Here is a 144,179-nt window from a genome sequence, read left to right as displayed (position 1 = left end):
TCCTTTTTCTCCGAACGATGAACTTTGGATTATTTTTATCATACTCCATTTCGGGCCCGAAACCATCCACAAAGGTTTGTGGGGACCATGAATATTTTAGGGGGGACCAAGTCATTAAAAATTATTTTACAAATATCTAAATTGTGTTTTTTGTATTAATAATAGCATTTTGTATTGAAGTCTGGAGGGGCCACGAAAAGCTTGGGGTGTAGGCTTCCTAGCCCCCTCCGGTTGCGGGCCTGGTAAATTTACTCATTATATTAATACAATAACACAATTATATTTACTGTGTTCACGTTCACACAACTCCGTTTAACTACTGGTCCTAGGAGTTAATTGAGACAACAGCGCAAACTGCAACTGTCAGCGATACTGCAACAGCGCAAACTGCAACTGTCAGCGATACTGCAACAGCGCAAACTGCAACTGTCAGCGATACTGCAACAGCGCAAACTGCAACTGTCAGCGATACTGCAACAGCGCAAACTGCAACTGTCAGCGATACTGCAACAGCGCAAACTGCAACTGTCAGCGATACTGCAACAGCGCAAACTCAACAAAAGTCTAGTATTGCGAAATTTGAAGATTAAAAGGTATTAAAACAGATTAAACTAGTATAGAAGATGTTAATAAAACTATTGTTCACTGCGAATAGAATATTTAACAAGCAAAAATTTTATTGTATTATATCAAATTACTATCTTATTGTGAATTCATGTGTAAAAATAAAAAAGACCGTATTCTTAAACGAGTTAGAGCCCGCAGATAATTAAAAGTAGCCCAAAGAGCAGTGGCGGATCAACTCGGGGCTGGGAGCCTAGGCCCCCAGTTTTTTCAGTAACAAAAAAAAATGAAGCTAACTCATGTTATATCTATGATGGTCCAGGTTCTGGCTGCCCTCCGCCCCAGTCTTAAACTTCTAGATCCTCCGCTGCCAAAAAGTAGCGTGTCGCTCAATGTGATATTTTAGTAGCGTGGAGACTTTAAAAAGCCGTACAATCCGCTACTTATAGCCCAATCTGGCAACACTGTACTGGCATAATAATAAATTCTAGCATATTTTTGCTTTCATTATATTTTCTTTCTGGGTTAACGTACCACTGTTATACAGCAAGATGATGAAAACATGGATAATGGTTAATACGGGACATCTCCGAGAAAATACCACCACAACCGCTTGGCAGGAGCTGGCTTCCAACCCACGAGTCCCAGGGCGCCCATCAGGGAGGGACAAGGTGGGGCGCTTGGCCCCTAGAGGAAATTGTACTTCCGAATATCGAAAACCCAATAGAATTTTTAGAATAGTTACATCAAAATTTGAAACTATATTTGAAATGTCGCTTATACTTGCCCCCCCTTGGAAACCACAACATGGGCGCCCTTGCACTAGCCAGATGTGAGCTTTCCTTGTATTGAACCAAGATAGTTGAACGTCTCAATGAGAATTAGTCTCAATGCTTCTAAGAAGAACATTCAGAAATTAATTTCAATGAAGATTTACATCGGTGGATAAGATAAAATCCGTAATTTCCCCAGTGTTTCCCCCTGAGGAGACTGTTAATACAGAGGTTGAAAGTAAAAACCTAAATTACACTAGATTCCGGAGTAACAGGCCTAATGTGGCGGAAGGGCGGGCCGGATAGGCCAAAGATCTACAAACTCGTTTCTTTATGAACATTAAGTATACCCCAAGAACAATTTAATAATACAGTACTGTACGTACTGCACAGTTATAATCAGGAACAGCGGAAAGCATACTGTGTTGAGGTCCGTTACCAAGGATCTTAAAAAATAGAGGATCTGCCCTTACAACAAAATCTTGAAGCCATACGTCACAGTTTCGCCGCCCCTACTCTGCCCAATCCGCCCAATAGGATCGCAATGTTTTGAGCCAACAATCATGGCGGAAACGAAAGTAGCCAATCAGACGATGGCAGAAAGGAGAGTAGCCAATCAGATGTGCCGATGCTCGGTTGGTTTTTGGCTTCATCGATTTAATAGGATGAAGATACATATGGGCAGATCCTCTATTTACAACATCCTTGTCCGTTACACACTAACGAAACAATGAACAGTGTTGCCAATAAACTGTGAAGAAAATAGGCTAGATGGCCTTCAGAAATAAGCTTTTTTATGCAGAAAATTGCTAGATTTTGAACTGCTAACCTATAACCAACATTGTAAATTTTAAACCTTTTTGAGTGTGTATGATTATAAGTGAGTTATAGTAAAATTTAAAACGTTGAATTTTATTCGTTGAAGATTAACAAGCAACATAGATGACTAAATCACAACAAAATCCATCAACAACTCATCTGATTTGTGAAAGCCAATAGCCATAAGTCATCATCGATGACGTCACAGCTAGCTGAGACGCTGGAATTGGATACATCATTGTTGGATTGTGGATTGATTTTGTTTGTATAGACTGCCATTGTCCCAATTTTCAGTAGTACTTCTTTCGGCAGATCAAGCGTTTGTTGCGTACTAAAACACCCTCTGTCTACAGAAATCAATTGAAGGGGTAATTTGGATAAGGGCGTATCGACCTAATTCCGGTAAAATGATATATACGTATTTTTTTTGCAAGTATGAGCATGTCCGCATGTGTCTAGGTGCTGTTAAGGTAATATCTCTGCTCCGTAGCGAACGTCTGTCTCCAAAAATGGTGTGTGAATACGTTGGTTAATTGGATAAAGGCGTTTGTTTTTCTGCTCTCTTGAAAAACTGAAGAATTGCTATTTACGCCCTTATCCAAACTTACCCCTCAATTAATACTACAATAAATAATATAATACGACAATATATAAATAGGATAAATTTAAAAAATTACACTTTATTTTCAATGAAAAAGCATTTTTAGAATTAATTTAACGGGTAATAAACAAAGCTAAAATGGCAAAAGAGTTTCATAAAATAAGCTATATTTAAGGCGATAAGCATTTCGTAGATTTGTATGGCTAAATGCCTCTCCAAATAGACTAGATTTAACCAAAAACAGGCTAAATTAGCATCACTTATTTCTGGCGACGGGAGAGTGAAAGATTGAGGATGACATGACCTCTTTCGGCATATTTTCGAATTACATGAAAACTTACATGTTTGATATTGGAACATTTTTGTTTGTGGACGAAATGGGAGAGGATAAAGGCTGTAACGACACCCTTGGAAAATAATGGAACCATGTCATTGATTGGCACTTTTAAGAATTTATGAATTTTGTAAGAAAAAATTGAGTTTGGGTGGATGAAGCTTGTACACGTGTGCGGAAATAGGGGGAATCATAAGAGAGTTTCATGTGGAGCAGTGTTGTTAGAAGAAGTTAAATGATGAGTTTAAAAGTATGTATCAGCTGAGGGGAGGGGATATTTTATACTTTCAAGATTATTTTTTTTATTGTTTTTGACAGACATTATACTTTTTTGTCCATGACAGAGAGAGAATATGCAGTTAAAATGCCCAGTATTGGAACATCTGTGACATACACCTAGTGAAGAATATATTGTTGTTGTTTCTTTGATTTGGAAGCGAGAAAATTTCGGACATTGTTACAGTTTGACAAGGAGGTGTGATATATGTTTAGGAACAGACTTACATTTTCTTTGAGATTGCCTGGAGTTTGACGAGAACTACGAGAGAATGGAAATCAACAGTATTGTTTGAAAAACATTCGGAATTTCTAAGAATTTATTGTTTCGTATATCAGTTGTTCCTTTAGCGAGTCGTTTGAGAAATAATTGAGAGTGTCGTTACGCGTCATTTTTTAATTTGAATGGGTATATGTGAAATTACACAGGAAGTTGCAGAGTATTGTATTGATTTCTTGGAAGTTTATGTTATTTTGCTCACCTGAAGAAAAATCCTAGTTATTATAGGTAGGCCTAATTTATGTGATTGTAAAGAAAAGAGCAGTTGGATTTGAAAAGACATGGAGATACAGTTTTCTGTGTATCTTTGTTCTTATGGAGCGTATATAGAATGACATGGGTTTGTAACACCTGCACCTGAGTTGCTTGAAATAGATCACTTTGAGAGAATGGATCATCTTGTGAGATGAAAGAAATTCGAGTTTGAATAGAAGAAACTATTCCCATTGTAACTTTTAGTTTCTTAAGAACTCAATATAGTAAAGAAAAATATATACAGTAGAGCGTCGATTATCCGAAGTAATTGGGGGACATGGGTGTTCGGAAAACTGGTTTGTTCGGATAATCGAACTGTACATGTTTATTTGCCATGCGCGGAGCGGCACGCCTCAACTCTAAGCTGGCGCAGCTTTTGCTGTGAACAGCTTTGATACTGCCGCTACTTCTACAGCCAGTGCCAAACCGACAGAAGTGTGCTGATTGTTGAAACACAGCAACTGGCGGCTTGGCTGGTCAGCAGCGCCTTATGAAGGCCCCATTAGAAGCAATGTTCCGCCAGCGGTGGCTCAGTGCGGCGACTACTGTGGGAAACTTGGTTTAGGAGTGAGGGGGATGATGGACGGTAGGGTGGGAGAGTAACAGGTGCGAGTGAGTACACAGTTCGGTTAAGCGGTCGTTCGGTTGACCGACGTTCGGATAATCGACGCTCTACTGTATTATATTTGTGTCCTTTTTTCGACTTAAAGTATACTACCTTTATTTGTACTGTTTTTACTGGGCAATAGGAGAGATTTTTGTGAAAAAACGGGAAGCGACATAATATATTGTGAAAGTTAAATAGTACAAATATAGTACAAATATCCTTCGTGGTTCACTCACGTAACTTTTAGTATTTGGAAAGAAGCAAGAAGCTACAAGAGCATGAATCTCCTTGTCATTCCTCATATCTGTACATGTCCCTTTACAGATACAAGTAAAGAACGTCTTCATAAAAATCGGCAAGGGGTATCATAAAGGGGATATTTTTTTTTTCAATATCTCGCACCGTTTGCAAGATTTGAGCTGACTTGCGGTTGGAATTTCTAATTCATATATGACCAGTGTTTTCTTTCATTTTGCACGCATTATGTAATAAGTAAATAAATTACACACACAATTAATTATGTTAGTTATATACGGAGGTCATTAAAAAAAACTCTCCAAAGAATGAAGATTCATCTTAGACTGGAGAAATGGTTACAACTAAGTGATGTTAGAATATATAACTCGTAGGGTATGAAGCTTTACTTTTAAAAAATTTCAGTACTTCCAGTGTACCCCTAAAATTTTAATAAAGAACTTATGGCCATGTTTGTTAAATATTCATTAGAACTGGACAATTTACACAAAATTTGGAATCGACCAATGAAAACGGCACGTTTCTAGCACTTACGGGTTCAATATCTCATTGTCGAAAGGACTGGAGACAAACGTATAAACTTTTCTGTGGGGACAAACATATACGCGTAAATCTAGTATTTTAATACAGATAATAATTAGAATAGTTTTATTTTTGAGTGCTATATTTTAATATTCGCAATATTGAAATTTTTGAACTTATATTTTTCACGCGTTTGAAGAGAAAAGGACATCATTACTAGTAAAATTAACCCAATACAAACATTTTTTTATTTTTTTAATGTTTCCAATTTTTCCGGAAAGAAATTTAAAAAAAACGTTTTTCTACCAACAGGTTCAAAATTTCAAGAAATTTTACAACACTAGTTCAGACACAATTGTATTTGGCCCAGCATTAAACTCTGATGTTAGTTCCGACTCAGTTCGCTACCTGTCCTGTTTTATTAGTCTGCTCAACCTACAACGTCCGAGATATGTAATGAGGTGGGGGGGCGTCCAACACCTCGACGTTTGGACGTCGTTTCCCCTCGGTTTCGCCACTTGTTGAAGACAATCACTTCAGCACTCCTCGAACACCTGACAAGTCCTGAAGTTTCCGAAATTCTCGTGCCGAGTGTTTCTGAATGAGTACTTTCTTCAAAATAATATTAAAAATTATAGAAAGATTTTCGAGATATTCGAGTCGAGAAATACGTTTGTCTCGACTCGTCTCGAATTTTACAAAGTGTGTCTCAACTCGAATCTCGACTCAAATTCGAGTCGAGTCGAGTCGAGATTCGAGACATGACTCGTGCGTATCCCTAATTTTGATGTTCTTAACAGTATGTATCGAAATTAAAATATGCTTATCAGAACGAAATTCAAAATAATATTTAAAAATATTTTCCGAAATTAGATTCTAATTATATTTCTCTCTTGAGCTTATCTTCGCGACCCCCAGGTTGAGAAACTGCTCTAAAACAGTGACAGAAGATCTGTACAATACTTTTTTTCTTTTCTTTTAAATCTATTACAATAGTAAACTTGTAAAAAAATATTGTACAGGTCTTCTGTAATTGGAGAATATATTCTCTGTTGAAGACAATAAATAAATAAATAAATAAATAAATAAATAAATGATACAAGCTATATGTTTAATTTATGTAATTACAGACATTTCTGTGAAAATTATGTGGAATATATAATTTTTCGAAGTGTTTCAATTCCCCATTAAAGTTGTAAGACTATTTGGTGATAGAAAGAGCTATTTTTGAGAAATGTTAACATTTGTATAATATTGTAAACCAAACGTGACTGGCAAGTTTCTGTTAGCAAGTAGATTTCGATAACGTTATCAGAAATGGAAAGAAGTAACACAACTGGTTTTTAATTTTCTACCACCAGGAAGCTTTATTTATCATGATTCTACTATTATATGAAAGTACAAGATAAGAAATTACTTCAAAAAGAAAACATGCAATTTGCGGTGAATCACTTGTAATTAGCCGCCATTTAAAATTATATTCACTTGAATTTAACTCACAAAAGACGTAAGAACGAACCCATGTTACACTCCGGACGTAAGGTGGAGTACTGTTATATTAATTATTAATATTAGTTATATTAATAACTTTTTGTGTTATCACTTAGATAATATAAAAATTTCACAGAAGTACTGCTACAAAATTAATTCAAGGGTGCTAAATGAAAAGAATTTAAAATGTATACGAGGAGTGGCGTATTTACGATTTTGTTTCGGGGGGCTTTGCCTGAAAATGTGAAAATTCTGCAAGATATTTCATATACTTTACTATAGTAAGATTTCGAGGGGGCTTAAGCCCGGAATCCCCCCTAAATACGCCACTGTATACGAGGCATGTCCAGAAATAAACGAACCGAACTTAAAAAAAAAAAAAATATCGTCAACGAAACTGTTTTTGATTTTGTGCTTGCCAGCGCCGTGTAAAGAAAGACAATTTCTCGAAGCATTTTAACGGTAATTGTATCATCCTGCCTTGTGTTATTGTGAGATTACCAGCGTTGGAGTGAAGTTGCGTTCCGTGCTTGTAGTGTTACGGAAATGAAAAGTCTGAAGAAACAGCGTGTGTGCATCAAAATTTGTTTCAAATCGGGTAATACATTTCTAAAAACTTTGAAACTGATGCAATAAATGTACAGAGCAGAATGTGGGCCAAATGCAATGTTAGGAGTGGTTTCAAAGCAGGAAGAATCTCCATCGAAAACGAGGTACAACGTAGATGGCCATCAACATCATGTGATGACTAGAGACAGGATGTTTAGGCATTAAAAATCTGGAAAATAGGCAAGCAAATAGACACTTAAAATTTAAAAGATAGACACTAAAATGTAACTCGTAATAAAGAAGGTAAATACTCAATACAACAAAAAAATAAATTCAAGCCATAGATAATGTTCAAAAATACAAAAACATACCCGTTTGTTATATATATATATATATATATATATATATATATATATATATATATATTAGGGATGGCCAAAATTTTCCGGAATCCGGATTCCGGAAATTTTGTTTTCCGGAATCGGAAAATTTACTTTCCGGAATTCGGAAAAATTCCGGAATTCAGAAAAATTCCGGAATTCGGAAAAATTCCGGAATTCGGAAAAATTCCGGAATTCGGAAAAATTCCGGATTTCGGAAAAATTCCGGAATTCGGAAAAATTCCGGATTTCGGAAAAATTCCGACATTCGGAAAAAATCCGGAATTTAGAAAAATTCCGGAATTCGGAAAAATTCCGGAATTCAGAAAAATTCCGGATTTCGGAAAAATTCCGGAATTCGGAAAAATTCCGGATTTCGGAAAAATTCCGACATTCGGAAAAAATCCGGAATTTAGAAAAATTCCGGAATTCGGAAAAATTCCGGATTTCGGAAAAATTCCGGAATTCAGAAAAAATCCGGAATTTTTCCGAGATCCGGAATTTTTCCGATTTTACTTTCCGGATTCCGGAAAGTAAAAATTCTGGAATTGGCCATCCTTAGCTAGTAGTTGTTAAAAGAGAAACACAATAATGAATAGGCTATATATACTGTATTAATTTCTTGTAGTTGGATATGTCTTTATCATTTACGTAGACAATTGCTACTGCAGTTATTTACTACTTTATGAGAAAGATCTTATTTTCACACACAAAAAAGTCGCCGGTATGTCTCAAACATTATCGCGTTCCCACCTGCAGCTGCTCCAAAGCACTGCAAACTACTTTTTAATCAGGCGAAAGGCAGTGAAGGAAAATAAATCTCAACAAATATTCTAATAACATTCGCTTATTGTCAACATACCTACAGTGAGCGCAGAAAGTGTTCGTACACCGTGCATAGTTTATATTGAAAACAGCTAGCATGAGAACGGGAAGTGGAAAAATATATATATAACCAGAATTAAGACTACACATTCATACATTTTATTTCTATATACAAGAGAAAGGCCAAACAAACACAATCACTGTTTTGTTCAGAAGAAAAGAGAGAATTCCTTTTTTGTAAACGCAAAAAGTCACCGTACACTTATGCTTGAATTAATGCTTATAAAGTATATTACGTTATTTAATATTTTGTGGGATTACCCTGTGCGTTAATGATTGTCTGTAATCTTCGTGGCATTGATTTCACCTGTAGTAGTTCGTAGTTCTGTAGCTTCGGGACTGATTATGTCCCATTCTTCTTGAATAGCTTTTCTTAGGCCTTCTTTAGTAGACAAGCTGTGCCTTCTGATTCTTGTCTTCAGAACAGATCATAGATGTTCTATGGGGTTCATGTCTGGGGATTGGGGAGGTGTGCGAAGCTGTTTCAAGGTATTATAGAGTCAGGGGCGGGTCCAGAGGGGGCAATCGCCCCCCCCCACAAGAGGAAACTCTTATTTTATACATAAATAAACCCATCCATAACAAGTTTGGAGCTCTTAAAAGTAGCAGTATTACCGCCGACCGCCCCCCCCCAGAAGTTCGTCCTGGATCCGCCCCTGGCAAACCTTGCAGACAGGCCTTGTTCAACAGTACAAACAATAATTGCGATGTATAATGTTTCTATCACTGTGCGAAACCATAAAAAAAAATAATAAAAAAAGAACTCGAAGACCAAGAGTGTTGAGTGAACAAGTTAAACGTTACATTATTAGGGAAAGAAAAAAGGTTCCGAAAAGTAGTGCTGTGCAATTGGCAACGGATCTGGAAACACGCGGTGTTAAAGTATCAGCCAGTACAGTGCGGAATATTTGCAGGGTATCATGGTCGGATAGCCAGGAAAATGTTCTGGGTGAACAAGACAAATCGTATAAAGAGACTAAAGTTTGAAAAAGAGTATAAAGATAAGGGATCAGGCTTCTTTCTGGAATAGGGTCATATTTTCGGACGAAAATAAATTTAATTTTATCGAGTCCAATGGGAGGCGTATGGTATGGCGCAAGGTGAATACAGAGATGAATCCTCAAAATCTCGTCTCTAAAGTAAGACACGGAGGAGGGTCCGTGCTCGTCTGGGGTTGTATGAGTGCCTCAGGAGTGGGTCGTCTCCACCTTATCGATGGAGTGATGATCTACAAAGTGTATATTAACATATTAAAGGAATATCTCCATACTAGTGGGCAGAAGATGGTTCTTGAAAACAATTTATTGTTCAGCAAGACAACGACTCCAAACATACAGCGGAAAATACTCGATTGTGGCTACTCTATACAGGGGCGGATCCAGGACGGACTTCTGGGGAAGGGGCGGTCGGCAGTAATACTGCTACTTTTAAGGGTTCCAAACTTGTTATGGATGGGTTTATTTATATATAAAATAAGAAAGTTTCCTCATGTGGGGGGGGGGGGGGCAATGGCCCCGATCGCCCCCCTCTGGATCTGCCCCTGAGGTTTGCTATCTTTCTCAAAGACTTACCCTTCTTATGCACTTTAATAATTACTTTTCTTGTCTCCTCATTTGTTTCTGTTCGGTTGCTTCCCATTTCGACAGCCCACCGTGCAGTTTTTTCACTCCTATTCACAACTAAACTCATTCTGTTACTCGTCATGCTATACAGAGGTGTATACTCAGGTGAATACTAGTGAACCCCAGTTGTGGTATCTTTGTTTCGTATTCGTACGTCAGGTGTACGATCACTTTTTGCGTCTACTCTATATATTTTCTACGGAATTTATTTACTTTCTGACCATTAAACTTGTCTTTGTGGTTCTTTATTGATATATTCATAAAGCTTAGTTTTCATTATTCATATTGTGTGTGTTATTACACTTCTTAAATTTTCTGTTTCTTTTTCGCAGGCATTCTCGTTTCAATAGCATAGGTGTACGAACACTTTCTGCGCTCACTGTATGTACAGTAAATACAAATTGACTTTACGAAGTATACAATGTAATTGTTCAATAATTAACATAAGCAGGCATTCATTAATTTATATTAATATAATAGTTAACAAAACTAATAAGCGGGTGATTGATGACTCAGTGGTAGAGTTTTCATCTATGGTATTCTAACCCAGGACATGTGGGTTTTCGATGGCTAATTTTGTGTTCGAAAATTTTCCCGGTGGTACTCTTGGTTCCCTTTCTTATATTTGTTCCATCATCACTCATTAACGAATTTAGTTTATCAAAACTCTATAGCCATATATTCATTCTGTCCGTCAGTGAAACAAACAGTCTCAAGAACTATCTGATGGATTACCAATCAATTTTGGCCATGATGTACAGAGTCAATAGTTAAGAATCGAGTTCCCTGATGAATGTAATATTCAAACCGGAAGCGGTACAAATCAACCATTTCCGGTTTTAACGTTAATCATTATATAGTAAATATGGTAATAGATAGCGAGAAGCGGTTTCCAGTAATCGACATATATAACATTCATGTAGATAGCATGTTACCCAGTTTGTGCATCTGCTGAAAATAATGAGCTTAGGTATTTAGAGAGCATTTTCCGCTTTAGAAAATGTGTGCTTGGTAAAGAATGTAGAGATTTAGCTGAGTCAGGCACGTAGCTAGAATATGGTAATAGGAAGGGGGGGGGGGGGTCTGTCACGAAATACTATGGTTATTTACCAGGGGCTCAATCATTCTAAACTATTTTATTGGCAACATATATTGATTCGTTTAGCCAAGATTTCTAATGGGGGCATGATACTGTGGTTACACACCAGAGGCTCGATCAATCTAAATATTTTACTGACACCATACCCATATTGATTGGTTAGGACAATAAAATGAGGATATATTAGTAAGTATTTTAATAAGAAGCTATGAAGAAATCTCGAGTAAAAAATTATAAAAAAGTATTGAAAAAGATATAGTCTTCCGAGGTCATTCGAACGGTGTCGAGAATTTTGCGTCTGGGAAATTTGCGCCCTACCTCAAGAACAGGGAAAATTGCGCCTGCGATGTACCTCCACCGGGAAGTTTGAGACCTGCGAAATAAAAGAACCTATTGGAGCTTACGCATTTCCTCGGAGGGGCTGACATTACAGCATAAACAATCCTCCCCCCACAACCATGCCATTTGTGATTTATTTTCATTGTGGCTATATAAGGGGAGAATAAACTTCAATATAAGCCAAAAGAACACAACGGATCAACGCAATCACTGCTTCTTCCAGAGATGATTTTGGGGGAACACTGGCCTCCCCAGAGCTCTCAGAGTGCCCCCTCGGAGGAGACCAAAATAATACGTCTATAATATAATAATAAATAGAATAGTACCAGCAGTGACCCCCCTCCGGAATACTAAATGTGTCCCCCGGAACATTTTTCCTGAAAGAACGACTGAACGCAATTGTGTGTTTGAAGTGTAATTCCAGCAAGTAAACACACTGTACATAGTTTTCTTGATAATATTACTGAACTGATTTTACATTCACTTTACATTTTCTTTTCTATATTTTGTGTCCTGAAAAGCCAAACAACTCTCAAGGATTGTGAACAGAGATATCTGGGTAGAGCCAAACAGCCTTTTGTAGATTAAATTATACTCTTTGATTATATTAATAAATAATTATATATCAGTCATTTATACGTTTATTGTAAATTTTGTAGTATAATGAAAAATTGTATTTGTATGGATTGCCCTTTAGTGAACTAAAATTGTATTTTTTTTTTCATTTGTTCGGAATATTATAACGGATGGAGTAACTCACTGAGACGATGAGAGGCAAGCCTAGTTCAAGTGCGAGTGGAAGTTACTTTACACAATACAATAATAAGTTGAATTGTAGGGCGCTAACATCCCAGTGCAAATATATAGCCGGCGCATTTTCCCCTCTTTTTGGGGTAGGGCGCAAACATTCCAGTGCAAATATATTGCGAGTGCATTTTTTCCTATTTTTGTGGTAGGGCGCAAAATTCTCGCATTCAAGGAAAATATAATGTCCGTGAAGTTGACAAGCCACTTATGTCAGACTCCAATTTCGACTTTAAACGTCGCTAGTGCTAAGTTAGTGTTCGATAGTGACGCAAATCGTTAGTACTCCAACTGCATGCCAACACGCCCACTTCTAAGAATCATCTCAAAAGTGAGGTTAACCATTAGAGCAAGTAAGTGCTCATTGGTGCCATTAACATTAACGTTAAAGCCTCCATCGTACGGCCCTTTGAGTAATAATAACACCACGTTTTTTGCTAGTCTCAATGCGTCCCTATATTCTCGCGAATATTCTGACGTGCCCAAGTTAGTTACTTTTTTTTTGGGACTATTGTTTATGTTATTGTTTATTGTTTATTGCTAGTCTGCAGAGTAGTCCTTACATTAATATGCCATTGTCCTTGATAATCATTGCGTATTTACAAGCAATTTGTTATTACTGTTAGAAGATATCAAAAAACAAGATAAAATATACTACTTAACGGTTCATATTTTTCTTTTACAGTACATAAACGATTAATAATAATAATAATAATAATAATAATAATAATAATAATAATAATAATAATAATAATAATAATAATAATAATAATAATAATAATAATAATAATAATAATAATAATAATAATAATAATAATAATAAGACTATTCCAGCATAAAAGTTATCAATTGCATTACACTGGCAACAAGCGACGCATATTTTAACTTCATAAAAAATCGTTTCTCACGATTTTCTGGAAAACTACGTATGATAACATCTTCATTATGTCAAGTTGTTTATCAGTGTAATATATGTCTTACCTCTGGACAATATCACAGTAAAACAAAAATTAAATATTAGGAGTACATTGTACTTTTGGACTACATCTCATTAACCATGGGAAGATTGAGTAGTGTATACTTTAAGATATAAGTTTCAGCTTAACTTGCATCATACATTCTTAGGATTACAAAAAGGAAATTTGTTCGTTTGCATTTGAACAAAATTCTTAGGATTACAAAAAGAAAAAATAATTTTTCCGAATTCCGGAATTTTTCCGAAATCCGGATTTTTTCCGAAATCCGGAATTTTTCCGAATTCCGGATTTTTTCCGAAATCCGGAATTTTTCCGAATTCCGGAATTTTTCCGAAATACGGATTTTTTCCGAATTCCGGAATTTTTCCGAAATCCGGATTTTTTCCGAATTCCGGAATTTTTCCGAAATACGGATTTTTTCCGAATTCCGGAATTTTTCCGAAATCCGGATTTTTTCCGAAATCCGGAATTTTTCCGAATTCCGGAATTTTTCCGAAATCCGGAATTTTCCGATTTTACTTTCCGGATTCCGGAAAGTAAAAATTCCGGAATTGGCCATCCCTAATATATATATATATATATATATATATATATATATATATATATATATATATCTTCTTTTATATATATATAAACGATGCTTGACATGTATTCCATGTATATTTGGTAAATACATTCTCCACAGAACTTTATCACTACACATAACAGACAAAATTTTATACACTTATCAGTACATACATTAGTCCAAAGTTCTACAGCACTTTATCAGTACACATAGCAGCCCAAACTTTTATGATATATTATCACTACAAACAACACTTATATTTCTCGGAAGAAGGAGAATTCCTTCTTGAAATACTAAATTATATATTTTCACCCAATAAAGTCTTATTTTGAAGAAAATGCATAGAATAGGCAACGTTAGGCACTAAAGTAATTACTTAGGCAGGAATGAGTGAAATAGGCAAAATAAAATTGGCTTGAATTGAAACTATAACTCCCCATATAAACTGTAAAACGTTATTTTTTATCATATCTTTATTAAAGAATAGGCATTTTGCCTAACATCCAGTCTTTAGTGATGACGTTCAGAAAATGTGCGGTATTGTATGGAAAAATCGTTGTTTGATAGACCACGAAATAGCGGAGGAAATGGAAATCAGTAAATCGTTTTGTTATGGAACCTTAGTTGAGAAGCTAACCATGCATCGTGTTGCTAAAAAAAAAAAAAAAAAAAAAAAAAAAAAAAAAAAAAAAAAAAAAAACTCGTTTCACAGTTGCTAATAGATGGACAAAAAGAAGCATTCTTGAAAATCTGTGAAGATCTTTGGAAAGCGATAGTTTCTTCCAAAAACATGCTAATAGGGGACACTGGGGAGAACTACTAAGAAAAAAAGTCGTGACCAATCAAAGCTTGGAGTGATACTCACAATCAGAAAGAAAGTATTGTATTCACGCGCGTGTTCAGGAGAGTTTTCTACAGCTGACAGCCAGTGTGTGAAGCGATGAGTAGGAATCGATACAGAGCTACGAGAATCAGTTAACAAACAGAAGAACAAACAGCAGAACGAAACAACAGCAAACAGAAGGGAAAATATTTTAGAATACAAACACACACCTACTTTAAAATGTAAATTGATCTTACCTCGAAGCTCAATACCGATCCTTTCTTGTCTTTACGGGTGTTGATACTTCCTCTTCTTCCAAGAGTCCCTTCAACGAAAATCACACTCACTGACACCTATCATATCAGCAGTAAGACTAACAACATCACTGACACGCTTACAGGGGCCGGTACGTCGTAAATATGAATACACGTTTAAAATAATTTCCCTTGCTTGGTTATTTAATGGATTGTCACCTCTATGTAATCGAAAATAACACGCAGGTGAACATACACTTTGAATTTCCCTCGCTCAAGGCGCCATATTGCATATCTACAGCAGCAATCAACTCTCGCTCTGATGTGAGTTTTTCTACATTGTATGCTCGTTGACGACAAAACAAGCTATTTTGTATTCATATATAAATTATTGTACTTCACAGATATATTGTAGGTCTTTTATCAAATCATAACTGCACAATTTGTACTACATAAAGGGTAATCTTCTTTAAAATGTGGGATTATTTATTTGCGCGTCTTGACAAACCGCATTGCTTGTTACAGAAAATATTGCAGCCCCATGTTCGTTAATATAACTTAAAATCATTGCGTATTTGCGAACATTCATTATCTACATAGTATGAAGTATTTGTTGCTTCAGAGAACTAATAATGTGAGGGGAAACTGTCCTAAAAGCCGGATGAACCACTAGATGGTCAACGGCATGAAGATGTGGAAAGGAAATGGGAATACTACCACATTATCTCTTTCCCAGAAGGGACAAAGCAGGAGAATAAATAAATATGATGGTTCTTCATGAGGTAAAAAAATCCGGAGGTAAGATAGTCCCCCGTTCGGATCTCCGGGTGGGGACTACTCCGGGAGTAATCATCAGAGGAGAAAATAATAACTTTCATTTCAGCATGGGAACCTGGAACGTACAAACTCAACGACGTGAGGGAAAACTTGAAAATTTAAAAGTGGAAATGAACAAATGTAAAGAGGACATAGTGGGCTTGAGTGAAGTGAGATGGCCAGGGAAAGATTAGATAGTATCGGGAAATTACAGAATATACTATTCGGGTGGCGATAAGGGCGAGAATGCTGTCGCGATAGCAATGAAGAATGAAGTAGAAGTGTAACCAAAGTGGAATACTGCAGTGACCGCTTGATGTTTGTAAAACTAAATGCAAAACCAGTGGATATTGTGATAATACAAGTGTATATGCCAACAACCGGCCATGATGATAATGAAGTAGAAGTAATGTATGGTCAGATTAGTGACATTGCATCAGGAAGGAAGAGGTAAGGTCAACGCCGTAGTAATGGGAGACTTCAACAGCGTAGTAGAAAAAGCTGAGAATAAGGTAGTGGGACCGTTTGGACTAGGTAGAAGAAACGAACGAGGGCAAATGCTTATCGATTTCTGTACGCAACATGATCTGGTGGTGATGAACACGTGGTTTAAGAAAAGAAAAACGAAGCTGTACACGTGGAAGAGTCCAGGAGATAAGAAACGCTACCAAATCGATTACATTCTTGTGAAGCAACGTTTCAGGAATAGTGTACGCGACGTGAAGACACTCCCAGGAGCGGACATTGATTCGGATCACAATCTCCTGGTGGCGGAAGTGCAAACCTGGTTAAAGTCGATCAAGAAAAATGGGAGGAGAAATCAAAAATGGAACTGAGAACGACTAAGAAATATCGACGATGATGTGAGAGAAGAGATTGAAGAAAAATTCTGTGCAATGGGAGATATGGTTGACAATATAGAGAATAGTTAGGGAAAAGTTAAACAGATTCTACTTGACACACTCAACAATAACATTGGTAGGATGGAAAGAGGACCGAGAAAACCATGGATACCTGAAGCGATGCTTAAGAAGATTGAGGAATGCAGAAGGGCAAAAAACACGGACATCAATGAATACAGGAGGCTCCATAATGAATTGAGAAGAGAAACGGACAAAGCCAAAGAAAAGTACATGGAGCAAATATGTGAAGAAATAATGGAACTTCAACGGTGCGGCAGATATGATCTGATGTACCAGAAAGCACAAGAATTAGGAGGGAAAGCTAACAAAAGTATACGAACGTTCGGCATCGAAGATCAAGAAGGTAATGTAACCACTGACGATCAAAAAATCCTTAGAATTTGGTAGGAATACATAAAAGATCTGTATGATCAGAAGAACCGCCCCAAAGATATTGAGATCGAAGCAGAGGAAGAGGTGGATGATGATGAAAAAGGACCCAGTATATTGGAAAGTGAAGTAGTACAAACAATCAAAGGCATGCGAAGGAGAAAGGCCACTGGAGCCGACGACAACCAGTAGATTTGCTCGAGGGATTAATAGACAATGCAACGAAAATACTTACTTCATTTATTAACAAGATCTACCTGAGCGGAGAATGACCAAAGGATTTCCTTGATGTTACAATGATTGCATTGCCCAAGAGAAAGCAAGCAAAGAAGTGCAGCGATCACAGAACCATTAGCCTGATTTCCCATACTGGAAAGATCATTGTACGCATACTGAATAGGCGGCTGGAAAGTAAGATAGATGAGAGGTTAGAAGAAGATCAATTTGGATTCCGGAAAGGAAAAGGCACAAGAGGTGCTATTGGATTGATGAGAATTATATCGGAAAGAATTCTTGATGTAAAGGTAGAATTGTGTTTGTGCTTCATCGACTGGCGAAAAGGTTTCGACCAAGTCAATTGGACAAAACTTCTGAAAATATTTAAAGAAATCGAAGTCAACTGGAGAGATTGACAACTCATTCAAAACCTGTACATAGGATGACGAGTGAAGTTGCGCTTGAATGAAGGAGAAACCAATAGTGTAGAGATTGGAAGAGAAGTCAGACAAAGATGTAGTTTGTCGCTCCAATTATTCAATATTTACAGTGAATGTTTAATGAAGGAAACATTAATGGGAAGTGGAGATTTGAAGGTTGGAGGGCAGATCATTAACAAGATCAGGTATGCAGATCATACGTTTATAATAGCTAAAACCGAAGGAGGAGTACAGTACAGGAGATGATTGACAGAATAGTTGACACTGGAAAACTGTATGGAATGGAAATTAACATCGAAAAGTTGAAAGTCATGAGAATATTACATGGAAATACGCCCTTACGGATCAGAGTATAACAAGAAGAACTTGAAGAGGTCGATAATTTCAAGTATCTCATAAGTATTTTGACGAGGGATGCTTACTGCACCAAAGAGATCAGGTCAAGAATTGCCATAGCTAAAGAAGCATTCAACAAGAAACGATCACTCTGAACTAGCAGGCTCAATATTGGACTTAAAAAGAAGTTGGTTAAGTGCTATATATGAAGTATTGGACTGTATGGTTCAAAGACTTGGACATTACGGAAGTTAGAGAAGAAATTTTTAGAGAGCTTCGAAATGTGGTGTTGGAGGAAGATGGAGAAGATAATGTGGTGTTGGAGGAAGATGGACAGAGAGAGCAACAAACGAAGATGTTTTAAAATGGATAGGAGAGAAGAGGACACTTCCAGCCACCATCCTTCGTAGAAAGGCCAATTGGATTGGCCATATCTTGCAAAGAAATTGTCTTCTTCACACCGCCATAGAAAGAAAGATGGAAGGGAAGCGAGGAATGAACAAGAAGAACAGAGGTGATCGATAATTTGAAAGATAGGCGAAAATATTGGGAGTTAAAAGAGGAAGCTGAAGATCGAGAAAAGTGGAAGAAACATTTCCATGTCCAAATCTAAAATTGAAAAAAAAAAATCCTCATTAGTGCCAGGACCTGCCGAAAGGCAGAATACTTAACAATAATAATAAGTAGGAAACTCTTTCATAATGGTGCAGTTCCAACATTACTTGGAATTACTTACGATTAGTGATTTGGAGCTAATGAAATTACGTCAATAAAAGCTAAGGTTATCCAAGACATTAGGAGATTCTCGCCGCACATGAATAAGAGCGGGCAACTTTACATGGATCGTCGTGCAAGGAAGATTTAGGGTTACTATGAGGTGCAAAAGGAAAATGTTTTAGTGTTCTTTTAAATTACATTAGCAGTAAAGTTTTACCTTTCCGCCCCTCCTTCTTTCTAGAATCTCTCAAAAAGCCGTCTTACTTTACAAACCAAGAAGAATGTTTCTATTAAATTTTAAGTTCTTTAAATTTTAAGTTCTTAGGCCAAACGGTGTTTTGTGTTCTTCTTAAGAGTTAGAATTTTGTATTTATTCACCTTTACCGTCTTAGAAGTTGGGTTTTCTAAATTCAATATAAGGTTTAAACACAACATTCTTAGTTTAACGTCTCACGTTTGTGCTCCAAGGCTAAGGGAGACGGTGATGACAATAATGAACGTAATGGCGGAATAAAGAAAGTGGAAGGGGCATGGTGGTCATGGTACAGCGTTCACCTCTGATGCCTGGGGTCCCTGGTTTGATCCCAGCTCGCGCGAAGTGGGCTTTGTGCTCGACAAACACCATGTTCGCGGGTGTTCTCGGGGTTATCCTGTTTCTTCCCACTTTATTCATTCCACCATTTCATTCATTTCCCATCATCACCGTCTCCTTTAGTCTGGTCGGTATAACGTGGGACATAAAACTTAAAGATTTCATTTTTGAAGAAAGTGGGAGGAAACGGGAGAACGCCGACAAAACCAACACAGACGGTGCTTGTCTGTCACAAAACCTACTTGGTGTGAGCTCGAATCTAACCATGGACTTCATGCACTAACGTTGAGGAGCCTGTACCACTGAGTCATCCTGCCCTAACATTTTTGCTGAGTTACACGTTTCCTTTTCGATCGGTTTTCTGGTAAGTGAGCGAATGAATGAATCAGTGAATTTAGTCTTTTACACTTGCAATAGTTGAAAGAAAATCGGACATTTAAGGCCAAACCTTAACAATATAGCCATATTAGAACAATCTTATAAGATAGTCTCTAATACAGTTATGGCGAAAGTACTGATAATTTTTAATTTAGCCTTGTATTTCTGTTTATATGTTATGTAGGAAACAAATAGGTTTAAAATTAAATACAAAAAAGTGTGTTTAACATAAGAAAAATTTACTTTGTCCCGACCACATTTACAGAGACAAAAATTTGAGCATATTAATTTCACTTTATTTAGGGAGGAGCAGGGGTAAAAGTGGACCTCAAAAGGTAGCTGTCAAGCTCTCCCCCGTGCCTATCTTTGCCCATTGTTTTTTTTTTATTTAGAAAACGGAGGGACGCCACATATTTTTCTGGAAGTAGGGAGACGGTGTCCCCTCGCTTTCCCCCTCACTTTTACCAATGGGAGGAGGGAATATCTAACAGGTGTAATACTAAATTTGCTTTTTCATAAAGTTTTAAGAAAGGTATTTAATATGTCATACACCACACCATATCCATGGGACATACTTTGTGCGTCTCACAGGCAGTCACGACGCTAAATGAGGTAATATAGGTGCGGGCGTTCCCCGGTGGCATAGTCTGCCCTCCTAATATGTTGCATCATAAGGACGGTTAGGTCAACTACTGTAATATAGAACTATTATTTTGTATATACAAATAAGTTGCCCGCCTAATACTTATCTTCCCCTCCACTTGCTTCCTTCAAGAAATTAAGTCTGGTATCGTCACGCATATTGTTTTCACGTGCTAGTCTAGCCAATAGTTTTTAACTTGGTCACAAAGAAGCAGGTGAGGTTAGATTTACGTCGAAGTTGCACCATCCGAGGGTATGACGTATTATCATGGGGGTCAAGGTGGAACAAAATGAGCCCTCTGGGGCTTCTGACCCCCTTCGCTCGCTCAGCTATGTTTCGTAACATAAGTAAAATACTTTTTTTTAATCAATAAAGTTGTGTGCAAAGTTTTTCACCCTCCTGGCTTCCCCGCACTATCTCCCAACCATCCCCTACATTCTCTCGCTTCTAGAGGGCCCCAGTTCTTATTCTCCTGTTGGTTTATAACGTTATTGTTTAAAAGGGCTATCAGAAATCTCCAGGTAAATGGTGGAAAAAGCTAAATTTATGCATTATATGTTACCTACAAGGGAAAATTATTATTATTTTCATCTCATTTTAATAAAAAAAGTGTTATGAAATATTTTTTTTAAAAAATTTTCCTATAGCTGGGTTTGAACCCACGCCAAAAACTATTTTCATTATTACCTCACTAGCTAGTATGCTCCGCAATGAGGGCTGACAACAGCTGACATTTGCTTCGTGCTATATGTGTGCTACGTGGCAAGAAACGTATAACTTCAACCAATCAGAACCATGTATTTAGTTTCTATGGCTACGGTCCAGCGTGATTTAAAAATATGCCATCGGCATTGCTCTCAGATTCCATACTTATCCCGAAATATTTAGTTTGCAGCAGAAATTTTAAGGATGGTGGAAATATCCGCGGATTTCTCTTGGATGTCAGTGGGATGTGCCAGGCACCGAACAATAATTTGTATGTTTAAAACTTATCTTTTGATTATTCCTCAAAGAACCCAGGAACAGGAACGTACTCAGGAAGTGGGTCCTGGAGATCCGAACCCTCCGAAATTCCAACTTTTCTGTAAATTTAGCCTAATTTAGATTATTTTTTTAAATAATATAATTTATCCTCATATTGAATTTGGAGAGCCCGAAATAAATTACTGCGTACGTCCCTGCTCAGAAATATACCACAGTAATTAATATTTTCAGAATATCCTGATATCCAGGTATTTATGTTCATTGTACGACCAAGAACCACCCTCTGTGTTCTGTGGGATTGCAGCACCTTCTGTTAAAAGTACAGTAGATCACGTCTAATCCGTCACCTTTGAGACTGGGTGTATGGTCGGAACACAAAAAGTTCGGATTATCAGAAAAAACAGCAGTTCAAGTTCAGGCTTTTTCAATGTTTTGCGATTCTTAAGAGCGTTTTCACCATCTATCGTTAGTCTTCCCGATTTCTTCTCCAACATTTTATTGTCGTAACGCCTAGTTCCTTGGCAATTTCTTTTAGAGTGATTCCGCTTTGTCCAGTCTTTGTAGCACTTCTAATTTTTCATTTAATGAAAGAGTAACATGTTTACGTTTCACTCCTGACATGTTGAGAAAATACTGTACTGTACTCTAGCGAACACAGAAGAACACTGTCGTAAAACCAACGAACAGTAAGCCTAAGTACTGCACAGTACAGTACAGAAAACACTCACAGTAAAAAAAGGATATAATAGATGACGGAGCACTAAAGGGGTCAGCGGTTTAACAGCAACTAAACAACAATTCTGCGACGGCAGTAAACAACAGTGAACCTTGTGAGTCAACGACGAATTCGGCTCGAGCACGGTCGGATCAACCGGAGTGCGCGGACCAGCCGAAGGCGGACAAGAGAGGTTCTACTGTAATGTAATCTTTCATGTTTATTTGAATAATTATTACTTGTAAAGAAAGCAGTTTTCTGATAATACGTAAATTATCTGTATGTTTACTTATTTTCCTAAAGAAACCAATAAACATTTTAAAGTAAGACTTTTACATTTATACTCATTTCTGATAAAAAAGAAATTAAGATAGTTGTTACTTACAAGGTTCATCAATCCAGGAAACCAATTTGCAGGAAGTGTCACCAATAATTGTTCATGTTTACAAAGTGGCAACTCGTTAGATACCAAGACTGTTTGAATGAAGGAAATTTATCTGTTATAAGTGGCTGTTGTTTTAAACATCTGGTTATTTAACGGATTTATCTTCATTCTTCTCCTCTTTTCTAACATATCATTAATAATTTATTCTCTTTCTTGGCTGGACTACAACGATGAGTTTATCAAGTTAATGACCATGTTTACCTGACAGTCTCTTGTTCTCACTTTCAAGTGTTATCATACTTTCTGCTTAAAGACATTTACAATAACTTGCAAGTTCGTACCAGGTGGCTTTAGCGGAAACTAACTTTCTTACATTCCTCCAGTATGTGGTGTAAATTCATGAAACATGAGTTGTAACTGTTCAGTTCCAGAGACAGTTCGTTCGACCCAATCTCCAACCCTCGCAGAAACATGTGGGGGAGGATCGTACACAATGTTTATGACTTTTGTGGAACTTATGATCATGTCACAGTGCGATATAACAGATTACTGCAGGCGCCCACCCGAAACTCAACAGATCCTCAAAGAATATGACTTCATTGTGATCGGAGCTGGTACTGCGGGCAGTGTGGTGGCAAGTCGTTTAAGTGAAGTTTGTGAGTGGTCAGTGTTACTTGTGGAAGCTGGAGGATATGAACCGGTGGGTACTCAAGTGCCATCTATGTATTGGAATTACCACGGAAGTGATATCGATTGGAAATATAAGACGGAACCTCAGGAAACAGCGTGTCTTGGATTTCCAAACAGACAATGCAAATGGCCCCGAGGGAAGGTGATGGGTGGGACCAGCACCATTAATGGCATGATTTATATGAGAGGCAACAGAAAGGACTACGATAACTGGGCATCATTAGGCAACACTGGATGGAGCTTTAGTGAAGTGCTACCATATTTTCTTAAATCTGAAGACAATCGGGAATTTGCATCTGTAGACCAAGAATTCCATTCTACTGGAGGATATCTTCCAGTTCAGAAATTTCCACACCATCCACAACTTTCGGAAGCAATATTAGAAGGTGGAAAGGAAATGGGTTATGAGGTAAGAGACTTAAACGGGAACATTCAAACAGGTTTTGCTATTTCTCAAGTGAATGTTGATAACGGAACTCGAGTGAGTTTAGCTAAAGCATTTCTCAGACCCGCGCATGATAGACCGAACCTACACGTTCTCCACGAGACGCTTGCAAGTAAAATACTCATAGATGGTACAAAGAGAGCGTACGGGATCGAATATATCAGGAGTGGTGTTATGAACAAAGTGTTGGCTAAAAAGGAGGTTATAGTGTGTGGAGGGACGGTTAATTCACCTCAATTATTATTGCTTTCAGGTATAGGACCACGGGAAGACTTAGAAAACCTGAATATCCCCGTGGTTCAAGATTTGAAAGTGGGCTATAATCTTCGTAATCACGTTTCATACGCTGTAGGGTTTTTCTTGAACGAATCTTCCACAGACACATTAACGTCTGAAGCTGTGGAAGAATACATAGCTAAACGAACAGGTCCGATGTCCAGCACTGGTTTGGCTCAAACTACTGCCTTCATTCATTCTAAATTTTCAAACCCCAAAGATGACTTTCCGGATCTTCAATTGTTGTTTGATGGAATTATAGCCAATTGTTCCGAAGATGGTGTGAATAAGAACTTAATTTCAGGATCGAAGTGTCAGAGGGTGGTTATGATCCCTGTCGTAATTCGAACCAAAAGTGTGGGGCACCTTAAATTAAAGACAACCAACCCTGAAGACAGCCCTTTAATATTCGCAAATGACTTGACTGAAATTGAAGATGTCAACCTGCTCGTGGAAGGAATAAAATTTGTTATTGAGCTATCCAAAACGAGAGCACTTCAAGCGTTTGGAATGACATTGGACACAACACCTGTGAAACAATGTCAAAACATAGAATTCGGTTCTTATGACTACTGGGAGTGTGCAATTCGATACGAAACGTCAGCAGAAAACCATCAAGTTGGAACAGTAAAAATGGGACCATCTTCAGATCCAGATGCGGTAGTGAATCATCAGCTTAAAGTGTACGGTGTGGAAGGACTGAGAGTGATTGACGCTTCTATAATGCCGGATATAGTTTCGGGTAACGTGAACGCTCCTACGGTAATGATTGGGGAAAAGGGGGCTGATATGGTTAAGGCAGACTGGAGATAGGACTTACTAAATAAACAAGTTTACTCTTCATGTTAGTGGCTTCCTTGTCTACAAGAAGCAAAACAATCGTTATTATTCCCAAATACAATCGAACATAGGTTAGTTATACTTTGTTTTTCAAGAGTCGTGTTGTTTGTGATACAAATTTGAGACTTCTGTTTCCACACGGCAGATGCAATTGGATACATTGCTAGTATAATAAACTTTACAAACAGTTATTGAAAGTTTGGAATAACAACGAAGAATGTATTGGCAGAGTAGAACCAAGTTAAAACGTTATACGAAAACGGAGCAATAATGCGATAATGACATCACTCACAGTACGCTGAAGAGAGGTACAAATCTGATTCACATTCTAACTAACTAAATCTACGGCCCATGAAATCCGGGGGTTTAATGCCGCTTTCATAAAAGCTCTCCATTCATTTCTGTCTTAGCCAACTGGATCTAGTTTTTACTTTGTATTCTTATTTCTGGATTGTCCTCCCATCTGCACCTAGGTCTTCCTAATGGTCGTCTTCCGGTTGGTCTTCCAGTTAACACTTTGAAAGCGTTCCTACTTTCTTTTATCCTAGCTACATGACCTTCCCACCTGAACCTTCTCGACTTGATTACCGTAACAATGTTTAGTAAACAGTATAAATTATGCAGATTTAAAATATCCTAATCCATTGGTGCATTGATTGAGATGATAGGCGCGCCCATGATGACTTTAAATGGAGTTTGACTCCTTGTACTTAAAAAAGCCACTAATCCTCTTAGCTCTACGTTTCCACAGGTGCTGCTCTGACGTAGGATTCTATCTTGGTAATAGACCTTTCTCGTGTCTTTTCAATGTTCCTCAATAGGGTTCATGAGGACTCAAGCTCACTATCCTCAATAAGGCTCGAACTCACTAATTTCAATGCAGCTCAACGGTAACTCAGACTCGGGCTTTCTATTCTCATTGAATCTTGCATTGTGTCGCTCTCCCGCTCATTAACTTCATTCTGTTCTGGTTTCTTCAATGAGGTTCGCCCTGACTGAGGATCGGTCTCAGGTTCACAAGTTACTTACAGGACTCATGCTCACAGGAGCTTCCTCTCATTATTGAACTCGAGGTCGATTAAGCCCGACAGCACAGTCTACAACTTCGAACATTTCTGCTTGTGGCTATATTGCAACTCGGGTTAATCCTCCGTCAGATAGAAAGTCATTTATCACACGTCGGATGCAATGTGGCTGTCAGGCATATGTCACAAATATTATTGTAAAATTGTAATATAAAGAAAATGATTAGTCCCAGATATTGCATCGTCTTCATCTATTTCTCATCACCCTTGCCTTTCGTTCTTCCACTGTTTTCTGAGTCAGTATATTCCCCTTCCTGAAACTTGCCATCAATATCATCAGAATATTCAAATACAGCGGTGCCGGCTACAGAGTTCTACAATAGGGAATCGCAACAAAGAGGGTGGCGAAAGAGAATCCCATTCCCGGTTTTGGCGTCTCCAGTATTTATCACATTGAAGACATTCTAAGTTCTGTTGTGAGGCATAAATATTACAGGCAAAATCACAACGAAATTGCTATTGAACAATTATATTCAGTATGTCTTACAAGGAGAAAGCAGACTTTGGTAAATGAACTTCGGGGACATCTTTCTCGAGGTGGTAGTGCACATTTAAAGTATGAATATTACAAAATGAGAGAGGGCAATAGCCAAAAATAGAGGAGAAAAAGCGTCTTAAGATTTCCGACTTGCAGCATATATGATACGACGCGTAAAGTTGTGTATTACCAAAGGGGATTTCTCACCATCCTCCCTGTCACTCATACTGTCCACAGATATAGACACGAAGCGTCAAGAATATTTTTTAAGCAATGACTATAGTAACCATAATATAACTCATGATATCAATATATTTACGCAATGTGTTACATTTTGTTGCTAGTTAACAGGGGACATTGGAAGGTTTTACAACAGAGTTGGCGTGGGTCAATGAAAACTTGACCCACGACCCACCACCCACCGTGACCCATTCTGACCCTCGACCCACCATGACCCACCACCCACCGTGACCCACTCTGACCCAGGACCCACCATGACCCACTGTGACCCACAATGACCCACCACCCACGGTGACCCACCATGACCCACCACCCACCGTGACCCACCACCCGCCATGAACCACTCTCATCCACTGTGACCTATTCTGGCTAACCAAAATTCATCGTCATCAACTTTGAACATGATCCACGGCTTCTTCTGTACTGACTAAAGAGTTTACACTTGTAATAAAACAAGACTATGAAATTGTCACTAATCGGAGTTTGAATTTCTAGTCAATCGCTCTAGCACCACTCTGTTAGAATAACGGTGGATCTGACCTTTATGATATAAAATGGTAAAGTGTTTGTCAAATTAGTGTGTGCCTAAAATATACTTGTACTAAGACAGTATTCTTGCAAGTGTTAATTTCTGAACGCATTCAAAAAGAAACTTCTATTCGAAGGAAAATATCGCTGTACAATATGGAAAAGGTTATGGTTTCTCAGTTTACAGTATTTTTCTCACAAAAAACTTGAAAAATCAGTTTTTCATAGTTTATAAAAGTGCTCGGGTACCCTATGTGAGAGCATCTCCATAAAGTATGCTCATAATTGTAATTTGTGTAATCACTAAAACACCACGTTCAATTTAAGTTACAAATATGTATAATTGCAATTATTATGAATATTTATTCAAAGTAGTTTACCTAAAACATAGAAGAGACTTACTAAAAAATAGGTACAAAGTTCAATAACACAAATAAGCCATTACTAATACAAGTATACATTTTCTATAACTCCTAATTTTCCACCTTAAAACAAACCTGAAATCGGGTTTATTTCCTGTTGGTAACTTTTTCGTGGTAAATCATCCGCAGCGGAATGATGTCCATCCTTCAGCCAAGAAATAACTAGCTCGTCTACTTTGAGCTTGTCTAGCGGTGGCCATTAACATTGATGAACAACAAGTTAGACAATGTTTGAGCACTTAGTCTATTTCTAATATCAGTCATCTGTAAATTCATAAGGGGAAATCCCCGTTCACACTCTGTCGTGGAAATTGATAATACTTCTACCCGACTTCTGCAACTCCTCATCGGCAATCTGCTTGTTAGACTTAAGTCTGATAACGATTTTTCTTAGTCAGTTTTGAAATACTCAGCAAGAAGTATAATCTCTCTATCACCATACAACATATTTCCCATATCGACCATGTCAGTTGGCAATGTCGACTCATGGAGAACGGAAACTTCATCTATTACGCCTTCGATAGGAAATCTTGTGAATAAATTATCAATTAAAGCCTGATAAACTGATGATTTCTTATTTGTTTATAAATTTAATTTTTGCAATTACACATGAAGGTTTGATGCCATTACCAAGTTCCCTCCCCCGTCTAGAAAGCGAAAGGGAACGAGGTTCCTGCAGTGTTCAGAGATGAATGAGAATTTCCCTCCTTCTTCCCCTTCGATTACCACACTGCTGTTTGCCATGTGCCAAATTACGATGAATTTAAATTAAATTATCATAGTATAATTATTTCCTTGTTGAATTATCAATACTTTTCAGTGGAAAAAAGGATGAAATTTCAAAGTTCCTAATCAAGGTAAGTAGACCAACGTAAAGGGAAAAAAGTGTAAATTTTCGATATAATTATGCGTACAATCCAAACTTAAAATTTCCGTGTAATTAAGCTTACAGTACAAATTTTATGCCTATTTTAGTCACAAGTTTTTGGGTTGATTGCCCTGTGCTGTAAGCGCTCCATATAATAAACATAAACTTTACCAATTATTATAGTACAAAGCAATGGATATATGAAGCCAGGCACTGTATTTTTTTTATTTTTTTCTTAAATAACATCGATCGTTTTCGATCATTTTTACAAACCAACTCACTACCAATTTTCCATATATAGAAAGTGCCCCCTCCCCCATAAAGGAGAATTTAAAAAAATGCTAGGACACATTCTGTTTATTTTCAATAAAGAGTTAATACACTGAATTTCAGTTCCGTAAGTTTAACGGCTTGCGAGATACTCTTTTTTTTTCGCAAAAATTCGGATCCTCTCTATCTCCTTAGGATATTATGCATTATAATAAAAGCAATATAACATCCCAGTTTGGATTAAGGCCTAACTATATACCAAAAGTAATTTCATTTCACTTTGCAATTTGACCGTGATGATCAGGCACACATAGTTACATTCAATTTTTTATATAATAATTTATATATTACAGTGATTCAAAAATTTATTTTTTCCAGTAGTTAGCTCCTCTAAAAACTCACAGATCTCGAAAGCCAAGTAGTAGTAGAAGTCCTATTGCTATTATTACTATTAAAAATATCAATATCCAAAAGTCCTGAAGTTCTTTTTTCACTTGGTTAGATATACTCACCTCAGGTAAGTAGACAGAAACAAGTGGAAAAGGAAGGGAAATGAAGGTCTTGAAAGTAAAACGAAGACAAATTTATCAGTCTTCAGAAGATACTGTCTACAATGCAGTGAGCAGAGAGGGTCGGTAGATCAGACTGAGTCGGTGGGTCGCAGTGGGTCATGGTGGATGGTGGGTCGCAGTGGGTCACGGTGGGTGGTAGGTTACAGTGGGTCATGGTGGGTGGTGGGTCGCAGTGGGTCACGGTGGGTGGTGGGTCACAGTGGGTCACATGCTGTTGACCCACGACCCACTGACCCACGCAGAAAACTTGACCCACTGACCCACCGACCCACTGACCCACTCCATCTCTGTTTTACAAATGATTTGAACATTTTTATTGTTTTATGCATTATAAACATATGGTAAATTAAAATCTTACTTGTAGTTACAAATGGCTACTTCATCGCTTAAAGCAAAAAGCAAAAAAAGTTGACTCGTGCAGGTAACGAACCCTCGACCCTTTGCACGGGAGTCGTAGATTATCCTCACTCTGCCATCCGTCACTTGATAACATCATGCGTCATATCATATATGCGCCGAGTCGGAAACTTTAAGACGCTTTTACTTCGCTATTTTTGGCTATTACGCTCTCCCAGTTTGTAATATTAACTCTTTAAATATACACTATTACCTCGCGAAAGATGGTCCCGAGGTTCATTTACCAAAGTCTGATTTCTTCTTGTTAGTACAAACGAAATTACATAAGTTTATTTTAAATAGGGTACTCAGGAAAAAGAGTTTCAAAAGTGAAGACAATGGATGTTACCAACACTGCTCAATTTTAATTCCCAAGAGATTCTTTAACAAATATTCGGTTTCGTATTTATTAATATATAGTAATTAACGCTGAGGTTTAAAGTGGATACAAAATACTAACTAATGGTGACAATCGGATTAGTTTCATTTTTACTATATTTACAATATCTAGTAACTACGAAAATAAGGACATGATAACATTTTCATGATGTACTGAACTTTAAGTATACATTCGAACTCGATCGTTTCTAAATTAATTGAATCCTTCATTCGAGCATTGATTTTCAGCGCCAAAATGTTGACTTACTGTTTAATGTATAATCTGAATCACACATGCACTATTGTGAATTGAACATTGGTATTCCATGCCAAAGACGTAATTCCCAACCATATATCGACGTTGAAACACTAAAATATGCACAAGTCCCGCAAGACTATCGGGATCCGAATTTTTTAGCCTCTGTGAATGTTTCCCGCCTTAAACCTATCTTTCGTGAGTTGACAATTGACTATTCTTTGCTCATTGATATTTTATAATTACTCTATATATTTGAATTACACACTTACATATTTATCTGTTGCTTACCATGCCTTCCATAATCCATGCTTTAATAGTAACATTTGAAAGATAAGTAAGCTTAATCTTAGAACGTACAACGTCCTTCCTAAAAGTCCTACCATGTTTATCTATAAATTAGAGTACTTCGTATATGTTCAGCAGGACAGAATGTTCTCCTGGTGGGAAGAGCATGAACTCTAGTTTTAGCGCAAAAAGGAATCATGTTGGTACGATTGTTAGTTCACTAATAGCGGGATGTTTTCTAAAGGTGATCGTGTGTACGTTTACACTCCTTTTTTGATCCACCAATCATGTATGGAGTAGAGTGAATTTCGGTGATAACTGGACACTAAACCTACTCTTATATTGTTTATTGTATATTTTAAAATGCGTAATGCTGGAAGGTTTCCGTTTTTTTTTTTTTTTTTCGGAAGGACAAACTCAGATTCTTTCCATTTAGGAGATGCGTCCTACCGGCAGGACGGTGGCTTGTGTACAGAAGTCCTTCCGGAAGAGCCTTCCGGCAGGACAGAGGCTTGTACGTTCTACCATTAAGAATATTCTTTAGTTACTTAAATAAAAAAAAAGCTAAACATATATTAGGGTATATAAAATTATAAAATTGTAAAGTACATTGGAAAATAACTTTATTTCTTCCTTGACAATTATTTGTATACTATGAGCATCGCAAACCAAACAATGTTTTGGCAATCAACTGCGGAGTCCTTCTTGACCTTGAAGGAATGTCTTTGTCTTTTCTCGATAAAAAGCAGAGCAAATCCCGTCAACAGTATGACAGCACAGAGTTTAAACCTATTTCCCTCTCTTCCTCCTGCCGCAAGAAAGTAGAAGAAATGAAAGGGACGTTAAAAATGTGAGTACATTTTATGAAGTGCAGGCGTTTAAAGAGCTGTTCTATGAGGCAAGGGAATGCTAGAACAAGCCAAGTCGGAACATGTGAATACAGGGTAACATCAAGCATTGTGATTTACGCTATGTTGTCAAATCTGTCATGGACATCAAACAGGGTTGCTGATTTCACACTAAAACAATTAAAATTTTTGTTTGGTTGTTCCTCTTTCGTATACAGGAAGAAATGTCCATAATTATTTTTAAAAATATTTTTGTTCTCATTAATCGGGAAGGCACATGACTTTGTGACTACATTATAGAGGCCTCCTGTTCAAACAAATATGCTACTTAATCAGATTGAAAAACAACCTTTTACTTGTCGTTTTCATTCACAAGGCTGTATGTATAAAAAAATAAATGAATTTATATTTAAAACAATTGACTTTCTTACTAATAATTATTTTGGCGTATTGTGCCAGCGAGATCTCAGGTACATTCTCTGACTTCCATGATGTCGAATATGCTAAACACGTTGTTTACAGGCATATGATTAAAAGTTCGTTCAGCGGCGAGCTCAATTCTGAATCAAAAGATGATAGTCCGAAATTGGATCATTTGTTTGCCTGTGAGATCAGTTACTCCTTACAAAGAGTTAAATTTCCATTAGAGCTCATGTAGTCTGGATCCCATCTTAAGCTCTAATTCACGTTTTATGTATTCATAGTGCTGGTATCTCCAGACAGTAATACTTGTTGGAGTCCACCTTATCGATTGCTTCCTATGTGAAATGTCCCAACTTGAATTCGTAAAGAAAAATTACTTGCTGTTGTGTGTTGTTTATGTTGCAACTTCATACGACTCTGTTCAACAGCTCACTGCCTCCTGACTATCTGGGAACTCTAGCCTAACTTTGTAACGTGTACTGAGTTTGTGACAGTAGACAGTGACCTTACTGTATCCCTTACTGAAATGAGTTTCCCTCCTGATGTCAAAGTGGACATTTCATTCCGACCAAGATAATAATTCGATATCTTTGTATTTTAAAGGCATAAATACTTTAGTTTATGATTTTTAAATACTACAATGAGACTATTATAATCTGTATTGTATGGCCAAAAAAAAAAAAAAAACTATGTAAACACTTGGCTGAAATTAAATTAATTTGATACAAAAAATTAAATAATCTTTTGCCCATTGTAATGATTTTTTTCTTTTTTAAGCTCGGGTAACTTACCGCTCTTAAAGTATTTATATTTACTCAGATGTCAAATAAGATTTGCAAGAAAAGTCAAAAACATTGAAAATAAGCCTTTAAGCCGTACAAATATTAATACATTTACAATTCTTTTTTCAAAGTTCTGTGGTTGATCAGCTTTTTCATTTTCTTTTTTTTTTAAAAAAAGTAACACGGTTAACGCTTGTACTAAAGTTCCTTCGTTTTCCATTAAACAGTTTTTTAGTGTAAATTTCGGAAGGTAACTCTAATTAAAATATAAATTTCGTTTTTATAGATTTTGACACTATTTGCTTGTGGAATGTTGACGATGTTCTACGATTTGATCAGGCCGAGATTGAATTTTTTAAAAAGATATAAAAACAGTGCTCTCTCAATGAATATGCCATAGTTATTTCAGTCATTGGATAATTATTTGGACTGTTTAAAAGTACGCCGCATGAACGAGAACAATTACTATTCTATAACCCTTTCAGAGCTTTGCCAAATATCCATAAGTCATTAAACCTCTTCATTACCTTTGTCTATGTAAACATGTGTTCAGTACTTGCGGAAACTTTTCTATGCATTTAAAAACTAAGAAATAAGATGCTTTAACTCAAGATAACAAAAGTGAATCACGTTGGTAATATTATAATTTTGCTTCGATCAGGCAACACTGCTAAGGTGTAAATTTAGAAGAGAATTTTGTACATATTGTTCGAGAAACATCTGAAAACGGATCTAAAAAATTTAAACAAATAGTAATGAAGTTTCCATACGCTAATTACAAGTGTCAATGGTATGAGAATTAAATTAAACTAAAGGCACAACCGCAGATGTAATGCAGGACTTTAACTTTGGAGTGGGCTAGCTTTACGATCTTCTACTCGACTTGTTCTAGCAGTATTCAGATGGGATTCATTTTTATTAATTCGTTCATTTCTCAGGAACGGTAAAAAGGGGTGTGTTTTTGATTTTATAATAGGATAAAATAGGAACTTCGTTCATTTTTAAAGGAACGCGGCCGATAACTTTTGCGTTACATTTGTTACTGTCAAGCGATAACTGTATTTTCATATTTAAAATTATTCTTAGCGTGTTTTTCTAATTTCCTTGATTAGGAGTAATGAAATTCTCAGAAACAGTTCACCTGTACCAAGAAGAGCTTTGATTCTTTACCTTTGTCTATGTAAACATGTGTTCAGTACTTGCGGAAACATTTTAATCTCAAAGCAGAAGTAGGAGGAAATGTTCAGCTGCAGAAAATCTTTAAAAAAGGAAACAAAGATATTTGAGTCTAAGTGAGATTATTTGTAAAGTTGTAAAATTGTATAAACTCTGATGAAAACTTAGCAGATAAAGGTGTAAGAGGAATCAAACCCAAAATCTCCTCGCTAATAACTATATTTCTGTCTCTTAGTTACGGTAGAACTATTTCAAAGGGGTGAAGACATGCTGAAGAAGATACAGATTTATCCGCTAACTTGCTCTGTCATGGATTATTATTATTCATATGATTGAGATACTTTGATGATATTCAAAGATTTAAAAAAAAAAAAAAAAAAAGATAAATAAACTTTGCACTTCTAAATGGTACAAACAGAGTGAAAGAGTATTGGCAGTGGGTAAGAAGGTGAATAAAAAAAAAAGGCCCACATCTGACACATTTCATATTCTTATATCTTCTGCATCTTCGTCTTCTGATACTGACTTCGAATACTGAGGTTACCAGGTTGAGAGTACTAGTCTGCCCTTGGTTTGGATCTCCAACTGGTTCACTTGGAACTGCATTTGTCCTGTCTTCTGGACCTGTTGCCTCGCTAAAACGGCAAGAAGTTAGGGAGGAGTTTCTACGGCTAAGTCAGTGGTTCAAGCCTCTTCTGCATGGAACTGATCATGGGTACAAAGGTTCTTCTCCTTGTATTGTATGAATTGTTTCGGCGAGGACTGAAGCTTAATGAAAGAATCTGCGTTAGCTGATACCAAACGAACAGAATCTCTTGACCTTGTGACATTAGTTTTAAGATGGAAATTTAGGTGGTACGTCGTTTACCTCTTCCTGGATAATTGTTTATCAGGTTCAGGTGCAAAGGAATGGGGAAATAAAAACGACCACAGAAATATTGAGAGTAGCAGAAAAAAGTTAAGCAATCCAGAAACTGCAAAGTTCATTCTTCTCAGATCTACAACCTTGGAATTGGTTTGACGTTCCTGTCCTTTCTTCAATATCGTAAGGCGAATGTTTTATTTCCGTGTACCTTTTTCTTACCACGTTTGAGAGTAGTAGGAAGAAAAATACTAGAAAGATGCAAAAATAGAAGAGTTGAAAGTAGTAGAGGAGATCGTGTCTCGAGATTTTACATTGGAGGGCTTTGTCTCCTAATTACATTCGATCAAGTCAAGCAGATTCCTACCCTGGATCAGTGGCGGATCTAGAAAGTAAAAACTGGGGAGCAGCAGGAACCCAGACTATGATAGATATATCATGAGTTTACTATAAACTTTTTAAAAATATGTAAGTAATAGCTTAAATTATTTTTGTCACTCAAAAACTGGGGGACTAGGCCCCCCGGCCCTGGGCTACATCCGCCACTGCACTGGATGATGATTAAACATGGAAACCCTGCTGCTTCTTTCTTGTAATACTGGATAGTCTTTGACTTATCTCTAAGGCAATATCTAGTACCATTATAATATAAGGAGTTACTCTCGAAAATTCCTAGTTAAATGTTGGAATAAGTGTGTTAAGGTAGAGATGTATTATACTCAGAAAAAAAAAAAGCCTTCTCGATACGTTTACATGCCTTGTGTGAAACATCAGGCTCTGGCTTGAATTGAAATTCATCTTCTTCATACTTAATTAAACGTTATATATATAAACCTTTGCCTCCATATGTTTTATTTACAAAACTTTATACAAAATTGTAATTTAAACAAACTTTCTTCGAAAGTCTACGTTGAATGGGAACGGTTGCGTTGGATATCCCGTGACACCAAGGCCTGTAACTCGGAAAACTGATCCGGCCAACGGTTGCTTAGCAATTTCTGAATCCGACATCCTAATGCGTGCAGTGGAGACATATAATTCGTCCAAATTTTGACCTCCAAACATTACAGATGTCACTTCTGAGGCAGGAAGATCGAGGTCATAGAGCAGTTCTCCTGTAGTTGGATTCACTTTCAGTACCTAAAATAAATAAAATATTCTATTTGTAATAGTTGAGAAAGAACTTTACACAGACAAGAATACATACAGATAAGTAACTTCCTATATGTACTATGAAAATTCGTTTTGGCCGTCTGCTCGACAAAAGAACCAATCAATGTTTGATTGAGTCACACCAAGTTAGCGCTGCTGTTGGTTGTATCACATGACGTCATGGATAGTCGTAGCAATCAACATGCATTTATCTACTTCATTTGTTTCTGGGAATCAGTGACGGATCCAGCCCAGGCCGTAAGCCTACGTTCCCCCTTCCCCCCGAGTTTTTTGAACGACAAAAATAATTTAATCTATTACGTATATACTTATATTTTTTGAAAGTTTATAGTAAACTTACGATATATTTATTATAGTCTGGATTCGGGCTCTTCCTTTCCTCCCCCCCCCCCCCGTTTTTACCTTCTCGATCCGCCACTGCTGAACACTAGGTGCTGTTCAGAAATATCAGATAGAGACGAAACTTCTTCGTTAATGCAATATGTGCAAAACGTTAAAAAAAAAAAAAAAATGAGTATATGTTTCAGGAAACCTCAAACTTTTCGTTTCAGAGCCAGAAATCACGTTTATATTATCGCGAATTTTTGCGAAATTCGGCGTTACTTGCGATAAATGCGAATAAAAACGAAAAAGTGGAATTCTTGTTAATTATTGCTAATATTAAGTAAAAAGCGCATCTCCTATATTATTTAAGTTAGAAAACGTTGCATTTACGAAAAAGCTCTGTGAGTTATTTGATCCAGAAACTGTTTCACTTCATAAAAATGTAGACATCAACAAAACTGATTTGTTGTTTAAATCCTTGACTGTGTTTTGTGTTGAAAATGTTCATGCTCTGTTGGTTGCTTACTGTGAATTTTAAAGTAAGGCTATTGAAGTTCTCAACAGTCAGGATAAGGAAGTTGACATTGTATCATTGTTAAACAGTTGAAAAGTTATTTGCTGTTATTTGCTGTCAGCTCATTACGTTCAGTATGGTTGCAGTCTCGAGTGTTGATGCCGAGAGATTCTTTTCCAAGTATAATATGATTGTTACTGACAGGAGAACAAACTTAAAAGAAGAATTTGTAATATCTGCTAAATGTTATGCTTTAACTAAGGATGAGGTTAGAGGAAGTGTTTAAAATTTTTGCATTAATTTCTATACTTAGTGAATATATTAGCTAGAATGTGCACGTAATCAAGATATATCCTCATTTTTGTATTAGATATACAAGTTACTACCAAAAATATACTGTTTACAAGTTCCATATTTTTAAAAAAATGTGCTACATTAAAAAAAATAAATGCGACAAAATGCGAAAATTGTGATAATTAATGCTACAAAATACCAAAATTCAGGAGTTTGATGCAATAAGGTCGTAAGTCTGAAACATGCAGTTGGAGAAAAACAATGTTGAAAATTTAAGTAGTGTTTTTTTTTTTTTTTTTTTTTTTTTTTTTACATAAAACAATGTAATATGCAGCATCTTATTTCGATATTGAATTGAAATGTTACCAAGAGGCTAAACAAGCATGGCAAAAGCCACAAATGCGTTTGATGCAAGAAGGGCATAAACTCGCTTACGCCCTTATTACATCAAACTCCTCAATTGCTGCGAAAAAGTTTTGCCCCTAGAGATAGACAACCTTAACCCTCTTGGATATTTGTCACCTACTCAATTGTTTGCGCTTTTCTAGCCGTTATTCCCTTAAATAGAAATATTTATTTTATTTCAATTTCTTTAATACTATATCTAGGTTTGGATATTCATCTTTCTGTTTATTTTCTTCTCTGTGCACAACAAGATTCTTTAATCACATGTCAGTCAACGGTTAAATTCGAAATTTCTATCGAGCTGACGTCATATCGGAACGTAGTTCCTTTCTTAAGGAGCAAGAAGAGCTACTGTATCTATCATGCGACTGCGCATGTGAATTCCAAGTTTTTTGAGTTTAATGTCTGAACGTTTCTCCCATGGAGTTCTGGCATTTGAAAAATAGTGGTTGAACATGTAAATATACAAGAAAAGTATTAGAAGAACCAGTAATGTTTATATGATTCAGGCAATTGAGTATTCAAAGGTAAATTGTGGCGAAGGAATGTACGTATAAGGATTATTCAATGGAGAGATGGCCACCATAGCAGCATGTACCAAATTTCACAAAATTAAATCCCCACGTTAAGCGGGTTTGCATATCCAGGCTCCTAACTATGAAAACATTTACGCTCACTCCAACCTCAATCATTTCACGAATTCAACCTGTTTTACGTATGTTATTAGGACATAATATCGATAGTGATTTCTTCTAAAAACACTTTTATACATTGCAAGAGCTGTAACGTCCAAATATTTACTGAAAACTCATAATCGTATCGGAATAAACAAAAGCGAGTATGGAACAGTAAACTGCTTTCACAAAAGGCAAAAGAACATGTGCAAAGGCATACAAAACGGTCGAGTGGTTTGGGTCGATACACCATCAATCACATGTTTGTGTGTTCAAACCCGGTAGCAAGTTGTTTCTTTTTTAAGTGTCTTCCTATTTTCATCCGGAGGCTGAAAATATTTCTTTGAGCAACTCATTGAAAACTTCTTTTGTTTCAAATTCGATTAGAACGGCACATTATATGAATTGCGAATCATAAATCCATAGCTAAAAAAAAAAAAAAAATGAAGTATACTCACTACTCCATTAACCTCTGATTTGTAACAAAAAACTATTTATAAACAGTGGTGACTTCAGAAAATTATCCTCGGGGGGAATTTCAATATGCGGGTGGGGGGCAAACATTGGTAGTCCACATTGAGCACGATCGAATATATGGTCCTGAAGGCGGAAATTTCTTAGCTCGAAAGGGGTCTCAAATTCTCCGTCAAATCACGTCCTGAAAGTATCATTGCTTAAAAGCTTTTCGTAGCAAATATAATATTACACTTGTTTCTCGTTCTACATTTAGAATTGGTAAAATCATAACTTACAGAGGATTATAATAAAAGCATAAAAATTACAATACCAATCATGTATAAATTATCCTGTAAGTTACCAACTTTGGGTCAGATTAAAACTCAAATATTTGTTTTCGGATTGCACTTAGAAGTAAGTCCTCTCTATATAATCCTGATTGGAAAACCATGTATAACTCTAATTAATTAATCAATATTTATACAAATATTTTTTTTATTTTACTATTTTTACTATTCAATATTATATACACAATCAAAATCTCGAAAATGTATATTGTACGAGTGCAGATTCGGAAATAAATGATTATTTATCATATATATTGGTCTCTATTCGAAATTCTATTTAATCGAATCCGACAAGAACACATACAGATCATTGAGAACGGGTGAGAAAAAGGTGCTGTATCCGGCGGAGACTCGAACTTAGTTCGAATGGTGCTTTATAAGCCGAACGCCTTAGACCACTCAGCTATGGTAACAACTAGTAATTGTGGCAAAGGCTTCGAGTAGTAGTACTTATTACAGAATAACGTTTTCTATTGCCTAAAATTTAAACCTAATTTGCTTTGATATAATATATCTATTAATTTGTTGCATGAACACGTTTTCGTTACTTTGATGAATGATGTATGTTGTAGATATAGATTCTATTACACGTTTTTTCGTAAATATTATAGAAAGTATCAGTGTTATTTATGATCTTTCATGGAAATTGACTGGCACATGCGCAGTACACAGACAGTTCAATTGGAAGACGAGGAAGGAAGCGCTAACACACTGTTAGAATGTTTCCCTCACAAGCAGTAGTTCCCAACCAAGGGACGACGGGACGCACTTCATCCTTCTGGGGTGGCGTGAAGGGTTTACGAAGTTCCTTCGTTGTGTTATATTTCTTGAATGATTATGCACAATATACAGTCACATCTTCTACACATTTGGAATTAATAAATCGTAGTATAAATAAATCGTCCTCCACACACAGTGATTGTTGCTTTTCCAAGATTATAAACTGGAACACTTTTATTTCAATAGAATATAAAAGTTTCAATGGGAGGGGTTACAACCCCCCGGGGTCTTTGATATGTCACCGCCTAAACTGTAACTTTCAAGTTAGAATAGAAAAATGGAGACATGTGACCTACTAAATATATTTTTAGTTCATTATACATTTTCATAAATAAAATATCCACAATTACAATGACAGTAAATGCTATGTAATTATTGTAAATATTTGTACTTTCATTTTCCCTCTTTCTTCTCAACTGAGCTTGAAAAATGTAAAAATGGGAGGTTAAGAATTTCAAATATTACGTATATTTTAGCGTATTACGAAATTATAATTAATAGAATCCGGCAGGATCACAAACAGAAACGTCAAGAAGAGGTAAAACCAAATTGTACTGTGGTGGGATTCGAACTACTCTTGAACGGTGCCTCAGAATCTCTAGCCGAATGCCTTAGTCCACTCGGCTAATGTCACAGGTTGAAAGTATAGTAAGCGTGTTTCGTGTTGACAGTATGAAATTTATTTTGTGTTCTCTGAAGTTTAAGCCTATTTTGGCCTGATGTAATAGTCTGTTGAAATTGTTTTATGTTTGCGGTATTCTTTACTTTGACGAGTGATGTTGTTAATATAGGTTCTATTACGTATTCGTTCATAAATATTACAACAATTGTCAGGATTATTTATGATCTTTCATGAAAACTGACTGGTGCATGCGCAGTAGAAACAGAAAGATGCACTTTACCATTTGTCATACACGCCAGAACGCAAATTTCTAACAGGTTCTGAAAATGCCTCGCTCTAAAGGTTGTGGAGAACTGTCTGTTGCTCTGAGAGGAGAAATCATAGGCCGAGCAAAAATGGGACAAACTGTGCCTCAGATTGCTGGAGATCTGGTATGTGACAAGAAAACGGTCAAGAAATGGGTTCAGCGACATGAAGAAGGTGGTGAATGGTTCAGATCTCGGTCAAGAAGTGGAAGGCCAAAAGTGACAACTGCAGCTCAAGATCAAGCTTTAGTTACAGAAGTAATCAACAGACCTCTACGCCACACATCAATCCTCTTGGACAAAGCCAGATAATATAATTGTTCTCACGAAACAATAAGAAGAAGATTATTGGGGGCTGGTCTACACTGTTCAAGACCCGCTAGAAAGACTCTCCTGACTGAAACTCACAAGGCCAGACGAATGGAATGGGCACAGAATAACATAACCCAACCTCAGTCATATTGGGACTTAGTCATCTGGACCGACGAGAAGGTTTTCAAGTCTAACCAACAAGGCAGAGTTATATTGTATAGACCGCGCGGAACCAGGTATGCTGAACAAAATATTATCAGAACTTCTTGTTCAGGACAAATATCAGCACACTTTTGGGGATACATGACGGCTGCTGGTCCTGGAGGTTTGGTTGCGGTGCCTGAGAGAATGAACAGCAGTGTTTACATTATTATCCTCGAAAATACGTTGTTACCGTCCTTAGAAATAAACTTCCCCGAACAGGAAGAATATATATTTATGCATGATAACAGTGCTGTTCACACTTCCCGGCAAACACGGAAGTGGCTAAGTGAACATCCAGAGTTAATTTGTATTGAGTGGCCCCCTCTATCCCCAGATTTGAACCCAATTGAACATCTCTGGGCCTACATGGTGTAAGAATGGGAAGAGAGACGTGAAGACAGAGACCAAACGTTTCTTCAAAATCATGTTATGGAACTGTGGCAACATTTTCGTGACACACCGTCTTGCTCGAGACTTGTATCTAGTATCCCCTCCAGACTTCAAGAAGTTACTGACTCTGGAGGTGACTACACGAAGTTACTGACTCTGGAGGTGACTACACGAAGTACTAGTGTGTTATTTTTTGTGTAAACATTTATTTAAGTTTCATTTATTTATTATATTTTTTCAAGAGCAATACTTTCGTTTTTCATTCTTTTCCTTTGCTTGTTCACTTAGTTCGTTAAAACGTAAAGGAAGAGTAGTATATCTTCAAAAAGTATTTGTGAATTTACTTTGAACGTTTTTAAAAATACATTTACTTTTTTTTTCTTACTCTATATCATGCCCAATATTACTTTCATTTCAGTTAATTAATAACTTTATTTCACACCTCGGATAAAAGTATTATTGTCTTTTTAACGATGTTTTTCCTTTTGATTGTGTAATTTCTAGTTTCATTGAATTATCTCAATTCGAATTAATAAATCACATTTTGTTTATTGTCCCCTCCTTAGCTAGGTTCGAATTCGAGAACAATGTGGTGTAATTTATGTTCTTTATTCTTCATATTGTGCAGTAATGACAATATTAATTATTTTTCATGAGTCCAGTTGATCAGTGAGAACCTGGACAAACATTAACCTGGTGATTCTTTACGCAATGACAAGCGCAAAATTCATTTTAGCTGTTCTTTATACTTCACAGCGATGAAACATTCTAACACTGTGTTAGCGTTTCCTTCCTCGCCTTCCAATTGAACTGTCTGTGTACTGCGCATGCGCCAGTCAATTTCCATGAAAGATCATAAATAACACTGATACTTTCTATAATATTTACGAAAAAACGTGTAATAGAATCTATATCTACAACATACATCATTCATCAAAGTAACGAAAACGTGTTCATGAAACAAATTAAAAGATATATTATATCAAAGTAAATTAGGTTTAAATTTTAGGCAGTAGAAAACGTTATTCTGTAATAGGAACTACTACTCGAAGCCTTTGCTACAATTACTAGTTGTTACCATAGCCGAGTGGTCTAAGGCGTTCGGCTTATAAAGCACCATTCGAGCTAAGTTCGAGTCTCCGCCGGGTACAGCACATTTTTCTCTCTTTTTCTCACCTGTTCTCAATGTTTCTGTATGTGTTATTGTCGGATTCGATTAAATAGAATTTCGAATAGAGACCAATATATATGATAAATAATCATTTATTTCCGAATCTGCACTCGTACAATATACATTTTCGAGATTTTGATTGTGTATATAATATTGAATAGTAAAAATAGTAAAATAAAAAAAAATATTTGTATAAATATTGATTAATTAATTAGAGTTATACATGGTTTCCCAATCAGGATTATATAGAGAGGACTTACTTCTAAGTGCAATCCGAAAACAAATATTTGAGTTTTAATCTGACCCAAAGTTGGTAACTTACAGGATAATTTATACATGATTGGTATTGTAATTTTTATGCTTTTATTATAATCCTCTGTAAGTTATGATTTTACCAATTCTAAATGTAGAACGAGAAACAAGTGTAATATTATATTTGCTACGAAAAGCTTTTAAGCAATGATACTTTCAGGACGTGATTTGACGGAGAATTTGAGACCCCTTTCGAGCTAAGAAATTTCCGCCTTCAGGACCATATATTCGATCGTGCTCAATGTGGACTACCAATGTTTGCCTCCCACCCGCATATTGAAATTCCCCCCGAGGATAATTTTCTGAAGTCACCACTGTTTATAAATAGTTTTTTGTTACAAATCAGAGGTTAATGGAGTAGTGAGTATACTTCATTTTTTTTTTTTTTAGCTATGGATTTATGATTCGCAATTCATATAATGTGCCGTTCTAATCGAATTTGAAACAAAAGAAGTTTTCAATGAGTTGCTCAAAGAAATATTTTCAGCCTCCGGATGAAAATAGGAAGACACTTAAAAAAGAAACAACTTGCTACCGGGTTTGAACACACAAACATGTGATTGATGGTGTATCGACCCAAACCACTCGACCGTTTTGTATGCCTTTGCACACCTCCTTTTGCCTTTTGTGAAAGCAGTTTACTGTTCCATACTCGCTTTTGTTTATTCCGATACGATTATGAGTTTTCAGTAAATATTTGGACGTTACAGCTCTTGCAATGTATAAAAGTGTTTTTAGAAGAAATCACTATCGATATTATGTCCTAATAACATACGTAAAACAGGTTGAATTCGTGAAATGATTGAGGTTGGAGTGAGCGTAAATGTTTTCATAGTTAGGAGCCTGGATATGCAAACCCGCTTAACGTGGGGATTTAATTTTGTGAAATTTGGTACAATAGGTCCAACAGGGAAAAGTGATCAGCTAGCCAACTGCCAAGTTTACCGCTTAGTCAATCATTTAACAACCAATCCAACTGCCAGCGTAGCCCCTACGAAAGAAATAAAATTAGTATTACGACTGTGACGCCGAAACCGTTCGATAAATGTCGGTAAATTGTTGCTTTGGCCACCATAAAATTTAAACTACATTGGGCCAACATATTACTATTTCTAATTGCCAACCATGGCAACTACTGCCCGACGTAAAGCCAACGAAGTTATGTATACTGTTGGGACACGAAGTGGCACACAACTTGTGCACATTCTCTTACTCTCATTGATTGCATGAATTCATCTGTGCAAACAGAAAGAATCTTAGTTTCGCAACAAATAAATATCTTACTCTGTAGATATGACGATACTCTGAAGGGAGATAAACATTCAGATTTATTGAATTGTAGAATTCGAAATGTGATGTTGGAGAAAGATGGAGAAAATAAAATGGACAGAGAGAGTAATAAACGAAGATGTTTTGAAAGGAATAGGAGAGAAAAAGACGTTTGTAGTCACCATCCTTCCTAGGAAGTCCAATTGGATTGGACACATTTTGCGAAGAAATTGTCTTCTTCATATCGTTATAGAAGGAAAGATGGAAGGAAAGCGAGGAATAGGAAGAAGAAGAACACAAGTGATCGATGATTGGAAGAATAGAAGAAAATATTGGGAGTTAAAAGAGGAAGATCGAGAAATGTAGAAGAAGCATTTCCAGGCCCACTTTAAATAAATAAATAAATAAATAAGTTCCAGGACCTCGAAAGGCACAATACTTAATAATAATAATAGAATTACTCAGTGAATTAAGTAACTCTGTGTTAGGGCTATATATACAGTATGTATTCTCTTTCAAGTAAAGAATCTATGGTATTTAACATATGGTGGTTGTGTGTACAATTGAGTGTGACTTCTATACATTATTTCAAGATTAGAATTACCATTAAATAGTCCATAGAAATACAAGATAAAATATAGACCTACTATAATCTATTTTCCAAAGTATTTGAATATTTAATTCCAAATCAAAAACAAATTCATTGTGCCTAAACCACACGCATAAATAGAGGAATCATTTACTTTTTCTTCGAGGGATAGAGTTTTAAGCCCTAATAGATTTATTTCTCAATTTACAAGAGCAAATTCACACAACCAGCAGCAGTAACTGAGCAAGTTTTTCATGCGCCACCAATAGTTTGATTGTTATGCTAATTTCAGGTCAGTTTTAAAGAAGGCGTTTTAGCAAGATAAGTTTCTATGTGTTCTGTTTTGGGCTATCCAGGACTGTGATTACAATATGGCATCGGTTTTGTGCGCGGTTTAGAAAACACGTCACACACAAAAGTAACATAACCAAGTGGTACCGACAGTCTCTGCAAACAGGATGCTCGTGTAAAGTCTAACTGGTACACTTCATTTGCCTTATAACAACACTTAAAGTATGCGGATCATGTTTCAACAAAATCTTCCGAAATTAGAGGCTAGATAAATCTGACAATTGGACATGGCGAAAATTAAAGTGTTAAAAATGTTACGTAAGCGGTTGTGATTTAACCCGTACAAGGTGTGACTGGTGTAGATCATTACACCAGTAGACAAAACAAAAAGACGCGATTGTCTCGAAGGGAAGAAAAATGGTTTTGCAAGAAGACTCATCAACTTCGAGAAAACGACAGTCATCATCAATGGCAAGTTGTGTCCTGTTCCTGTTTGGAGAAAAAGTAATTATATTCACAAGGTACCATTGTGAACTTCCAAAAATAAACGATCCTCAACACGTTTTGTGGGTAAGTGGATGATCCATTTTCCTTCACTGAAGCGAGTGTGACAGACATATTGAAAAATTGTCTTTGACATATTTTGACATGTTGAAAAACTGTTTGCTACCCGACTGTTAAATTATCATTATCTCATTCTGCAGCTGAGAATGTATTGCTCTCCATTTTCATAAGAATGTACTACAAGAGCTCAATTGTGTTCTTCCATAGTGCTCAAAATGGTAACAGCAACTTTCTTGCTTGTACACCCCATTCGCCGTATCTTGGACTAAGCGATTTTCTTTCTATGCATGTTATGTATGTATGACCAAATGTTTGATATCGAATCTTTACATTCTACTTTAAATACAGCATGTAGCTTACTTTTCCACCATTAAAACAAGCAATCCATAAATTTCCATCCGTATCGATTGTCATGCCATCTGGAACTCCAGTTATGTTGTTTGCTTCATAGTCGAAAACAGTTCGTCGATTACCTGCAAAGAGAAATTGAATTTAAACATTCAGTAAGGACGAAGGATTCGAATATTTGTAAATTCTACCGTATGTACCAGGGGCAATACCCTGACACGTTATACTATCCGACCAGGAAGTGGTCGATGCATTCAAGGCCTCCCATTAATAATTACACACAGAAAAATGCGAACCCATGACTTCTTACGGCGAACCCATGACCCCAAAGTTATCGCCACATTCGGTAGTTCCTATAGTAACTACATATATTCATATTCATATTCATATTCATATTCATATTTATTTGCCTGTTCATAGCTTACAAATGAGGACAATCCTCAATTAAGCATTACAGTTGTCAGATATGATTTACATTTTCTATATATTATCAGTAAGATAAGTTTCCACAGAGTAATAGCTTTTTCCTAACAATAATTCTAACAGAGTATTTCTGAATATCCGTTTTTCGTTAATGTCCTTATACTTTGTTGGTAATCTTATATATAAAAGAGAACGTACAAAATCCTTTGTTCCCTCATCACGCTAATACGGCTGAACCAATTTCTTTTATTTTTGGGGGGTTATTAGGATTTGGACCCTAGATGGTTTTTATCATATCACTTTAATTTTTAATTACCAGTGTCTTGAGATAATTGACCATTCAAGTGTCCATAACGTACAAATCCTTTGTTAGTTATTCATCATAGGTAAAAATAAACGTATTTATATGCAACCCGCATGACCGTGTCACTCGGCGGGTTAACATAAATGACAGGCGCTATAATGTTAACATTTACTGCAATCACTTGAAAGCGAAAAAGTAAAAATTATCTAAGTAACAAAGTTTATTGCGTTCCGGGGTGACCGCAGCGAAGCGGGGCGGGTTAACATAAATGACAGGCGATATAATGTTAACATTTAATGCAATCTTCTATGGTTTTTATCATATCACTTGAAAGCGAAAAAGTAAAAATTATCTAAGTAACAACGTTTATTGCGTTCCGGGGTGACCGCAGCGAAGCGGGGTGAACGCTGCTAGTTTGTTATATAATTTTATACAATTCATATAGCTACACAGTTTTGCTAAAATTTGCATAATTCTGTTGGATAATATACATATTACAATTCTGCCTAGTATTGTATGAATGAATCGTATTAGCTAAAGTAAATAAATCCTTGTGCTCGATTACATACATAATTGTGCGATATATATATATATATATATATATATATATATATATATATATATATATATATATATATATATATATATATATATATATATATATATATATATAACTAGGTAATGTCAATAATTTATATTTTTTAAAAATATTTTTACATGAGGATCGTTCAGGCATACTAAACATTATTCTAATAATTTTTTTTCTGTATTCGGAATGTACTAGCAATTATTCTCGAATTACCCCAAAATATAACACCATAGTTTATTATTGAAAAAACTTTGCTATAGTATAAGGACATGATAGCTTCCTTGCACAAACTATCTTGCAACCTACGGAATGCAAAGCAGAGTGAACTGAGTTTAGTATTAATGTATTCAACATGAGTATTCCATGTTAAATCTTCATTAACATATACTCCTAGAAATTTAATAGATGGTGTTTGACATAATTCTACAGTGTCTACAGTTATTGGTACAAGTTCATTTCTTTGGCCCGGGAATCGAAATTTGACAATGTTAGGTTTAAGGGGCGAACCTCTGATATCTTATGAGGACCGATGACCAGATTAACGCCACATTTGCGGCTCCCATATACGAAGGAGCGAACTCCTGCAGGACTTACAGCGTCCGACTAGGAAATTATCGCTGCATTGGACTGCTCTCAGTAATTACATAGACAAAAAAGGCCAAGTCCCTGGTGCCTAATGGCTCTTTTACGCTGGCTTCAACGGTTCCCATCAGTAATTGCCGATTTTCTAAAAATTTCAATCGTTCAACATTTATAACCAATATATCAAGCAATTCAAGTACTCTGTTCTAATTTAATTGTAATATAAAACTTCCAAATAAAGAATTCAAAACTTATTTAATTGTTTTAGTCTTTTCCTTCGCCTCTCTTAGTTATTGGCCGCCATGTGCATAATTCTGATGCACAAATAGTGGGCTACAAAATACCCCCGAAATATGGCTTGGCGGCTAACGTGTTAAATATGAGTACAAAACTCAATAATAGTAAAAATCACACAATTTGATAAATATTTCGCTTATCAGCCGTCGATAGCGACACTATGCAGCTCAATTCTGTTCGAAACGATCTTGCTGCTGGCTCGCAAGTAATTAATAGGGGCGTACGTAACCTGCAGATGGCGGAAATGTGCTTATCAGTTGTGCGTCATTCGGCAAAGATAAGAACTACTGATAGTGCTCAGTCAACGTGAACGTTAGGTAGTATAATAAATAACATTGGCGAGGTAAGATCCCTGTCGAACTTCCCTTCCAATTGCACTGGCCTTTGTCATTTCCTTCCTATCCCTATTCTAAGACTTACTTGATGGTTCATAAGTTATATACGAATAAGTTTCCCTTTATGAGTCCTTATTCCTTCCATTTCAATCCAACATTTTTTAGAACTTACATCAAGAATTCCCAGGTCAACCAGTCGAGAGCCTTTACTGATTTATAAATACAACTTTCTCTCTTCTTCTTCTTCATCTTCTTTTTTTTTTAAATATACATTTCATCGATTACTCTTAATAATCTAGTTGCATCTCTTTTGCCTTTACCTTTAAGAAAACTGAACTGTTCCTCGTCAAACTTTGTCTGTTACTCCATACAACCTCCTTTTCAGTAATCGAAGCATATTTTTTTCTGTTTTTCTAATCCTTACATCTCTCTGGGTTTGATAAACTTCGAAAATGCAATAGCCATTTATGTCTCATAATGTATAACTGTGCCTGGAGTGTACCGTGAATGGTCTTTTCCTTCCTTATGGTGATTGGAACGAAGCGATCGCTATCAAATACAGAAGTAGGAAGGGAGCCAATGGAACAGATGACTAGTTTTCGATATCTGGGTAGTATTATTAGTGATGATATGAATGGGAACATGAAATACAAGCAAGGATAGGAATGACCAAAAAAAAAAAAAAAAAAAAAAAAAAAAGCCTTTAGGAGGAAGAAAATACGGTGGCAGAACCAATCTTACATTTTATTTTCAAGTTAAATCTGATTCTGATTTTTAGTTCATGAAATAAGAAAATACGAAAATAAGTTCATTTGTAAGAATTAGATCACGATGTAACTGTTATGTAATCATGTCTGTGAATTTGCCTTATGCGCTTATGACAGCATTACTTACATAATTGAACTCATTTCGAAAAGCTAGCACAGACATACTTCTATCTACCTAAATTCCGAAATTTGTTCTGGAACTTCCGGAACCCGGACTCAGAATACTTTATTACTGCACGTGGCTTCACGTCACATCCACGAGCTATTAGATTATCAACCTCAGCAAAGATCCTGATATAAAAGATTAGGTAATTTCAAGAAAAGGGGAGTTCCGACAGATCCGGGAGTTGATGCAGTTCATGGAGTACCGTTTAGGTAGTTCATGGAGTTGGATCAGTATCTCTATCGTCATCATGAACATAACGACTCCTATCAAGTTTAACACCGCCGAAACAATGGGTGTTCGGCATGACCAGTATATGACTAGTAAAGAACTACTAGTCATCAGTACTCTGTCTCCGAGGTAATAAATCGCCAGCAACTAGAACCACATCAGGGTCGGAGCTGAACAGCAATCAATAGCATGGAAATGGAAGCTTAATCCTTATTAGAACATGATCAGGTATGTGTCAGAGAAATCTGTTTGTGCTAGGCTTACCAAGTTCATAAGATAATTCATTCACAGACACATAAATTCACATTAAAAATTACGGTAACTCTATTAAAGCTCTTTTTAAGTTTGATATATGAGATTTAATTATTGTACCTCTCGCTATACACCCCCTCCCCAAATTAGAACCTAGAATTATAACAATCTCATATAACAACAATACTATTTTGTGGAACCTTGAACAGAGTTGAGAAAAATACTTACAAAATGCTTCGTGTGGAGTATTGTACTGTATGGGTCAGAAACATGGACATAACGCAAGATTGATGAAAAATGACAAAGTTTCGAAATGTGGGTGTGGAGAATGGAAAAATTAGCTGGGTAGAGTGGAAAACGAATAAGAGTGTGTTAGAAATGGTGGGGAGAAAAGAACTATTTTAGATATTATTAAGAAGAGCAAGAGAAACTGGTTGGACATTGACTAAGAAGGAACTGTACCAGTATCATGAGGGATGTGCTAGAGGGTATGGTGGCAGGAAAGGGACGGAGGGAGCGAAGGAGATTACAATTAATGGACCATACCAAAACAGAGAAATCGTACGTGAAGACTTAAAGTTTCTCAGTTGCAGCAAATGACATGCCAATAATAGCGAATACCTATGATGATGATGATGATGGAACATAAACTTACTCATATAAACATAACAATACGTACTTAGAATTTAGAGTTTGAAAAGAAGTATGTGCTTACTTATATTTCCACTTGTAATATCGAAATCGAAAACATCGACTTTTCTGGAGGGGCTATCAATGTAATACATGAGTTTATTATCATCGCTCCAGATGAGACCGTTCGAGATATCGACGTTGGTGACCCGTTTGGTGATAGTCAGGGTGTTACCCTGCTGGTCAATGCTGTAGAGGGAGCCCTGTTTTGGATCCACATTGCCGTTTTCATCCTCATAGCCCATTGTTCCTGGAGAGGAAACAAAACACAATATTAGGTTTAACGTAGAACATTATATGAAGTTATTTCTACTCTATAGTGTACTTGCAATTATGTATTATGTACGAGGAATGATCAATAAGCTTTTGCCCTCGCATAGAGAGAGTGAAGCTAACTTACATGTTCGAAACTAACACTTGTTATTTGTTATTTTCTACATAGTCTTCCTTCAAAGGAGCATATTTCTCCAAATGTTGTTTCAGCTTTCACCGACATTCTATGCAGATAGTGTCATTTTAGCAAGAAAACCAGTGCTTGACAGACAAACTGGTCTCAACACGCGAAGAAAACGCATTCGTTTCAGCGACTACTTCATTTTTGGAAGCAAGACGATGTTTGAGGGTACAAAGTCAGGGAAATATGTTGGATGGGGAAGTAACTGGTATCAAGGCTTTGTACAACATTCAATGTTTCCTAGGGATGCGCACGAGACAAGATTTGAGGCTGTCTCGTCTCGAAAATGTGCTGTAAAAGTGATGTCTTGACTCGAAAAACGTATATTTTTCTATTGGAAGAACTGTGTCTCGACTCGAATTTTCTCAGGAAAATTCTGTCTCGACTCGACTCGTGCGCATCCCTAATGTTTCCTCGAAATTATGAGTGGAAGCATTGTCGACTAATAGGCAGACACCTTTGTTGAATACGTAACAGTGTTTTGCCTTCAGAGCAAAACGAAGATTTTGTAGTAATCTGTAACGACCTTTGTAATAATTCCCAGCCGCACTATGACAGTGGGTTAGGTAATCAGTCAGTATTACGTCCTTGAAATTTCAGAAAACTACAAACATAATTTTCTTGGCACGGGTAAAGGAAGTGGGAATGGTTTCACTGTTTATTAATAACTTTAGTGCCTGGGTAATGCTGATATACATAACATTCTCTATGGTTACATGACGATCGTAAAAATTGTCCTCATTGGATACACACAGTGTCAACACTTCGGACGAACAATTAACTCGTTGCTTTTTTTTTTTTTTTTAAGGTGAGTACGTTCCGTTTCAGTAGTGAGGTTATATAAGACGTAGACCTATAGCTTAACGTGGGATCCAAATCTACCGGGAATCGAGCCAGGGTATCCCAAGCCAAAGGTGCATACGCTAACCATGTAGTTACGAGGGAGCACATGTCGAATCCCAATTCGACACACACTCATTCCAGACATTAGACTTTCAAACCTATTTATTTTATCTAGAAATAAAAATTACACGTTAGTATCTTATCACATGGACACAAGCACAACACTGCGTACGAGGTCAAAAGCTGATCGATCTCTTTACGTGGGTAAGGAAAATAATAATTTCAGTGAGAACTTAAATAAATTTTACCTTTAGTTATTCGATTATAGTTTCAAATGTATATTATATTTACTTCTGTATTTAATACATTATAATTATAGAAAAATAAAATATATGAAAAACGATTTTGTATTATTAAATTGAGTCAGTCAGATTTGTTCTTTTAACTGACAATGATAGTGAGTCACATAATTAACACTAACTTGAATTTAGTCTCTATATAACAGCATTACCAGTATCCGATGCCAAATGTATAGACTACCTCACAAAATAACGAGAACAAATGTAATATTTGTATGGCCAATTTACATAATACAAGGTGAGGACAAAAAAACAATCCCTGATTTGGAAAGGGCACAAGTTTAATATCGACCACACTACTCTACTCAAACTTTCGCAGTGGTTACATAAACTGAAAACGTTTTTGGTGGTGCTCATTGAAATTACAAACAATTGATATGCGCGCCATCTATTACGTGAGAACCATCGAGACGATATTCCAGCTCCAGCCAAATCTTATGAAGCGTAACAGATGTAATGGGGTTTATAGCTGCACTAATGCCTTCCTGAACATGTGGTAAACCTAGTCCATGTATCATACCTACAGTACTCAGAACTAACAGACTGGCTATTTGAGAAAGCGTTTTTGGTGCGTTATACCCTGTAGCGAACGCGGCCAAGGTGGCTATTCAGTAATTTTACTTTTGCCAGAGTTGTAAATCATACTGTGAGCCAGTGAGGGTTTCCGGGTCTTTTTGCCAAGTCCAGGTCTATACTAGCAGAGTCCGAATACTCTGCACAAACCATCTTCCAAGCAGCTGTTTCTTGCTACAATCCCCTTGCCTGGCAACACGTCTTTCCTTTGTGTCCTTCCTTTTGAAATATTTTAAAAGCAGGCGGTCTATTGTTCCGAAACGCACCAAATACGCTGGAGCTGACGTTTTCTCCGCGTTTTTATTGCTTTCACTTTTGAGATTAGCCACCTACATTTAAATACATGGTCAGCGTATTCCAAGTGTAGGCATGAGCAACAAATACGCTTTGCGATCGCCTTAAGTAGCCGGGTACTAAGTGATCGTCAGGAACGCATTACTGCAGCTATAAAAACTAAAATACATCAGTGACGCTTGACAAGATTTGGCTGGAGCTGTATTATCATCTGGATACTTCCCGCGTAACAGATGGCGCACACTTCAATTGTTTGTAATTTTAATGAACACTACCAAAAACATTTTTGCGAAAGTTTGAACAGGATAATGGTTTTGATATTAAAATTATATTCTTTTAAATTAGAAACTGTTTTTGTTCTCACCTTGTGCAAGAATGGAGTTACGCTTGCTTCTCTCTAGTTCTTTTGTTTATTGGCTTCCAATAATTATAGTGTTTTTTTTTTTTTTTTTTTACTTCTATTTAAATACGTGGTTTACACTTTTCCCTACTTTCCACTAATAAGCTCTATAGTCCCTTTACCTGTTCGAAAGACAATGCGAATTTTGACCTATTGTATATAAACCAAAAATACAATTGAAGATTATTACGTATTACCTGCCCAAAGACGTCCGCTGTCATCCACTTTGGCGTCGTTGAATCTGTTTCGAGTCTTTCCTTGGTCTACCATCAGAACATCCTCTGTGACAGGGACGCTGTCATTTCTCCCGTCCCACGTAAGAATGGACAGTGTACGACCAATGCTTATCACAAATTGGTCAGTTGCTCCAGCCAGAGGAATCACGAACGTTACAGGTCCTCCTTCTGGAAAGAGAAAATGAGCAATCGCTTTGTTTAGAGTGAATAGTAGGTATGAGGTTGATACAGATGATATGACCAGACCCACAGTTCAGCAGAAGGAGGTCATGAAATGAGAAACTAGAAACGCTCTGAGGTTGATGAGTCAGCATGTTTTTGAATTGATGTGGAGCCTGTTTGAAGGGGTTCCAAATACCGCTTAAAGGGACCCATTACACACAGACACATGCATGAAGAAACCGTCCAACTTGCACGAAAAATGATAAAACCACAGGCAAGTTGATCGTGTAATATGGCCTTGTTCATGTATGTTGAAAGTTTTCAAAATCTTCTGTAAACGTGCATGATAGTTTTGCCGTTCTTCATGCATGTTTATCGTGTATGTGCTCGTTCATGCAAGTTGGTTCTTTTATATTTAGGTTCGCCAATCACGACACCAGAAGGAATGACGTGACTTTCCTTTGATTCATTCTTCTAGTAAGTAGAACAGCAAGTTGGTACGTGTGTGGGCAAAAAGATTCTTCCAACATGTATGATGAAACAAATCTTTTATGCATGTTGGTCATGAAAGTGTGTGCGTCTATAGCGCGCCATAGACGCACGCACTTGCATTACCAACATGTATGAAAGGTTTCTTTCATCATGCATCTTGAAAGAATTTTTTGCCCACACACGTACCAACGTCCTGTCCAACATACTGAAAGTAGTTTGAGAAATGTGGAGGACGAGGAAACGCGTGCTTTTTCTTTCTGCAACTGCACGACCTTGGCATGCGACGGAGGAGAGACTCACGTGATTTCTTCCGCTGTCGTCATTGGCAGACCTAAATATAAAACAGCCACCTTGCATGAACGAGCCCATACACGGTAAACATGCATGCAGAACGGCAAAAACATCAAACATGTTTTCAGAAGATTTTGAAAACTTTCAACATGAATGAACGAGGCCATACACGATCAACTTGCCTGTGGTTTTATCATTTTTCATACAAGTCAGGCTGTTTCTTCAGGCATGTGTTTACGTGTATGGGCCTCTTATGGCTCCCTTGATGCTCAGAACCTACAACCTGCAAAACTTAAAAGTGGTACGAGGTTCAGATTGAATGAAATTCAGCGAAAAACTCTTATCTCGGCGGGAGACTTAGAAACAACGCCGTAAATACAAGTTTGCTTTGTCTCATTTTTCATTTTTGAGAGCATTGTGTTGTTGGTTCTTTCTCTACTTTCTGGTATCACACAACCAGCGAACGAGTGCGGGCGGCCGGTTTTGGAACTAAAATGCAAGCAGCAGTGTTTCTAACCGGACTACTTGTAATCAATCTATCACAATTCTTTCTGTCTTGTTCGTAATAAATCACTTCACGCATACGCTCAAGTCAGAGGCGTAGCGATTGGGGTTCTTGAGTAAGAAAAAAATTCTTTTGCATTAACATCATATTCGGATGTACTTCGAAAGTTTGGTGAGAGAGAGAACTGATAATCTTTCACCGCCCCACTCCTAACCGTCTCCCCAGGGGTCCTGGGTCCACCCCCTGATTGAGATGGTACATAATTTTGTCTAATCTCTGTCATTATTTAGCATGGTTTAGTAATTTAAAAAAATATATATTTCTGCCACATTTTGAAAATTTTCAAATAAAGTTTTCTAAATGTGGCAGAAATATCGTTTTTTTTTTTAAAAAAAAAAAATACTAAACCATGCTAAATAATGACAGAGATTAGACAAAGTTATTTTTATGTGCCATCTCAATCAGGGGTGGACTCAGGACTCCTGGGGAGACGGTTAGACGTGTTGCATTGACGGCGGAGGGGGAGCGATTAAAATGGGGTGCCTGATAATTGAAGGTTCCTTATAACTCCAGTAAAATTCAGACAAAATCTCTGAATTATGTAAAAAAAAAAAAATTTCAGGGTAACTCTTACAGCCATTCACGTTATTCTAAGATTAATGTTACTTCTGAAATTGATTAGAGCGAATATGTATTTGAATAACAAAACCACTTTCATAAGTTTTTCAAAGTATCAAGTTTGAAAAGAACGAAGTTTGTCTTCCATTGTTATCTCATTGTTCAAAGATACCAGTGATAAAGTAATTGGCTGGAAATCAATCGGCTGTTTCTTACATCAATTTATAAAGAAGATGAGTGCCAATGTTAGATATGTCAGTTCAGTATTTTTTTTAAAAAGCCACCCAACCTCTTGCAACCATGCGTAGCGCATTTTAATACTTACACTTGAAATAAAAATACAACTGAATAACGACGATTGACTTTGCCTTTGAATTTCATATGTGAATAACAATATAGGGCTTTTCAGATAGAGGACAGGGAGGAGCAGGTTTATTAAACAAGACCGTACATCTGATATGTTTGAACTATAGGCAACTTGTGCTTACGAGCTAAACTTAGTCCTTTGAAGCCAATCGACAAATACCTTTAAGATGTTCAACAGAATAACGTATTAGCATTATTATATACTACAGACACAAATATAACACTAGGCTCCCAAGTTTCAAAATTTTATTGTGTGTGAAAACAGTTAGTAGATTTAATTCTTTGTCACATGATAGCTAAAACCTGAGAGAAATTCAGAGTTAGTCCAGAGGTAATTTCTTTGCTCATAAATAAAATTTATTGTGTGCTGAAGCAATGATACTTACTCTTACACTACACATACGCTGATTTTTTATCAATATTTATATTCGAACTCTACCAAAGGGCTGGTTTTCTATAATGATCCTAAAAGAAGGGTGCACTGAACCAAATTGTACAAATCAATACCTAAAGGCAAGCTATCCAATCCCATAAATCTTTGAAAAATGAAGGAAAAATTTCTTTACCTCCTTTTCCCGCAAAGGGTTCAGATTTCTCGAACAAAAAAATGAAATTTCTTTATTTTAACGTCCCATGATTATGTTGTTTATGCTAGAGGAGACAGATGATTAATGAAAGTGAAGAATTGTAAAATTAAATTTTGTTCTCTCAATGGGAATCAAACCCAGAACCACATACAGTAAAAGCACATGCGCTGGCCAATAGACCAGCGAAAAGGACTTTCATAGTTCTCGAGAGGAAACGTTTCGAGATTCCTCCCTGGCTAAAACTCGAAAAAATAATTTATTTGTCAATCGATAAACATACACTTAAACAGCAGCATCATGAGCCTTAACCTTAACTTGATTTAAACTTACAGTTACAAGATATTGCGCAAAACTCTAAGCTATCAACCCAAAATTAACCTTTTAGTCACTGACATTCATTCCTGCGTTTTACAGGCTGCTACTGTTTTATAATGAAATCGAATAAAACGTAATCAATTTTTATACAATCTGCTTAATATACGGTAGAAGCTCACTGAATTGTCAACTGTGCTATGTTGTTCTTAAATTGGTAATTTCCATTCATAAATCACTATTCACAATACATCTGCATTACTGCAGCAATGGTTCACTACAATACATACATAAGTTACGGCGTTTTTTATTAAGCGTAAACAGATTAGACTATGGATAACATCTAAACAGCAACTTTAAAAAACCGTTGGATACACTGCAAAGTGAAACTCTCCGCTCCCCTGTCCCACCGCGCTTGCCAAGAAACTGATGTAAACACAACAGCAGCGCCATCCTTCCAAAACCGCACAGCTATCCTGGTCAGGTTATACCTTTTATAAAATATGGAATTTGTCAGACAATAGTAAACACGCAATGAACTATAACAAACTTTATATATATATATATATATATATATATATATATATATATATATATATATATATATATATATACAGTGGCGTATTTAGGGGGATGGCTTCAGGGCTTAAGCCCCCCCCGAAATCTTACTTAGTATAGTAAAGTAAATGAAATATCTTGCAGAATTTTCACATTTCCAGGCAAAGCCCCCCCCGAAAGTTAGCAAAGCCCCTCCCGAAACAAAATCGTAAATACGCCACTGCATATATATATATATATATATATATATATATATATATATATATATATATATATATAGATGTTTTTAGGCCCGAACTTCACGCCATACGCCCTTTCTACTAAGCATTATAATAGAGGTCTTAAGCCCGACCAGGCTCGCGGTTCGGACTTGGGCCTACAAAGCATATATCACTTCGGGTCCGGATCGGGCTTGGGCTGTAAATTTTTAAAAATACAGCCATATTTCTCAGTCCTTTTCGGTCCTAACTTTGTAAATATGCTCTACAACAATATATATTGCACCGTTGTTTCTGGAGAACTTTTGCAGCACAACTGCAAAATTAACCCTCTAGTTGCTGTAAAAAAAGATACAATTTTGCGTTAATTATTAATTTTCTGTAATTCGGGCTTATTTCGGGCTCATTTTATTATCACACGAGCTCGGAGCGGGCTTGGGCCTAAATGTTAAAATATATTTCGGACTCGGGTCCGGCCTCTCATTATAAATTCATAAGCCGGGCCGGGCCCGGGCTAAAAATTGCGGACCATGCAGACCTCTACATTATAAAGTGTCACAGGTGGCTGCAGCGGAAAATTTTGGACGGAAAGGTGCAGTTTTCTTATTGTTATTTTCTTTGAGATAGAAGATTGTTACAAAAAGAAGAAATCATTGATCAATCTTTATCAGTAGAGATTATTATTATTATTATTATTATTATTATTATTATTATTATTATTATTATTATTATTATTATTAAACATAACACGCACAAAATAAGAGGGAATATGTTTCAAATGGAAATTACGTACAGATTGCTTAAAGATACAAAATGATCAGAAGTTTATAGGAAACAGATCCTTGCGTATTCAAGAAGACGTAAGGAGGTTAATAAAATCCAGGATCTTCCGGAAATGAATAATGATAATACCAACATGATTCTTGACAGATTAAGATATAATGCGAAGGTCCTGTTTCTCCACGGACAAAGTTTGAGGGTTAAATCATAGATTATTATTATTATTATTATCATCGCAATGACGATTAAGATTTTGTTTTACTTTAGATTTCTTTAAACATACTAAATTATTGTGAAAACAATTACTCTACTTTGTTAAAACTTGTATTATATTTTGCAGCACCTCCACTTCGGTACACTTGAACACACTTATTGTAGAAACATAAATTCACAAGAGACCTGATTAGACAGAAATGCAACTACACTTTAATATAAATAATTGCCATTTAATTTTTCATCTTCAAGCACCAAACAGAATGGTACAAGACAAATCATTCAGGGATATTGCCTACATCTTAAATCCGCTCCTGTTCAATTGCCCTTTGTCTGCAAATATGACAAATATAACAAACACATGAATACGTTATCACAGATTAAAAGACGTAAGAATAATACATGAAATAATGCAAAGAATAGAATTTATATAAAATAAGTAACTGATAAAAATGTTTATTACCTATATAAACCTGTGTCAGTTCGTCACTTGACGGATCATATCGGTTCACAAGTTGCTGAGAGATATCGACAAAATAGAGGACGTTCTCCACTGGGTCCCATGATGGCCCCTCACAGTGAACTACTGGGTGAGTCACCTGTTCCACAACTACTTCAGAGGTAGCAAACAACCTGTCAAATAAAAATATTTAAATTAATTATGGCATCAATGGCGAAGATATTTCTTCATTGGATGTAAATAGAAGGTAGAGTGTTAGGGGAGAAAATGTTTTGATTGTAATTCATTGGGGTAAAACTTTTCACTCACATAAAGGTCAATACGCACTTGAGCCTTCATCGGGGTTTCGTTGATTTGAGAAACCCGAGTTTAGCATAAATGATTTATCGGTTTACATAACACTGGTTTTAGGAGTATAAGGCTTAACAAAGATGGATGATATATGAAAAGATATGTACACTCACAAGGCATTACCTGGTACGCGTTAATACGCTAAATGACAGGCCTGTGACACGTTTATATGATGGCGGCAATGTATCGCTGGATTGGGCGTAAATAGTCTGCGTGATGTTCGTTTGTTAACATGGCCCCCAGACCTGAAGATCTCACGCCATATGATTTTCTCCTGTAGAAATACGTGGAAGAACACATTTTATTTACCTCTCTCCAATGACAGCAAGAATTGAACGAGCGCATTACTATTGAACTGACGAACATTGACGGAAAGATTTTATTGAATGTATGGAGTGAACTGAATTACTATTTGAACGTGTGATCAAATGAGCAAACATTCAACATCCGTTGTATATACAATATGTACCTGAAACTAAGTAAGTATTTATGTATATTATCATATATTTTCCCTCTTTGGAAAAGAGAGGTCGCCCGTCGTATACTATCAGCATCTGCTCAGTTTACTGCACACTGCCGATCTATTGTTCCTCACGTAATATGAGTTTGCCCTAACATACCACCATCAACCACTTCGGTCGCCGCCTGATCTTTGTCAACCTAGACATTCAGATGTTTTCTTTAAATTGATACGTATTTATATATTCTACATCATGGATTCCCATTTTATCTTCTTCAAACACGTTAAAGAATGCTTTTAAAAAATGGATTTATTAGTTGTACGTGTTAATAGTGAAATGGTTTGGAATGAGTGGAAGGCAAGTGCGGATAATATTAACACTCATTCGTAAGCCCAAGTGTGAGATGTTCTAGAGGGTTTGGTAGAGGGAAAACGCATTGCTGCCGGACAAGACGTCGTATACTACTTGGTTTTGGAGTTTCACCCCCGTTTTTGTTAATCGTAGTACATGATTCAGAACGAGTATCATGCCAAATTAGACTCAATACGTTCAGAATTAGTTTTTAAAGTGCCACTTTTTAATTCCCAATTCGATTTCTCTTTACGAATGGATTCGAAACACCTTCTTTGAATGACCACAGGATCAAGTGGTAAACAGTGGCGGATCTATCCCGGGGCCGCAGGGCCTATCCTAACAGCACAAGATGTGCTAGGCATGTGCCATTTAGGTGTCACAGCTACTTTTTAGGTACCCGACACTTGCCACATATGATATTCATGTGCTAAGTATGTACTACCATGAGCAAAATAAATGACGCGTCTCTTTATTTTGAAGTTTTTTGAAAATATCTCCGTTTTCTTTATATGTTCGAAATTTCGGAAGGTTTCCCCAGCAGGACAGGTTAATAACAAACCTGTTTTTAATATTTGTGTTAGATATTAGCTTAAAATAAAGAAATTAGAAGCAAAAAACATTAAATCCACAGAAATCTCGAGAATTACCAACTCTGCTAAAGTGGGAAATTTTCAAGAACACGAGGGAATTCTGCAGTTCAACACGAAGCAGCGACATCTATGTCATTGAGAGAAATGTGGATTAAATCTACAAACTAAACTTTTAACGAATATTTCTAGTATGTCTTATTATATGCATTATATGCAAACTCCAAATATATGAATATATGCTAAGTATTAACATAAAGATAGAGCAAATAGTGGAAATTATCTATGGAAAAGGACGAATTGGTAGGACGATCGTAATGAAATATCGTCTTTACCGGAACAGGCTCAGTTCACGTAAAAAGCAAATAGTTAAAGCAACGAGTCTGTATGCTGAAGGTAGCGGGTGCGATCCCCTGGAAATGCCGTTGTCATTTTTTATCACTACACTACGGTTATTTTATTTATTTTTTTATGTGGGAAAGAATCAAATTGTAACGTATGTGTAAAACTCATGACGATACCAAAAAAAGAAAAAATGCCGTTGTCGCACTTGCACTAGCGTCCCTAATTTTGTTTGCAAACAGTTTCGTAATTATTTCCCCTGTGCTCACTGCTCACCATATGCTCACTGGCGCATAACGAATGTTTCCCAGTAAATGTTAATTCTAATTTGGAGAATTTTATAAAGTTTCACAATATTTCTCACTAGATAGTCTTCTATCTACGTGTTTGGATATTTTGATAACAGATGTCCCTATTAAATGTTTAATTTTCCCTAGATGTTTAATTACGGAAAAGTTTTACAATGTATTTGTATTGAATTGAAATTGTTTTGAATTTACTACATAAGGTAAGTAGACCCAAGGAGGAGAACTCAAGTAATTGATATTCTACGTAAAAGCAACCTATTGTAGAATGATGATGCTTCTTACCTTCAGCACATAATCTTTACGTTAGAGAGTCAGACAGAGAAAAATCCTGTTTTTCCTCCTCTATGACCACCCATCTTAAGCCTCTACATATCGTTGTTCGTCTCACAAAATTTCGGTGCTCCAAAAACATTCAAATAATAATAATAATAATAATAATAATAATAATAATAATAATAATCCTGAATATGCCATCCTTACATAATGTAAGGATATTTTAGTTTCCTAGTTTAAATCTTAAATATCTTAGTTTAAAATGCTTTCTTTAGTACTTATTTGAGCAACCATGTAGGAGGGGGTACGACTTTTTATTTTGCCCCTCTCATTTCAGTACCCTTCCAACAGAAAGTAATTTTTGATAAGCAGGACAGACAAAATGAATAAGAAATATATTTACAGCATCCTCTCCCCTTTCATGATTGGAATATCACGTAATATTTTTTATTCTACGAAAGATGGCCCTGTGCGGTTAGGGGTAGGTAACTAAAAGAATACCTAATATATAGCGCCCCTTGATTGTAATATTGCCGCTTCTTTATTTGTACGAAGGAGCCCCTACACAATCAAGGGTGACAAAAAGAATAGGAAGAGTGTCTGTTGATTCCAGTGGTGGATCCAGCACGAACTCCTGGGGGAGGAGAGGGGAAGTGAAACATTCTTTTGATGATGTGAAGCTGTCACAAATTACCACTTAACTAAACTAAACAATAGTGGGGGGAACCGGAACCCAGTCAGTTTAAATTGATGTAAAAGTTTAATTTTTGGCTTCATATTAAAGTTTTGGTTTCAAATGAGAGTTTCAGTCCAAGTGGTCAATGATCAAATCTCGTGGGGCTCTTCAGTATAGGCTAATACGGCCCCCTTGTGAGAAAAGGCAAAATTGTTAACATGTTTATAACTTTCGAATTTTTCGTCTATTTTAAAGAAATATTTTGCTTCGTATTAAAGTGTTGGTTCCAAATGACAAATTCAGTCCGAGTGGACAATGATCAAATCTCCGGGGGGGGGCTCTTCAGTATAGGGGGCTACGGCTCCCTTATGGGAAAAGGCAAAAATATGAAAATGCTTATAACTTCCGAATTTTCCGTCTATTTTAAAGAAATTATTGGCTTCATATTAAAGTCTTGGCTTCAAATGACAATTTCAGTCCGTGTGGACAATGATCAAATCTCGGAGGGCTCTTCGGTGTAGGGGTTTCGGCTTCTTTATGGGACAAGATTCACGTAGTTGATATTGCAAAATTGTTTTATATATATAAGTGGAAACTTGCACCATTTGGTTAATTTTACCTCTTATGTTTTGCAGATTGATATTCCAAGCAATAGTTACTCCGCAGAGCTAAAAGAAGGCACTTACTAGTTTCATTAAAATGAAATGTCTTTTATGAGAGGAGCAGACGAACGAACAGGCACCCAAACGTTGGTTGAGTCGTACAGTTGAAACTCGTTAAGCTCGCTTCAATTATTATTATTATTATTATTATTATTATTATTATTATTATTATTATTATTAAAGCTTTTTGCTCCTAATTTAGTTATTTTACTTTATTATTTAACGAATATATTGAAAATTGTCAGAGACACGTATGCAGTAATTTATTTCGGGAGGGGTCCGACTTCAATATTAGGATAAATTATAATAAAATTTTAAAAGATAATCGCCAAAATTAGGCTAAATTTACAGAAAAGTTGGGGTTTCAGAGGGGGTCCGGACCCCTGGACCCACCCCTGAATGCGTCCTTGTTTGTCAGTAACATTTCCTCATTTTGAAACCCTCAAAAACTTCGGATAGACTATATAAAGGAAAACGAGTTATTTTCGATAAAATATCACTTCAAGGAGACGCGACAGTTTTATTGCACATGGTGGTATCCAACGTTCACAAGGGCAAGAATTCCTTCCCTTTTATTCTTTTGCTATTGTGCTGTATCGAAAGGTCAGGTTTGTAACATATTACTCCTACGAACAAGCATGACTGGCAGATAGGAATACTGAACACAACTCCAGAGAAATGCATGCTGAACTTACGTCTTTACGCTTTGGTGATTTGCCCTCAAGGTCAATCGAGTGGTAATTCAGTTCCGTCTCTGTTCTTAAGCCATGTTCGTATTACTTCGAACAGTTTTGATAATGAAAAGCATGCCTCTTAATATAACAGACTTCTTTCGCGTAAGAAATCGAAACTCAGTTGGTCAGAGCAACTAGTCTGTAAGAATTAGGTTGTTAGTTAGTTAGGAGCCCAGTACGAGTAAGGGTTTTTATTACTATTGTTTTTATCTTTTTTATGTGAGGAAAAATCAAATTGTGACATCCCGATATCAAATGTATTTGATTAGGTAGCTTTGTCTTAGCTAAACTTTAAACATCAGTAACTGTCGAAATTATTTCACTAACCGATCACTTACTGAACATTTCAAACACGTCAAACCAGTGGCATAACATGAAGGTTAACCTCTCCTCCGCAGTCCTTAGTTATGCGTCCGTACTTTCAAAGGCGGACTAAGGGCCGGGCGACTGCCCGGGGCGCCAGAGAAAGAGGGGCACCAAAACGAGCCTCAAAAAGTAAATTTTATAATGTGCTTTCTACTGACGTTTTTGGTTTATATTCTTGTAAGTGGCAATTATATGATCTTTTTCCATTTCACTATGGAAGAAGAGAGTTTCATAGTACTAAGGGGGCTGTATCGAAAAATTGAGAGATGGCATGTAGAATAAAGAGTGCCGGGAATTAAGTATTGTTTGTTTGTTTGCTTGAGTTTAGCGTTCCACGGTTATGCCTTAATGGGCAAGGGAGATGTGGATACTAATTATAGTGGAATCCGAACCACTTTTATCGTTCAACAGTAATCCACCGGGAATTGGACCCGGTACCACAGAAGGCAGGCGTGCTAGCCACTAGACCAGGGGGGGGGGGTGGAGTTGGTATTGTTTATAGCGGGCCATATTCTTTGTGAAGTTTTCCTAGGTAAGGATTTCTTTTTGAAAATGGGTTTAAAACAGGGGCGTCATTTAGGGAGGGCAGGGAGGGGCATTTTCCCCCACTGAGTTTGAGATGTATATAGAGTTTATCATTAGAATAGTAGTAAATCAGTGAAAAACGCGAAATTTTACTTATATCAAGAGGTCTTGCCCCCCCCCAAAGCAAAATCTAAAATGACGCTCCTGGTTTAAACTATTAAAAACACTATGATAAAATGTAAAATATAGGCTACTACTAGGGGAAGGGCGCCAAAAAGTCACAGGAATAATAATAATAATAATAATAATAATAATAATAATAATAATAATAATAATAATAATAATAATAATAATAATAATAATAATAATAATAATAATAAATATGAATGTCTTTGGAGAGCCGAAAGTATGTGACACGAATCATTAAAGGTAGAGCTTTAAGATGAGTGGTCATAGGGGAGGAAAAACAGGATTTTTCTCTCTCTGACTCTCTAACGTTAAGATTATGTGCTGAAGGTAAGAAGCATCATCATTCTACAATAGGTTGCTTTTACGTAGAATATCTGTTACTTGAGCTCTCCTCCTTCGGGCAACTTTGCTTATGTAGTAAATTCAAAACAATTTCAATTTAAGACAAATATTTATAGAGAAAATTAAACATTTAATAGGGAAATCTGTTGTCAAAATATCCAAACACGTAGATACAAGACTATGTAGTGAGGAATTGTGAAACTATAAAATTCTCCAAATTAGAATTAACATTTACTGGAAAACATTCGTTATGCATCAGTGAGCACAGGGGAAATAATTACGAATCTGTTTGCAAACAAAAATTAGAGACACTAATGCAAATGCGACGATATTTTCTCTCTCTCTTTTTTTTTGGTATCGTCATGAGTTTTACACATATGTTACAATTTGATTCTTTCCCAAATAAAAAATAAATAAAATAACCTTAGTGATAAAAATGACAACAGTCCTTCACGGGATTCGAACCGTCTACCTTCGGTATACAAACTCGTTGCTTTATCTAACTGAGCTATTTGCTTTCTTACGTAAGCTGAATCTGTTCTACAGTAAAGACGATTTTTCATTACGATTGGGCTAACAATTCGTCTTTTTCCATAGGTAATTTCCACTATTTGCACTATCTATACGTTAATACTTAGCATAGATTCATATATTTGGAGTTCGCTGATAATGCATATAATAAGACATATTAGAAATATTTCGTTAAAATTTTCGTTTGTAGATCTAATCCACGCTTCTCTCACTGACATAGATGTCGCTGCTTCGTGTTGAACTGCAGAATTCCCTCGCGTTCTTGAAAATTTCCCACTTTAGCAGAGTTGGTAATTCTCGAGATTTCTGTCGATTTAATGTTTTTTGCTTCTAATTTCTTTATTTTAAGCTAATATCTAACACAAATATTAAAAACGGGTTTGTTATTAACCTGTCCTGCTGGGGAAACCTTCCGAGATTTCGAACATATAAAGAAAACGGAGATATTTTCAAAAAACTTCAAAATAAAGAGACGCGTCATTTATTTTGCTCATGGTAGTACTTCAGCTACCTATAGTTTTAGGTACTTGTTACACTTAGGGATTGGCACGAGCGAGTTCGAGCGTGTTTTCATTAAAACTCGACTCGACTCGAAGTAGACATCTTTGAGATCGACTCGAGAACTCGGCTCGAAAAATTTCCTCCAACTCGTCTCGAAACTCGACTCGAATTTGACTCGCGTTTCGAGTCGAGTCGAGCCAAAACGAGCCAAATGCTGTGTGTAGTTTCAAGTACGTTTTTCAAGGATAATACATAGACAATATAACAACTTATTATTATTATTATTATTATTATTATTATAACGCCATGTATAAACATGAAGGATAGACAGTTTGTAGCTGAATACTAAAAACTAGTTGAGTGCTGACCTCAGTAGTCGTCAAGACTAGGAGGCAAGGACATCGTCCACGAGGTTCTGAGTTTGAGTTCTGGAGGAGCAAGTATTCGGGCTCGAGCCAAAAATTATTAAAAGTTATAGTGCGCCTGCCAAACATGTTCAAAACTGCTTGGCCTGTGTTTAGGGTTGTAACGCTTCGAGTGGCTCGGCTCACAGCTCATTCAATGTCGACCCGAGACAACAGTTCACCCAACCGAGCCGGCTAGAGCAGAATCGAACCGAGCTGATGGCTCACCCCATCCGCGTCGGCTCGAGCTGTTCGCTCAGTTGAACCGAGATGAGCCGGTTGACATCACTACCTGGGTTAGGCTTCTGCTTGGGCTCAAAACTTCGACCGTGCAGGTCTTGATAGTAAGAACTACAGTATATACTTATATTGGTGCTCACAACATTTGAGGCTGTCTCGTTATAAAAATCTGTCTTCTCGTTAATCGAGACGAGACGAGGTGCGAATAGTAGAGACCTGCACGGGCCGGGCTTGGGCGGGCCGACACTGATTTCTCTTCAGTTCGGGCCGGACTGGGGCCGATTAATTGCAATTCGTTAAACGATAATTAGAATAAAGACAAACGTTGAAGAAGTGTGCCCGTGAAAAATGTTACAAAATGAAACTTCGAGAATTTATCGGGCCCGGGCCAAACTTCTCGGGCCCGGGCTGGGCCGGGCCTACGTAATTCGGACTGGATTAGGCTTGGGCCGAAAAATTCGGCCCGTGCACGTCTCTAGCGAATAGTGCCCCATCTCATGAACAATACTCATAATATTCCACATTACTGCTTACGTTTCTCATGGCTTTCGCTTTCCTGTCTAATCAGGTCATGATTTCAAAACGAGTTAAAACGAGCTGAACGAGCGAGCCATTTATCACACTCGACTTGACTTGAAACTCTACCTCAAAACAGTGACTCAGCTCGAAACTCGACTCGAGAAAATTACTTTTGACTCGACTCGAATTCACTTCGAGTTTCGAGTCGAGTCGAGTTTTAGCTCGACTCGTGCCCATCCCTAGTTACAAATAATAGACATTTGCAACTATGTGTCACAAATGTAGCATTTATATACCTGGCTCAGTTTCGCACTCTAACAGTCGTTTGTTTTTATGTCGTCACTTAGGACATATATCTGTCATGTTCTAGCTACGTCCTTTAGATACTTACTGTTTCAAATACCCTAACATTTAGGTGTTCTAAATTCATCTCCCACCTTTGATGCATTTGTTGCTTCTTTTTCTAAGCGACTGTGTACTAGAGGCAACAAATGCATCAACTTTATTAGATGGCAACTGTTGCCGATCATTTGAAAGTGAATATGGAAGAACCATGAAATAAAGTAAATAGACACTCGTCAATTTGTTATAAAATTACATGGCGAGCAGATTTTATTTGATCCCAAACGGTTATAGTCGAATATACACGGTTAAAGGAGCACTCTGATTAGCCAAATTCAAAAGACCTCAACTATTTATCCCTCTAGAAGCGACTTTTACTTCATCGCCTTCGTGGTCAAGTCGGAAGAGTACTGAGCTAGTAATCCAACGGTTGGTGGTTCGCTCCCACCATGGGGTGCACTTTTTTTTTTACTTGTTCAAAGTGTTTTTTAGACTCACTTTAATGTAAACATATTACACATATAGGCGATTTAACATATTTTGTGGTCCATTGACGCTTACGGCATGGGGAACATACCTAGAACATACTAGGCACGTTCCCAGGTACATGTCAGGCATGTGCCTAGGGGCGGACGTAGACTATGACTATCACTTGCCATTCATGTGATTTCTCTCTCAGAGGAACATAAGGCACATACTGGACACATTCCCATGTACCTGGGGGAACATGATAGGCATATGCCTGCTATGTAATTGTGCTGTTAGGGCGCCACCACTGGTAGATAATGGATTTTGTGTAATATGAAGTAAGTGGTCGGCCCGCGGCATAGGCAAGTGGTTACCGCATCGATTTTCTACAAAGAATCCGACTACGTGATAATATATATGATTCATATTTATATTTTTTGGCAATTTATCACCCATACAAGGGAATGAGCTGGACTAACCAAATTTACATAAGTATACAGTGGCGTAGGGAAGGGGGGCAGAGCCCCCCCCAAAGAGGTCCGACAATCTACTTTGGTACTTTGATGTTTGTAATTTTTTAAATATATTTTTATGTTCATATATTTTTTGTTTGTAATTTTCCTATATGTACCTATAACAGCACTTGGTCTTCCCCCAAAACACACATCTTGGCGACGCTACTGGAAGTATATATTTGAGTCCTAGTGGACACTTAGGGGTCTACCAATTTTTATTTTTGTCAATTTCCTAATTTAAAGGGGGACCTATGTACCCCTCCCGAAATTTAAGCAGAATGTATCAAAGCATCAATGTCATATAAAAAAAATAGACCTCTGTACTTGCCCATATAATTATATAACGTAATAAAGTCTCACCAAAGAAGATAATTTAGATCAATAACGGACCACAAGCTGACCACGTAAATTTACAAAGTTACGTAGGTCCTAAAGAGCATTCATCAAATTTTGTTTCTTGACATTTCCCAAATTTAAAGGGTGGTCCTACGTACCCCTCCCAAAATTTAAGACGAGAGCACCAATGTACTTATGTCTTATGAAAAATGAACTCGTATACTCACTCATATTACTGTATAACGAGATAGAAACTCATCGGAAAAAGATAAATTAAGCTATACCCGGCCACCTAGTAATCAGTTGATAATATGTCTATTTTTGGCAGTTTTTTACTCATAAAAGGGAAGAAACTTTCACAACCAAATGTACAGAGTTATATATTTAAATACTAGAGAACATTTAGCAATTTTTTCCCCACAACTCTCAAATTTAAGTGGAGCTCATATGTATCCTTTCCAAAATTTAAGAAAGGGGCGTCACTTATCAATTTCCTATAAATACAATGGACTCTTGTACTAGCCCATATAATCACATAAGGTAATAAAAATCTCATGAAAGAAGTTAAAATAGGTCAAAAACCTTCCGAATTTCAAATTTTAGTAATTTTTTACCCATAAAAGGAAACATGGACTACCGAAGCTCAGCGACGTGCAGACCCTTCGGTCCTATAATATCATATCACATTTTTTAGTTTTGGGAATTTCAAATTTTAAGTAGTCTTGGCCAAAGTAAGCCTGTCAAAATTTAGAGGTGGTGATCCTGTGTACTTTTAGGTCATTGCCCCCAGGCCATGGATTCAGGTTCTATATATCCTCCCAGAAATGATATCGCACGTCCTTGATGTAGTATCCTGGTTACCATGTGCCATACCCTGAACCATGATGGATCTTTAATCCGGGGAAAATGATGGGTACACTCACCATCAAGGGCAACCCTCACGGTGTAAAGCGTTTACCAACACACTATTTCGCCTACATGAGCTGGATTATAAGTAGGGATGGCCAGAACCGGTTCCTGGTGGAACCGGTTTTCGGATCTGAACGGATCTGGTTCTAGAAGATCCGGTTCCGGAACCTGTTTTTCGGATCCAGGTCTGGAACCGGTTTCTGAAAACCGGATCTTCCGCTGGAACCGAAAATTTGTGACCATCCTTACGATAAACCCGAGCTGCTGGTAGGCTATGAACAGTGTGCTAGATGAAATGGTGGAATCGACAGGGAGGCGCCCAGGCGGCGGCCGCTTGTCTTATTTGGCTAAATAAACTGGGTAACTGACAAACTCATTGGCTAAACAGGCAAACTAGCCAACTCATTTGGCTAAACACCCACTGGTGAACCAAAATTTTTTTCTGGGGGCACAAGCGGATCTGGGCGGGGAGGGCACAAGCGCATGGTCCTCTTTGCAGTGTTTTGAAGGTGAACTTTCTGCCTCGTTTACGGGTCTTTATGGGCTTTCGGCTCAAGGTCTGGAACTGGTTCCTAAGATCCGGTTCTGGAACCAGGTTTTCAGATCCAGATCTGAAACCGGTTCCTTAGATCCGGTTCTGGAACCGGGTTTTCGGATCCAGGTCTGGAACCGGTTTCTAAGATCCGGTTCTGGAACCGGGTTTTCGGATCCAGGTCCGAAACCGGTTTCAGAACCAGTTCTAAAAACCGGATCTCCGAGAACCGGTTCCGCCGGAACCGGAACTATGTGGCCATCCCTAATTATAAGACTATAGCACCAGCTCTGTATAGAGAAAAAAACGTATGTGGCGTACCATAAAAATGTAGGTTACATACGTAAATCCTGTAGTTTTTGGACTTAATGTACGACTATACGCATGTAAGATATTGCAGCAAACGTTTAACTGAAAAAGTATGTTTTAAAATACTTCTCGTATAAGTGTTCCATTTATACATACTTTCCGTACGAAAGAAAGAACTTTATATATTTGGTCAGGATCTTACACACAGATGGAGATATATAACATACAGCTGACGTATATTTATGTAATATACGGAAGACTGTTAGATGTCAGACATCCTGAAGCGGAATGATGTAATATCTACGCCGGAGAAAGGAAGTACGTAACTAGCATATAAATAACGTATGCTCCGTAAAGATTTTCGTAGTAAACATATGGATTCCGTATATGAGTACAGCATACGGCAATCCGGGTAATGGATTTTTCTCAGTGCGGTAAAGATTTCTGTGGTACACACAATGAACAACGTGAATTGTGTATTTCTACATATGGTTATTGATACACGGCTCTCAAAAGATGTTGAACTGAATTGCTTAAGAGTCTTCATCCCGGCGAAATTAAAATACCGCTAATTTTACAGTAATTATGTGATATCTTTAAATAGATAAAAGATAATAGAATATTATTTTACATGAGAAACCGTTATCAGGACTCACTTATCTGCTTTCGATTTGGAGCCATTTTGAAAATCGGCATTTATTTTCGCGTTTCTAAACAGCTGAAAACGGAAAGCCGCTAGCTGACTTGTGATAACGGTACCTCACGCAAAATAATATTGTCTAGGGCGCTCTTGTTCCATATTTCAATTATCTTTTATCTATTTGAAGATATCACATAATTACTGTAAAATTAGCGGTATTTTAATTTCGCCGGGATGAACACTCTTAAAAGTTTTCACAAATGGCTTTCTTTCTGACGAACCTAGTAAAGATTTTCGGTCATTTTCCTTTACGTTTATAAATGCAATAAGGTTAATTGTTTTTGTTCTCAAGGTTAACTGCTTTGGTAATTTACTGCTTGAAATGTCCTTGAAAAGAAATTGATGATTATGAAGGAGGAAGTATTTTAATGACCTAACGAAACAATGACTTACAAAGTGAAAGATGTCTTTCTTTGTTTACACTAGGGATGGCCAATTCCGGAATTTTTACTTTCCGGAATCCGGAAAGTAAAATCGGAAAATTCCGGAATTCGGAAAAATTCCGGATTTCGGAAAAAATTCGGAATTCGGAAAAATTATTTTTTCTTTTTATAATCCTAAGAATTTTGTTCAAATGCAAACGAACAAATTTCCTATTTGTAATCCTAAGAATGTATGATGCAAGTTAAGCTGAAACTTACATCCTAAAGTATACACTACTCAATCTTCCCATGGTTAATGAGATGTAGTCCAAAAGTACGATTACTCCTAATATTTAATTTTTGTTTTACTGTGATATTGTCCAGAGGTAAGACATATATCACACTGAGATAAACAACTTGACATAATGAAGGTGTTATCATACGTAGTTTTCCAGAAAATCGTGAGAAACGATTTTTTATGAATTTAAAATATGCGTCGCTTGTTGCCAGTGTGATGCAATTGATAACTTTTATGCTGGAATAGTCTTATTATGATTATGATTATGATTATTATTATTATTATTATTATTATTATTATTATTATTATTATTATTATTATTATTATTATTATTATTATTATTATTACTATTACTATTATTATTAATCGTTTATGTACTGTAAAAGAAAAATATGAACCGTTAAGTAGTAGATTTTATCTGTTGTTTTTTGATATATTCTAACAGTAATAACAAATTGCTTGTAAATACGCAATGATTATCAAGGACAATGGCATATTAATTTTAGGACTACTCTGCAGACTAGCAATAAACAATAAACAATAACAGATACACAATAGTTGCAAAAAAAGTAACTAACTAACTTGGGCACGTCAGGGGACATCCACATTGCGCATTATGTTCGCGAGAATATAGGGACGCATTGAGACTCTAGCAAAGAGCGTGGTGTTATTATTACTCAAAGGGCCGTACGATAGAGGCATTAACGTTAATGTTAATGGCACTAATGAGCACTTACTTGCTCTAACGGTTAACCTCATTTTTGAGATGATTCTTAGAAGTGGGCGTGTTGGCATGCAGTTAGAAGACTTATATCTATTATTTAAAAAGCACACGTTATCTGTGGAGTACTAAGATTTGCGTCACTATCGAACACTAACGTAGCACTAGCGACGTTTAAAGTCGAAACTGGGGTCTGACATAAGTGGCTTGTCAACTTCACGGACATTATATTTTCCTTGAATGAGAGAATTTTGCGCCCGGGAAATTTGCGCCCTACCAGTAAAATAGGGAAAAATGCGCCGGCTCTATATTTGCACTGGGATGTTAGCGCCCTACAATTCAACTTATTTTTGTATTGTGTAAAGTAACTTCCACTCACACTTGAACTAGGCTTACCTCTCATCGTCTCAGTGAGTTACTCCATCCGTTATAATATTCCGAACAAATGAAAAAAATACAATTTTAGTTCACTAAAGGGCAATCCATACAAATACAATTTTCCATTATACTACAAAATTTACAATAAAAGAATAAATGACTGATATATAATTATTTATTAATATAATCAAAAAGTATAATTTAATGTACAAAAGGCTGTTTGGCTCTACCCAGATATCTCTGTTCACAATCCTTGCGAGTTGTTTGGCTTTTCAGGACACAAAATATAGAAAAGAAAATGTAAAGTGAATGTAAAATCAGGTCAGTAATATTATCAAGAAAACTATGTACAGTGTGTGTACTTGCTGGAATTACACTTGAAACACACAATTGCGTTCAGACATTCTTTCAGAAAAAAATGTTCCGGGGGGCACACTTAGTATTCCGGAGGAGGGACACTGCTGGTACTATTCTATTTATTATTATATTATAGACTATTATTTTTGTCTCCTCCGAGGGAACACTCTGAGAGCTCTCGGGAGACCAGTGTTCCCCCAAAATCATCTCTGGAAGAAGCAGTGATTGCGTTGATCCGTTGTGTTCTTTTGGCTTATATTGAAGATTATTCTTCCCTTATATAGTCACAATGAAAATAAATCACAAATGGCATGGCTGTGGGGGGAAGATTGTTTATGCTGTAATGTCAGCCCCTCCGAGCAAATGCGTAAGTTCGAATAGGTTCTTTTATTTCGCAGGGCTCAAACTTCCCGGTGGAGGTACACCGCAGGCGCAATTTTCCCTGTTCTTGCGGTAGGGCGCAAATTTCCCAGGCGCAAAATTCTCGACACCGTTCGAATGACCTCGGAAGACTATATCTTTTCCAATACTTTTTTATATTCTTTTACAAGAGATTTTTTCATAGCTTCTTATTAAAATACTTACTAACATATCCTCATTTTATTGTCCTAACCAATCAATATGGGTATGTTGTCAGTAAAATATTTAGATTGATCGAGCTCCTGGTGTGTAACCACAGTATTTCATATCATCCCCCCCCTTAGAAATCTTGGCTAAACGAATCAATATAGGTTGCCAATAAAATAGTTTAGAATGATTGAGCCCCTGGTAAATAACCACAGTATTTCGTGACAGACCCCCCCCCCCTTCCTATTACCATATTCTAGCTACGTGCCTGACTCAGCTAATTCTCTACATTCTTTACCAAGCACACATTTTCTAAAGCGGAAAATGCTCTCTAAATACCTAAGCTCATTATTTTCAGCAGATGCACAAATTGGGTAGCATTCTATCTACATGAATGTTATATATGTCGATTACTGGAAACCGCTTCTCGCTATCTATTACCATATTTACTATATAATGATTAACGTTAAAACCGGAAATGGTTGATTTGTACCGCTTCCGGTTTGAATATTACATTCATCAGGGAACTCGATTCTTAACTATTGACTCTGTACATCATGGCCAAAATTGATGGTAATCCATCAGATAGTTCTTGAGACTGTTTGTTTCACTGACAGACAGAATGAATATATGGCTATAGAGTTTTGATAAACTAAATTCGTTAATGAGTGATGATGGAACAAATATAAGAAAGGGAACCAAGAGTACCACCGGGAAAATTTTCGAACACAAAATTAGCTATCGAAAACCCACATGTCCTGGGTTAGAATACCATAGATGAAAACTCTACCACTGAGTCATCAATCACCTGCTTATTAGTTTTATTAATTATTATATTAATATAAATTAATGAATACCTGCTTATGTTAATTATTGAAGAATTACATTGTATACTTCGTAAAGTCAAAAATTATAAATTTGTATTTACTGTACAAAGGTATGTTGACAATAAGCGAATGTTATTAGAATATTTATTGAGATTTCTTTTCCTTCACTGCCTTTCGTCTGGTTAAAAAGTAGTTTGCAGTGCTTTGGAGCAGCTGTAGGTGGGAACGCGATAATGTTTGAGACATACCTGCGACTTTTTTGTGTGTGAAAATAAGACCTTCCTCATAAAGCAGTAAATAAGTGCAATAGCAATTGTCTACGTAAGTGATAAATACATATCCAACTACAAGAAACTAATACAAGTATATATAGGCCTATTCATTACAGTATTTTGTTTTTCTTTTAACAGCTACTAGCTAGGGATGGCCAATTCCAGAATTTTTACTTTCCAGAATCCGGAAAGTAAAATCGGAAAAATTCCGGATTTTTTCCGAATGTCGGAATTTTTTCGAATTCCGGATTTTTTCTGAATTCTGGATTTTTTCTGAATTCCGGAATTTTTCCAAAATCCGGATTTTTCCGAATTCCTGAATTTTTCTGAATTCCGGAATTTTTCCGAATTCCGGATTTTTTCTGAATTTCGGAATTTTTCTGAATTCTGGAATTTTTCTGAATTGCGAATTTTTTCCGAATTCCGGAAAGTAAATTTTCCTTTCCGGAATCCGGATTCCGGAAAATTTTGGCCATCCCTAGTTTACACCTTCAAATGTTAAAAACTAAAGATGCCGTGCAGGGTCGGCCCGTCGATGTACGAGGTTTGAGGCGAAAATCAGTTGCAGGACGCAGTGGCGTACGCAAGAGAATAGTCATCCGACGTCGGTCCCATACCTTAGACGGCAAATTGCTTATGTTTAGACATCGGAATTTTATGCACTTTAAATGCATGCAACTATGCTGTTAAATGTGTTAAAATATGCACTTTATATAGAGTAACAATACAATAAAATATAGTATTTTCAAACATGCAGCAAAGTTATAACAAAGTTTGTAGGTGAAATTTAAAATCGGAAGTGCACCTTATCTTTTAGGGAATTCTCTTAAGAATTTATTTTTATGACAGTTACAGTTTATATATTTATAACTTCTTAAAACACGAGAGAACAAAATCTATAGTTTTTCTTCACATTTGTATTTTAGAGTGCATTCACTTTACACGAAATAACACGAGCCTCGCTTTTCTACACGTTTCCACTATACCAAAAAAAAAAAAAAAATCGTTTTTAAGAATTTAATCTTTCCTCTAATTAGCGTTACAGTATATCACAAGATGCTTCTCTTAATTTTTTGATGTCAGTTTCTGACATTTGTAGTCATAAAATGATATGTTAACATCAATAGATGATACGAGATAATATTTATAGTTAAGAGCAAGTTTAGTATCTATATTCTCTGGCAAGCTGAAATTTAACCCTTGAAGATATTTTCTCATGGCTTCTACTGTTTTGTAGTCGGAGTTTCTGGCAATAACATTCGTCAATTTCTTTTCCACAGAGTCCGAATCTAGCAGGAACTAACTGAAGCTGTGCAGAACTTTATCAACTAGAGCCAGGCCCGTAGCTAGCCCAAAAATGTAGAGGGGGGCCCGGCTGAAGTTAGGGGGGACCCGATCCAACCATATGATAGTTCATCACCATATTATAGATCAGCGTTTCCCAACCGGTGTGCCGCGGCACACTGGTGTGCCGCGAATAGATCGCTGGTGTGCCGCGAGGAAATCGAAACAAAATTATTAATTCTATAGCAACCAAATTGCAAGACATATTAAAAAATTGATATTTTTGTATTTCACATTACTATGAATTTCTACCATGGAAAAAATTACTGTAATTGTAATATATTATTCTACATCTATTACTGTGTAGCAGACAGTATTTCGGCTCGTACACATTTCCACGGTTAGCTGCTATGTTACGCTTCAATTGAGAGCCATACTAAAGGTACCACCGAGAAATGGAAGCACTTGTACGGTACGCGTCAAGTGAACGTTCGTAGAACACTCATTCGCACGTGAATGACAGAACACTTTCTTCAACAGGTGTGTTTTGATTTCGACACATCGCAAGCTGTGTGATTGCAATAATATGCGCCGGTTTTTAAAACAGCAAAGCTAAAAGTATAAGACATTTGTTTGTACTTTCGTTATTTAGTGATCTTCGTTCTTAGTGAAAGGTTGAATACAGTTTTCGAAAAAGAAAGCGTGTTTTTAAAAATCTGAGTCCTACACTTCATTGCAATTGTTTTCTATTTTAAAATTAGAATAGAAAATAAGCATAATGAATTAGCATAGGGACAACCAGTGATCAAGCTTTCATCTTTGTGAGAAGGAGATCAGTAATCACAGAAAAAAATTACCATGGTATTTTATATTTGCAAATAATAATAATAATATCTATGAGTGTGCCGCGAGAATTCAAGTTACGCCCGTAGTGTGCCGCAAGTTGAAAGAGGTTGGGAAACGCTGTTATAGATCTTTTGCCTGTCTACTGTAAAACTTTTAGGAGGCCAGCAAAAATTTAGGGGGAGAGGCCCCCCTAGACCCCCCTTGCATACGGGCCTGACTAGAGCTAAGCATCAACTGAACTGTATTCCTCGCGTCTCTTGTTTCTGAATTGATGTAAACATAATATTACAATCTCTTTATCATTATTTGATTTCTATTAACGTCTTGGCAATCCTAAGCATCAGTTGCTATCAACATTGATCTTCTATATACTAGGTAATCTTCCATCCTCCCATGCAAAAAACCGTTCTGTTGCATAGACACGTAAATGCATTCAAAAAACAAACTAAAACTGGATTTAGACTCTATCCTATGCTATAAGCATATATCTGAAATAAAATCTTATAGAGTATCCTGAACATGCTCTTAAGCACTAATATACGCTCTAACCTTTGAAATATGCATTTATATGCACTATAAAACTTCAAATTCGATCTGTATAATTGTTGTTAGAAACTCCTACAAAGTTTAACAGAGGTGCTTATAAGCAAACAAAATATGCATTTTCATAAAAGTCCGATGTCTACTTATAATATCTGCAAGCTATTTTGTAAGTTTAAGTAATCCTTCCAACTGAAAAACATGTCACTAAATTTTGAATTTCTGGACACATTAAAAAAAAAAAAAAAAAAAAAAAAAAAAAAAAAAAAAAAAAACCTGAAATCTTAAGCATGTCTTTCTGAGTGTTAGAGTCAGGGAATAAACTCTACTTCAAATGCTCTGTCAAGGGTATCATTCCTATTCACGTTTCTCTTACAATTTCTCCTGATACACCTACTTAAAAACCAATAGTTGCTTTTAAAATTAGAGGGCACGTACATGAGTACAAAAGCTCTCATTTTTAGTGCGAGGAGTCCTTGGTTCAATCCCAGGTAATGTGACTTTATGGTGGAACCAATCGCGTCCGCAATGTCGGATCTAGATTTTAAAAACTGGAGCACAACTAGAACTCAGTCTGTGATAATTATATCATAAGTTCCCTATAAACTTTCAAAAATATATAAATAATAGCTTCAGTTATTTTTGTCAATTAAAAATTTGGGAGGTCTAGGGTTCCCCGATTTTAGGCTAGATCCGCCACTGAGCGTCCGTGGATTTTTCGAAGTTTTCTAGTTTCCTTATGAATTTTCATTCCACCAGCTATTTCATTGTTATTCACTTGCATTAATCATGTTATCTTTAGCCTAAAGGGCACAGTCAAGGGGCATAAAACTACAAATTTAATATAATTTAATTTGCTTTTAAACTTATCCATTCCTTCTGAGCTAAATTACCTCGCACCCTCTCTGCAGTGGAGGATATAGAAGTTAAAACTAGGGGGGGGGGGCAGAACAGAGGTATGTTATGAGTTTACTACAAACTTTCAAAAATAAAATATATAGATAGTAGCTTAAATTATTTTTGTCATCAAATAACTGAGGGGCCCAGGCAGGGCCGTAACTTGTGGGGGGCAACTGTCCCTCCAGGGAAGCTCCTCGTCATTCGAGGGGGGCACTTTAAGACAAAATTTTCCTACTCCATATATGATACGAACATGAAATTATAAATGAAGCATCAAACAGGTTCACTACATTACATAAACAAAACAGCACACCAAAGGAAAATAAAACATAAATGAGTCATGGGCCCATTTCAGTAAAAATGTCTACTATTAGGGGCCCTAGAAATAATATTTATTCGTATGGGTTTGAGATTTGTCAATATTGTCCCCTTAATTAATTTGTCATGTATAGAACGGGCCCAGAGGCGTAACTAATGGCTCCACAGACCTTGCTGTTCGGGAGGGCCCACAGCCTCCGGGGGCCCATAAAGAGTAATAGAAAGATGGAAAGAGGGGGCCCAAGAATTAGAAAAAACAACTTTAATCTAGGAGGCCCAAATACGCGTATTAATGCTTGCCTCCCCAGAAAAAAATCCAAGTTACGGCGCTGGGCCTAGGACCTATGGCCCGAGGCTAAATTCGCCACTGCCTCTTTGTTTTGATATGGTCTTGATTAAAACTTTTCCATTTTTGTTTAAATTATGAGCTTAGAATTAATATCTTTCTTTAATGTTTAAAATCTTCCGATTGATTTTCTTTCGAGCGCTACCCTCTTACCCTCCCAAATTGCCAGTGACAAGGGCTCCCAGACATGCTGGATTTATATCTGTCTCCCCCCCCCCCAAGTTGTTCAAAACTCCAAATGTCACGGTTTTTATCCTAAACATAGTATCATTCGTGTGATATTAAAAAAAAACTGCTTTATTAATTAGAATTAGGATTTAGATTTCTGGGCTTTTGGGATCTATGGCCATGTTAGCCCGTCATGTTTGAGGGATGACGTCCCTCAGCGAGCACACTATTCGGGGAAAGGGAAGGAAGAAAAGATTGGGGAAGGAAGGAAGCGATCTGGGAGTTGTATCTTAGGTACCATTCCGGCATTTATCTGGTGTGAATGAGGAAAACCACGCAGAATGGCTAACATGAAAAAGCCTGATGGGTAGCCTGACACTTTTTCGATCGATTATCCGCACCGGAAATCGAACCCGAGACCGCTCGCACCAAAGACGAGAACATTGGTGACACGATTGCTTTTATTAATCATTGATACAGTATGCAACTAATGTTACTTATTTTTGTTAAGTATTGACCAAATACTTAATTAATTCTGATAAGCTCAGCAAAAAGCAAGAGCATAACCGTGACCATACTATAATGCTCATACGGGCCCCGGCTTTTAGTGTACATTTCCAAAGCGCTCTGTTTTTGTTTTTTTTTCTGAAATTCTGGGATTCCTATGAATTTGAAGCCCCCTTTTGTTAGCGCCCGTATTCCTGGGCTTAGCAGCACTGATTCTAGATGTCTTCAGATGTCAGAAACGAAGCAATTCGACAAGACAAACAAATAACTGACAGGTACGACGTGTTAGAATGCGGAAATGATTGATATAATGTACGTAAATACGTTTCCTAATCTCTATTCACTGACGACACAATGAAATAACAAGCAAAAATACCTAAACTTACCCATCAGCCTGGAATCCCGAGAGGAACAACAATGCATTGAACAAAACCTGTACCACACCTTGAGAAACCATTTTTACACTACGTGATCTAGAGCAAAAATATATTAAAAAAAAAAGATAAAAAAGGTGTTCGTGACCTGATAATCCTTGTGAAGATGTGGCACGTCATTAGTTCTGATTGGTTGACAGAGATCGTGAACCAATTAGTATGTTTTGTTTTCTTTATTTACGTTTCTTATATAAAAAAGATCCAGTCGCACTCTTGTGTTTATGGAACAACATAGGAAGAAACTTGTTTCTGTAGAAGCCTCTCTTGAGAACACTTTTCATTGCATAAAGACAAGGTCTCAAGGTTGGAAGTTTTCTCAACTATGTCAAGTACACATAATAACAACGTACAATAGATCGTCTGACAATGAAATCACATTTGATGACTGAATGCAGGTTAATAACAGTCGTCAAGTATCAAAATTATTGTCTGTCATTGTTTTTGTTTTGAAGTTCTAGAACTTATCAAGTGAATCTGTTAGAAGTTACATAAAATCATGTTACATTTAATTTAATAAAAGGACACGTTCGTACTATTGAATTTATGGATTAATTCTTTGTAATCTCACTAGCCTGTATGCAGTCAACAATTAGTTTCATCTTGAACAATAAAATAGCATTTCATGGGGAAATACCAGACAGAATGTTTGCCATTACCGCGGAGGCTTCAGGATTACCCCATGGTATGAAATAAATTATCAAACATTTTTAAAAATAGTTTCTTTTTATTATTGAAAAGTAAGTAATAAGTTAATGAAATAGGTTTGATAAATAGATCATGTCTTGGTAATAAGCCTTATTAGCTTTATTACTTAGAATAGTTTGCTATATTATTTTAGGCCATTAGTAGCTTACTTCATTATTCTATAATCAGTAACCCTATTTTAGATTTATCATAGGCTGCATTTTTTCTGTGTGCGATTCACAGAGTGTTTTACAAATTTATTTAGCCTAGTAGCGTCCATTAGCAGTTAGCCAATTTTGTTCAGCCTATCAGGGCCGCCCACAGGGGGGATGTATGGCGCAAGCTGCGCCATTGAGAAAAATTTTGGGGGGGGATTTTACTCTACTTTCGAACTAGCAATTTTACTGTCGGAATAGCATTAAAACACGATTTTGAGAAGCTAATTTTCAATAATTTTCCGGGGTGAACCCCCGTACTTCCTGCTTCGATACTCGATGAATGAAGTACCGCGCAAGTAGCCGTATGAAATGAAAGGTTGGTTCGTTTTAAGAGAGAAAGGCCGCCCACAGTAGGAATGAATGGCGCAAGTTGTGCCATCGAGAAAAAAATTGGGGAGAATAAAAAAAATGGGGTAAGAATTTTACTCTAATGTCGAATAAGTAATTTTGCTGTCGTCAGAATAACATTGGAACACGATGCGATTTTTTTTTTTTTTTAATCTCGAGAATGAATCCCCCTACCCCCTGCTTAGAAACTCTATGAATGAAGTACCGCGCAATTTGCTATATGAAAGGATGGCGCCAAGTTCTGGTGAACAACAGCTACAAACACTCAAGGAATCACTTTCAAATTTAATTTGAAACTTGCCTATGTTGTCTGTTGAAAATTATAAAGTAATTTGACATAATTGTGAGCTAGTGGTAACCATACAGACAACAGCCAAGTTTCAAATCTAAATTTGAAGTGAGCCAGTGAGTGTTTGTAACTGTTGTCCACCAGAACTTGGCGCCTATTTTTGTGATTTCAATTCTTTTTAAGGCCACTCGTACTTCGCTCGTTTACGGAAATGTTTTTTGTTGGATATCACTTCTTTTTGTAGGCTAATTTCGGGGATAACATTTTCTTTTGGTATCAAACTCAATAACTTGTAACTTGCGTCTTACTTTTCATGTACAAGGGAGTTATATCAATATTTTGTAAAGAAAAAAATAATACCACTAATTGTAAAAAAAGAATACCTGTGCCATACACAGTGTGTAGAAGTTTTTATACCCTCCAATATCCTTATAGAACATATTTAGTATTGTACACTACCAAGACTACTAATAAAAGTAATGCCATTTTTATAATTACTACCGGTACTGCCCCTATTACTACTACAAGCATTCTATAATACTACTACAGGAAATAAAAACAACAACAAAAATAACAATTACTAGTACTATAAAAACTACTGCTACACTGGGCAATTGTTTTTAGAGGACTTGAGTTTTGAGGAGAGAAGAGATTATTAATTTTGGGGGGAGTGCGCCATCAGCTTTGGGGGGGATGGGCACCCCTGCAGCCTATTAACCACATTTGAACATTGAACTAATAAAGAATACTTTCCTTGGAAGCAAAACATTAATGTGTATATCTGTGATTTTTATAATTCGAAATAGTTTTCATTTTAATGAATATTTTACTTAATGCACCGTTGTTTTTTAATTTGTTTCATAAGAGTACATTTTGCTTAGCCTATTATCTATTAGCTTTCATTTGTAGTAGTTTCAAAGATGATGTGGTCTGGTCATGTTTCTCATTAACTTGAGTTATATTTGTAATTATAATTCTTAATAAAGATTTTAATACTAAATTACAGTATAATTTGAATGTATTTTAATGAATTTCGCTTCTTTCGTAAAGAAGTTTAAAGTAAACGGTATGTTCGGGATTACCCCGACCACTGGGGCAATCCTGAACATAGGTACATTTTTAAAACATCTTACGGATTTGTTGAAAACTGTTACTTTTGACTTTCCTCTGAACTTTAATAAACAAGAAAAACTCCAAGCTTTCTACACACAAGAAATCTTATTTTTATCTCTAAAAACAAGAGTTATTTATAATCAAAGCATAAGTGTTCGGGAATATCCCGGTCTCCCCTATATATTCTGATACGTAATTTCCGAGAAAAAAGAAAAACTATTTTTTATGGTGGTAAAAGGTGTGCAAGGGAGCATGCATTAGGATACGGCGGAGACAAAGCAGCAGATGTTACAAGACTAATTAAGCTAATAGAATGGGAGCGTCCACCACAAACTTTAGAGCTAGACATAATAGGCTAATAAACTAATACTAAGAGACGTAAGCACTAGAAGTTAATCAAATAAGAGACTAATGAAAGTCAACACATTTTTTTTTTTTTTTTAACAAAGTTAGCAGCATCTATTTCAGATATAGGAGGTTATAAGGAAATTGCAATTAATATATAGTCTGAGAAGTTATTCTCTTAAACTGCTAATTAAACATTAAAGTGTATTAGGTGTATACTGGTATTAAGGCCATCACGTCAAAAAGGCCTAACCGTGTGAGTGTTTCTCTCTCTGCCTCTCTGTCTCCCTCTCTCTGTCTCTGCGAGCTCCTTAGTGACTAAGTGGTTAGCATACGCGCCTTTGGCATAGGAGACCTAGGTTCGATTCCCGCAGGAGCTCACGTGGTTTCGATTCCACGTTAATTAGGTCCCGTCTCATATAGCCTCGCTGCTGAAAGGGACGTTAAACGCAAAATCAACTAAACTCAACTTTCTCTCTCTCGCTCTCTCTCTCTCTCTCTCTCTCTCTCTCTCTCTCTCTCTCTGTGTGTGTATATGTGTGTGTGTGTGTGTGTAAAGTGCAGGGAACATACATCGAGTTGGTAGAGAACAAATATCCCATTCCATTACTTAAAATTTTAATTTATTACTAGTGATGAAAATTTGCCGATTCATAAAAACATACTACACTTATTCCTACATCGTTACTTAGCCATAACATTTATTGGTAACAAATATTGTCTAAAAAGTTTCATGGAGTAAAAATCTAACGATTTCTTCATTTCTGCGAAAATGTTTCAAAATCTTCAATGCGTTTTTCTCACAGAATTCACCTTTGATCTCACAAAATTATATTTCGTCAGTTTAATACGCGTAAGACGAAGTTTTCTCATAGCTTTACTACTTTTCTAGATTTACATGCTGCAACATTTCTAAATAAATAGAAATAATATAAAGTGCCTACTGTAAATTTTTGACTACCCAAAATTCGAATTTAAGTAACTCATGAAAACAAATACTGACCATTTTCTGGAAATAAACATTTATATATTCATATTAATTCAGAAGAGAAAGTGAAATATAACTAATAAGGAAGCTGATTTGTGTAGTTGTTCTTCCAACAAAATAATAAAAGAAACGTAAAAGCCTGCGCAATTAGGGCCGCGTTCTAAAAGCAACAAATAATTTCATAATAATTTACAAAATAAAAAATATATTTCTTTTTTGTTATATATGTACTTGTTCCATTGATTAGTTATTTCTAATACATTTTTATACATAATAATGGTAGTTTTACAATGCAAATATTTGCTCTAAGATGTTGATTATACAAAACTACAATATTGAAATTATAATTTATGAGTGTTAAACACAAAAAACAAACCACTTCTTCTTATTTTCTGTTACAAAAATAATCTTCGTAAAGAACTTTTATGTTGTTATTTCATTACATAAGCAAGCCTTACATGTGAAAAAAAGTGTAATTTTCTGTTTTTGAAATAATTGATAAATTCACAAAGGTTTCTTTTCGCTTTCTTGTTACATTTTAAATAATGGAATGGGATATATGTTCTCTACGAACTCGATGTATGTTCCCTTCCGAAAACAAATTGGAAAATTATAATTGGTTGCTGTCTAACTTTTCTCTTCAGGAATTCAATTTTATAGCTCAATGTGCAGTTAAATATAGTGGAAAATTTTCCAGCTAACATCACAATAGATAATATACAAAATTGTCCAGCTTATGAAACGTTTTACCACTTGTTTCTACATCGTAATGAAAAATTCCCGATTCATGAAAATTCCTTTCATTCGTTTCTACAGGGCAATAACATTTTTCGATTCACAAAAAAGTTGTTTTACTTTTTGCTTCAAAAGTATGAAAATTTTCATACTCATAAAAAGTTTTTCAATTTTTCCATACAGCACAGACAATTTTTCGATTAATGACAAATTGTTTAACTTATTCCTACATAGTACTGAAAATTGTCTGAGCCATGAAAATTTTCAGATTCTTTAAACGATCTTTCACTTTTTAACATTTGTATACATGAATTCAATCAACTTTATGATTAATGAGAAATTGTTACTTGATTACTGATATTTGTTTTGAACGGAAAATTTTCCGAAGAAATATAAAGGAAAATTTTCCACCTCACATCACTATTTATTACCAATAAATTTTGTCTAAACAACGATGTAGGAATAAGTGGAGTGTGTTTTTAATGAATCGGAAAATTTTCATCACTGCCTACACAGATCCAATGGGACCCGAAGAGGACAAAAAGTCATCATATACATGGAGAATTTAGGATTCTGCTAAATTCATTCTAATACATACGATTTTCTCCTCTCCATTTTATTACCTAATACAGTGGTTTTGCATTATTTTTCAGTATGAAAAAACGAATAGATGTGAAGTTATATCTAAAATGTTTAACATGTGGTATGTTGATTAAGAAAAGTTACAGTTGGAATGGAATATGTTTCTCCTACATTTTCATTCCAGCAAAAATTTATTTCACAACTATTCACTATTATTGATCCTCCTTTTCTTCTAGCGTACAGGCCACGAACGTGGCACTGAATACTGGAAGATTTCATTCTTTTTCCATTTGTCGCACAAAATATCGTCGCTTGCATTCTTGTGAAACATGAAATGTCCTAGTTTGTGCGTCCGTTTCCTCCCACTTTCTTCATTCCATCAGATCGTTCTTTACCCTTATCACATCATCCATTAGACTCAAGTATAATCGAGAAACGTTAAGGAAAGATAAACGTGGAATCATACTCTACGTTTAGAGCAATGGTCACCAAACTTATGAGCTACTGTACCGTTTTTTAAATCCTGTGAGCTGCCAACCAAAAGAAATAGCAACTTTAAAAAAAAGAAAAAGAAAAGAAAAAGAAAAAAGAAAAAGAAAGAAAGAAAACAGAGTTTTTATTAGCTTACATTTCTAGTAAATGTGAAATCAGATTATCCAAGTTAACAAATGTCTAACATACACACAAAAAGCATAACGTGCACAACCCCCCGCGTATACGTGATATGAGGCTGACAATGGCAGTTGCGCGGGAAAAACAAGTCAGCAGTGGCGGAGCCAAGGGTGGGCCTGGGGGGCCAGGCCCCCTTGCTCAAAATCTTGGCCCCCCTAGCGGCCCCCCCACACAGAGTGATACTGCTATAGGTCGACAAACAGTGAATTAATAGTGGCCCCAAGTTAAACTACTACCGAAACGTATCTCGACAACATAGTTACCAACTGCAGAATATCGTATGTTGCAATAGTCTGCGTTACGAGCAAAAATCTTCAGGCTCCTTTTTGTTTGGAGTACAGCAAGATCTAATTTATCTAAATCTGTAAGAGGCATGCATTGACCTCAGCATCTGAACGTTCCTTTTAACCTCTGTCCCTTATCTGGTTGTCTTCTTTGTTTTCGACAAAGAACAAAAAAAAAATAAAAATAAAAATAAAATAAAATAAAAAAATAAAAAAATAAAAAAAAATAAAATAAAAGCAAAATCAGTCTGCATTCTGATTTACTTCAATGTTGAAAGTCATACTAAAATAAGAGATGCTTCCTTACAAATAGCATGCACTGCAGTAAAACTTTACACTTGTGTGGACCTATTCTATTAACTAAAGCCTGGGGGAAATGACGCTAACAAAAATCAGTGATTCTTTATAAATAAATCTTTCAGAAGTATTTTCTTTTAAACTATTTTAACTGTAGCTTAATCCCAAAACTGCTACTACTAGAGAAATTCCGAAATTTATCACAGAGCCAGTGCTACAATCTCCTGATTACTAACTATCAGGTAAGATTCCGAGATGATACAACTTGGTCGCGGCAGTAATGCTGTTTTGTGTAAAAGTATAGTTACTCCCATGACCAGGTTGTATCATCCTGTTATCTGTTTGTGGGACTGGTCTACAGATATGCCATTCAGTAAGTTCAGTCAGTAAATACAAATTTTTATCACAGGTTTATATTAATTCCGTGTCAAAATATGCATTTCTGAGAAAATTAAGCATTAAGTATTTCTGAGAAAATTACATTGTAGGAATTATGCAGAACAGTAAATCAGTGGTGACATGGATTTTCAATAAGATATACTAATTAATGCCCCTCCTTCAAATCTAATCTCAAAACTTACAATATTAATTTAGCATCGACTACAGGATAGTAGCGTTATTTCAACTACATTTGAATTTATTTTAAGGCTTTGAAACATTCGAGACTCAGAGGATAGAAATAAGGGAAATTAGTCAATAGGGCCACCGAGGAAGAATCTTGGTAATCTCCTCAGTTGAAATATTTATCCACGAGGGATCAATCACACCATCTTCCGAATCTTAAGCTGATGTTCTACCGCTGAGCTTTGGCCATTCGGTGTGGGTGTGAAGGGTTTGTGTATTTGAATTCATGTCAAATTCTAAAAAGTAGTGAAGGTAAACAAATGAAAAAAGAAAAGGACCACGTATACTTCTTTTGCTGTAAGGAGTCCCGATTAAAATGTCTGTTCTAACACTGTTTGATATTAGGGAAAGAAAAACATAGTTCCTCTTTTTGATTCAAAGAGTGCTCACTTCATCATTTTAATAACGTAAAGGCACATTCATTATTCAGTTTTAGAGCTCAAGGGTAAAAGTAACAAAAAGTAATTGAACTACGGCCAGATCAAAACAAGATACTGGAACCGGGGCAGTTGCCCGGGCGCCAGCAAACTAATATGTGTGTTTTTTGGTGTGGATGTAGATGAAACGGGTACTAATCGCAAAATTTGCCCCGGGCACCAAATGTCTAGTTTCGTCACTGATTAGGCTACCATTTTTTAGAGCGTGAAATTTTGACATTTTTCTGAAATATTAAGAATACATGATAATTATTGGCAGTTTACTTTAGAGTGAAACTTAAGCTTCAAGAACAAGGCTTATATTTTAAAGTGGGGTGGAACGGCAAATCACTATCCTGTTAGAGTTCAGTTCCTGTTTGTGTGCGACGTTTGTCTCGTAAGCACTTTTGTCCTCGTACATCACATTTTACTTTATTATTATTATTAATACAGTTTATCTACCAAACAACTATTTATATTATTATGCGGTATTAAACCAAATCTGGAACTTGTGATATTTATTTACTTCCATCACCCGGGAAATAAATGTCATCTATACGAGATGGAATGTTTTCGGGTAAAATTTAATATTACTGCTGCCATGCTGTAACTTTGAGCTTCGCCTTATTTCAAGTAGATGCAGACATGTCGGAAGGTTTGATTCTTGTAGATTCACTAGTTCAAACGCTGTCGAAACGTTGTCAAACGCTGTGGTCTGGAGAATATGACTCTCAACGAACAACATTCGAACAAATTTATCAAGAATATTTTTCGATATGCATAGAAAATGGTCCTGAAATTCCAGAGCCGGAAACAGATAGGCTATAGGAATTCCTTGTGGAAACGAGTTAGACATTCCAGATCGAAATATCACAAATTCATTTTGGATGAATCTCTTCCTTCATTGGAGGCAGAAAATGAATTTTCTAAAGATAATATACTAAGAGACATTTTTCTGCCTACTATTGATAAAGCAATCACTGAGACGGAAAAACGCTTTGGATCATGTAGCAAAATCATTAGATCAATCACCAATCTACATCTAAAAGGTGAAAACTTTCTAAATTACAACATTGTGGAGCATATGGTCCAGTATTATGAAAGTGATCTGGAAATATTTAAATGTAAACTCAAAATCCTCTCACACACAATTAAGTTGTATGAAGACGAGAGAAAACCAAAGTTGATTCCTTGGTGAATTTCGTTCATCTTTGCGTCTACAAAAACGCATTCCTAGAAACCAACAAGTTACATATAATCTCTATATAAGTTTCTAGTGCTACATGTGAAAGGCCATTCTCATGTTTGAAAAGATTAAAGATATATAGACAATTCAATGACTGATGATAGGTTGAAAAACTTAGGATTACTTTATATTGAAGAAAATTGCTAAATCGTTAGATCTTGAAGAAGTTGGTGATAAGTTTGCTGCTGGCCACAAGAATAGAAAGATCCTCTTTTAAGTGGATTCATGAACCTCTAAGTTATTTTCTTGACCTGTAAAAGTGTATTTCTCTGCTTCCACTTAAATTTACCAGCCACACATATTTTAAATGCAGCGATTAAATTACTACTTGCTTATATTGGAAATCAATTGTATTAATGTATCCTAGTTGTTTGAAGTAGTAAATTCTTACACTTTCACCGTAAAAGAGTAAAATGATGAACAACAAAGATGAAAACATTCACCGTGAAAACACACACACACACATATTATATATATATATATATATATATATATATATATATATATATATATATATATATATATATATATATATATATATATATATATATATATGAAAGAATATGAAAATATATATATCTGAAGTTTTTTCATATAAATATGAAAAAATTCATTCATTATGCATTTAATGCACGAGGTCTCAGGTTTGGTTCCTGGTTTTAAAATATCACAGAATAACTCCGGTTCAGACATTACTTCAAACTGTAGGTCTCACTGAGTCTTGTCCATGAGAATAGAAATTTCTCGTGATGTCTCGAAAACGAAATGAAAATGAAATGAGATATTTTAGTTTTACGTCCCACGCTTATGCCGGTTAGGCTAAAGGAGACAGTGATAATGAGAAATAAAAGAAATGGTGGAAAGAAGAAAGTGGGAGAAAACGGGAAACCCCCGAGATAACCCACGCACACGGTTTTTGTCCACCACAAAGTCCACTTGGCGCTAGCTGGGATCGAACCAGGGACCCCAAACACTAGAGGTGAACACTCTACCGTTTTTTTTAAAAACTTCCTGACTTATTTTCTACTGCAACCACTTTCCAGGACTACTAGACACGACAGGGACACGAACACAGAAACATCGAGGACAGTTAAAATTCCACCCTTGCTACTACAGAGGGACTCGAACCCCCAATGGGCTTCACCTCGCGATCATCAGCCTAACGCGTCAGACCGCTCGGCTACACCCACCGGCTACCGTTGAGCTACCGCGGTAGACCCTGTCTCGAAAAGGAGATGAGAATTCGGGGCAAAACGTAAAATGTCTAAATCGAGAAAGAAGTTCAACAATTGTCCTCTCATTTTTAAGAAGATACGAGACATTACACTAATTCACAGAAGTTTTAGGCTTCAAACAGTGTTATACTGTTACACGATTTATGACATATAAAGAATATAAATAAGTAAAGTAATTGTACCAGCATAATGAAAACATTTATTTACGTTTAAAGATACACAAGTCATTACATCATATGACATCTTTCATGGACCTTTCGTGACGTAGTAGAATTCTGATAACTTCAAGATGAAATTCAGAAAAAAAAAGTTTATAAATTTTACTTTCCGAAAATCTGGACGAGTCGAGAAAAAAGAAATGTTCGAGTATCGAGTCGAGACGAGACTTCTACAAAATTTACAAGACCAATGAGAAAGCTTTATTTTTCGTCTCGCCTCGTCTCATGGTTAACATTAGTCTCACTTTTAAACTTACGAGGTGTGTTCAAAAACAAACCGAACTTTTGAAATCGCGTGCCAACTACCAGTGGGAGCGCGGTGCGATTACTAAGCCTATCTAGCGGCAGGTTTAGGTCCAGCAAATTGCCATTTGCCTCATTTTGCTATGACGTTTAGTGGGCGTGCTACAATCGATGAAGTGAGCACTTGCACAGGCTGTTTGTCCGATTAATGTTACAGTGACTATGAAAGAGCTTGAAGAACAGTGCGTGCGTGCGTGTCTGCAATTTTGCTACAAACTTGGCAAAACATTTACAGACATTTCAATTGGTTTTCAATCATTCAGAGTATCCTCTTCCAAAAAAAAAAAAAAAAAAAAAAAATCACGCATGACTCGGTCAAACATCAAAGTGATGTTGGTTGTGTTTTTTGATTGGAAACGCATTGTCAATTATGAATATGTTTTACGTGGTCATATGATAAGCAAACAGTTGTACCAGGACAGTTTAGTGCGGTTGAGGGGTGTTGTGCGCAGGACAAGGCTTGAATTGTCGGAAAACCAAACTTCGATGGTGCACCGTATCAATGCGTGTACTTGCGCTTCGCTCCTCATCCGCAGTTATCTGGAAACACATCAGACTCTTGTTTTGTGCCATCCATCCTATTCTCCGGATCTAGCCCTAGCAGACATTTTCTTGTTTCCCAAATTTAAAATCACTTTGAAAGAACGTCGTTTCCAAACCGTACAATAGATTCAGGACTGTGCGGCAAAAGACCTGCGTACTATCCCAGAATGTGCGTTGCAGAAGGCTTTCCAAATATGGAAGAAACGCTGAGAACGGTGTATATTACCAGTAGAGGTGATTCCTTTGAGTGGAACAGTGCTTAAAGCATTGTACAATGATCAATAAAGAGGTTATAGCGAAAGCTCGGTTTGTTTTTGAACACAGCTTATAATTACACAAATGTTTTGAAAATCATATCTTAGACTGTAACAATGTTATTACAAATAAAAGATTCAGCTATATTTTTGTTCTAAATATTTAGTAATAATTATCGAAAAAAATCCTTACATTGACAACTTGTTCCTGATTAAAAAAAAAAAAAAAAAAAAAAAAAAAAAAAAAAAAACTGCAATACACAAATCTTTAGGTCCTTCATTTCATGGATTCTACCAACATCAGTTGACAAATTTTGTTGATAACCTATAATTTGTACACATTAAGACGAGCTGGTTCATTACGGTATCCTTTAACTCCAAGATTGGTGATACGAAATACAGATCCAGCGTCGGGTTGTTGAAGCAAATCTTCTTTTGACAGTCCGTATTTAGCAGTTGTCACGTAAAGTTCATCCAAGTTAGGCCCTCCAAAAGTTAATGATGTAATCTGTGCGATTTGGAACGGGATTCTGTAGAGTAACTTCATTGTTCTGGGATCTACTTGTATCACCTATAAAAATAGAACATACTGAAGTCAAGATGACTGCAAAGAATTCAACAAGAAGACTTCTTATATTTATACAGTGAAATCTCCTTTATTACTATTACACAAAAATTTCAAGTAATATATGTTGTGTAGAGCGGTGGTCTTTTTGAAAGGAATTCGATCGTTTACCAAAAATTTTCTAATCAGGGAGTTAAGTCAAATAAGGGGGAGTATGATCTTGTATGTTATGTCTATGTGTCAGTGTTCGTAGGTTTTCTTAAGAAACCCATTGACAATTTGCCACCATCGATGGCGGACTGCCTCCTACTTCAGCTGCCATGCCGCCAACATAGGCGGTATTAAAGCAGAGTGTGGACGTTGCTCGCTTATGCCGTTTAGCAACTCTTTCCTGCTGGTGGCCCGCCAGCGGCGATAGCAGCTATTCCGCTAAGGCTAAAGTGTCCGCGATGCAGTTTTGCAGCTATTTGCCGTGGCGGCCCGCCAGCGACGATAACAGCTTTGCAATGTTGCCAGGTCTCCAGCTCGAAAAATCGCTACTGTGCCGTCAAAATTCCGCCACGTTCCGCTACCCTTACTGAAATTCCGCTATTTTTCGCTACATTATAAAATTAAACTTGAATGGTACCAAAAAAAAAAAACCCGCTGTTAACAAGACTGCAAAATATTTACTTTATCCACACCGGGAACCCTTGATTAAAAGGTGACGAGCATATCAGGACATTATGGGACTAGTCTTCAGTAATCAGAGAGATATGAGGGCATTTTAGGATTGGCCATTAGTAATCAATGACGTATAGTGAAATTTTATGATTGGCCCTAACATATTAAAATTTCTATGACGGGAAATATTTATTACATTTTTTATGACGGAAAATATTTATTAGATTTAATCTAACTAACAAGGTACAATCGCGAAGTGTCCCCTCGGGATTCGTCTAAAATTGATTTAAATGCAAAGTTCTCCGCGGCCTAAACTGTATTGTACTAATTCTAGCGGTCCATACGAGTAATTTGCATATTTATGGGCCTTCATATATCCGGAATTCATACACTACTACAACGCTTGGTCACAAAATTGCTTTTAGTTTCTTTAGATGTAACTGAATATGAATGTGGGCATATGCAAAACAAATCGGATCAAGTGTCATATGCAAAACAAATCAGGATTGCTTCTCTGACACGTATTATTCACACCAGCAGCCATCTTGGACCCGCCATATTGGATTCAAATTTCGGTTTTTTAAATGGGAATACGTACATGTGATACATCAAATTCATTCAAAATTTTCGCGGAAATTCATTGGTGTAGTGAGTTTTACGGTAGCTTGTACCATTTCCAAGATATTGCGCGTTAAATGTGAGGCACTTCACAAGTTTAACCATTAAAAAGTTGTGCAGGGCCTCGTATGTATATATGATCTTTTACGTGATTTATTGTTGACGAAATGTTTTCTGAACGTACATACACACAGACGTAAATAGGATATGGTAGATTTTCACCAAAATCTGGTCGTATCTAGATTTACATTAGGCATTTTGTTCGTAATACAATACTTCCTTGTTCGTAGTATAACATGGAAGTAATAACAATCACTCACAGAAATGTTGTAAGATTATGACACCAATGTTGTAGAGTTTGTTTATACCTATAGTACTTTTCCAGTTAGAAATTGTTTTGATTTGTCAACATCAAAAGCGTAAGCGTAACTGATATTATTCTGCAGTGTCTATTCGCGAAGTGCCTAGAGAGATTTAACATGTAATATCTCGCAAATGGTACAAGCTACAGTAAAACTCACTACACCAATGAATTTCCGGGAAAATTTTATATGAATTTGATGTATCACATGCACCTATTTCCATTTGAAAAACCGAAATTTGAATTCAATATGGCGGATCCAAGATGGCGGCCTGTGTGGATAACATGTGTTAGAGAAGCAGTGCTTATTCAATTTGTTTTGGATATGCCCACATTCATGTTCAGTTATATCTACAGAAACTAAAAGCAATTTTGTGACCGAGCGTTATAGTAGTGTATGATTGAATTTCGGGTATATGAAGGCTCATAAATATGCAAATTAGCCATATGGGCCGCTAAAATTAGTAGAATACACACTGAGCCATGGAGAAGTTTGCATTTAAATCAGTTTTACATGAATCCCGAGGGGACACATCGCGAATGTACCTTGTAAGTAAAATCTTTGATTTTTATTAGAGATATATCATAAATTCAGTTCACCTAAAGACAGTTCACCTTAAACGTGGCTACGAACCTGTTATTAATACACTTCTCAGCATACAATTTCATTTTAAGAAGCACATTTCTTGAAAACAAATGTTAGTACTTTTTTCTCAAATACATGTACACTTTTGGAAAACTATTTTATGGAGTTAAATGTAAATAATATAGGTTGAGAAATATGGCAATTCCCGTGCAGGCACGTATCCGCAGAAATTCTATTGGGAGTGATCTCTAAGTTTTTTTTTTTCAATTAGAGTCTAAATTCAGCCTGAATATAAATTGTATATCAAATTTACATAGAAGTAGGAATTCCAGGCCATCTCTTGTCCCCATACTCTCACCCCTTCGTAGTACCTATTTGCATAGTGCTTTCCGTTATTTCAAAATTACAACATTTTACTTAAATAACTTGTGGTTTAAATTAGCAAACTGTATAGAACTTTAGTTTACTCCGTCGATTATGTGTTTTTTTTGATAACCATATTTTAGATATGAGCATTCATATTTGTAGAACCACATATTATTTGGTAGACAAACTAATAAAACTGTTAAATGTAAATAATTTGAGTTTTTAATTAAGAGCACGATTAGAAACTATATTTACTAGTAGCTGAAATACCCATTCTTCGTATGGGTCAGATAAAATATCTATGCAAACAAACTGAACAACGAAAGAAAAAATATCGGTCATTTTCTACTACTTTTACATAGCCCGGTAAACGTCCTCTGAGACCCTCTGGTTCGAAACGCCTCCGAACCCCACTCGATAGAAGCTGTATTTGGAAGTCAGCGCCTGCGGGGTAATCACCATTCATCTCAGCGACCGAGAAAACTATGGATTTGACACTAATATCGGTCATTTTCTACTACTTTTACGTGTCCCAGTAAACTCCCCTCCCTTGAGAAGCCCTGGTTTGAAATTTAAAAAAAAAAAAAAAAACGCTTCGTCTTGGTCTTGGTCTGGAGCCTGGACCAAGGTACCCGTGACCAAAATTTGGTAACTATAGGTCCACTCGTCTGGTCCCCAGGTCGCACACAGACAGACACACAAACAAACTCTATTTTATTTAGAACGGTAGTTTATCTTTTAAATATATCTTTTGTTTATCGTCCCACGTTATGCACCGAAGCTAAACGGTGATGATACGAGGAAGGATCGGAAACTAAGGTTACAACGCCGATATTTCTAGACTGTCGTCTTTATACAGGAATAAGGAGTGTGCAGTAATTTTAATACATAGAGTTGGCAACTGTGCAGTAATTTTAATACATAGAGTTGGCAACTGTGCAGAGTTTTAGACACCCGCCACCTACGGCGCAAGTTGCAGGTAAACACAGGTGGTGACTCTTTTGGAAAACTATTCTCGCGAAGAAGTCTGTTCAGTTATTCGATATCTCTGGGCGAAACTTGTAACCGCGGCTAAAATTCATCGTCAGCTGGTAGAGGTCTACGGAGAGACTGTTAATATCTCGTCAGAATGTGGCAGAATGGTGTCGACGATGACGCGTGCCCAGAAGACAACCACGTTGGTGAAGTAGATTCGCTGAGACATCATTGACAACCCTTCCTACTGCCTGGAACGCGCCCCAAACGATTTCCACCTTTTCCCGTACTTGAAGGAGCACGTAGGAGGCAGTTGCTCTGCTTCAGATGAGAAGGTGAAACATGACTGAACACGTAACCAAGAGGGAATCTTCAAACTCATCCCACAATGCGACAAGTGCCTTAACCGATATGGAGACTATATCAAAAATAACTTAATATATAATAACTTAGCGATGGCGTAACTAGCGATACCTGTTAGCATAAGTGTTTGCTATGTGTTGGCTACATTGGTTATATGAAACTAGCAGAGTTCACCCCGCTTCGCTGCGGTCACCCCGGAACGCAATAAACTTTGTTACTTAGATAATTTTTACTTTTTCGCTTTCAAGTGATATGATAAAAACCATAGAAGATTGCAGTAAATGTTAACATTATATCGCCTGTCATTTATGTTAACCCGCCCCGCTTCGCTGCGGTCACCCCGGAACGCAATAAACTTTGTTACTTAGATAATTTTTACTTTTTCGCTTTCAAGTGATATGATAAAAACCATAGAAGATTGCAGTAAATCTTAACATTATATCGCCTGTCATTTATGTTAACCCGCCCCGCTTCGCTGCGGTCATCCCGGTGCTGGCATATTGTAAAAGTGTCTGTAAAAATAAGCAAATCAATTAAAAAATTTTAAACAGAAGATTCAAGCTATTTCCGCTGTATATCGCCTGTCATTTATGTTACCCGCCGAGTGACACGGTCATGCGGGTTGCATATAAATACGTTTATTTTTACCTATGATGAACTAATAACAAAGGATTTGTACGTTATGGACACTTGAATGGTCAATTATCTCAAGACACTGGTAATTAAAAATTAAAGTGATATGATAAAAACCATCTAGGGTCCAAATCCTAATAACCCCCCAAAAATGAAAGAAATTGGTTCAGCCGTATTAGCGTGATGAGCGGACAAAATTTTGTACGTTCTCTTTTATATATATAGATAATATATAAGTGTTTCGCTGCAGGTTTTGTAACCTTACTTTCTGATGAACCTTCGTAAGATGGATAACTTAGGGAGAGTAGAATAGAGAAACTGAGAGGAAGTGGGAAAACCCACCCACATCATGTTGTCCACCACAAAGCCAACTTAGAGGGAGTTGAGTTGATTTTGAGTTTAACGTCCCGTTCAGCAGCGAGGCTATAAGAGACGTGGACCTACTGATTAACGTGGAATCCGAACCACATGAGCTCCCGCCGGGAATCGAACCCGGGTCTCCCACGCCAAAGGCGCGTACGCTAACCGCTTAGCCATGGAGGAGCTCTAGAGGGAGTTGAGATCGAGCAAATTGGGATTGATGCGAACGATTGGGAACCATAACTTACACTCTATTGGAAGGATGTTATTGCTTAAGTGATGGCAAGGAATATAGACTATAATTTACATTGTATTTGAGAGGTGCTATGACTTTATTCTGATGAGAGGTGGAGACCAGGCCCGTATCCAAGGGGGTCAGGGGGCCGGCCCCCCTAAATATTTAGTGGCCCCTCCTAAAATTTTCACGGTAGGCTTACAAGTGAACTATAATATGGTGATGAACTATAATGTGGTTGGATCGCCCCCCCCCCCCAAACTTCGACCGGGCTCCCCTAAATTTTTGGCCTGGCTACGGGACTGGTGGAGACCATAATTTACAGTTCCACATTTTTTTGACACAATATTTACCATATTATATATCAAAAAAAAAAAAATTAGTACAACTATCATCCAGTTCATTAAGTTAAAATTATAAGAAAAAGATTGGAATTTGAGTTCAACGTCCGTTTCAGTACCGAAAATGTACTGTATAAGACTCATGGACTTTCAGCGGAATTCGAACCATGAGATCTCTTACATGGTCTCCCAATCGAATTTAAGAAAGAATAACAACACATTCCAAGACGCTTACATTAATATTGTAACAGAGCTGTTGGGAAACTCTTTGTAACTCACAAAATATTTTACAAGCTTTCGCTTTAAGTACTACAAAATAATGTTTTTAACTAGAAATTTTCGATCTAAAAGTATCTAGAACTAAAAGAAGAAAAAATACTGCAATTGATATTATTTGTCCTTTCTGACAGCTCGCTGCCTGCACGTGGTGCTCAATGCTGCTCAATGCTGAGTTGCCAGCTTTTGCGTTCTTCTCTTTTCAGTTTTACGTCCCACAATTATGATGGTTAGACTAAGGAGACGGTGATGATGAGAAATGAATGAAATGGTGGAATCATGAAAGTGGGAGGAAACGGGAGAACCCAGAGAAAACCCACGCACACGGTGTATGTCCACCACAACGTCCACACGGCGCAAGCTGGGATCGAACCAGAGACCCCAAGTCAGGTATTGGAACACGAAATTATTCACTGCAAATATATCCCAGTTTTATTAAATTAAACGACACGAAAGAGAACTAAAAAGAATTCTCTCAATAGCCAGCAGGTCCACTACTCAAGTTGGCATTCGAAAATTAAATGAAATCTTTAAGTTTTACGTCCCACGGTTATGCCGGTTAGGCTAAAGGAGACGGTGATTATGAGAGATGAATGAAATGAAGAAAGTGGGAGGAAACGAGAGAACCCCGAGAAAACCTACGAGCACGGTGTTTGTTCACCACAAAGTCCACACGGCGCGAGCTGGGATCGAACCAAGGACCCCAAGCACCGGAGGTGAAGTTGACATTCGACTACAACAATGTGAATTCGTTTATTTTCAAACTGACAACGTGCGGAAAGGGTGCAATGTTTACCATTGCAGAACAAGAGAAATGATTCATTGTAATTGGCTTAACGTGCTGTTGCCATAGAAACAGTTCTTCTTACCTGATTGTTATGACCACGTGCAGGAAGAGAAAAACAGAGGAAAACAACTGTCAGAAGGGACATGTTGAATCAAATGCACTGTAATACAGTTATCCCGTAGACAATAAATGGGCTGCCAGGTTCTAAATGGGACATCGTATTTTAATACTCGTATGTAAAACTATCCAAATCATAGAGTTCAAGTATTCCGGAGTCTGACTGCTAGACCATCGCGTTTGTTTTGTGTCTGCAGTGTTAATATGCAGTATGTTCTTAGAGTTATTTAACAACATTATAGTGACAGCAATCTTATGATATTCCTCCCTCTGGTCCAACCCTGAGATAAAAATAATAATATTAGTCACTATCATAGGCATTCTGCCATTGTTCGTAGCTCACTTGCCACAACTGGGAAGCTCCCATGCTCCACGGTCTTCCGCTAACCTCTTCTTCCTCACGTATGATTTCTCTGTTTTAATATCGTCCATTAATTGTAGTCTTCTTCGCCCTCTCCCTCTCTTTCCTGCCACATACCCTCTAGCACATCCCTCATGATACAGTTCCTTCTTACACAACCAGTTTCTCTTCCTCTTCTTAACCATTTAATGGGCAGTTTTGCTCTCAAGCAACATCGCATTCTATTGCGTTATCCGCACGAATTATAACTTCAGTGATCATTTAATTGGCATTATTGCTTTCATACAATATTCATATACAGGGTGCGGCAGAACCAACTAAGCAGTTTTAAGGAGCAATAAAAAGTAAATCTGGGTATATAGAGAAAAAATGTTTTTATTTTCTAAATTAATACAATATACCATTTTACATTCATTTAGTTTTGAAAATAATGTCAAGATTGCGGCCGTTAGCATCAATACATTGTTGCAGACGATCCCTGAAATTTCGAGCAGCTCTTGCACACATATTGCGGGTTATGGCATTCACTTCGTCAATAATCCGCTGTTTTACCTCTGGTAGGATGTGAGGGCGGCTTTTGAAAACCTTTTTCTTCAGATATTCCCAAAGAAAGTAGTCACAAATGCGCAAATCTGGTGACCGCGTAGGCCACTCGACATCACCCCTCAAGGAGACGAGGCGTCTCGGAAACATTTCTCTCAAAACATCAAGTGAAATTCGAGCTGTGTGAGCAGTAGCCCCATCCTGTTGGAACCACAAGTCCCCCAGTCCACGTTCTTCAACAATCTCGTCCATTCTGGGTTGCAGAAAATTTTTCAACATTGAAACATAACGTGTGGAATTCACTGTCACGGAAACTCCTTCCTCCTCAAAAAAGTAAGGGCCTACACGTCAAATTGTGATATGGCACACTACACTGTCACTTTAGGAGAATGTTGCGGTCTTTCATGAATAATTCGGGGATTACTTTCAGCCCAGTAGCGAAACTTTTGCTTATTCACGCACCAACTAAGATGAAAACGGCATTGTTGCGTGGAATGTTGAACTGTCGCCAAAAAGCTCGTTGTGTAGCGATCACAGATCTGTTGTTTTCATAATAAGCGCGAACGGCAAAACCACGATGTGCAGTGGTCCAGACCATATTAGCTACTGAAATGGGGTCAACGACTGAACAAAGGCAGACCACGTGCTACTGCCTACCCCCACCACAGCTCTCGCGGTAATCGATAGAAACTGCTTCGTCGGTTCTGCCGCACCCTGTACATGATTTGCGGGTCGCTTCTTTAGATACTTCTAATGTTCAACAAGGGACAGTGAAATTTAGTATTGTAGAAGCTTTATCTTCTACGTTTCGCGAAAGTTCTTTTTTATTTTTATTTTTTTATTTGTGGTTTCTTGGTTTGTAGGAAAATATTTCAACGAAACTGTTGGTAATTACTCAGAGTATTCTTATGATATTTTACCATAGTAGGGCAGTGTTGCTCAGTAGCTACACATAAAACCTTTTTTGTGGGAATGTTACTTTGACTTACATCCTGTATTTTGAAACCAAAGTACAAAAATACTTTAAAAATTATGAAATTATGATCAGGAAGACATGTTACAACCATTAAAGCAAACTAAATATTTTAATGGTAATGCTATCAATGCTTGTCCATTAAAGAGTTGATAATACCTAAAATTTTTCTTTTCTCCCCCACCATTTCTAACATCCTCTCATTCGTTTTCCCGGGAGCCGGGGGGCTCGACCCCCCCCCAAAGCTGATGTGGGCCTCCTATTGTATTTATGAATATACGTACAATATTTTGCATAATTTGAATGCAATTTGTCTCAAAATACTCATATATATACCTTCTGCATCTGAATGCCCCCCAAATTTGCAGAGAAATCAGCGCCCTTGACTCCACCCACCTAATTCTCTCCATTTTTCAGCAAATAAAGCACTGCAATAAATCTGAGAAATTACTTTAATCCTTATTTTATCGTGTGCAATATTGATTAATTCTAGTGAAATAATGACATTTGTATTAAATACCTCGTAACCACCAACACAAGCGATCCAAAGATTTCCATCTGTGTCGATCGTAATGCCATCTGGTAATCCTTGGACGCCATTTGCCTCAAAATCAAAGACTACTCGGGGGTTAGCTAGGTAAAAACATCAAAAAATTATTTAAAATAAATAATAAAAATATTAATATACAGGGTTAACCTAAATTAAATACCCAGATTAAATAAAAATTGTTTGTGAGGATGTGCATCAGGAAGCATTTAATGTTTTAGAGAAAAAAACTGTCTCCAAGTTTGAGAGCTTTCCACTTTTCTTTTGTTTTCATGATAGCTCTACCGCATGCGTATTTTCGAAATACACTGAACTCTAGCCATAGGAAGAAAAATCGTTTTTGGCGTGGGTTCGAACCCTGCCTAAGGAAGGTTTTTAAATTTTTTGTAACACTTCTTTCGTTAAAATAAGATTAAAAATAATATTCAAAAAGTGATTTAACGATTATTTTTTAAAATTTTCATTAAACTTCTTTCATTAAAATAAGTTTGCCCTTGTAGTATAAATCCATAGCAAAATAGTAGTAGTAGTAGTAGTAGTAGTAGTAGTAGTAGTAGTAGTAGTAGTAGTAGTAGTAGTAGTAGTAGTAAAGGTAGTAGTAGTAGCAGTAGTAGGAACGAGTTAGAATGAAATTCAGCATTCATTTGTTTCCGTGCGATGTTGTCAAACGTAATGCCTTCTGCTAGGGCTGAGTGTATTTCGAATATATGCCTACCGCATACCATGGACGTTTTTGGCATCAGCAAAGCAATATGGCTCTCGGTGTTGGATGCAGAGACGACACCAGAATGGAACCAAGAACAACGAGCGCCCACAGTGTCTAGATTTGGAACTATTTATACCCCAATGTTTAGTCAAGTAGTATTTAAAAAACTGCCCTTTTCAACTATATATAAAAACAACTGCCCCTCGAAATGTGTGTGTCCCTCCACTTGCACTGGCACGTATCTAGGATTTCGAAATGGGGGAGGGGGTCCGTGACATGAATACTGTGGTTATCACACCAGAGGCTCGATCATTCTAAACTATTTTATTGGCGACATATGTTGGTTTGTTAGGACATTAAAATGAGGATATGTTAGTATTTTTAATAATAAACTATGAATAAATCTCAGGTAAAAACATTTAAAAAATATTGAAAAAGATTTTACAATATCTACGTTCCTTCCTTTAGTAATTCAAATATAACAATTTTCCTTTCATTATGACCTCAACTATAATAAAAAAGTACATATCCCTTATTATAAAACATTCATATCCAATAATGTTTTGTCAAATATTTTACAATATCTGCTTTCCTTTCTTTGCTGAATGAAGTGTTCACAGAACTTTCTTTCCACATAACTTTTTGTTTTCATTATTCTGTCAATTACTGTTTGTTCCAAATGACAGGTTAAAGGAGCAGTAGAAAAGTGTTTCTGAAATAACATGTTTGATTCTGCAGAGAAGCAATGACGAAAAATTATGATAACTCATAAGAAAGAGTTTTTTTTTTTTGGCTTGCTGTAGCTTTTTATTTTTAACGCCGATTCTTCTTTTTCGCGTTTCTTTTTCTTTCATCCTTCCTTAATTTTTTTCATTTCTGGTCTCGATGGGGAGGGGGTCTGAATCCCTCGGACCCCCCTTGCCTACGTGCCTGACTTACACTCGTTCTAAGAAATTAAAGCTGGCGTCGCCACTTATTGGATTGGCCATTCAACAGATCAGAATATGTCTCTGATACGTTGGTCACGAAGAAGTCCGGATTTAACACAGTATCAAGTGACTACTTCTGAAGATACATTTATAATCGAGTTTCCTCTTCCCTTCCAACAAGTGCGGGTACTCTTAAACAATGTATCCCAGCAGCCACTGCGAATTTTGACATGGAAATATCGAGTACAGTTCGTATACGGTAATTTTGAAAATAATAATAATAATAATAATAATAATAATAATAATAATAATAATAATAATAATAATAATAATAATAATAATAATAATAATAATAATAATAACGGGACACTTTTCCATCACACCGGGAGTACATGGTATAATAAATGAATATTCAGCACTTATGTTTCGTTTTCGGCATTTTGAAGATAAATTAAATAAAATCAAAATACCTTCGTTTCACAGTAAATCAGTGTCATATAGTAAGCCGTCCTTCGTTGTTACCTTGTCCGCTAGTGGCACGATTCTCCTTACATAACAGTTTTGCCAAGCCAACTGGTACATTTTTTATGACGCGAGTTAATGCTCTCTTGCAATTACACGTTTTAAATTTAAGAATGAAAGAACGGGACAATTCTACGTTTCGAAGAATTTTATTGGGACGCCAGAACATAACTTCGTAATCAAGGACAATCCCATAACATGCGGGACGTGTACGATTTCAACGTTCAGACATATTTTGGAACTGGACTATAGCATTTATCATCGGCACAAATCTTTCTTCAACATTGGGAGGGGGAGGGGGTCTACAACGTAAACAAGTAAGACCGTTTTCATACTTTTTTGAAAGGGATATTGAAAATATTTATGAAGTTGAACAACAATGCTGTGAAGGATCAGAGGAGCAGAGTTGTCTTCAACATTGAAGGCGGGCAGGTTTGAGGTTTTATTCTGAGGAGAGGGAGATGACTCATATTACGGTAGATGAATCTGATTTCTGAGGTGAATCTGTTGTATATTATATATCAGGCAATGTAGATGAAGTAGTGAAAATGAAACAAGCCAAGGAACATCAATTACATTTCCCTTTTCTTTGTAGCAGTCGGACACAAATAACCACATTTCTCCCCCAAAAAACACACTTCAAATCAGATTATTAGGGTAGACAGTCCTCCCCAGTACCAAGATTGACGGGGACATGCCCCCTCATCCCCCGGGATTTACGCCAGTGGTATTGATATTTGTCGGTTACGAAAGTTACACACATACAACAGTTATATTTCAACCTTACAAGAAGGATAGATTCATCCAACATACCTCGTACCTCAGCAATCTCACTAAACTTCTTTCTTCTTTTATAACTTTGAAAGTGTCTATTTCTATTAAGGCTGCCCTGAATTTGAAAGGATAGTCGATCTTCAAATCCTTAACATATTGTAGTCTCATTGCTCCAGTAATGTGTTATATGAAGTTTAACAAGCTGGTAAAAATAGGTGCTTACAGAAGGGTTCTCAAAATAATGGAAACACCTGTCTTTGTAACACGGAAGATGTGTTAGAAGGTAACACTGAGGATGAATGTCCAGCGCCTGACTGGTAGTAGTAATGTGTTTAGTGGTTGTCTGTAGTATGTGAGATCAGGTAGAATAGAAGGGAATATTGAAGCAAACAGATAGTGATGATGATGATACAAAACGCGAGATTTCTCTGAGTTCCAAAGAAGCTCAATTATGAATCGGAAGCAGTGTTGCCAACAAGTTAATACAAAAAGTCGCTAAATAGGAGATGAAATGACTCCAATTTTGGGTGAAAAGTCGCTAAAAAAAATTTTCGTGGAATCTTGCCTCTTTCATATATATATATATATATATATATATATATATATATATATATATATATATATATATATATATATATATATATATGTGTGTGTGTGTGTGTGTGTGTATATATATAAGATACGTGATCAATTCAAACTATAGTACTATCTACGCTACAAAAACATGTATGAAGGACATATATAACTAATAATTATTTCCCTTTTATACATTTTTAACTTTATGATCAATTTTGCTTCAGCGAAATCAAAAATGAGTTTAGAAAAACGAACAAAATTAAAGGTCTAGGAAAAAATTTTACACACTTCACTTCTACTCTCGCTTCTATAAAGTAAAGGACATTAAAAGCTGGGATTGGTCCCCATGAGAAAGTTAGAGATAATAGCAATCAAAGTGGGAATATATAGATAAATGTTATGTACTTTCCCAGCTCGTCAACACCTGCATTGATTCAAATAAGCAAAAGGAATATACATATATCTGAAGTGATTCGAGCTAATAGTACTTATTTTAGGACAAGTTGTTCGCAGCAGAAAAGTCGCTAGATTTGTAGGTAAGTCGCCAAATCGTCGTTCCAAAATCACCAAAAAAGTCGCTAATCGGAAAAATTATTTTTTGTCACTATCCTGGAAGGCGAATCCCCTAGATTTAGCGACTTTTCCCCCAAATTGGCAACACTGATCGGAAGTCAACTGGTGGGAGTGTATTAGATGTGTTGCGAGGATCAGCGTCCATGGTTATGACAGCCAATAGAATTAATGACTAAATAACGGAAGAGAAACCTCAGTGAGAGCGACCGCAGCAGAAGTGACTCCGGAAATCAACTAGCTCCTACAACAGCCTACTAAAGTAATCACGGGTTAACATGAGTTGAATAACCTCAACTTGCCCGGTTGGGTCTTCATTTCGAAACATACTGATCCTCAACATATAACGATACGATCATAATGATGTTATCAATGATCAGAGGCGCAATATCATAATGATGTAATAATATTATCAATCTGTACTTGTTTTATGAATATGATCAGAGGCGCAATAAGTGAGCAGGAATATGTATTGAAAAAGAAAAAGTATGTTGATTAGGTTGTCATGGATATATAGTAGGTTGTCAAGAAGGTATGATTGTTATGAAGATACATAGTTGATGACACGAAGATATATATATATTCGACAAATATTTTGTGATGTAGTGGATACTTGTAGTCATCTTTCAGAATAAAAGAAGTGTAAGCTTCTAATATCTTATAAAAGTCTTTCCGATAATATTATTTAATAATATAGAAACAACAATGCTTTCGCAACAAGGAAATGATGCCTTGTGCCAGAACATGCCAAGTATAGACTGCTGATGATTGAAAACGCCTTATATGGTTCGATAAGCAATGGCGACAATACGAGAGGCTGTCGAAACTGATTGGTACATTACAATGTTCACCTCATGAAGAATTGTATATTCTTCTGGAAACCTTTCATTATATAAATGCATCTCCTTCGCGCCGAATTAGGGCTGTTCTCCAGGCTAACTATGGTCCCATATCATTTTAAACAAAAAAAAAAACTTAGCCTAGCATTTTTTAGGTGTACCCATTATTTAGAGAACTATCTGTAGTTATTATTATTTCAACAGTATTGTTTAATACAAACCTTAAAGATCTTGATTTTATGAATGTAAAAGTAACTAGGAGGAAACGTTTTTCGGTGATTATTCCTCGATGGTACATCGGATTTTTTATTTCGACCTATGTTGTCACTCAGCACGACATACTCTATCAGCGTGCTAAGTTTGGTTGAGATCGGCCAAACGGTCTAGGAGGAAGCGTTTTTCGGTGATTATTCCTCGATGGTATATCGGATTTTTGATTTCGACCTATGTTGTCACTCAGCACGACATACTCTATCAGCGTGCTAAGTTTGGTTGAGATCGGCCAAACGGTCTAGGAGGAGTTCGCGGACAACCAAACGGCTAACCCGAGTATAAGAGCTTCGCTTCGCTCAGCTCAAAAATGTGAATGTATAAAACAGCGTAACTATACGAGATGAATTTTAACACTTACTCTTCATATGTGCTGAACCCAATTCCAGTATCAACTTACGTGGCTTACAACATATCACTATTTAAACAAAAGCTCTACCTATCGTTCCTGTGTTGATGTCATAGTCATAGGCGTCTACGCGTTTGGTCATGCTATCTGCAAAGTAGAACACCATGCCATCCTCGCTCCAAGCCATTCCATTGGGTATCTCCAGGTCTTGCATCCTCGAGGTCAATGGCTCCAGAGATGAGATGGAGAAGAGAGAACCTTGATTTCGAGGGATGGAGTCATCTGCTCCAGTGGAACCTGTATAGCAGTCGCACATTGTACCTGGGAAAACGTTGCAAATGAATGAATCGCATTGGTTGACGTGCATTTACATACTGGAACAAGTAGTCTTTGGGTCCTGTTTTATTTATTTATTGAACAAATTCCCAGATACAGCATAACTTTGCCATTTTACACAGAGAAATATTAACAAAAGAAAGAAAAAAGAAAACAAGATAACAATAATAACAACAACATAGAACAGTATCAAAAAAGAGTGTAAAAGTAATATTATTACTTTAAAACTCGTTTAATTACTCTATCAAACACCAGGTAGCTCGAAAAAATGTCCACATTACTTGTTACTTGATTATAACAGTTTGGTATTCTGTAAAAAAAGAGACCTCTGTATAATTGCCAACCTAGGACGGGCAAGATGGAATAGGTGGGTATTTCGGGTGATGGGGGAAGGGACACGTAATATTTCGAATAAGTTCCTGAAGTCATATTTCCGATCTTAAATCTCCATTCACTATTTTATGAAGATATTTCAGATCAGAGATAATTCTACGTACTTCCGGAGTCTGGATATTCAGATGTCTTATTAGGTAATGTTAGAAGTGCACGAACACAAAAACGGACTATATCGATAAAGAAATTAAGAATAGAATCAAGTCTGGAGAGATGTGTAGGTGTTGCCATGGCCCATATGGGAGAGCAGTATTCGATCTTGGGCGCTATTAAAGTTTTATAAAAAGTTACTAATGACGAAACAGTGCGTAGTTCAGTGAATCGATAAAGAAGTCCCAACATGCGCATTGAATAAGTATTGAGGAGATGTGGTCAGAGAATGTGAGTTTTGAATCAAAGATGACACCAAGATCGTTATGACTAGCAGAATGTGTGATAGGGGAATCGTTGATATGGTATGTGGAGGGAACAGGAGACTTTTTCAAAGTAATAGTAATACTGTCACATTTCTTATTGTTGAGTTTCAAGTGCCACATTTCACACCAGCCTATAAGGTAATTTATGTCTTCCTGTAGAGCAATTGTGTCATGGAGACACGGTATTTATCTGTATAACTTACAATCGTCAGCAAAAAGCAGAAGGCCACTAGGTTGAGCTGATAAGTGCATGTAGAGATCGTCCATAAACAGGACAAATAGCAGAGGCCCAAGTACACTTCCCTGAGGCACCCCTGAGATTACGGGTTGGGGGTTAGAAGTCGCTCCTGAAAGAACAACTCTCTGTTTACGGTCCTTCAAGTAGCTGGTGATTAAAGAGAGAGATTTGTCATGTACATTGAATCTATTGGAGAGTTTATGAAGAAGATGAATGTGACTGACAGAATCAAAGGCCTTCGAGAGATCAAAGTAGATAACATCTAATTGACTATTGTTATTCATACATTTGACTGCACTCGAAAGAAGAGTACTTAGGTTTGTGAGACTTGAGCTTCTCGGTAGAAAGCCGTGCTGAGAACTGTGGATGTAAGGTGAGGTGAATTTAAGTAGCCTGTCTTTGATTATTTTTTCGCAGATAATTGATATTACAGAAAGAAGAGATATTAGCCAATAGGAGGGTACATGATCTTTAAGCCCAGATTTATATATTGGGGTCACGTAAGCTAGTTTCCAACTGGTGGGATAATACCCTTCCTTGAAGCATCTATTGAATAAGATAGATAGAGGAACCGCAATAACTGAAGCAGTTTTGTTGAGAACGAGAGGACCAATGTTATCAGGTCCAAGTGATCTATGTGGAGATAACGATTGCAAGAGAGCCAGAACTTCGCCCGGGGTGGTAGAGAGGTTGGATAAGGTGTGTTAGATAAATATATGAAATTAAATGAATAATTTTGCGTCCGACTGTTATGGCCTCTAAGCCAGGGCTTCTCAACCTGTGGTGCGCGTTACTACTGGTGGTACGCCGTTCGCTGTTAGTGGTACGTACGACTTACGGTAATATTGATTACTATTATGCTTTTATGGTACTGCTGGTAGAAAAGGTTGAGAAATCCTGCTGTAAGCTAAATGAGACAGGTTATTAATGAAAGAAATCTTTGAAGTGATATCTTTCAGTTTAACGTCCGATGATTATGCCCCTTAGGCTAAGAGAGAGAGAGATGATTAAGGGAAGTGAATGATAATGGTATGTTCAATAGGTAAAATGAAAATGTGGGAGGAAACGAGCGTATCTCGAGAAAACCCAAAGATACGATATTGTCCATCATACACTTATTTGTTCGGGGGTCGAACCAGAGACCCCACGCACCAGAGGTATTAATGAAAGTAAATGCCAATTAAAGAATTGATGGTGTGAAAATGTGGAAGGAAACGAAAAGGGACAGATAAGATGCTGTCTAGTACAATCTCACATAGACTACAGCTTCCTAAGCGAATAATAGTTCATTTGAAAGCAAATAAATAAATAAAACAGATGAATCGTTACCTGTCCATAGGCGTCCAACTCGATCGCATTTGCCCTCATTGAATCTGTTGAGCGGTTTATCATTGTCTACCGTAACTATTTCTCTGATGTTTGGGTAGCTGTGCTCTTGGCCACTCCAGGACAAAACAGCTAATGTACGTTGAATACTTATCACAAATCTATTGGCTTGGTCGACCACGGGGATGACAAAGCTCACTTTTCCTCTGTCTGAAATAATTTTTCAAAAGAATAAATTCTATGGATACAGCACGGAAAATTGTGCAATAAATATAGTTCATTCAACCAAGTTGTACTCTGACCAAATTTCAATGCAGCTACAGTAGTACGAGGGTAAGTCGATAAGTATTTACACTTCTAATTCTATGTTGGTTGACTGTACGGCTTTCTGCGTTCAGAAGCTGATAGACGGCAACATTGTCATAGAAAGTTTCCAGCACAAGACGAGTGAAATGTTCTTTTTTTTACCAAGGCGAAGTGTTTATGAATGGATTGAAAAGTTCAAAACAGGTTTTGGCTCTTTCTTTGTCCTTCAGACTTGTTCAACCGCTGTGGTGCTAATGAACAGTGGCGCAGCCATATTTACTTCGATTTGCGAACACAGAAACCCGTACAGTCAACCTACAGACGATTAGAACAAGTGCATATACTTATTGACCTACTTTCGTATTTACATGTAAAAACTATTAATTAAATACTGTTTGGATTTAATTATGCTTTGATAAGCTGAAAATTTAAAGGTTTAACATTAGGCCTATGTATAAATTTAATTATTAATGGCACTGCGAATCCACATCTGAGATACTTATCGAAATCTTACCATTTCTGAAACAATGGTTCTCAAATTTCTCCATAACGCGGACCCACTGCTCATTAGAAGAGTCTTTAAGATTTATATATATATATATATATATATATATATATATATATATATATATATATATATATATATATATATATATATATATATATATATATATATATATATATATATATAAGGATCTTATAAAATAGAGGATCTGCCCTTACGAGAAAATCTTGAAGCCATACGTCACAGTTTCGCCATCCCTACTCTGCCCACTCCGCCCAATAGGATCGCAATGTTTTGAGCCAACAATCATGGCGGAAACGAAAATAACCAATCAGACGATGGCGGAAACGAGAGTAGCCAATCAGACGTGCCGATGCTCAGTTGTTTTTTGGCTTCATTGATTAATATTATGAAGATACATATGGGCAGATCCTCTATTTTATAACATCCTTGATATATATATATAGACATATATATATATATATATATATATATATATATATATATTGCTTGCCCACTCCCGCTTTCTTGAATTTTAGTTAATAACTTGAAGAAAACAATGAAGAATACCAAACAAACACTTGGTACAGGTACTGCGCAAGAAGAATACGAGTACGGATAGACACGAGTGAGTTCAAGCGAGTGTTTTTTTTTTTTAAAACTCGACTCGACTGGAAACAGGCATCTCGGAGCTCAACTCGAGAATTCGGCTCGAAAAATTTCCTACAACTCGACTTCGAGTCAAGTCGAGCCAAAACAAGCCAATTTGGGCTAAACCCTGAAGTTCCAAGTACTCTCTTCAAGTATCCTACATAGTCAATATAAATATCAATGATGCTACTACTACTATTACGACTTTATTATTATTATTATTATTATTATTATTATTATTATTATTATTATTATTAACACCGTGTATAAAAACCATGAAAGATAGGTAGTTTGTATATGAAAACTAAACACCAGTTGACCGTCCATCTCAGTCGTCGGGAAGTCATCAGGAGGCAAGGATATCGGTCACGAGGATCTGGGTTTGAGTTCTGGAGGAACAAGTATTCAAGCTAAAGCCAAACATTGTTGAAAGTTATAGGGTGCCGGCCAAACATGTTGAAAACTGCTCGGCGCGGGTTTAGGGCTGGCGACGGCTCGAGCGGCTCGTCCGAGCCGAACCGAACCGAACTGATTGCTCGCCTCAACCGAGCCAGTTCGAACCATGGGCTCAGATGAGCTAAGTCGAACCGAACTAATGGACTCGTTTCAATGGAGCTGGCTCGAGCCGATGGCTCACATGAGCCAACTCAATGGCTTGTCCCAACCGAGACGGCTTGAGCAGTTCGCTGAGTTGAACCAAGCCGAGCCGGTTGACATCAATACCCGGGTTCAGCTTCTGCTTGGGCTCAAAAACTCGACCGTGCATGTGTCAGCCTTGATGGTAAGAACTACAGTATATACTTATATTGGTGCTCACCACATTTGAAGCTGTCTCGTTATAAAAATCTATTGTTGTCTCGTTGTCGAGACAAGACGAGATACACTGAAAGTATCCTACAAGATGCATTAAAAGTACGAGACGAGATGAATCCCTCTAGTAAGCAACACTAAAAGTATTCCACATTACTGCTTACATTTCCCATGCATTTTGCTTTCCAGTTTAATCAGGCCATGATTTCAAAACTACTTGAAACGAGATGAACGAACTAGCCATTTATCAAACTCAACTCGAAACTCGACCTCAAAGCAGTGACTCGACTCGGAACTCGACTCGAAACTCGACTCGAATTCGAATCGAGTTGAGTTTTAGCTTGAGTCGTCCCTATCCCTAAATACGAGGTGTGTTCAAAAAGTGTCGAACCTATGGTTCTTTAAACTTCATTTATTGATTTGGAAATCCGAAATCCTAATCAGCTTCAAAATAGTCTCCTTGGTAATGCACACAGTTCTTCCAGAGCTCCCAACATTGTTGGAAACACTTCTGGAACGCAGTTTTTGGAATAGTGATCAATCGTCCCGCCGCATTCCGCACGACCTCTTCTTCTCTCGACTCAAGTCGGGTCCCTTTTACTGGTATTTTCAGTTTGGGATATCACCAAAAGTCACACAGAGACATGTCGGGTGAGTAGTAGGGATGAACACGAGACAAGATTTGTGGCTGTCTCGTCTCTAAAATGTGCTGTAAAAATGATGTCTCGACTCGAAAAATGTATATTTTTCTATTTGAAGGGCCGTGTCTCGACTCGAATTTTGTCAGGAAAATCCTGTGTCGACTCGTCTCGTGCGCATCCCTAGTGAGTAGGGAGCCTGACGACACACAAGAGTGTTGTGTTTGGCGATGAAAACCTGAAATAAATTTCGCGGACACTCTCCTCATGCCCAAATTCTCGTTCAAAATCGAATGTACCTAGTCGATTGAATGGTTTCTGCTTGGGTAAAATTTGATGCAATATCGATGCTCAAGTTTTTCTGTTATTTTACAAAAAAGGAAATCCGACGACTGCTCACTACACGTCTTCACTCGTTGGTCGACTACCAAGCGACTGACACTTTCAGCAGGCGGGAAGAAAATCATGACTGCTCATGAGGGTCCCCTCTACATCTATACTGAAGAAAGTCTCCTGCGGAGCTTCATTGGTTTACGCGGGACAAAATAAGGTTCAATACTTTTTGAACATATCTTGTATGTCACATAAACATGTGAGCTAAGAAATGCAGAACAAAAGGTAACCAACCTGATGGTTTATTTACTTTGATTTTACAGCATTTGTACCTAAAAAAAGATTAATATAACATTTTTAAACAAGTACTTTTTATGGCTGTATGACAGAGCTACTGTGTATTCCAAAAGTAATGAAATATTTTACACTAACTAATTGTTTAGCAAAATCCATACATTTATTATAAGCAACCTGACGTTGAGGACGGACATTTTCTTGTCCAGATGAGGTCGTCTTAAACGTGCGGACCTCAGTTTTCCGTTAAATATTGTTGTTTTGAACAAGAGCTTGCAGACAACGTCATATAGGTACGACACTACCGAGTAAGGTAGTCAAAGAGAAGATAGCTGATCCTGGTTGTAACATAGACCAGAGTAAATAGATATTATCTGCAAGTAATGACACTCCATTCTCATTTATGAGCAATAAAATTGACCAACGAAAAGGTGTGAAACAAACTTCTACGAATCAAAACATCTGAGGCATAGCCCTATTCCCAATACTCCTAAAATGGCTGTCGCCAAGTGAGCTTTTGGAACTAGAGGATATTCGGAGATTCGGAGAATAGACTAGTCTGTCCGTTCTGCCCATCAAGCCTGTTTGGGATACTATGGGAGACGTCTTGTGGTACGTGCAAATGCACCAAGGACCATCCCGCAGTTGTCAACAGTGCTGGTGTAAGAATGGAGCTTTCTATTACAATAACTTATCCTCATTGTGAGAAGCACATTGCGCGGCATGCATTGCTTCACTTCTACTGCAAACGGGTAGGGGCATCATGACTCAGAGTGGTTTCAGTGTAGGATGTTATCTTAGAATTGAAGAGAACCGTAATCGTTCCTTGGAAGAGTAAAGAGGAAGCTTACCTATGGAAACCTGAGTGATATTTCCTGTTGAAGGATCAAATTTGTTGACCAGCCGCTGTGTCATGTCGACAAAATACAACACTTGTTGTTGATCGTCCCAATGAGGGCCTTCAGCCAAATCAAAAGGTCCAGCCACTTTTTGTACATTGGGTTCGGTGTTACCTCTGGAAATAGAAAACAGTAATCAGGCCAATTCTTCTCTGTAGGAGATTGAGTAGGAAGCAGGCATGCGAGGAAAGACTAAGAAAGCTGAAACAGAAAGAACGCAAGCGATAGTGTTGAAGTAGTCAGCCTAAAGTTTTAACGGGAGATCTACCTGCTTCATATGGAAGCACTGCTTTCTTTTGAGAAGAATGACTAGGTAGGAGAACTCAGAGGAAAGGAAGGTGCGGAGTGGACCAGGACGCAAAGATGTAGCAGTATTGATAGTGAGCGAGGAGCCAAGATTTTGACTCGAAATGTTTCTGTCCTCCCTTCTTCTATAGCAGAGATCAGAGTTGGAGTGGGTCAATGGGTCGAGTTTTCTAAGCGGGTCAGTGGGTCGTGGGTCAACAGCATGTGACCTACTGCGTCCCACCACCTACCATGACCCACCGATCCACTGATCTACTGACCCACTCCACTCTCTGCATTGTAGACAGCATTTTCTGAACAGCATTTTTTTACCCTCGACCATAGCCATAGGAACTAAATACACGTTGTCCAAACCTTCTGGTGTATGTACTGTGTATTATAGTGATAGAAGAAAATTGTCACTTTGATGGAATTGAAGAAGAAAAATGAAGCAGTTACTGAGGTTAAATTTATATTATGGCAGTCAAGGTGGAACAAAACGAGCCCTGCGGGGCTTCTAACCCGTTCCTCCTCCTCTTACTACTACTACTACTACCAGTGGTGTATTTAGGGGGTGTCTATTGGGCTCAAGCCCCCCGAAATCAATTTGTTGTATGCACATCATTAAAATTTGTCGGCACATAAAAGAAAAATACATAAATGCTTATTCACGTGTTGTGTATAGTCCTCCCGAAATATAATCCTAACTACGCCACTGGCTACTACTATTTATACTATGGATTCGTATAGGAAAACTTCACTCGTAACGTAAATAAATCATTTTTGAGTATTATTTTCATCTTATTTTAATGAGAAAAGCGTTATGAAAATTTAAAAAAATAAAATATAAAAATTTTAAAAAAAGCTTTCCGTGGGCCGGGTTTGAACCCACCCTAAAAGCGATTACAATTACTAGGCCGTTCTTCTAGCACTGTCAGCCACGAAGACCAACAGTAACAAGCATTTGATTTGTGCTATATCTATGCTACGTGGCGAGGCGAGAAACGGATAACTTCAACTAATCAGAACCGTGTAATTAGCTCCAATGGCTTGGGTCGAACGTGATTTTAAAATATGCTTTTGAACACTGGTGAATTTGTCTACGTTTCACTTTCAAGGCCTCCATATCTCTTTTTCATTTGCTTTTGTTTACTTACCTGAGATATGTATATCTAAGAGAAAAGAACTTCAGGCATTTTTGGATATTGACATTTGTAATTGCAATAATAGCAATAGAACTTATGCTACTACTTGGCTTTCGATACACATAGTCTGTGAGTTTTAAGAGGAGCTAACTACTGGAAACGTTACATTTTGAATCACTGTAAAATATAAATTATTATATTTAAAAAATTGAAGCTTTCGCCTTCGGTGCGAGCAGTCCCGGGTTCGATTCCCGGTGGAGACGCTTTTTCAGCCCAGCCACTCTGAATGAGGTTTTCCTGGGTTTTCCTCATTCACAACAGGCAAATGCTGGGGTGGTAATTAAGTTACAGGTCCCAGTCCGCTTCCTTCCTTCCCTTTCCCCGGATTGTGTGTTCGCCGAGGGATGTCATCTCTCAAACGTCACAGGCTAAATGGCCTTAGATGCCGAAAGCCCAGAAATCTAAATCCTGAATCCTAAAAAAAAAAAAAAAAAAAGAATGAATGTAACTATGTGTGCCTGATCATTACGGCCAAATTGCAAAATCAAATGAAATGACGTTTGGTAAATAGTTAGGCCTTAATCCAAACTGGGATGTTATCATATTGCTTTCATTATAATAATATCCTAAGGTTTAGTGGGGATCCGAATTTTTGCCAAAAAAATGAGTATATCACAAGCTGTTAAATTTACGGAGCTGAAATTCAGTATATTAAATCTTTATTGAAAATGAGCAGAACGTCTCCAAGCATTTTTTTAAAATTCTCCTTTATGGGGGGGGGGGGGCGTACTTTATATATATATATGGAAAATTGGTAGTGGGTTAGTTTGTAAAAATAGTCGAAAAAATCGGTATTAGTTGAGAAACAAATTCAGAAACAAAAATATAGTGCTTCGCATCATACACGTAATCTATATATGCATACCATACGCTTTCTAATATAATAATTGCTGAAGCTTATGTTTATTGTATGGAGCGCTTAGGGCACAGGGTAATCTTTCAATAAAGTTGTGAGAAAAATAGACATAAAATTTGTACTGTAAGCTTAATTATACGGAAATTTTAAGTTTGGACTGTACGTTGGTATACTTACCTTGATTTAGGACTTTCAAATTTCATCCGTTTTTTCACTGAAAAAGTACCGATAATTCAACAAGGAAGTAAATATATACCATGATAATTTAATTGAAATTCATCGTAATTTGGCCCATGACAAACACTATCATTTTATATCGTAAAGGTAAGATCCACCGTTATTGTAACAGAGCGGTGCTTGAGCGATTGACCGTAGAAATTCAAACTCCGATTAGTTTTTCATTAGTTTTTAACTAGTCACGCGTCAGAACGACTCTGAATATGACGAATATGTTTACTTGTGAAAACTCGTCTACTTCAAGTTAATACGCGTAGTTACTTCCTGGTCGAATATCTAGCGTGCGTTCTCTAGGTATGTGATCCAGGGTTTGATTCCTGGTAATGATACTTGCCTGGAATACAACCATTAGCAGTGGTTGGGGTCACATTTTAAACAGTGGGTCATGTCTCACATAGTCTCGGCTTTCAAAAGATATGTCAAGCTGCAGTGATCGGACCACACCTAATATTTATTCCAGGAAAACTGATAGCAAATCAAAACAAATTTTTGTTCTCCCTACCTCTTTGACATTGCAGTACAGGAAAACAACTTTCAACAAGGAAGGGGAACTTATTAAAGTTACAATATAGTGTTAAATCTAAAGTTCTACCCCAATTCGTTTCTAGAGTCAGCAACAAAATTAGTCGAACCCCTGAGTATGAAAACTCTATTAGGTCCAGTACTTTTGCTTGTTCATTCATAGATCATTCACCTCCGGTGGATAAGGTCCCTGGGTCGACCATACCAGTGGTGAATCTAGAAGGTAAAAACTGGGGGGCGGGCAGCCAGAATCCGAACTATGATAGGTATGTCATAAGTGAACTATAAACATTCAAAAGTATAGAAATAATAGCCTCAATACTTTTTGTCCCTCAAAAAACTAAGGGGAGGCTAGGCCCCCCGCGCTCCGAGCTAGATCTGCCAGTGGCTCCTACTTCATGCAACTGCACTTTGAGGTGGACAAACACCGTGTTCATGGGTTTTCTCAGCATTCTCCCGCTTCCTTGTACTTATTTCCTTCTACTCAGTGGCCCAGGAAAAATTGGTTCAATTATGTTTTGATAATATTTGTTTTTAATTATGAGTAGTGGAATTGGAATTATGGAATACGAATTTTACATAGTTTCTATTTATATACGGTCCAATGTTGGAGTAAGTTAGTGATGTATGTTATAACTCGTTTAGGATTTCCACTTTTTGAGATAAGTTTTAGACTTTCAGTCAAACAGCTAGTGCTTCCTTCCCCATCAGGTTGCCGCTGTCGACGGTGGCGAGCCGCCGAAGATAGCCGGCACCCGTCAGCGGCGGCAGGACGTACCGATCTTTTGCCGAGGCGGCAAGCGGTCGAAAAGAATAAAATAAAATGCCTTTTGCCGACTGTTGCCGACCGTCAGAGTCGACAAAACAGTCGGAAAGGCCTGTTTCCAACCCTCTGACGACTCCTTATGGTGGCCTCTTTTCGACGGCAGTGCCGGCGCATTTACTGCGTCTTTACAGGTGTTTGCCGACTGCTTGGCAAGACAACTACTCGTCGCGGTCGAAAATCGCGTGGAAAGATGCCGAAGTCCGGCGCCGGCAATCTGACCGTGGCATCTGGTCGGCATGGACAAATTGTCCGACTGTAGGCGGCAGAATCCTGATGGGATTACTACTTATCATAGGATCATGGTTCATACCTTTTTTATATATATATATATAGAGTAGAACATCTTTTCCAACGACCACTCGCTTGTCCGATTATAAACCAGAAAGGAGAAAATCGGGGAAAACTGGATGTAGTTTGGACGAAATCCGGCTTGTGAACATGGTAAAAGATTATAATGAGTAAGATGGACGTGTAGACGTTGAACTAAGATTTTTTCGAGAATTTTACTGAATACAGGTGTCAGTTGAATAGGGCGATATGAAGAGACACTGTCGGCGGGCTTATTCGGCTTAAGGAACATAAAGATCTTAGACGTCTTCCATTGGGATGGTATAAATCCAGGACGGAGGATGAAAGTATAGATGAATGAGAGAAGGTACAGAACTATGTATGGACTCTCTTTGATGTGGCGATAAGAGATGGACTCTATGCCTGGAACTGTGTTACGTTTCCTTCTTATGGCTGAAGTGATATCGTCAGGTGTGATAGTCACTGTTAGTGGCCTGTGAATATTCAGCGGATGGTTAGCGTCTGACTGAAGATGAGCGAATGAAAAATCAAAGCGATCTACCGGATGATTATGAACAGGTCGATCAGGAGTAAGTGGTGTGAAGATATCTTGAAGATATGTGGCGAAGGCATTTGTTTTATCGAGATCAGAGTGTAGTGGTGTGTCGTTAAGAATGAATGGATAGGAAGTTTTGTTAAATTTGCCAGAAAGTGCATTGAGGCGTTTCCAGTACCGTGAAGGATTGGATGTCTCCGAGAGAGAGTTACTGGTTTTTACCCATTGGCGTAATTTGTACGCTTTGACATAATTTTTTAGTGTACATTGAAGAGCTCTGTGATGACGAAGTGCCTCGCGACTTCCTGTATGAATGTAGTCACGAAAAAAGTTTCGGGGTCGCTGCACCATGGCAAGATATTAGAGGAAGTTTAGGTTTATACGGTGTATATTGCGATTGTGGGATATATTATGCAGAGGCGTGATTCATATGTCGTGTAATAGTATCCAATATACGATATAGTTCATCTTCTATAGTAGATGCATCAAGGCCTTCCAGGTTTCTTGAAAGATATGAACGATACTTTTCCCATTCTGCTTTATCATATCTTGGGATCACGAGAGGTGGAGTTGCGTCAATAGGTTGTAGAGTGCGACTTTGAATACATAGCTTGATCGGTACAAATCGTTTCCTAAAGGATCTAAGACGTCAATTATTTCGACAAAACATTCTCTGATTTTTACTTAAACTAGAAACATCCCTATTCTAGCTGGTAGTGTTTGTAAACTTCCGCTCATTATACAAAATTGTGCTCAAACACGTAACTTTTAATAATTTCCGCACAAAAGCTTAATTTTAAGATGCTTGATTTGCGATTGTTTAAACATCTGGCCTTCTCGTGTCATATATTTTCTAATCATACACAGATCGGACTATGCTGAACCCTAGTGAGAAGTTTTGTACTACATTCAAATAAAAAGTTCAACACAGTTTAAAGTTTAATAGATTATTTACCCATGTTGGTTAAATTTAATTCGATTGCTTTCATGCAGTGTGGCGTCACTAGGAACCATACATGAGTTAGAAAATGGTTGAAATAAGATAAAAGTATCAATTTTGGAACAACCGATGAAAATAAGTTTGTAAATTTTTGTGTCTACTCCAATTCCCCGTCATTCCAATATTCCAACATTTCTTTCATTCTTCACAGATCTTGGTTATCTCACTGACGTGAGTATGGATTGAAATTGAAGCATGTTAAAAAGTTCGGACGTACTGGACTGGAACCTAGCTCTTCTCCTTATAAACCCAATGCGTGAATCACTCACCTACACGGATGACTTTCTTCATTTCATACACAAACTGTTTGCTAATTAAAGTCCAGATGAGTCACTAAGGCCTTATGAAGAGATTATCATTAGTTAATTTAATTAATCTTCTTCGTCAAATTTCATTATTTAGCATTTTGCTTTGTGTAAAGAGGTGCAATGGCATAGTGAATAAGGCATCTGTTTACTGACTAGGAGACCTGGATTCGATTCCCAGAATGAGTGCAAACTTGTCGTAATTCTATCTTGGTTCCAATGTGGCTATAAGGCCCACTCAACTGTTTTAAAATGAATACCTTCAACAATCTAGACGTGGGAGACCCGGGTTCCATTCCCGGCGGGAGCTCATGTGGTTCGGATTCCACATTAATTAGTAGGTCCTCTCATATAGCCTAGCTGCTGACAGGGACGTTAAACTCAAAATCAACTCAACCTTCACACAATCAGTGTCTTCCGGTCTTCATCAGTTCTATCTTTGACCGAATTTCTATGCATTCAGCTGGCACATCAAGCTAAGCATCTCTATTCTCAAACCTTTCATCTCGAAGTGCCATTTCCGACCGAACGGAATGGCATACCAAAAACATGCATGCCGTATTTAAAGTACGCTTACCAACAACGAAATACATAGGATGGTAATTCATATTGTATAAGATGTAAAATTATTGCTATTGTGATTTTTTAAAAAGCTTAGTACTCAATTGTGTGAAAAAGAGTTGAGTTGATTTTTTAGTTTAGCGTCCCTTTCAGCAGCGAGGCTATATAAGACGTGGACCTACTGATTAACGTGGAATCTGAACCACATGAACTCCCGCCGGGAATCGAACCCGGGTCCCCCACGCCAAAGGCGCGTACGCTAACCGCTTAGCTACGGAGGAGCTCTGTGTGCAAAAGAAAAGTGTAATAGTCGGTTTCATGATACATTTTAAAGAAAATACTTTAAATGTAAAATAGAAAATTTAAATCCTCCTCTAGAACTGAATAATAAGTTGATTAGGTAGATAATGTAGTTAGGAATTCACATGAAGTAATTTAGTAATTAATAATAATAATAATAATAATAATAATAATAATAATAATAATAATAATAATAATAATAATAATAATAATAATAAATAAAACGTGTACACATGTTGGCAATTTGTCGCATAGGTTATAACACGAGTGGTTCGTGTTCTTGTTCGGGAAGGCCATTCTTATGACCTTCTGAGTTCGAATCTTGTTCGGTACGCCTTAATAATAGTGATTTTAGTGGTTAGAATTCGTATTTGGAACTGCACCAGATTGCGACTTGAGATCAGTCCGAACCAAAGTTGTATACGCGCGTATCCACCTTCAGTGACAGGCCTGCATCGCATACACTCAAGTGCTATGATATTAAGTACAGAATTCTTACCGTTCTGGTAGTGATCGATGCGAGAAACATGGATTACAACTAAAAACAAGAAATATACATAGAAATGGTTTTACTCAAGCACAAAACGTTACACTTTTCATATGCATACTTACTACTGCATTTTGTTAATATGATTATCGTTGACACCTTTAGAAATTTTGTATTTCAGATTTTTTTTATCGTATGAACATAGTGAATTTAAGCCCTTGTATTTATTAATTGAAGAATAAAAAAAAATAAAAAAAGGAATTTTAAAAGATCAACTCAAAATATGATATGACGACGAAACCGGCTCATTGCGTGACAATAGAAATGATTATTTTACACACATTAAATCGCTGAGCACTACTTCACTCAACACTTTGGTTCTGGGGAAATCACAAGAAGAAGAGGAGGGTTGGTGGACTATTTAGGAGGGCAATAACTTATTGGATTCTTCTTCCCAATTTCGAATAGGTTTCAAATTTCCTTGAATAACTCCAATTTCCATTGTACAGCTGGATAGTCGACAGTAAAATTATTTGTGGTGCGCTCATGAACAATTGAAGAAGTAAATTTATCACTTTTCTTACTTACGTAACTTCATTGTTAATATGAGTAAAACTCAGTAATGGATTTGGTATTTGCTCTAAAAGAGTAAGATTTACAAGAAACTTATACGACGTGGCTTCTTCACTCGTAGACAAATTAAGTTGTTTTTAAGCGTATTCATTAAAAATTTACATTGACATATGTATGTGGCGAAATAATATAAGTTCTACCCTTCACTCGTACATATTTGAACACAATATCATAAGTGATGACCAAATAAACGACGGATTTCTTTTCTGAGTCATTTACATCATTTCTTCCTGATGGCGTCTTCTAACACACACACACCAGTTCCCGCCTTCTCTAGCGTCGGTAAGCTTGCTCCAGTCACACCAGAGGATTATTTTAAAAAATATCCATAAGCAGTATTGTTTACAAGAAATATATATATCATGAGGCGTTAAATGATTTTGCCATTAACATATCATAATTAAAATATTGAAATTAATAAAAACGTCTTAGGATTACTTTTGAAACTAAGGCACTATATTTCGTAACATCACCACATCACATCCTTTTTGTTCGGTCAACAGGAAATGCAAGTCACCATTCACAGCACTGCCAACTCATAGAAAAGGATAAAACTAACGAAGTTTGCGTCGACGTATAATCCATGAAGCCTTATTCCACTTCAGCCAAGAGAAACTGGGAGAATTAAAATGGAATGTGGGTGAGGGGAGCCACACGCTCATAAATGGCGTGCGAAAGGGACGATGATCTTCTTTGAAGATTATCAGAATCCTGGAACCTTGAAATTATCCTCTTCCCAAAAGTTTATTTCCCCGGTTATTATTCCTCATCTTTCTTGCACTATTAATATTTGATTCACAATGGTTCACTAATACTTCATACAAACGTAGAAGGGCTATTTTATTTTTAAGGGCTATTCACTTTAAATAGGCTTTTTTTCTTTCTTTTAAGTGTCTGACTCGTATTATTGCACCTTACACTAAATATTCTTATCGTACTAAACATACAAAATTTTCAATATTTTGAGAAAAATGACACATGAAATGCAAAAATAACCTTTTCATAAATATATATACTTCCTTATAACTAATTTTCAAAATAACTCCTAACAATGTGCAATTTTTATCATTCAAACATTTAAAATTCAACATTTAAACAACACTACATCAACTTACAAGTTAATTTTCAAATATAATGCAAGGATACAATGACATGAACATACGAAATGAGTTCTCTCATTAATGAATAAATTTTCAAAACATACTATATATTAAAAACTTTATTTTCATACAATATTGAGTAATGTATGTTTTTGTCGAGATTTAATAAAATTTGTCGGCGCCTTAAAGATTCACAGCTAAATTTTTACAACGTAATAATTCAGTTATGACTCTCCCTGATCACTCGACAGGATCTCCCTGGCTAAATTTCAAAGAAACCTACCCACAATGAATTATTTGTTTTGCCACCCCGAGATGAGGCCGAATTATAGAATACAAGGTAAAAAATTTAAAATAATAAAGAATGGGATTTACCAAAATAGCTTCCTCCGAGCATTAAAAACATGTTACATTACCCAATACACATAGGGGGGGGGGAACCTCATCTCCATGACTTGGCATATATTTTTGCTAGTTTTTCCATTACTTCGGAAAAGAAAATATCAACGGTCATCTGGAAGTCGCATAGCGGGTCACAGATGCCTGCAGAAATCATATGAAACAACTTTTTTTTTACACTCCTTGTACTCTCTCATTCAATAACACATAAGGATTTTGTAAGTTTACCAACGCAAGTTCCAACTCATCAGATGAACACAGATTTTTACAGTACAGAAAATTCAAATACTTGTCAACATCTAGCAATTTCTCTAAAATTTTATATATTCGTAGGTTATTACTTCTTGATTGAACACTTTGAGACAAACATACTGGTGTTGTACTTAATGCATTGCAAAGAACAGTTTCAACACTACTTTCTAAATCTGAATTTTTAAATTCGCTTGAAATCATGTCATAGTACTTTTGAGAACTATGTTTAACTGCTAGGTCTAACCAGATTTTACGAGTTTGTTTCGTAGGTTTCCACACCTTAAGTCTATCCACTGAATGTGAAACAATTGATTTACCAGTTAAAGGATCTAACAATTCGAACACCTTTTCTGAATTGGATGGTTTGTTAACACAAAGATAGGGTCCTTTGAACACATTGAAAAATTTTGAAATTTTCTTGTCTGTTGCGGAACTTAAGTTTGTCTGTTTCAAAAAAACCAGATCGTTCACCTGTATTTTGTGTTTACTCTCCTGTTGTGAGTTATACCTTTCATTTCGCTTTCGGATCACTTCTTTTCTTTTAAAATCTGCCATTACCAATTTATTCTCCCAGCTTTCATTATCGTGTTCGTATCATTCGTAAAAATGCCAAAATGTTCGAAGATTGGTTTTTCAGCCTGAATGTTCAAATGTAAACTGGCTGGACTCGCGCCAAGACTGCTAGATATAGAATAGTTCAGCAATACAACGACTTGTGGTATAAATTTCTCCCAAAAACCATGATCATCTTTACAAAACAATCTGAACAACCTGTTCGTCTCCCGATGGATTCTCTCCACCGCGTTCGACGCCGGATGGTAGGGCGTTGAATAAAATATCTTAACACCATATTCTTCCATTTTAAGTTTGAAATTTTTAGAGATAAAGCAACTACCATTGTCCGCCAATATAGCCGAAGGTATTCCTGAGTGCACAAAGTACAATGTTTCCAAACATTTAACTACGCACTTCGTAGTAGCGTTCCGGATCGGATAAAGAACAAGGTAGCGAGTAAAAACATCCAAAACAGAGAGTATAAATTTACACTTCGAGGAAGATGGCACAAGAGGTCCGATGATATCAATCGAAATCAATCTCCTAGGGCCTTTCACCTGTATGGTTTCTAAAGGTCTAGCTGGGGTTCGAGTATCAACTTTAGTTCGTTTACACTCGAGACAATCGTTAATATAGTTCATCACGTCTCGCCGCATAGATTTCCAATAACAGATCTCGCTGATGAAGCTTACAGTTCTTTCGCACCCGAAATGTCCACGGTTGTTGTGCATTTCTTCAATTACCAGATTTACTAAAGATGGTGGGATGCAAATTCTCCAACTATTGGGAAAGTGAAAGTTCTTATACAACAATATACCGTTTTCTAGTTTGTAGAATTTCTCTACATTTCTATTTTACATCTTACTGTAGGGATCGTTTGGTTTCTCTAGAAATTTGATGATTTTACTATACTCAGGATGTTCCTTGTTTTTCGGTTAACTCTCCTGGTGTGAGGTTTCTAAAGAACGATGGAAGTACTTCTAAATTATTTATGTCCAGAATTTCACTAGGAGGGGCTAAAACTATCCTGGACAATGCATCACTGGCAACATTCTCACTCCCTGAAATGTGCATTATTTCTAGATTAAATCCCTGTAGTTCGAGACTCCACCGAGCCAAACGAGAGTTCCAATGGCGAATTTTATTCAAAAACACTAACGATTTATGGTCCGTGTAAACTTTCACGTGATGGCCAAATAATAAATGTCCCCATTTACGTACGGCTGTAACGATTGCATACGCCTCTAATTCCGTGATAGTGAAATTTTGCTGTGCACTATTCAAAGTTTTACTGTAAAAACCAAGTATGTGTTTTTCACCGTTAACTTCTTGGAATAATATACTTCCCACTGCTACCAAGGAACTATCTGTCACTAAACAAAAATCGTGATCTAACAGCGGATGATTTAACAACACTTCTTCAGCTAAGGATGCTTTTAACTGGGCAAAACTTTGCTCACATTCGTCAGTCCAAACCCATTTTTTATTCTTTTTCAGAAGTTCAAACAATGGATTGGCTAAATGAGCGAAATGATACACAAATTTTGAACACCACTCGAACAAACCTAACACTCGCTTAAGTTCCTTTACATTTTTCGGACGAGGCAATGTTAGAATTGTTTCTACATACGACGGATCCTTTTTCACGCCTTCAGGTGTGACTACGAAACCAAGAAATTGAAAATTCGTATTGCAAAATGAGGATTTCTTTAAATTTACAGCCATATTGGCTTCTTCTAATTTTGTAAACAATAGGTTTAAAATTTCTAACTGTTCACCAAAAGAAAATGTTGGTACAGAAATGTCATCGATGTACGTAACTAATTTATCAAACAATGCATGACCTAACACAACCAAGACAAGCCATTAATCCTACGCCTCCGTTTGCGTATCCAAAAGGTATAGATGTAAATCTATACATTTTCCCATTCCATGAGAATGCTGTGTAATCTCTACAATTTTCAGAAATTGGAACTTGTGTATAACTTCCTACCAAATCAAAATTTGATACGTACTTTGCACCCTGAAACTTTAACAACAAATCATCAATTTTATTCACCTTTAATTGTTTTATTTTTACATGCTTGTTCAAAACAGTTAAATCGACTACTACTCGCATTTTACTAGTATTTTTCTTTGGTACGCAGAAGATTGGGTGTGAATGGATTGATACACAAGATTCTATTACGCCACATTGTACCCACTCATCGATTTGCGAATCAATATGCTCTTTAAATTTATATGGTAACGTATATTGCCTTTTAACCAAAGGTTGATCAGTGTCTACCTCAATTTCATATTCAAATTTGGTACAACGTCCGGAAATATTTTTAAAAATTTTCCTATGTTTCAACAACCATTTGAACAATTTCTCTTTCTCAAAATCAGACAATTGAGCTTCCCTCACCTTTTCTCGTATTTCTGAAATTGACACTATTTCACTTTCTATTTTACTATTAAATGTGTTACAGACTGCAACTCTATCTAACGATTTACAATGCGATTTTTCGATCTCACAATCTATTTCTGACATTTGCTGTGAATAGTAATCAAACAAAAATTTATCTTCATTAGCAACTTCTAAATTTAACACTTTCATTTCCTTTTCATTAGTACAAGAATTACGAATTTTATTATTAGCTTGATCAGAAAGAACAACATGGTTAACCCGTTCCTTTTCTAGTTTTTGCTTTTCACTTACCAAATTATTTACTATGGGACACTCTACGTTCACCTTTCCAACCTCAAATAGAATTTCTGATTCATCATCACTGTCGTTAGTAGCATTCATTTTAGTATCAATACCAAATTGGGATACAAAATTTACCTTTTTCTGTACATCACCTTTAGTTAGAATTTTTGTGACTTTCGTATTGTCAGCTTGACCACCTAGCATAGGTACGTTAACGATTTCTCCTTCTTTTTCAACCGTAATGGAATTATCACCAAACTCTATCTTTGCCTTGGATTGTGTGAGAAAATTTCTACCCAATAAGCATTCAGTATTCAAGTCAGAGACAACTAGCACACGTACGTCAAAACTAACTTTCCCTATTTCAATACACAATATTGTTTCACCTTGCACCTGTTTCTTTTTCTTACCTGAAAAATCCACCAACAAAATATGTGGAGCTGGTCGCAAGTGAGGGTGGGAGATGATTGACGCTATACGTTTCCATGTCTCTAAAGACAAAATACTAACAGAAGCTCCAGAGTCACACAAGGCTACTACTGGTTGATTTAAAATCCGTACTTTTATTTCAGCTGACCTAGCTTGACTATTAAATTTCTGTTCTTCATCACTACTTTCAGATGAATCAGTGTCCCAACTTACAACGTTCACTACATTCTTTCCAATTACAACAAGCTCGCATTGCGAATCATTTTTGAGTGCATTTTGACTTTCAGTACCAAAATTACCATTTACATTACCAACTCTACCAACCGCACTCGCGTTGGAGAGCACATTTAGTTTAAAGTTTGATCTTTGTTTTGAGAAAACATAACTCTTGGACTATAAAACGGAAATTGTGGTGCAGATTGAGTATATGTAAGCATTGGCTGTGTTCGATTCATACCTTCATCATGGTTACTATTTACAAAGTTCACCCTTTCGCTTTGGTTTGAATTCTCATACTCGTGATCATCTTCGTAATTACTACGATTACTACCTTGACCTTCATTGCGATCATTATCTCTTCTATAATTATTCTTACCTTTGTTCCAATGGAACTTTCTCTTATTCGGAGTTCCCTTCCTTCTGGATCCGTCAAACTTACCTTTACCTGAATTTTTGCGGTTTTCATTACCATAATTTCCCCTTTTATTAAAATTCTCATAATTCCCTTGCACTTCATCTACCTGGTTGACACGTACAGTTCTACCATGAAAGTTGTTTCTATCGTTAATATTTCTGCTGTCATAATACAGTGCTTCAAGATTTTGTATGGCTGTTAAAAATGAACTGAATTCTAAATTTGGGAACAACGCTAATTGTCGTCGGTAAGAAATAGGGATCAACTGTTTAATCGTATTCACAATGAAAGTATCCGGTATGTTAGGTGACAAACCACGTATCTTATTAAACCTTTTGTGAACAAAGTCGGCAACGGTACCATCAGTTTTTGGGTTGAACGCTTGCGATTGCAACACTGAAAATTTACTTGCGATGACTTGTTCAGAACCAAATTGAGCTTTAAATTCTTTAGTGAAATCTTTAAATGAACGAAATGTACCTAATTTTGACTTGTACCACTCACGAGCGTTACCGGTAAAAATAAACCCTAGTACGTCTAAATATTGGGACTCAGGTACGTCTACAGCGTGCGCTGCAATCTTAAACTGCTCTAAAAACGAAGTTGGTGACTCATCATCCTCTAAACCAGAAAACTTGGGGAACATTTCAATGTCACCATGACGCAATATTCGTCGTTTAGCCCTTTTTACGTCACCCCTCTCTGATTTTCTCACTTTAATACGCATTTTTAGTTTTGTTGTCTCACTAGCTGTCGAAGAACTACAATCTGTTTGGTTGGCACTACTAGTTTCTTCCTTACTGCTGTATTTTGACTTATGGCTACTCCTATCATCATCGGATATACTTAATCTACGCCAATTACGCTCACTCCCTTCTCTAGTAGCGCTCTCCGCTAATGAGGTTAACTTCGTTTGTGTTTCATCTACTTTGATTTCTAAACTTGACAACCTGTCACCTATTAAAGCAATATTTTGGTTCATGTTGATGATATCAATACCAGGAGGGATAGTGTTCTGTGACAAAGTATCAACCCTACTATGCAATACTGCGACATTTCTTTCTAACTTGTGGGTCGTATCACTTAATCCCACTAGCATTTTTTCTTTATTTTCTAAATTACCTTCAATTTTATTTACTGACCCCTCGATTGCTTCAATTTTCTCAAAAGCTCGGTCCACCTTTTCTTCACATTTACCAAAATCGACCTTAATGTCCTCAAGTTCTTGGTAATTCTGAACTGTTTTTCCCCATATTTTCTCACATTTATCGTTAACCTTTTCACATTTCTCGTCTATTTCTTTAGATATTAGTTCATATCTACCTACGCATTCTTTTCTGAATATTTCTAATTGCACCTCAAGTTTATCGTCAATCTGTTTTTTTGTTGCCTCTGATATTTCTAACATCTTAGTTTCTAAAGAATCATTGATCTCAACAATTTTGTTTTCTAAAGACTCATTAACTTTTTCTATTTTATTTTCTAACAACTCCCGTACCATATTATTTTGTTCAATGAGTTCCTCTTTATTTGCTTTAAGTGCCTCCAGCACTAACTTAACGTTACTTTCATCCATTTTTTCACAATTATGTAAAAATTCTAAATACGAGTCAGAAACTTACCTTATACATCAATGTTTCTACGCATAAATCACTACTTTTGCTTTACGGTGCAGGAGTTCTGTTCCTGTTTCGGAGCGCCATTATTATAACACGAGTGGTTCGTGTTCTTGTTCGGGAAGGCCATTCTTATGACCTTCTGAGTTCGAATCTTGTTCGGTACGCCTTAATAATAGTGATTTTAGTGGTTAGAATTCGTATTTGGAACTGCACCAGATTGCGACTTGAGATCAGTCCGAACCAAAGTTGTATACGCGCGTACCCACCTTCAGTGACACGCCTGCATCGCATACACTCAAGTGCTATGATATTAAGTACAGAATTCTTACCGTTCTGGTAGTGATCGATGCGAGAAACATGGATTACAACTAAAAACAAGAAATATACATAGAAATGGTTTTACTCAAGCACAAAACGTTACACTTTTCATATGCATACTTACTACTGCATTTTGTTAATATGATTATCGTTGACACCTTTAGAAATTTTGTATTTCAGATTTTTTTTTATCGTATGAACATAGTGAATTTAAGCCCTTGTATTTATTAATTGAAGAATAAAAAAAATAAAAAAAGGAATTTTAAAAGATCAACTCAAAATATGATATGACGACGAAACCGGCTCATTGCGTGACAATAGAAATGATTATTTTACACACATTAAATCGCTGAGCACTACTTCACTCAACACCTTGGTTCTGGGGAAATCACAAGAAGAAGAGGAGGGTTGGTGGACTATTTAGGAGGGCAATAACTTATTGGATTCTTCTTCCCAATTTCGAATAGGTTTCAAATTTCCTTGAATAACTCCAATTTCCATTGTACAGCTGGATAGTCGACAGTAAAATTATTTGTGGTGCGCTCATGAACAATTGAAGAAGTAAATTTATCACTTTTCTTACTTACGTAACTTCATTGTTAATATGAGTAAAACTCAGTAATGGATTTGGTATTTGCTCTAAAAGAGTAAGATTTACAAGAAACTTATACGACGTGGCGTCTTCACTCGTAGACAAATTAAGTTGTTTTTAAGCGTTTCCATTAAAAATTTACATTGACATATGTATGTGGCGAAATAATATAAGTTCTACCCTTCACTCGTACATATTTGAACACAATATCATAAGTGATGACCAAATAAACGACGGATTTCTTTTCTGAGTCATTTACATCATTTCTTCCTGATGGCGTCTTCTAACACACACACACCAGTTCCCGCCTTCTCTCTCTAGCGTCGGTAAGCTTGCTCCAGTCACACCAGAGGATTATTTTAAAAAATATCCATAAGCAGTATTGTTTACAAGAAATATATATATCATGAGGCGTTAAATGATTTTGCCATTAACATATCATAATTAAAATATTGAAATTAATAAAAACGTCTTAGGATTACTTTTGAAACTAAGGCACTATATTTCGTAACATCACCACATCACATCCTTTTTGTTCGGTCAACAGGAAATGCAAGTCACCATTCACAGCACTGCCAACTCATAGAAAAGAATAAAACTAACGAAGTTTGCGTCGACGTATAATCCATGAAGCCTTATTCCACTTCAGCCAAGAGAAACTGGGAGAATTAAAATGGAATGTGGGTGAGGGGGGCCACACGCTCATTAGGTTTCATAATCATTATTTTAAAACCAGTTCAAAGGATTTAAATTAAACCCTCTTCCGATATGTTTAGAAAGAACTTCCACAACAAGGGCGCCCATGTTGTGGTTTCCAAAAGGAGGGGGGCTGGCAAGTATAAGCGACATTTCAAATATAGTTTCAAATTTTGCTGCAACTAATGTAAAACTTCTATTGGGTTTTCGATATTCCCAAGTATAATTTCCTCTTAGGGGGGTGAGCGCCCCACCTTGCGCCCCTGATGGACGCCCTTGTTCCACAATATCTTCATAAGAAGATAATCAATTTTGTTCAATATGTAGTAGCCTATATTTCTAAGGCTTCACAATATGAACTACCATTGCTGTGGTTGAAAGTCAGTCAAGAATAAGAATGTCCCTTGTATTTAAATTTAAGTTACACGGTAAGTATCGTAAAAATTATTTAATTTTGATACAGTATGGTGTGTATTGTTAAGTCGTTTAAACACAATCCGTACCGCTTGGAGTTGAAATCAGTTAAAAATAAATGGATTCACCCCTTCTTTCCATATTATATGTCTTAGTTATAGAGCGCTTACCTCTGATCCATGGGGACCCTTGTTCGATCTCCGCTCAAGTAAGTTTGTGTTGGATAACATAGTGTCCGTGGGTTTTCTCAGGGTACTCCCGTTTCCTCTCATTGTCATCTCACTAATTCTTCCCCCACCATTCACCTGCATTATCATGGTCTTCCTTTGCCTAACGGGAATAATAGTGGGACGTTAAACTCAAAGATTCCATTTCAAATTTCCCATAACCTATGTTTTTCGATAACTTTTGCAAAACGCTTCTCAGCTGGTCTACTGGCTAGCGCGCGTGTCCTTGGTGCACGGAATTTCCGGTTCGATTTCTGGTCGGAGAAACTGAAATTTAAACGCATTCCGGTAGTCAGATTCTGTATTAAACTGAAGGTCTACGTCTTATATACCATCAATGCTGAAAGAGGCAACAATCTCTACACCAACCAAACAACTTTCGTTTAAAAAAAAAAAAAAAAAAACTATTTTGGTAAAATCCAGGTCTCTCAGGCTTCCCAATCAACTGTATTGCTTGGAGCTGAAATGAATCAACAATAACGAAGGGAATTTATAACCACCTGATTTAAAAACTGGATTTGCGAAAATTTTTGTATAAAAAAAATGTATAGACAATAGGATGTTTTGTTAGATTTGACAGACTTACTGCAGTTATTCAGCTTTAAATCGTTCAGAAGGAAAGAAGTGAAGTGATTATATCTTATGAAAGCATTCTACCAATAATGTTCCTTAAGAAAATACTTAAAGTTCATGAAACATTCGGTATACAAAATTCTATAGTATTGATGGTTATAATCAGGCATGAAAATTTTCCGGAAAATTTTCCGATTCATAAAAACGGATAACTTCAACCAATCAGAACCGTGTGAATAGGAGAGACCTGCACGGACGGGCCGGGCCGGGCCGGGCTTGGGCCAAGAATTTTGAAAAAGTTGCCGGGCTCGGGCCGAAAATCTCCAAAATTTTTCGGGCCCGGGTTGGGCCGGGCCTAGGTACGTTCGGCCTGGATTGGGCTCGGGCCGAAACATTCGGCCCGTGCAGGTCTCTAGTGGATAGTTCATATGGCGAAGGTCGAAAAATATATACGTCCAGGACTTTCTTTCACTTATTAAAAGAACAGAAAGAAACCATTTTACGGAGAAAATAATAATAATAAAAAAAGTATAATCGTTGTCAGAAAAATGCAAAACTTAGAAGGAAAACGTAAGATCTGGCAACCCTATTGAGATCCCATTTTAAACTGCGTGTCGCCCCACAATCGTCGTTGTTTACAAGGAACAAAAAATACAAATTAATCAATCCAACTTTCCAAGATCTACCTTACGAGTAAGGTTAATGTTGGCTGATAAATTGCTTTTAAAACGTTAAATAGCTGCAAAACAAGAAATAATACAAATATTTTTATGACAAATTTTACTGACGTTTTATTTATCTACTAGCTTAACCTGCGCTCTGTACACAGCGGATCATTCACATATGAATTTGAATCTCTTTGTCATTCCTCACAACATATGTGCATATTTCTTTACAGCCAGAAGTGAAAGACATCTTGATTTTTTTAAAAAAATAAAATCGGCAAGGGGTACCATAAAGGGGTGATTATTTCGATTATTTTTTTCAATATCTCGCACTGTTTGCAAGATTGAGCCTCCTACCTGTTGGAGTTTCTAATTCATGTGTGATCAGTGTTTTCTTTATTCTTGCATGCAGTATGTAATAATAATAATAATCATCATCATAGGTATTCTGCCTTTATTAGCAGGTCACTTGCCGCAGCTGAGAAGCTTCCATGCTTCACGGTCCTCCGCTAACCTTTTCGTCTTCGCATATGATCTTTCTGTTTTAATATCATCCATTAATTACAGTCTCCTTCGCCCCCTCCTTCTCTTTCCCGCCACCATACCCTCTAGGACGTCCCTCATGATACAATCTCTTCTTAGGCAATGTCCCAACTAGTGGTGGGCGCAAAAACCGGTTTTTCGGTTTTTTAGAAAAACCGAAACCGGGTTTTGAAAATTTTCAGAAAACCGGTTTCGGTTTTTCACCGAAACCAGTTTCGGTTTTCTTCAAAACCGGTTCGGTTTTTCACCGAAACCGGTTATCGGTTTTCTCCAAAACCGGTTCGGTTTTCTACCTGGTCCGGTTTCGGTTTTCTTCAAAACCGATTCCGGTTTTTTTCCAAAATTTGTTCTATTTCTGACCAGAATGGTGTTTCGTTATTCTCCGGAAACCGAATCCATTTCCACAGAAATAGTTTTATGTTTTTTCGAAAAGTTTTCACAGAAACCAGTTTCGGTGAAGACCGAACCGGTTTTGGAGAAAACCGAAACCGGTTTCGGTCAAAAACCGAACCGGTTTTGGAGAAAACCGAGATGTCGGTTTTTCGGGTTTCGGTTTTTATAGAAACCGGTTTTCGGTTTTTATAAAAACCAGTTTTGCCCATCCCTAATCCCAACAAGTTTCTCTTCCTCTTCCTAATAATATCTAAAAGTATTCTTTTCTCACCCACCATTTCTAACAACACTCTCTCATTCGTTTTCCGCTCGACCCAACTAATTCTTTCCATTCTTCTCCACACCCACATTTCGAAGGCTTCCAGTCGATTTTCGTCACCTTTACGTAATGTCCACGTTTCCGCCCCATACAGTACAACACTCCACACGAAGCATTTTATGAGTCTTTTTCTCAACTCTTTATTCAAGGTCCCACAAAACAGACTTTTCTTCCTCCTAAAGGCTTCTTTCGCCATTCCTATCCTTGCTTTTATTTCACGTTCGCATTTCATGTCATTACTAAGAATACTATCCAGGTATCGAAAACTATTCACTTGTTCTATTTTCTCCCCTCCTACTTTTATATTTGACACAGACCCCTTCGTTTCAATCACCATGGCTTTTGTCTTTCTAACATTTATTTTCATAAGGACACATACAATTAATTATAATGTCAGTGATATACCGTATGGTATTCATTTGACTCCAAACACTAAAGATTCATCTTAACCTGGAGAAATGGTTATCCTTCGTTTTTCATTATCATTTGGACATGAAACAAACGCCGGAGAGATATACTAACCCCGTATACAAATGTGTGATATTGAAATGTATAACTCATAGGATACGATGCTTCACTTTTTTTTAAAAAAAAAATCAACACTTGCAGTGTACCCCTAAAAAAGTAATAAAGAAATAACGGCCACTTTTTAAAAATATTCAGTTAGAACTGAACAATCTACATAAAATTTGCAATCGATTAGTGAAAACAGCATCTTTCTACAGCCTATGATTCCCGAGAATTCACTGTCAAAAGGATTGGACACAAACATATAAACTTTTATTGACCATAAACATAACCTAGTATTTTAATATAAAGATTTTGTATTGTATTTTTCACTGTATGATAACCTAAAGTAAATATGAACACAAAGTCTTTCATGTGAAACTGTTTTAATGCCTAAAAGCAAAGCAATGGAATTAATATTTCGAGAACGGAAGTTCGTAAGGATAACCAAGAGTGCTTTCTAACCATTAATCCTGCTAGGAAAACTTTTATTTTATTTACAGAATGTGTAAAGAAAGTATAAATATTTTAATTACCTGTTATGTTGCATCACAAATGGAGGAAATGTCACTGCAATCCATAAAACAACATGGCGAACATTCTTTTCTGTCATTTCACTTCAAATTTGGTTTCAGAAGATCTCGTTATTTTTTGAACACTTAGGCCTATTGAAGTCGTACATTAGAAGTTTCAACTATACCAAATAATGGAGAACTGAAAGAATGAAATAGGTTTTTCTATTAATTAACATCTATTCTAAAAGATCCTATAACATTGTATTTTTTCATATATTGTCATTTTTTTGTGTGTGATTATTCTCACATTCCAAAACATGGGGTGATTTCAAAAAGGGCCACAAAGCTTATTACACTGGTGAACAAGGATTTTGTCACAAGGAATCTAAATAGTGTTCTAAGGTAAGTCGAGAGTGCTAATTCGAAAATGAAATCAGTTTTTGTGTATCGGGCTCAGTTTTCTTGTGACATGAGAAACATTATTCGAAACATTGTGAGAAACAAAATCTGCAAGTCACTTATTCAAATCCTTGAAAGTCGGTAAAAAGAAACGCTGCACAAGGTTTATTCTGCCACCGTTGAATTTAAGTGATTTGCAGATTTATTGATTGAAATAAAGTTGAGAGAAAGTTAGATAAAATCGAGGAAAGTGCAAGGAATTCCGATGCGTGTCCCTGAGGCCAAGGAACATAGTCCAACATTGCCGATGTGTCATATTCAATCACATAGAATTGCATTGTGATTTTTGCCACCTGTGTCGCATAATTGTGAATTCTGATAGCGTGGGAAGTGGCTGCATGTTTTTTCTAGATTAGTGAAATTTGAGTGTGGTCATTCAGAAGAAGAAAATTCGTCGTACCTGTGTCAATAATGCTGCTGCTTTCTATGCGAGTAGGACAGTAGGGACAGAAAAAATCACTATTGTGGGGGGAAAATGGCTTACTCGCAATAAACTCCTGCCTGGACATAAAAATGTGGCGAACACTCCTCTTCTTGATCCTAAAAATGTGTATTTACCTTGGGACTTAACAAAAACTTTGTGAAAAATAAAGACCAAACATTACATGCATTCATGTACTTGCGACAGAAGTTCCCAAAGATCAGTAATGCTAAAATAAAGCAAGGAGTATTTGTAGGACTGCAAATTAGGGAATTAATGAATGATGAGAATTTTGTTGACTTGTTGAGTGATGTCGAGAAAATGGCATGGCTGTCCTTTGTAAGTGTGTGCAAGAACTTTTTAGGCAAGCATAAGGTAGAGAATTATGACGATATTGTTCACTCATGTCCAAAATTAATGTCTATACATATGTTGTTGTAGGAAGATAATTTGGCCGGTATTTCTTATAATGTTAGTATGTGTATAATCGGTAAAGACATGTATGTGGCAAATTTAATATCAAAAGAGCAGTAAATAAGAACGATAAAACAAAAATAAAACTTTCTTGTCAATTTAGCAACATTTTGTTTTACTCATTCTAATTTTCGTATTTATAATTCTTTTCCTATGAAATTTACCATATATCTAACATGTCACTTGAACTGCATTTCTTGAATTATCATTTGAACTTCTTCCCGGATAACCTTGGTGCCATTAGGGACGAACATGGTGAACGCTTTCACCAGAATATTTCTCAAATGGAAAAGCGTTATCAAGGGAAGTGGAATGCAGCAATGTTGTCTAACTATTGCTGGACCTTACGACGGGACTTTTTTGAGGCAAAATTTCGCAGGAAATCGGGTAGAAAACATTTTAGGTAAGTTTCTTAAGAATACATAAGCTGCCATAGACATGCACTAAAATAACTTTCAGATGAAAACTGAGGCTGATAGAGAGATTCAGGGCCAAATTATCTTCCAGAAACTGTTTTGTTCTTGTGACAGAAACTTTATTTATTTACTTATTTTTGTATACCAGTGTTATTTTTTCTCATTATTTGAGGATCATGGGCGTGTCGTGCAAAGAAGCTGATAATATAAATATTCCAAAACAGTCACCATTGTAACTCTACTAACAATACAATCTAAAAAAAACCGTCTTGACCTCACTCGATGATGCGAATCTCCGCATGATGAACACTTCGGAATCTCCGGCAAGAAATAATGATCAGCTGAGACCAGATCTGGAGAATATGAAGGCTGCGGAATGAAGAGGAATTAAACTTTCTAGCTCTTTCCCAAGGGCGCTGATTTCTCTGTAAATTTGGGGGGCCCCATTCAGATGCAGAAGGTATATATATGAAGATTTTAAGACAAATTGCACTCAAATTATGCCAAATATTGTATATTCACAAATACAATAGGGGGGCCACATGGGTTTTGGGAGCCCGGCCCCCCTTGGCCCCCAGGATCGGCGCCCTTACTCTTTCCGAATGTGGAGTAGCCCTATTTTCGGTAAATAAGCTACCACATATGAATCACTTGTATCAATCGTGAATTTGGGCCCCGGAGATTCCCTACTACCAATACCAATACTACTATTAATATCCTTTGCTGCAAAAATGCGACACAGAACTCGTGAATTGCTTTGTAAATTTAAATTTATTTAGCAATTTGCTATCCAAAAGCACAATTTAAACCATACACTGATATAGAATATACCAAAGACATTCTGCACCGGTATTTTTCTCAAATAATTGTGTAAGCCTACAGATTAACAATATGCCTGAAAACTGATGTGCCGTGAAAACGATTTTCCAAGAAAATAAAACGCATCAATCAAGATGTGCTAGGGTAGAGTATGTTAGGTTAGGTTACGGTGGAGCAAAGCAAGTTAGGTTAATTTAGGTGAGTAGGATAGGATGGGTCCCCATTGGTTAGTGTAGTAGATTAGAAATGATTAGGTCAGGTTAGCACTTACATGTAGTATTTACGAAGTGTGTATTTTAAGTAAGTAGGTTACCGTTTTTGAAATTCGGCCGGTGCTGCACTGCGATCGGCATCTTGCGCATGCGTGCTGTCCTCTTACATCTGTTAGCAAGTCAAAGATGTCATTATGGAAACATTCGACCGTGTTTACGTTTGTTTGTAGGTAGTTAAAATGCCTCCGCCGATTGAGTGAAGTGTATATGGAGAAAACATTATGACCGATGGAAATGGGTTAGAGCTTTTAAGATGGACCGACGAATGTTCGAAGTGGGTGACCTATCATCACTGAAAACTTGGTGCGGAAACATGACGAAAGAGAACAGACACCTTACGATTTTCTTGTTATCTGATAAGTTTCCTCAAGTTTCAAGAAGGGTTCTATATGAATTGTGACTCAACGCCTGAATTATCGAAAATTATGCTCATAGCCGTGTTGCAGTGTTTGTCAAATCAGGAGGTAGATTTCTATGAGGATGGTATTCAAAAGCTTATTGTACGATACAATAAGTGCCTTAATATTGGTGGAAACTATCTAGAAGACTGGTTCTGAATCGGTGTCGCGACACACTGGTGTGTGTTACGCAGTTCCGTAAGGTGTATCGCGAAATTTTAGAATTTAAATATCTTGAAGAATTTAATAATAATTAGTTAAAATCTAGACAGACTGTACCAATCAACACCTCCAGCGGTAGTAATAATGTTCAGTGCTAGTCATTATAACAAAATAATCGGTTTCACTATTATAATAGTTATTATTATTTATAACAAAATATTAAACAACCTGAATACATGTCCGATTCTGAAGAGACGACGCTGAATCTCACACAAACCAATTAGATCAATAAGTAGTAAGTGAATACAATCTAGGAGCACGGTGATTTATGGCTCATCCTGTATATACTTTGCTGACGTCAGCCACTGTACGTATATCAACTTAATACTCTAGACCATAATTTCTCAATCATCTAGGTTCCTCTTGACTAGTTTTATTATTTACGAGATAAAATGTATAACTGCTACGAATGTCTTTTCAATCATTGTATTTTGTTTTAAAGTAATTGAGTACAATCGAAAATACTACACAATATTTCCATGGGATTGTTTCCGTCATAAAGGTTAATAATTGGACAAAGAAAATATTGACTTAAACAACTTTAATGTAATTTCAACATAATTCACCGTATCAGAAATCAATTTTAATAGCTGTAATAATGAAAAAAATATTACCATATATATATTCAGGAATAACTTAAAATAATCAGAACTTACATCTGAAAACAAGAACTTCTAGACGACTGAGAATCATTTTTTACAAGAGAGAACAATATTTATGAAGACGGAATTAACTATTATAAACATTATCTGATTATTACAATAATAAAATAAACATATAATCAACTATTAAGAAGTATAAAAAATAATTTAATTAAGGTTAAAGTCGTGCTTGGTCAGGGCCGTAACTTGTGGGGGGAGGGGTGCAACTGACCCAGAGAAGCTCCCCGCTGTTCGAGGAACCCCACTTTAAGACAAAATTTTCTTACTCCTTATACGATACAAACATGAAATTATAAATTAAGCATCAAACAGGTCACTATATTACTGTGTGTTTCAGATGTAAGGCATCACGGGCAGTAGCCAATGGTGCGCGATATTCCGCGCGGTGTTGCCGGATTGCGGACTCCCCTTTCCCTTCTCGCTCTCCCTCAAGTTGAGATTATGACACTTGGCAACATTATTCACAATCACAATGTAAATGTACTATTCCAGTAAACTCAAGAATTTTGACTGTGCATCCGAGAAGTATATATAGCGACTAAATTATTTACCTCATAACTTATTCCAGTAGAAATGCTAAACATTCGTCTTCAACACCACTTTCACTATCGTCTAAATCAATTAATATTTCGGCATCTGAGTTTTATAAATTTATTATGGGTTCCAAAAATTGTAAATACAGATAGTAATTCTTCGAGCTTGGCTTCGTAGTTTTTTTTTTTTTTTTTAAGGAAAAACTCCGCACTTGTGTTCGGTTTGCTTAAAGACATTGCCAACTATATAAGAACAAACGAACTACCACGAAAGAAAGCAACCCAAACATTGATGAATTCTGCTAGAAGTTACGTTCCTTCACAACTAGCCCCTTTGTTTCCTTACCTGTTTTCATAATAAATTACACTCTTGAGCTTTGTGTAGGTGTCACGAAAGGAATCCGTCTGATTCCTAAGCAACTCGATATGCTCGAATTTATTTTGGGTTACGGTAATTTATGACATCATTCAGATGCCTGATGCTTTTGAATCCCCTCTAGAGGGGAAAAGGGAATAAAAGGCGCACATAATAAGTCGCACATAATGAGGCAGTGAAACGTGAATGAAAAAAGAAACAGAAAACATACTGGGTTTCTTGCGTCGAGTAAACCCCTGTATTCACTTGGTCGATTTAGTCGCACGGCTAAATCGACTCTCTTCATTTGCGACTAAATCGAAGGGACTAGGACGAATCAGATCGGTGGATGTGTTCAATTATTTCAACCGAAATTGAATGCTGCTTGTCGACTTGCTCTCCTCTGGTCGATTCGAAATCGACTGGTAATTCAAAAGATGTCCAAGCGGAAAGTAATCGGAACAATTTACCGTGCTATAGGTGAAAAATTAAGGGACAAAATTAAAATAGCAGTGACAAGAGAAAAGAAAAGAAAATTGTGTTGGATAAGAGTATTGGTATTAAGAAATCAGTATTTAGGAGCACCACATACATGTATTTTGATGAAAGAACTTTCAGCAGAGAATTTTTGTGTAGGTTTAATCACTTGTCATGGTTTCACAGTAATAACTCTAAACTTGTAAACATAAAATACACTTAACCTACAATATAGAGAAACACTCCGCTGGTTGAAATTAATATGTTACACAGTCGTCTTTCATATCGACTCACTCATCGTAACCGTAGTATAGTACTTGTAAACATAAAATATTGCTTCCTACATTGTGCAAAAATGCTCCGCCAGTGGAAATCAATATCCTATTAATCTTCTTTCATTTATAGTCTACTCATTTTAACCATACAATTAACATTTTTATGACAGTCTAGTGTAAACTTGCACTATGCAATATATTAAGAAATCATTAAATAATGAAAAATGAGATTTAAAAAAATAACATCATAACAAATAAATAATAAAAAAGAACATAAAAGTTCTTTACTAGTATAATCATTAATAAGTGGAAACCGTGCAGTCCCAGTTTAGGTACACATACTTAGAATCATAATATATCAATTTCTTCCAATGTCATTTTTACTCTTGCAGAAGGGAAGACTTGTATTACTGGATGCAGATTTAGTTTAAAGAGGCTTACCTGTTTTCAACACAAATAGAGCGTAGTGCCATAAAAGCTAACAGTAAATACAACATGTTCTACGTAGCTACTAAAAGCGATAATGATAGAATTTAGGATTTAGATTTCTGGGCTTTCGGAAACTAAGGCAATGTTAGCCCGTCACGTTTTTAAGGGACGACGTCCATCGGCGAGTACACTATCCGGGGAAAGGAAAGGAAGAAAAGATTGTAGAAGGAAGGAAGGAGCCTGGGATTTAAATATTAGGCATTTGCCTAGTATGAATGAGGAAAACACAGGAAACTGTCATTCAGAATGGCTAGTCATAAAAGCTTTTTACACTTTTTCGACCGAGTGTCCCACCGGAAATCGAACCCGAGACCGCTCGCACCGAAGGCAAAGCGAGAATGGTATCTAAACCACACAGGGTAGAAACGGCGAAACCTTTGCTTAGCATAAAATAATAGTTTTTTTTTTAAACAGGTCAAATCATATCACATACCTTGCTACTAACGTATGCAGGTCTTGTTTTGGCCGTTTTGGAAGATTTACAGTAGGATTCAATACTTTGCGTGATAAATCATGTTTATAAGGAACAAATTTCTGCAGGCATCAGAATTAAATACAAAGTAATACACATGTATTTTAAGTTTACAAGTGTAAGGTTACCAGTGTAAAATTATTACAAGTGGTTTTTGACGGATAAAATAAGTGAGTGCATATGAAAGACGGCTCTATTAGGTACTATTTTCCACCGGTGGCATATTTCTGCACAGTGTATAGGACCTATATTTTATGTTTACAAGTGGAGCGTTACTAGTATGAAACCATTACAAGTGCTGTTAAAACTCGTACCATTGCCAAAATCAACTTCTTTTCACTACCCTCGATTGCGTGCATACCTACCATCCCTGGCGCGCCGTTTCCCTTCGGACACCGCTCCCCTGGGCTACCACTAGCTTTGCCTTGCCCTGACTCGGATTGATAACATTTGTTCTTGTCACCTAGCACAGGTTAGTTTGAGTTTTCCATTGTAGCTTTTATTCTACACATCCGGAAACCGTATTTACGCAAATCGTAAAATAGGGATGCGCACGAGACGAGTCGAGACAGGATTTTCCTGACAAAATTCGACTCGAGACACGGCTCTTCCAATAGAGAAATATATATATTTTTCGAGTCGAGACATCACTTTTACAGCACATTTTCGAGACGAGACAGCCACAAATCTTGTCTCGTGCGCATCCCTATCGTAAAATAATTGTAGTTTTTCAGCAATTACTTGTGGCCTCTTTGAATTTTATCTATGCCAAATGAGATATTTTCATGTCGCCCACTGGAAACCTTTTAGGTGATAATAAGAAAATGAGTAAAATAATTATAATTTTTCAACAGTTCTTTCTAGTGGTGCGGCAAAAGTAAACCTGTACATACTAATGGAGCTTATATAATCTAGCGTAAAAAGCGATCAGTTTCATGAACCAAGCTATCTTTTGTTGGAGTATATCTTCCACACCTGCACCTGACCTTTTTGAAGCATTTTAATATTTTTAATTTTATTACGTAGATCAGCAGTTGTGATTTTTAAATTCATTTGATGAATAAATCTAATTCTGTTCCTCTAGTAGCAATATTTCTGTAAATAGTATTTTTTGTATTCCATAAGCATTCATTTTTCTCATATAGTTATAAAAGTAATTTAATGAATGATAAGCATAA

The 144,179-nt window shown here is 36.8% G+C and overlaps 2 protein-coding genes and 1 pseudogene across 3 annotated transcripts; 1 reads left to right on the top strand and 2 right to left on the bottom strand.

Annotated features, from left to right (window-relative positions):
* The first annotated feature begins 22,994 nt into the window (after positions 1-22,994).
* Positions 22,995-24,812, top strand: LOC145673331 (glucose dehydrogenase [FAD, quinone] pseudogene; annotated as a pseudogene).
* Positions 24,813-35,516: 10,704 nt separating this feature from the next.
* Positions 35,517-81,101, bottom strand: LOC145672398 (regucalcin-like). Its single transcript, XM_081741552.1, has 6 exons — positions 80,963-81,101; positions 59,413-59,582; positions 53,809-54,015; positions 50,714-50,938; positions 46,068-46,180; positions 35,517-35,851 (listed from the first exon to the last, which is right to left on the bottom strand). Exons 1-6 carry the CDS (start codon positions 81,031-81,033, stop codon positions 35,594-35,596), a joined length of 1,044 nt encoding a protein of 347 aa, XP_081597678.1. The 5' UTR covers positions 81,034-81,101; the 3' UTR covers positions 35,517-35,593.
* Positions 81,102-92,641: 11,540 nt separating this feature from the next.
* Positions 92,642-140,473, bottom strand: LOC145672874 (regucalcin-like). 2 transcript variants are annotated; one of them, XM_081742053.1, is made up of 7 exons: positions 140,395-140,473; positions 136,279-136,456; positions 114,707-114,870; positions 110,322-110,528; positions 107,700-107,930; positions 102,048-102,160; positions 92,642-92,975 (listed from the first exon to the last, which is right to left on the bottom strand). In XM_081742053.1, exons 2-7 carry the CDS (start codon positions 136,353-136,355, stop codon positions 92,730-92,732), a joined length of 1,038 nt encoding a protein of 345 aa, XP_081598179.1. In that variant the 5' UTR covers positions 136,356-136,456; positions 140,395-140,473; the 3' UTR covers positions 92,642-92,729. The 2 variants fall into 2 exon arrangements, with proteins under 2 accessions (XP_081598179.1, XP_081598178.1); XM_081742052.1 differs by lacking the exon at positions 140,395-140,473 and adding an exon at positions 139,907-140,214.
* Positions 140,474-144,179: the final 3,706 nt, after the last annotated feature.

Source organism: Thermobia domestica, chromosome 16 (assembly GCF_964235325.1).
Source record: "Thermobia domestica chromosome 16, izTheDome1.hap1.1, whole genome shotgun sequence".
In the NCBI taxonomy this organism is placed as follows: domain Eukaryota; kingdom Metazoa; phylum Arthropoda; class Insecta; order Zygentoma; family Lepismatidae; genus Thermobia; species Thermobia domestica.
This window is presented reverse-complemented; position numbering and strand designations above follow the sequence as displayed.

Bases quoted from the DNA above. Each gene is read 5' to 3' on its own strand.
- LOC145672874 (XM_081742053.1), bottom strand. From the start codon at position 136,355: ATGACAGAAAAGAATGTTCGCCATGTTGTTTTATGGATTGCAGTGACA. The intron at 110,529-114,706 runs GTAAGCTTCCTC...AAATTATTTCAG, and splicing joins TATCACTCAGGTTTCCATAG to ACAGAGGAAAAGTGAGCTTT. The intron at 107,931-110,321 runs GTAACGATTCAT...ACGTTTTCCCAG, and splicing joins AGTTGGACGCCTATGGACAG to GTACAATGTGCGACTGCTAT.
- LOC145672398 (XM_081741552.1), bottom strand. From the start codon at position 81,033: ATGGTTTCTCAAGGTGTGGTACAGGTTTTGTTCAATGCATTGTTGTTC. The intron at 59,583-80,962 runs GTAAGTTTAGGT...TTTATTTGACAG, and splicing joins TCGGGATTCCAGGCTGATGG to GTTGTTTGCTACCTCTGAAG. The intron at 46,181-50,713 runs GTAAGCACATAC...TTCTCTTTGCAG, and splicing joins TATTACAAGTGGAAATATAA to GTAATCGACGAACTGTTTTC.